A 119,553-nucleotide genomic window follows, 5' to 3' on the forward strand; every position below is an offset into this window, starting at 1 on the left:
CTCTTGGCAATACAGGCAAGACTGTACCCCGAAATGGCAACAAGTAATCAGCAGGTGAGCCCAGTCTGAGGTGTGCCAGTGTGGCCTCAACCCACCACAGGGGGAGGCTGGTCCAGGAACTGGGAACCTTCCAGAATCCCATCAGCAGCACCTCCCAGAGCTCCACCGCAGAGGGCAAGGGAGAAGCGATCACCCTCGCAGCCCCAGGAAGGCAGGGTGGGGACGGGACGGCTGGGGACCCCTAGAAAGACCTTCCTCCCTAGTCTCCCTGTCTCCAGCCTTGCTCTCTCCAGGCCACCTCCTACAATGCAGGTCTTACCCCTTTCATAGATGAAGAGACTGAGGCTCAGAGAGGTTAAGAGACTTGTTCAAGATCACATAATCTGTGTTTCCTGGGCTCCCATCGCAGCTGGCTTCCAGTTGGATTTGGCCAGTGGCTGGGAGCCTGGAGGATGGGAGGAAGGAAAAAGTCTGGGTCTTTCTGCCTACCTGTCTGCCTTGGCCATGGCTGTGTCTCCTTCAAGGCTCTAGCTCCTGCTGGAAATGCTCAGCCTCATCCTAAGGTCCTTGTCATCATTGTTCAGTTGCTAAGTTGTGTCTGACTCTTTGCAACTCCACGGACTGCAACACACCAGGCTTCCCTGTCCTTCACAGTCTCCTGGAGTTTGCTCAAATTCATGTACATTGAATCAGTGATGCCATCCAATCATCTTATCCTCTGTTGCCCGCCTTCTCCTCCTGCCCTCAATCTTTTTCAACATCAAGGTCTTTTCCAATGAGTTGACTTCTCATCAGGTGGCCAAAGTATTGGAGCTTCAGCATCAGTCCTTCCAAATGAATATTCAGGGTTGATTTCCTTTAGGATTGACTGATTTGATCTCCTTGCAGTCCATGGGACTCTCAAGAGTCTTCTCCAACACCACAATTGGAAAGTGTCAGTTCTTGGATGCTGAGCCTTCTTTATAGTGCAACTCTCACATCCATACATGCCCTTAAACTGCAATAAATCTACCCTTCCTGTGTCCCCCTGGCCTAGGGGAATCTCTTCTTGTCATCCTCTAACTCTTCTAGTCACCCTGTGTAAGCAGCCCCCTATGATGGGTCCTGTGTGTCTAGACCTCAACCCCATTGCCCACAGTCTCTCTCTATATGGTTGCTGCTCCAGCACCTCATGTAGGTTCCCCGTCTCTCACCAGGTGCCTCTAGGCCCTTTCACATGCTGTTCCCTCTGCCTAGGACAGTCTTCCTGAAGCTTTTTGCCTCACCGGTCCATCCATCCATCGCTGTGCTTAGCATTTGCTTAAGGAAGCCCCCTCCACCTCCCAGTCTTGCTTCTTTTTCCCTCACAAGGCCCCATCTTCTCCTTCAAAGCCCTGGGGGCTGCCTGTGGTTACACATCATCTGATTGTTTGCTTAATGTTGGGTTTAGCCCCTGGACCACAGGCTCAGGAACTCCTAGTGAGAAGGCATGTTTGCCTTCTCACAGCTGTGGCCATGGCCCCAGTGTTTCTTACTGTTCCTGGGCATAGCCATCCTCAGTCAGTAATTGCTGAATGAATGAATGAATCTATGAAAGGGTCAGTCTATAGTAGGATTTGCAGATGGACACAGGGGCCCGGCCAGATCACCAAAGACTTTAAGTGTTAGACTACACTAAGAAGGTGAGTGGGACCTGAGGAAACTCTTTCCACTTCCTCTTTTTCTCATCAGATGCCTGACTTGGCTGATGTCCCAAAGCTCACATAAGAGCACAGTAAATGGGTTTCCGAATTCTTACAAACTCACCAGCCACCTTGACCTTTTCCAAGTACATACATGCTGAGCATGGGAGGCCCGAGAGGGAGGCATGGGGGACTGTGTCAGGCAGCGTGGGTCACCCAGAGCCCAGAGCCCTGATCGGTCTCTTCTCTGCTTAGAGCGGCCCCTCAGGCCATGTTGCTCTGCTAGCTTGTCCCCTTCTTTACCCTGAGAGCCCCAGGGAGGGGTGATGTCAGCGGAGCCCAAGGCAACCCACAGGGTTTGATCACTGGGTCAATCTCAGGGAAAAGAGATGTTGAGACCTGAAAAGAGACATGGCAGGATCCCCATCAAACCCTGGGAGTGATCCAGCCCCTGGCCCCTCCTGAAGAGAGCTGGGTGGCTTCCCTAACTGTGTGAGCACTGTACTTGGAGTCACCCAACCCAGGGATTCTTAGCCCCTCAGGGCCTCAGCCCTCACAGTGTCTCTTGCTCCATGAAATGGGGGCATGCCAGGTGAACTGGGACACTGCCAGGGCCGTGAGGGAAAAGAAAAGAGGTGGCAGAGAGGACACGGGATAGAGCCCAGCCTGGGAAGTCCCACGGCCTCCCTGTGCTTCAGTTTTCTCTTTTGTTAAAAGAGGCCATCTGATTACGCTAAGGGAAATAAGCCAGACCCCAAAGCATAAATATTGTCTAATTCCACTTATATGAAGTATCTCAAATAGGTGAATTCATACAGAAAGAAAGTAGTCGGTGGTTACCAGGGTCTAGGGGAGAGAAGGAGAATGGGGGGGTGTGTCTAATGGGTAGAATTTCTGTTTGGAAAGTGAGACAGTTCTGAGGATGGATGCTGGTGATGGCTGTGTAACACTGTGAATGTGCTTAGTACCACAGAACTGTATACTTTAACAAGGTTAAGATGGTAAGTTTTGTGTTACCTCTCTCTATCACAGTTTTAAAAAAATACAAAACACAGAAAGTGATCAGCCCTTACTTATCCCGCAGGGCTGGCTGGGCCCCTGCTGGGAAAGGGCGTGAGATCTGAGTTCTGAAGGGCTGTGTTGAGCCCAGGGCAGTGGAAGAGCTGCCGGGACCTCTCCTCTGCCTTCCTCCTCAGGCCTGAGGCAGGCAGGCCCTGAACACAGGACGAGTGGAGAGCAGGAGCCCGGGGACCCAGGGATGCGCCAGGGAGATCCTGGGTGCTCTACCAGCCAAGCCTGTCACCATGGTGTGTCCTTGTTTTCTGTAGCTCTGTTCGCAACTCAGCAAAACTCTGTCCCTTTCCCAGGGAGGCAGGGCATGGGTCATCAGGCCCATTTTCCAGGAGAGAAGACTGAGGCCTGAACAGACTCAGAGACACCCGCACAGTCCAACAATCTGGACTAGGGTCGGTGGAACCTGCAACCTGACTCCAGAGCCCACCCAGCCTGGTACCTGGGAGCTCTTCTGAAACAGGCACTGCCTGGTATATATCCTGCTCAGACCAGGCCCTCCTCCCATCTCTAAGTGCCCGCCTTAGTCAGCAAATGCCTCCAGAGTCTCCCCTCCTTCCCTTCCACTGCGGCCCACCCTGGGAATATCCTCACAGTGTAGAAACAGGCAAAGGAGGCTCTTAAAAAAGCCAAATAGCCCCATGAGAAACTGCTACTAACCTGGGAGGCTCCAGGGGAGAAACAGCAGGAGTAGGGCACTTGTCCAGCCTCCCCCGCTATGGTGGAGAGACGAGGAGAGGCGGGTGTCAGTGTCAGGTGGCGGGTAGGCGGCGAGGCGCTCGGAGTCCAGTGAATTCTACCGCAGATCCCATCACCGTCTGGCGGCTACTGCAGAGCAAGCACCTGCTGAATGTGCTTGGGCTTCTGTAGGAACGGTGAGCCAGGAGAGACCGGCACCAGGGGTATTAACCCCACTGTACAGATGAGAAAAGTGAGGCCCAGGCAAGGCCATGGACAAATGCGCCTGGTTCCACAAAGGTCATACAGCTGAAAGATGCCTGAGCTTGGGCTGAGGCTGGGAAAAGCACATCTCTCTGAAGCTGAAATCTGAGAGAGACAAGGGAAGATGGATAGAGAGAAGGAGGGAGGAAGATAGGGAGGAGGGAGGGACAGAGAGAAATGGAGAGATGGGGGAAAGGTCAAGCAAGAAGTGTCGTGAGGAGAAAAGTCCATTGTCCTCACCAGCAGCTCTGGGAGCAGCCATATAAATGGAAATTAGGTGCTGCGTGGAGGTGGAGGACTTGAGTTGGCCAAGTCTGCCTCTGAGGGCTCTAACCTGGGGGCCTAGGAGCTGAAGGGGGCTCAGTGCCTCCCCCACCACTGCTGTCCACTTTGTACCCGCTACCCATCCCTTGGCTGGTTACCATGGCACTTGCCCTCCCTCGCTGCTCCTCCAGGGCCCACCCATCCAGCCACAGAGCCAGGGAGCTGTCATCGCAGCAGGGCAGTGCCCACCTTTCCTGCCCAGCTCAGAGTCAGGGAGCAGAGGAGACTGAAGACCTGAATCTTGGTCCCTACTCTGCTACTGTGCAGCCTCAAGCAAGTCACTTTCCCTCTCTGGGCCAGGTTTCCAAGATGGTTGAACATTTCTCAGCTGGTTCTGTTTCTGGGGTTTTCATGCTAGCTGACAACATTGCCAGCTCAGAGAAAGCTCTTTGGTGCCATCAGAAGAGCAGTGATTCTGGAGTCCAGGGGAGAAGTTTCAAATCCTGCCTCTCATCCATCCTTTAAGCACCTACTATGTGCCAAGGACTGGTTCAGAAAGACTGGAAATACTGAAATATTGTTTTCTTTCGTGACCTCTGAAAGTGAAAGTCGATCAGTCGTGTCCGACTCTTTGCAGCCCCATGGAATTCTCCAGGCCAGAATACTGGAGTGGGTAGCCTTTCTCTTCTCCAGGGGATCTTCTCAACCCAGGAATTGAACCAGGGTCCCCTGCATTGTAGGCAGATTCTTTACCAAGTGAGCTATCAGGGAAGCAATTCCGAACCTCGGCTTCCTCATCTATAAAATAGACTGGTGATGGAGAGCTCCTCCCGCAAAACAAGAAAGAGGCACAAGCGAGGCCATTTATGGGAATTGCCCCTAGACAGACCACTGCTGTGATCCTCTTCCTGCTTGGGCTCTATTTCCCCCAGACCTCCGCTCGGAGTCAGGCTGGGTCACTTACCATTTGTGTCACTCTTTGGGGATCACTGAGATAATCCAGTCTGATATGCATTGAGTGGGTGCCTCCCCGCAACCTCCATCCCCCTGACCTACTTGCTCCATGAACTCCCCCACCCCCACCCCATCCCCAGAGGATTCGGACTTGGGTCCTTGGAGGCCTTCCCAGGAAGGTCCCAAATATGAAAGGGTGCAGAGCAGTCAGACGAAATACAGCTTTCTTCACACATGTTTCTCTCCCCTGGTCCAAAACCTTCTGTGGCCCCTCATTGTCCTCCAAATGAGCTTGTCTTCTCTGGGTTTTCAAGCCCTTCAGAACAGGAGCCCAACTCCTTTCTGTTGTGATCTCCCACCATCACTTCCCTGGTTCTACCCTCCCTTCCAGCCAGGCTTGCCTCCCCTCTCCCCACCCTCAGAGCACATGTCACCGTGGTTTATTTTGGCCATTCCAGCTGGAAGGGACCAGCCAGTGCAAAGGCTTCCAGTGACGGTGAGACCTGCGTTCAGCACACTGTTCACTGTGGTCAGCCCCCTAGTTCTCCATCCCACAGTTGCCCCTGATTTTTTTCCACCCTGCTGCTCTGAAAATCCATTGACATTCTTCTGGGGGCCTGGGAGCCTCTGGGCTTCACTGTTGATTTTTCACAAATGATTATTGGCGGCAGAACTTGTCACCTGCACAATGAAAGGAAAATGAACCTTTCATTCATGAGGCTCTGAATCTCATCAGAGCCAGCCTTGGGCCCCTGCAGGGGCTTTAAGAGCTGGAGTGAGGGGTTGTGGGTGGGGTGTGGGGGAGGGGAAGGAAAGCGGAGGGAGCCCCATCCTGGTCCATTTTAAGTCCCTCCTCGTTGGAGCAAGGGGAAACTGAGAAATAGAAAGCTTGAGAGAATTGCCCAAGGTCCCACAGCAGCTAAGGGACAGTCTTGGTAGGGAGCTTAGCTGTGCCCACTCAGCACCCCATTAATGCTGGCAAGATAGGTCTCACGGGGTTCATGTCACAAAAGCTGAAAGCAATATGGCAGACGGTCTGGTCCAAGGCCTCCTCCATTTCACAGATATGGAAATTGAGTCGCACAGAGGGGCAGGGACCTGCCAAGAGCACACAGTGAGGCCCTGGCAGGGCGAGACTAGAACTAAGGGCTCCTGCCCTCAGGCCAGCCTCCTTCCTCCACCCAGGAATCTCCAGTGGGGAGGCCCTGGTGTCCCCAGCCCAAAGGTCTGGACCACACATACCCGCCCCATCCCTTCACTCTCCCTCCTCCCATGAAACCCTGGGCTCTGTGATCCCAGCTCCGACAGGAGGGTTGCCAGACCAGCCATCTTCTCCAAGCCTCAGTTCCCCCAGGGAAACTGGGCACCACACCAGCCCATTTCTTGGCCTGCGGTGTGGACCTGGCACACAGAGGTGCCCGCCTCCTCCCCCCAGGCCGCCCCCAGTCTGAGAATCCTGTCTGTCTCTCTCTCAGCCCCCGCGGCTCACTGTGTGTGCTTCCTGCCTCCTCCACCTCCACCTTGGCGGGCTTCCCTTCTGGCTGCTCACCCGCCTTGCCCCCTCCCAGTGCTCCCGCCGCTCAGCGCTGTGAAGATGATCAAAACCCCAGCTGCCAGGCAGGGAGGGCGGGAGCACAGCGGAGAGTAGCCTGGTTGGCACTTAGGATCTCGGTTCAGAAATTTCCGTGGTTGCCACCCACTCAGCCTCCCATATCCAGCCCGAGTCCAACCTTCTTCTGCTCTCATCATCCCCCTTCCAAGTCCCCAGACCCCTCCAGGCCCCTGACTCTGTCAGTTCCCAGTCTCCTCCAGCCAGCCCCTAGCCCCTTCCCAAACTCCAAGACCCCTCCAGCTCTGCAGCCCCCACCCTTTCTAGATCCTCATCCTCAGACCCTTCCAGCCCCTCAGCCCTCTCCAGACCCTTCCAGATGTCCCCAACCCTCTGCCCCCTGGCCATCCCATTCTCCTCTAGTCCCCCCGCCTCAGGCCTCTGATCCCTGGGCTCCCCAAACAGAGGGGTGGGCAGAGCAGTGGGGAGGTCTCTAAAGGTGGAGAGGCTGAGCACTGGTCGCCCACCTATCTGGTAGCCCAATTGAACCTGGAGGCTCTGAGAGCCACATTGGGCTCCTACGCTGAAGTGACACCAGCCACCCCGCACTGCCCAGCCCTCAGGGCCTGACCTCAGTGATCTTGGCCTGAAGCGGCTTGAAGCAGGATTTAGGTTCCCACCAGAGACTGAAGTCAGGCCACGACACTGAGAGTGCTCAATCCTAGCCACTAGGCCTTGGCCTGTCAGCTGTGTAGAAATGAATTTTCACATGGAGATGGAAAGTAGAGAAGCAAGTAGTGTTTATTAGGAGGAGAAAGGGCACATGTGCACAGACACCTGGGTGGGCTCAGAGAGTCACACGCCCTCATGGTGGTTTGAATCGCTTACATGGGGCGTTTCTTGTTTCCTTTGGCCAGTCATCTTGCTTGGCCCGGCTCTGAGTCTGTATCGGTACATCTCAGGGTCCTCCCATGGGTGTGTGGACATCTCTTAGCCAAGATGGGTTCTAATGAAGAGGCTTTTGGGTAGGTTGGCATCACTTGCTATGAGGTGACGCCCCCTCCCTTTTGACCTCCAAGGAGCCTTTCTGCACATGTGTAGTTGGGAAGGTCTCCTTGACTTCAAGAGTGAGGAAAATATGGTCTTCTGTCTCTTATCAGGGAAAGGTTCAGCTTCTCATCCCTCCTGCTACTTTGGAGAATCTGTCCACAGGGGACGAACTCTGCACAACCTGGGGTCCATCTATCTCCTGCCTCAGGCCGACCACCCTCTCCCAACTCCTAGTGACAGACACCATCCTGCCCTGGGCCCCCTATCCCATGTCCACACCTACCTCCACCACCACCAGCAGTGCACACACACACACACACACACACACACACATGCACACACACACACACACACACACACACCCGGGAGCTCTAATCCCACCACAGAGGCCCCTGGAACTCCCCATTCTCAGGGGCCAGGCAGACAGAGCCCTGGGAGAGACATGGCCTGGTCACACACTAGAAAATTCTGCCTCAGAGCCCACCTCTGCGGCCACCTAACAGGCTGCCTTCGTCTCCTGGTCCTCCCCGCACCGCCTCTGCTGGTGACTGGGGAGGTGATAATGTGACAGAGGCCCTGGCCATATTGCCACCCCGGCTCCTTTCCTGAAGACTCCCAAGCACCCAGCCTCTAGGGGAGGCCCAAACTCCTTAGCATGGCCTTCACACTGGTCTCTTTCTCCTCTCCCTGCCCACACTGGTCCCCTCGGCCAGTGGGCACCCTGCCCTCCCTACCCTGCCACTCTCTCCAGCAGCACAACAGGGGGCAGTGGGGGTCAAACCTATGTGCAATGCCCAGCTTAGCCACTTCTTAGCTCTACCTTCACTTCTCTGGGCCTCAGTTTCCTCACCTGTAAAGCGGGCAGGCATGGCACTCACCTCATCAGGTTATGGGGCACCTAGCGCCGAGTAAGTGTTCAGTCAGCAAGCCGTCATCACCTGCCCCCACCTCCATGAGCTCTGCCAGACGCTCACCCTCCAAGGTGTCCCTTCTCTTCCCACTGAGCACCACTCCTCCCTCAGGACCTGGCCCGGGTGCCTCTCCCCAGCGCTCTGGGCCCCCCTCCACCTCAGCAACCCCCACTGCCATTCACAGGGCTTCAGCGGACCTGTCCCTGCCTGTGCCCCATCCAGACTGTGAGCCTCTTCCTAGTCATCCCCACTTTCCCCACCCTCCTCGCCTGTCACTGTGAAGTTTCCTCTGCCAGGAACACCCTCTCTGCTCTTCCCTCCCCAACAGCCTTATAAGTCACCTCCTCCAGGAAGCCCTTCCCATGCTCTCCATGGTGACCCTGGGTGGTGTACAGCTTTAGACCCAGATGATCTGGGTTCTCTCCCTGTCTATGAGACCTCAGGCAAGTTGCTCCTTTTCTCCAAGTCTGAGTTCCTTGTGTGTGAAATGGATTCATAAATGCCAACGGCACACAGTAGGTACTCAGCAAACCCTGAGGCACACACCTGTCCCCCATGAGGGGTCATCCCTGGACTCTCCTGTGACTGTCCATGGTACGAGCCCCCCCAACCCATGGCTTTGACCCCCCGTACTGATCCTAGGTGCAGCGCTAAGCACTTGTCACCTATTCTCACTGTTCTCACCTGAATCCTCTCCACTACCCTCTCACAAAACTCCACAAGCCACAGTTTCTTTGTCATTAAAACAGAATGATAACATGGACGAGAATTTATATGAGGGTGAAATGAAAACATGGCGGCCACCGTTATTTCTGGGTTTGTTGTTGAAACCCATTTCCACCCCCAGAAGACTTCAGACCTGAGCATGACATGGACCCTTCCAACCAGGCCGCTTGCAAAGGGTTGAATGGAGGAGCTGGAGGAGCTGAGGTTGTCCCGGCTGAGGCTGGGGAGGAACAAGCAACCCAGCCAAGGGTCCAGAGTGTCCTGGCGCCTTTGCATCTCGGAGAGCCACAGCCAAGTCCCGGGACCGCCTTTCATGGGGGACGGGTGTGTGCCTCAGGGTTTGCTGAGTACCTACTGTATGCCGTTGGCATTCAGGCATCCATTTTACACACATGGAACTCAGGCTCCCAGAGGCAGAGCAACTTGCCTGAGGTCTCAAGGGCAGGGAGATAACCCAGATAACCTGGGGCCAAAGCCCCCTCACCATCCCCTGCCTGTGGAGGCCCTGGTGATGGCTTTGACGCTGTGGCCTCCCCACCTTCCTCCTCTTATTTCTCTTTGGAATCGCTTCTCCAAAAGTTCATTTTGAGACAAATCGATTTCCAAGCTGCTTGGAGATGCAATTGGGTTTTTCATTTTGAAGAAATGATGGTTGAGGATAAGTTCGGACCCTTAATCACCATGGAAGGCCACGGAAATAAAGAATTCCCCTCTCTTGGCCAGAGACAGTGGGGCCTGTGTGCCCAGTTCTCCAGGACAGCAGAAAAAAGGTGTGCGTGGGAGGGCATGGATACTGGACACGCACATGTGCACATTAGCACACATATAAACCACACACAGTCACACACGCAACACACAAACATGCATGCATATGCACACATACACACGATCCACACTCGGTGAACTGCCTGCATCCACACTCATGGAGCCCCAGCCACCTCCCTGCAAACCCCTCAGCAGGGCAGGGAGGGTCATGGTTGGACCACCTCCATCCCGCAGCACTTCAGAGCATTCTGCTCTGGGACCAACCTCACTGTTGTTATTTCTGGGATGGACTGGCTTCCTTACCTCTTCCAGAGGTTCATTCCAGATCTGAAGCTGCAGGTATGCAAAATCGGACATCACCACCTCATTCATTAACATTCATGGGCTCCCTATTACCTGACTGAACAAAGATCACAACCACATCCATGGGCATAAAAACCCTCACCTTCTGGCACTGAAGCACACGTGCTCTCGATATCACACCTCCCTCGGCAGACCCTGACCGACCAGGCAGTTTCTGTGTCTGCGACTGTGGCCTCCATGTTGTGGATGAACACAGAGCTCAGAGAGGCTGAGGGGTTCACCCAAGGTTGCACAGCTGGTAGGTGGCCGTACACACACACACACACACACACACACACGTCACTGGGCCTCCAATCTACGTTATCATCCCATTCTTTTGCATCTGGAAGATTTCAAAGGTTTCTGTCTGAAGATGCATTGTGTCTGGAAAGGTGTAATATCTGATACTCTAAGGCCAGGGACCCCCAAATTCCTTAAACCTGGGACCAGGAGAAACCCTAAATTTCATCTAGTCCAACTCCTCTGATATTCAAACTCCCTTCACAATATCCTTGCCTAGGGCCATTGGGCCTGTACTAGCACCACCGCCCACCCCCTACTTCCCCTGCCAGGCCTGGGGAGCTCACTCCTACTGGCTTCCTCCCAGCTCCTATGAAGGTTGAGGACCCTCTCATGCTGAGCTGAATGCTGGCTGTCAGGGCCTCTCCCACCTTGGGTCCTGGGTCTCTTCCCTGGGACGCCAAACCCTCTCCTTTTGTGGCTGCTGCCAGGCTCAGAGGACTCATAGAGGTTTCCCAGATCACTCCCACCCCCCATACACACACACGTACACACTCACACGTGTGAAGCAGGGGCCATCCCTTGAGGTGGATAGCCCCTGGGGACACTGTGCAGAGAGAGGGGGATCCTGGGGGTGATAGACATAGGGCCCTGTTTTGAGGGTGGAAGGGATGAAGGGCTTCAGGAAACAAGAGGGGGGCACAGATGAGCACAAGTGCCCTGATAGAAGAGGCAGGAACATTCCTGGAGAGTCCCAGCCCATCCTCTGGGCGTCTTTCATTAAGGACAGGTTGCCCCAGGGAGCGACACTCAGGGACCTTCCCTAGGCCCTCCTTCTGCCTGCAGCCCCAGGTTCGCCCATCAGGCAAGGGCACCTGGGGTGGGGACAGGGAGGGGATGCAAAGTCAGACCCTTTGGGAGGTGAGGCCACACTGGGGATGGGGAGGATCCCGGCCACTTGGTGGGACATGAAGTGATCGGGGGTGATCCGCCTTGTTCCTGGGACTCATGGTGTCCACACCTCTTATATATTTACCCACTGGCTTACTTCCCTTTTGTTGTGCATTTCCTACATGCTGAGGGCTTTACACCATTAGTCAGTCCCTAAGTATCTGTTTTTTTCTTAATTTATTCTGAGTTGCACCAGGTCTTTGTTGCTGCTAGGCTTTCTCTAGTTGCAGCGAGCAGGGACTACTCTACGTTGAGGTGCACAGGCTTCTTGTCGCAGGTGTTGCACAGCACGGGCTCTAGATGCACAGGCTTCATGAGCTGCAGATGGTGGGCTCTACTGCGCAGACTCAGTAGTTGTGATGCACGGGCTTAGCTGCTCCATGGCATGTGGAATCTTGCTGGACCAGGGATCCAACCTGTGTCCCCTGAATTGGCAGGCGGATTCTTATCCACTTCGCTGCCAGAGAAGTTGCCCAGATATCTGTTGAGCACCTACTGTGTGCCTGTGTGCCAGGCATTGGCCTGGGCTGGGTGGATGACTCCGGCGGGCAGCCCTGGGTCTCTGGCTCCCCCACAGCAGTGTGATGGCCTCGAAAAGGCCAAGCCCTGACCATTAAGGAGGTCTGGGTATAGGCCCCCAGCCCCGCCACTCCGAGCTTGTGCGATTGGAGATGAGTTACTTTGTCTCTTTGGGCCTTGTGGTGGGTGGAGCCAGGAGCTGTGGTTTGTGAGGGGCAGGCCCTGACCGGTGGATGGACAGGGAGCCCTGCCCTGGACTCCCCCAGTGGGGCGGGCAGTAGAGAGGTGCCAGCACACAAGGCATGGCCCTAGGGACCAGCCAGGCCGCTGGCCCAGATTCCCTGCACCTGCCCCAGTTTGACGGACCGGTCTATTTCTGCTCAAGGATGTTTGGAGGTTCCTGAGAAGCATGCGGGGTCTGGGGGAGGGCAGGGGACGGGGATGGTGGTGTGGAGGGCTTCCCCCCTCTCCCCAGCTCCAGCCTCAACTCCATCTTAGACCCACACCATGACTCCCCTGGCACCCACTCCTCCCTCTGTAGGAAGAAGCCCCTGAGGGTCCTGGGATTCAAGGGGCTGAAAGAGAGCCCCCAGCTCTGCCCACACTGAGGAGCATTTTGAAGCAGACCCAGGTCCCCTACTGTGCCGCTCCTCCCCTCCTTGTTGCCCTCCCCCTCCGCACTTCAGGTCTCTCTCTGGGCCCATCTGCCTTCCTTCCCTCGGATGGCACCCCAGAAGGGCTGCGCGTGTGTGATAACAGAGCCCACAGTCCTGTTATTAGCTCTAATTACCCCAATCAGCATCGTGGGGGATGGAGGGCGCAGCTCTGGCGCCCACCCCAGTCACCAGCCCAGAGTCAGAAATGCCAATCAGCCTGCTCTACGCAGGGGGCAGGCGCCAGTGCCCAGCAATTTCCCATGTGCCAGGGGCTACTTGACCCCTGAGACAGTCCCCTCTCACCTCCAATGGCCCCGGAAGCCCCCTTCCTTCCTCTTAGGATTCTCTCTCCCTCCTGCAGCCCGAGAGGCAGGAAACCAGGAGACCAGGACTCTTTTCATCCTGCCTTCTGCACTCCCGCTCCAGTGGCTGTGTGACCCCGGGTAACTCATTTCTCCTCTCTGGGCAGGTTTCCTCCTCCCTTAAACCAGGAGGTGGCATTTCTTGCCTCCCTTCCAGCTGCATCATCCTGCCAAACTCTCCTCCCCGGCAGCCACGAGTGTCAATGTCCACCTGCCTGTCCCGAGGGGTCGGCTGCTTCCTCTGCCCTCCTTCCTACACGTCTCCCCTGTCTCCCACTCACCTCCACACCCCTTCTCTTCTTTCCCACCTCCCCTCTCTCTCTACCCCAATTCTGTCCCTCTCCTCCTCACCACCACCGCCCCCCCCCACACCATCCTCTCCCACCCCCGCCCCTCAGCAGCCTCTTCTCTCCCTGTCAATTAGACCGGCTCTGGCAGGATGCTCCGAGAGCAGACCAGGGCACCCAGCTGGAAAATTGGGTGTCGGGAGCTGTCTGGAATCGCAATGCCCCCAGTCCTGCCCTCCCCCGACCCTCGCCTCTCCCCCTCTGCTGCTCCCCCTCCTCCCAGACCACTGGCTCCTCTCACTTCCCCAAAAGGGAGCAAACCACCCCCTCCCCTTGCTCGGCCATCCCCTCCCCCAGCTCTGGCTGCCAGTGGAATTCACAGCTCAGAGGAAACAGTGCTGGGCTGACAGTCCAGAGACCCCATCCTGGCCAGTCCCCCTCTCTGGGCCTCAGTTTGCCCATCTGTAAAATGAGGTTCCACCTTAGAGCCCTTCCGGCTCAGGCTATGTGGCTTCTAGGTCTTTCAATTTTTCCTCCGAAGCAACAGGCTCCATACCTGCTCTCATGGCTGGCCTCATTTTGTGCTTTTGTTTTTATTATGAATGGTTTGGGCTTCCCTGGTGGTTCAGATGGTAAAGAATCCGCCTGCATGCGGGAGACCTGGGTTCGATTCCTGGGTTGGGAAGATCCCCTGGAAAAGGGCACAGCAACTCACTCTAGTATTCTTGCCTGGACAATCTCCATGGACAGAGGAGCCTGGCGGGATACAGTCCACAGGGTCACAAAGAGTCAACCCCATGGTCGACTTAGTCGACTGAGCAATTAAGCACACACAGCACATGAATGGTTTGGGACTAGGCACAGAGTTTCTGATCCTCACAAACCCTCTCACTCCCTCTGTCTCTGTGGTCACCTCACTCGTCTTTGCTCCTGCCTGGCCCCTGAACAGACAGTGTTTTTGCTCCTCCTGGGTTCCTTGGACTTCCCAACTCTGAGCTGGCAGTCACCCAGGGCCAGCAGGCATTTAGGTAACCCAAGCCCCATCTCCGCCTCCTCCCAGGCAGTCCAAGAGAGCGCCTCTGAGTGGAATGGAAGACGCACTCTCCCTGGCCCCCACCTACTCCCATCCAAAGCCAACCCCAGTCTCAAGGGTCCAGCTCTGCTCTAGTCCCTCAGACCTTGTAGGTGTCAGTTGGCCAGGGCTGAGGACACTGATGGTTCACCCAGATCAATAGTTTTCTTTTATAACTGATATTATTTTTTAAATTATTTTCTAATTACCCAGGTAACAAGAATCCCCAACAAGAAGACTCTTTTCCACACAATGCACATTCCATCAGCTGGTAGAGGATACACAGGACCCACACGCTCTTCCATCAGTCCAGAATCCAGGAATCTTTGAGGGGGAATCAGTGTCAAGCTCCTACTGTGTGCCAGGAGCATGCTGGGGCTCTGGGCACAGCAAGGAACCTGACAGACAAGTCCTCTTGTCTCACAGTCTACAAACGGGTAAATGCTACAGTAGATCATTTCAGAGAGACCAGCATTAGGAAAGAAAGAAAACAGAGGGACAGGATACTGCTTCGGGACAAGGCCAGATTCAAGGACTCTGGGAAGACACCTCGGGGGAGGTGACACGGAGATGGGGCTGGAATGACAAGAAGCCAACATGACAGGGTTTGGGGCGCATCATTCTGGATGGAGGGACTGAAAGTACAGATGCCCTGAGGCTGGAACATGTGGTTGTCTGAGGACCAGCAGCCAGCGTGGCTGGAGCACAACGGGTCAGAGACACTGTCCCCACTGGATCGCATCTTGCCTGGTAGATCCTGGAAGTTGCTGGCGATGCATTCTAAGCACAACAAACACCCAGTAGAGCTTTTAAGCACAAGAGAAATGTGTTCTATTGTTCCTGTAAAAGATCTTCATATTCTGGTGGCTGGCACAGAACCGGTTGTTGAGGGTAGGGTGGGAAGAATAGAAGCCAGGAGGCCAGTTTAAAGGGATGTTGCAGAGATGCAGGCAAGAGATGCTGGTGGCACAGGCACAGCGGCAGCAAGGAGAGAAGTGGTTCTGGAGAACAGAGGGAGGTCCACAGGGTGAGGTCCGCTGAACTTGTTCCACCTATGACAGCAAGAAGTGCTTTCCCAGGACCCTCCCCATTTCACCTTCCTTTTCCTTCCACTCCATACCCATACCTCGGTTCTTTTTCATTCCCTGTCTCACTGAAATCCTGCCTCCTCTTGCCTCCAGCCTTCCACATGGGCTTTCCTGTCCTTCTTAGCTTTATCCAGTCCTGCAACTGTTCTGGTGGGGAATGGGGCGGAGGAGAAGGCGCGGGCACTGAGGTCCTCAAGGGGAGGGGAAGAGCAGAGCCCTCATGGGGTCCACTCCAATAATGGCACCTACTTCTTTAAAAAGCAACCAGACCTTTTACACTGCAAAGACCAACCTCTGGCTGAGGGTGTTCTTTATCCTGAACTGTATTATATAATGCAAAGAGTGTCCATTACCTTCTCAGCCTTGAGCCGGTTTTCAGCAATCTCCCTTCTATTACCTGAGCCTGGGTGTTGTCCAGAAAAGGATGCAGCACTGTGAAAGAAAAGACAAGACACTCCTTGGGAAAAGATACTTACCAATAAGACTCTATTACAAATCAACTGGAGAAAAGGAGATAACCTAACAGAAAAATGGACAAGTGACTTGAGCAGACATTTCACAACAGAGGATATTCAGAAGGTCAATAAAGATACTTAAAAAGCACTCAACTTTATTTACTCAGGGAAATGCAACTTAAACTCACAGTGATTAACAATTCGCACACCCAGGAGAGGGATCGAAATGAAATTGCTAGACTGTATCAAGGGTTGGTAAGGATATGGGTGTCGCAATCAGAACCTTCATGTATAATTGGGGAATGTGTAAATTGGTGCGAGCATTTTGGCAGCTCTTTGCTCAATGGCACCCCACTCCAGTACTCTTGCCTGGAAAATCCCATGGACGGAGGAGCTTGGTGAGCTACAGTCCATGGGGTCACTAAGAATCGGACTCGACTGAGCTACTTCACTTTCACTTCTCACTTTCATGCATTGGAGAAGGAAATGGCAACCCACTCCAGTGTTCTTGCCCGGAGAATCCCAGGGACAGGGGAGCCTGGTGGGCTACCGTCTATGGGGTTGCACAGAGTCGGACACGACTGAAGGGCCTTAGCAGCAGTAGCAGCAGCAGTAAAACTGAGCATGGGTGCGTGTGCGCTCAGTAATGTCAGACGCTTTTTCGACCCCATGGACTATATAGCCCACCAGGCTCCTCTGTCCATGGGATTTCTCAGGCAAGAATATTGGGATGGGTTGCCATTTCCTCCTCCAGGGGATCTTCCTGACACAGGGATCAAACCAGAGTCTCCTGCATCTCCTGCATTGCAGGCAGATTCTTTACTGCTGAGCCACCGGGGAAGCCCCCAAACTGATCATACACACACCCTGTGGTGGAATGATCCAGACCCAGGTACACACCCACCAGGAGGGAGTACAGATGCCACCAAAAGAAGGGTGAATGAATGTTCATACCAGCTTCATTCATCACAGTGCCAGACAGAAGCCACCCAAGTGTCTGTCCACAGTGGAAGGAATAAACTGCAGCGTATCTCACAGGAAGAGGAACAAACTACTACTACACTCAGCGTTAGTCACTCAGTCATGTCTGTTTCTTTGCGACCCCATGGACTGTAGCCCACCAGGCACCTCTGTCCATGGAACCTTCCAACCAAGAATACCTGAGTGGGTTGCCATTTCCTTCTCTAGGGAATCTTTTGGACCCAGGGATCGAACCTGAGTTTCTTGCATCTCCTGCATTGATAGACGGATTCTTTATCACTAGCACCACCTGGGAAGCCCTAAATGCATATATACATATATACATACTGCGTGATTCCATTTATACGATGTTCAAAACAGGTTAGCATCCAGGAGAGGCATCATCCTTGTAGGGCAGTGAGAGACTAGAAGGCGACACAAGCAGCCTCAAGGGATGCTGGTCATTTTGTCTTGTCTGGGGTCCCTGTGTTATGGGTGTGCTCACTTTGTGAAAAATCCATCATTTTCATCTGGGTACTTTGTGGGTACATATATATATATTAACTTTAACTTCAAATTTATTAACTTTAAAAAAAAATAACAAAACACTGCAGAAGGATTTAGAGTGAGGAGTATATTCACCCCCTATCCCACATGGCTTTGGAGTGTGAAAGAAAGTGAAAGTCGCTTAGTCATCTCCAACTCTTTGAGACCCTGTGAACTATACAGTCCATGGAATTCTCCAAGCCAGAATAGCTTGGAGAATTCCCTTCTCCAGGAGATCTCCCCAACTGAGGGATCGAACCTAGGTCTCCTGCATTGCAGGCGGATTCTTTACCAACTGAGCCACAAGGGAAGCTCAAAAATATTGGAGAAATGGGTAATTTATCCCTTCTCTAGGAGATCTTCCTGACCTAAGAATCAAGCCGGGGGCTCCTGCATTGCAGACAGATTCTTTACCAACTGAGCTATCAGAGAAGCCCATGGAGTGTGACCTCCATAAAATTTTCTATGCAATCATGTAGCTTAATTCGAATTTTAACACCAATGGGATTCCAGTGTAGCTTACTGAGTTGTTTCTCATTTTATAACAGGGATCCTCAGGTTTGGCACTATTGACATTTTAGGCTGGTACATGCTTTGTTGGGAGGGCCGTCCTGTGCATTGTGCGATGTCTGCGAGCATCCTTGGCCTCGACTTACTAGTGCCCTCCTGTCAGTCACGATAACCAGAAATGTCTCCAGACATTGCCAAAGTCCTGAAGGCAGGGTCGCCAGATAAAATACAGATATTCAGTTAATAATGTACTCCCCGGGACTTGATTTTAAAAAAGTATCCATTGTTTATCTGAGATATATATTTATTCTGTATTTTTATCTACTCAGTCTGGCAACCTACCTGGGGAGAAAATAATTCCTGATTGAGAACCAAAATTATCTCCTGTGGCTGGTTCCCTTTCTAGACACGAGGATCCTACTCTTCTTTGCAATGGCTCTGCCATGTTCCACAATACCAACGTGCCCTGATTTGCTAAGACTTCCCTTCTGACAGGCATTTTGCTTGTCCATTGAAGGTTTCCTGCTGCAAGTAACAGAAACCCCTGCTCAATCTCGCGTCGACCACAAGCATATACCCATTTCTGCACAACAGGAAGCCTGGAGTGAGCTTTGGGTTCCGGGATGCAGGAAGCAGCCTCTTCCCTAGTTGTGCTCACCCCCATCTCAGTGGTGTAGCAGATATCACTGCCAAGCTGGCTGTGTTGGTAGACCCCACAGCAGAGTCCCGGCTGCTTTCCCTGATGTTTCACTGGATGGGGTTGGTCACATGCACACTCTTGACCTATCACTGACAGAGGATAGGTCATCCTTAGGCCAATCAAGAGCACCCGTGGTGGTGGTGGTCGTGGTGGTGGTGGTGGGGCTTGTGTTCCCTGAAGCAGTTGCTGGAGGCGGGAGGGCCCAGGTTAGGCACTGTTATTAAGACAAGACGGGCATGGGTGCTGGTGGGCAGCAGACACCACTCTGCTGATTCTGAGTTTGCACTGTTGCCACTAACTCCCATCCGCTCACGAGCAACATGCAGAGGGCTCTTCCAAATCAGATCATGGTGCTCCCTGCTGGAAGCCCCTCAGTTCCTCCCTCTGTTGTTGGAAGCTAGAAAGCCTTAACTAGGGCTCTTCCCCTTGCCCTGCTGGCAGGATCCTGTGCCTACCCATTTGGTGTCCTTGCTCTTCTTCAAACAGGGAAAACTCCACCCTGTCTCAAGAAATTAAAACTGCTCTTCCCCTTAGCCAAATCGTGTGTCAGGGACTCCTTCTCCTTGTCCCCTCCCTGCTCAGAAATCTCCAGAGATGGGCCACCCCTGAGCACCCCATCGCCTATAATCACTCTGGGACCTCTTTCCCCAGTGTTCAGTTCAGTTAGTTCAGTCACTCAGGCGTGTCTGACTCTTTGCAACCCCATGAACTGCAGCACGCCAGGCCTCCCTGTCCATCACCAACTCCCGGAGTTCACTCAGATTCACATCCACCGAGTCAGTGATGCCATCCAGCCATCTCATCCTCTGTCGTCCCCTTTTTCTCCTGCCCCCAATCCCTCCCAGCATCAGAGTCTTTTCCAATGAGTCAACTCTTTGCATGAGGTGGCCAAAGTACTGGAGTTTCAGCTTTAGCATCATTCCTTCCAAAGAACACCCAGGGCTGATCTCTTTCAGAATGGACTGGTTGGATCTCCTTGCAGTCCAAGAGACTCTCAAGAGTCTTCTCCAACACCACAGTTCAAAAGCATCAGTTCTTCGGTGCTCAGCTTTCTTCACAGTCCAACTCTCACATCCATACATGACCACTGGAAAAACCATAGCCTTGACTAGACAGACCTTTGTTGGCAAAGTAATGTCTCTGCTTTTGAATATGCTATCTTACCAGAGGTCAAATTACCTTGTTTACCTACCTGTATTTGTCGATTGTCTCCTCCTGCTTAGATGTCAGCTCCTTGATGGCAACCCTCAACATCCTGGTCACTATTGTGTCCTTGGGGACTTCTGGGAGCAGTCCATGGCACCAAGACGTTCCCCACTCACACTGACTTAACCAAGCATGAGAGGGTGCACCTCTGTGTACCAGGCAAGTACAGGCCGGGCCCCTATTCAGAGCCATAATATTCTGGTGCTCAGAAGACCTTCTCTTTACCTAGATGGCAGCAAACCTGACCCAAATCGATGTGAGGCTATTTCAAGTCTTTGTGTATCTCACTTACTGTGAATATGTATGCAGTTTGCTGAAGAAATATTAAAAAGTGTTTCATTAAGGGATTATTCTGGGCTGGGCTCCCTAAAAGCAGAGCCAGAGACAGGACTTGGGTGCTGGTGGTTTATTTGGAAGGTGATGCCAGGAAGCAGGAATTAGGGACTGGGGAGAGTAAGATAGGGAGAGGGAGAAGCCAAAACAAGGGTCATTGTCGAGGTAGCTGCAGAGGAGCAGTCAATCCTCTGGGACTTCATGAGTAGCCTGGAGTATTCGCCTGAAAGATGGAATCTACTAGGCACTTACCCACCTGCCCCTGGGCCCTAGCCGAGGGTTACCCCAAGGAGCTTCCACTCTCCGGAACTTCCCAGCCACACCTGAGGTGGGACCTGTGCGCACGAGGCTGAAATCAGAAGTGGAACTGAAGACCCCAGTGTGAGACACCTCCAGACCTTGTGGGAGAGTGATGAAGAATGTGGCATAAGCACCAAATTACCTTCTTAAAATCTGGAACATATCTGGCCCCTAGGATTTCTGCTTCCTAGAGGCAGAATTGCTCCGTTAGAGCAAAGTTTTAATAGATGCAACCAAGAGCCTTCTGGAATGGCTCTCTACATTTCACACCACCTCTGACCCAGTCAGCAGCAGATGTGATAGCTAAGTAGGAATTTTAAGGGCAGGCGCATTAGTGCCTTTTCTAAGAATTTATTTCCCACAATATTCACTAATACTGTGCGTGTGTGTGTGTGTGTGTGTGTGTGTGTGTGTGTGTGTGTTTTAAAACAATCGTTTCAGGTAAGGAACCTGAAAAGGTCATGGGACACAGAGATTACACAATTCATCCAGATTGCCATAGCTGGTAAATCCAAGGCAGGAGTCCAACCCAGGTGCGACATTAACCACAAGGCTACACTGTCTCCAATGATATAATCATCTTTTAATTCTTATCAATATCATAAGTGAAAAGTAACAGTTTATTGTCATTTTATCAGTTAGGATTAGGCATGGGTACAAGTAACAGAGACCTAAGCCAGAAATGTGTTGCTCAAGTAAAATCTTGAGGCTGATAGTTGAGAACTGGCATGGTGGCTCTACTCCACAGTGTCAATCACTCAGGCTCCTTCTCTTATTACTTCCCTGTGTATGATCTCTGTTCCCAAGATCTCTTCTCAGTCCAGTATAGCTGCTGGTGCTCCAACCATCAAGTCCTGTCTTCCAGTCACAGGAAGAAGGGATAAAGACAAAAAGTACTTACCAGTTGTCTTTTCAGAAGATTCCTGGAATCTGCTACTTCTCATTGGCCAGAACTTGGGCACATGGCCTCACCTAGATGGGAGACTATGTCTTTATTCTAGATGACCATGTGCCTAGCCAAAAATCAAGGGCTCTGCTCCTATGGAAGAAGGGAAGGTAAATTGGAGAACAGCCTGTGATCTCTGCCACACTGGAGGAGTACACAAAGAAACCTTTGTGTGTCTCACTGTGAGTCTTTGTGTATCTCACTGTGAATGTGTAAGAGCTCTTCCCCTTTTCACTTCTTCACCTCAGAATTATCTTTTCATAGTCTCCATTTCTATTGCATTAGTTATTCTCATTTTTAATGATGCTTCTTGTGGGGAACTCATGACTGTAACAACAATGCTTGACTCTAAGGATTTGTGTCCCAATCAAATGGAAGACACAGTGGTGGACCCAGCTCAGCACCTGACTCATCTCAGGTGCCCTGCAAATGTTGACTTCCTTCCCAAGGCAGGGGTTGCCCAGTGCTGGTGTGTATCACAAGCCGCTGTAGTGCTAAGAACTCAGTCTGGGACTCACTGAAAGACAGGAACTGGGCCTGTGGTTTTACTAAGTTCCTGAGGTGAGAACAATGCCCAGCAAGTTTGAGTTTGCCCTAAATTGTTAGCAAACTTCTTTATGCTGTCATTCTCTGCCTCTTGGTGGTCTGTAGTAGCGCAAATGTGGCTGGTCTCTCCTCCATTCAGCCGCCCCCCACACTCATCTTGAAGAGATTAATGAGGTCACCCACAGAGCCTTCCCTTTGTCAGGCTAAAACCCCCATTTTCTTACATGTCCATTGTCTGACAGGATTCCCAAACCTCCCAAATGGTATTGTTCTCAGAGGGGCTCCATTGGGTCAACCTCCCTCCTGGAATTGACCACAGCTTCTCTAGGTGGGGTCTGGGCAATACAGAAGAGTAGGGAACCCTCACCTCCCTCGGCCTGGACCCTGTGTTTCTATTAATGTGGCCCACAGCTGCATCAACCCTAGAAGCAGCTGTCACTCTGTGAATTGACTCTGAGCCCAAATCTACCACGCCCTTCACAGGTAGGAGTGACATGTTGATGGTGTGTATCTGCATATGGCTACAAGTGACACAAAATCCCTATTCAAGTCAAGTTCCAGCTAAAGAGACATCATCTCACATGAGAAGGCAGAGGCAGACAGACCCAATGCAGTCCTCAGGTCCATTCTTCAAATAAGGGTCCTCAGGTCCATTTCTTCAAATATTCTCTTTCCATTTGGCCTTCCTGGTGTGTCAACTGTGCTCATAGAGAAGGGCTTCGTGGCCACAAGGCTGAAATGGTTCCAGTATCTGCATCCCAATTACATACAACAAGGGCATCCAGGAGAACACAGAAGATCCTTCCCCTCTCAAAGCCCACCAGTAGGTTTCCTTCCCTTGGTAGGAAATGGGTCACGTGGCCATTCCTAAACCAATCACTGGCAAGTGGGGGGAGCGGTGGTAGGGCCACCATGATTGCCCAGGCCAATCCACATTTGCCTGGAGCTAGGGGCAGGGCCATGTCCAGTACTGAGTGTAGGTGGGGAAAGTTCTCCTGAACCTAAGGAGGATTCTTTTAGGGAAGGTAAAGGGAAGAAATGGAGGTTCAGGGGGAAATCTCCAGCAGAGAGAACAGTGGGTTCAAAGGTCCAGAGGCATGACTGGGTGAAGGGTCTTCTCAGCCTGGCTGATGGAGGCAATGAGATTATTTAGACAGATGAGGGGCACAACCAGATGCATGCCCATCATGATCCCTGTGCCCGTTTCAAAGAAACAGACTGGGGCCTGCACCCAAGGCAGGGAGGCCAGTTAGGAGGCTGCTGCAGTGCCCAGGTGAAGGATGCTGTGCTTGGACTACAGGGAGAATGCATACATGGTGTCAGATTCGAGGTGGGTTTTCAAAATCAGGTCAGTAGGATGTGCTGCAGCCTCAGACCTGGGGAATGAGGGGGAAAGCTCAGTAAAGAGGACCCATGGTGCTGGCTTGAGCAGCTGAGTGGTGCCATTTACGTAGGAAGCAGATTGTTTTGGGGGCTGTTGGGGATGTCTGGGTCGGATATGTAGCTGAGAGTCATCAACATATGGATGGTATTTGAAGCCTTGGGACTTCAGAAAGTGTGTTCAGGAGGGAGTCAACGAAGGGATGTTTTCGTGAGCCCACACCTTTCTCTAACCATTGTAGGAATCCAAGAGACAGACAGACAGACAGGCCAAGATTAAGGTGTACTAGAGAGGATGGACTTCAGACGCCTTGAAGATACCATCTGTAGGACCTCTGGACCTAAGCAAATGCAAGTAGGGAAGGAGAGGGAGAAATTGAGGTAATTTGCAGGTTTGGGCTTCAGAGAGGACTGGGTGGTACAAGGTTCAACATTAACCATTAACCCTATAGGCTCTGCCCTGCCAGGGCCCAGGCCTCCCCCAGAGCCCACACTGAGGCCTCCCCACACCCTGCTCATTCCCCTTTTCTTTCATCCCACTCTGAGATTCTCTTCCTTTCCCTCTTCTGGTTTAGAGCTGCCCCCGCATGCCTCTGGCCCCGGGGTCTGTTTCTTTTGGACAAAGCATGTGCTTCCGCTGCTGTGTTGGCCACTCTGTCACACCCTCTTCCATTCAGCTAACATTCTTGGCAGCCTCCCTGGGCCAGGCCCTGGTAGCACTGCTCCTCGGCTCTCAGGTCTTCAACACCTCCCTACAGCCTGGGAGGTGGATGCAGCTATAGCTTTATTTCACAGAGGTGGAAACTGAGGTTCTGCAGTTGGGGAAGCACTCTAAGGTTCGCCATCCAGCCACCATACTCCTTCTCTTATCAGAGCCATCCCTGGCAGTCAGTCCAGCGATTGGCTCTAGACTGGCCTGGGACATATCTATTGATGGCTATTGAGAGGCAGCCAGGTCTGGGGCAGGGACATGATCTGGGGGAATCTGGCCTTGCCTGTGTTAATCAACATCTGTTGAGCCTCACTCCCCTGGTCTGTACACTGGGGATAAGAAACACATTTAATCTCACAGACATACTGCAAAGATTTAACAACCTAATGCCTACCTCATGGTGCTACTGTGAGGTTTAAATAGCTGAGCACAATGCTGATACACAGTGAGGTCCTCCAGGGCAGGAGCCATGGACCACTCTCCTTCCCACGCCCCAAAGCAGCCCGTGGCAGGCCTGGCCCAGTGACAGCTCAGGGACTGACCATCAGGAATGGATTGCATTGGTAGCGGGGCTTCTATGCTCAGGTCCTAAAGCCAGAACAGTCCTTAGGCTAGAAGTGGCCGGGCAAGGGGGACCCATGGCCCAAACCTGGGGTTGCTAGGATCAGAGTTGACAGCAGCAACACCAGAGAAGTGGAAGGATGGGGTGCTGGAACAAGTCTGGGCAGGAGACAAATGAGCAGAATAAAGAAGGATTTTCTGAGAAGAATTGCCATGAATCCTAACTGCAATCTAGATGTACTTCAAGAGAGGAAAGAGCAGCATTCCTCTTTTATTGTTGTTTGACGGGGAGGCTAGGCTGTTTGGAATAGTGTTCACTTCAGAGACTGAGCCACACAAGGCCCCCTTGTCTACTAGGGTTGCAGCCCAGCATTCATGCCTCACCTGAAGAACTTTACAAGTAGTTAAGGGGTGGTAACATCCGGCAGCTCCCATGCCTGGCCCTTGCCCCCACTCTCACCCCCACGCCCCCATTCCCCACCCCCGGAGGCCCTTGTTCTGCCTCAGCATCTCTCAGCTCCCAGGAACCAGAGGCTGTGTCTCCTTGAGCTTTCTCCACTGCATACACCAGCCAGGGCCAGGGCTCCACCTAGCACATAGGCTCGTGGGTTGACCCTCAGAGTAAGAAACTAGAAAAACCATCTGGGCTGGGGATTCCGCTGAGCAGCAGAAGAGGGAAGAAGAAATTGGCGATTTACTCAGCAAGACAAAGGAAGGACACACCCCAAATGCAAATGGCCTTTCTGACTTCATCTGATCCATGCCACCTCTCTTCCCTCAGAAACCAGTTCCTTCATCCTCTCACTCCTCCAGGAGACAAGAGTCCAGCCTCCTAACCCTTGTGCCCAAGCCAGGCCATATCCACTCCTCTTTCCTCCCCTTTGCAGTGTCACTCCCTCTCCTATGACTGGCTTCCAAGCCCATCCTGCTCCTGCCCAGACATAAAAAAGCAAAACCATTTACTCGTCCAACACCATTTATTGAGCCTTTTTTTCCAAACAGTAGGCTCCTCTTCCCACCCTTCACTTAGGGCACCCTAAGCTCCCCCAAGCTGAACCCCTCTCCAAGTGCTAGTAAGGCCTGGGCAAGAATACAAAGGGAAGCTCAAATACTGTAGGTCTAAATATTTAAGTTATAAATCAAGCTTAGAAATCATTAGCACATCCTCCTGCTTTGACAAATATACCTTCATAATGACCTAGGAAGATGTGAATTTCAAATCCTTGGATGCCTTGAGTGTGGTGGCTCTGGGAAACCAAGCCCCCATTTTCTGGCCCACCACAACCCCTTCTCTTCTCTTCCCAGTGCTTTCTTACAACTTAAGGGGTCTCACATGCATGCAAATAGCAACCCCCCAACCCATACATCTAGACTGTGTCCACACTTCCCACTCACAGCTACCCCTTGGCCATCTCTTGTGCCCACGTGGAGACGTGCTCACCCTGAGCAGATAGACTGTGGAAGCAGGCCTAAGACCAACTGGACAGATGATCCTGGCATCCCAGGTTATTTCAAGCAGGATCTAGAATAGGGAGACCTTTGGCATGCACATGTTGGCCCTGTAGACTCACTGCCCTGCAGGGAGGAACAGGGTGCTGGAGGCAGGTCAAAGCAGGCCCTCTGATGTGTGTGGCCCAAGGCAGGTCCCCTATTGATGCTAGTCACATCTGCCTCCTTCCCTTCCCTTGTCTGGGGCCTAGTTGAAATAGTGTGAGGCCTGACCTCCATCCTCCCAGGTCATACCATACTCCTTATGACTGGGAAGTTTTTCTCCCCCATCCCCTATTTTCTGGACTTCATTCATCTCATCTTGAAATGAGGAATTTGCATAGATATATTAGAAGTAACCAGAATTCTAATAGAAAGAATCAGAATGCAGGGTCTGATAGTGCTTAGGACATCTTACCTCAGTCCGAGGCTCAGGATGGCCACAGGTCCTAGGCCTGAAGCTGGCCTTCCTCTGCTCTCTGTTGGCCTACAGATTGAGATGTCCTGCAGTGTCCTAACTGGGCCTCGGGCCTTTGAGTGCTGTCCTGAGGGAATGTCTGGATGAAGCTATCTAAAGGAACGAGCGAAGCTTAGGAGTCAAGTGGGGTGGGGTTCCCTCCCAGGCTGCCCCTGATAAGCCGTGCCAGCTCAGGGGAATTTCTATTTCTGACCCTGTTCCATTTCCCAAATGTAAAGCGGAGCTAAAGCATCTACTTCCCAGAGTTGCTATGGGAATTCGATTTAACTTGGTTTGTACAGTGGACAGGCGGGATTGGCCCATTGCCCTACAGCGTACCTCCAGGCACTATAGAGGCCAGAAAGCTAAAAACTGGCCCAAGTAAGATGCTCTTGAAGCTGAGTGTCGGGCAGATTCGGTTCTGCAGATCAGGGGCTCTTTGCAGAGATGTGGAAGGAGGCAATGAACCAGAGGGTATACTTCGGTGACCATCCCCTGCCTTAGCAGAGGAACCTTCAGCCCATCGTCAGCTTCCATGGCCCAGTATCCACTGGGCCACTGTTGTCCTGGCACCAGCAGCCTGGATCCTGCTAATGGACCAAGGGGCAGCTGCCTCCTAGGTGACCCAGGTCTGCACTGTTACTTACAAAGTCAATCCAGAAAGCACAAGCTCGAGTCTGGGTCTTCAGCTCGCCCGATAATTCTCTACAGCTCTTGGTCCCCCTCTCATTAACTCTTCTCCGTTTCAACTGGTTATAGAAAATTCTGTTGTCTTCAACAGAGTCCAGGCCAAATTCATAGCTGTTGTGTCTCGCTAATACAGACAGGGACCAGAAATGGTTTTTGTATTGACTAGAAGAAAGAATGGATGAGTGGGTTTTACCTCCTGGGCCATTATAGATTCTGATGCGGAGGGGTGGTTGCTGGAGGAGGAGGTCAGGAAAAAGGCAGGCAAGAATACTGAGGACAAGGACTTTCAGAGGCTACAACTTCCAGGTCTTCACCTCTGTCACTGTGACTCCCTCACATGTGATCTTGCTTAGTTTGGCAAGAACCATGACGACCCAAGACAGGCTGTCAGGGATGTCATGGGGGGAGGTATTTCAGTCCAAGAAAGGAGATTTGGGGTGGTGCTTCCAATTCCCATGGGAGCTGGGCAGGAATGGATGTGATAGACTTGGCATTGTGGAGAGAGGACAGATAGGCCTGGCAACCCAGGCCTACGGGAGGAAAATGGGGACCTAGGCCAGGCAGAGAGGCAGCCTTGGGCCTCATGTGGAGGGTGGATAGTGGAGACCCAGTCACAAACCCCTTCGGGCACCAGTGAGAGAGTGGGGAGGGAGTAAGCCCTGAGTTAACTGCTGATGAGGGTGGCAGCATCAGAGACCCTGCCACCTTGGCTCACACATCAGGATGTCTCGGGGCCAAAGACAAGTGTGAAGGGGGAAGACACTCTGAGAGCTAAGGACCCATGGAAGGAGACAGTAGCTGAGTTCCCAAGATGGCAAAAATGAGAGCAGGGCTAGGAACAGAGAGTGGGTGACCCATAGGAGGGGGAAGGACGAACAATGAGTGTGCCCAGAACTGTCACATCTGACCTGTATCTTTCTTGCAGGTAAAGAGCCCTGAGAAGGTGGCTCCTGGGGGCTGAGTCCTCACCCTGAGCGAGACTACAAATGCAGAGGCTGAGAAGTGACAAATTGGGACCTGTAATCAGGCGAGCCTTTCATACAGTTCATGGGGTTCTCAAGGCAAGAATGGTGAAGTGATTTGCCATTCCCTTCTCCAGTGGACCATATTTTGTCAGAACTCTCCACCATTACCCAATCGTCTTGGGTGGTCCTGCACAGCATGGCTCATAGTTTCATTGAGTCAGACAAGGCTGTGGTTCATGTGATCAGTTTGGCTAGTTTTCTGTGATTGTGGTTTTCATTCTGTCTGCCCTCTGAAGGATAAGGATAAGAGGCTTGTGGAAGCTTCCTGATGGGAGGGACTGGCTGTTCAGGTATCTGGGTCTTGCTCTGATGGGTGGGGCTCAGTTAATCTTTAATCCAATTTTCTGTTGTTGGGTGGGATAGTGTTCCCTCCCATAGGGGTAATGGTGATAATGGCTACTTCCTTCAAAAGGATTTATGCCAGCATGCCAGGGCTCCCAGGACTGTTGTATTCAGTGTCCCTGACCCTGTGGCAGGCCACTGTCGACCCACACCTCCACTGGAGACTCCTGGACACTCACAGGCAAGTCTGGCTCAGTCTCTTGCAAGATCAAACTAGTCAATTCTAAAGGAAATGAGTCCTGAATATTCACTGGAAGGACTGATACTGAAGTTGAAGCACCAATACTTTGGTTACCTGATGCAAAGACTTGACTCATTGGAAAAGACTCTGATGGCTGGGAAAGATTGAAGGCGGGAGGAGAAGGGGATGTCAGAGGATGAGATGGTTGGATGGCATCACCAACTCGATGGATATGAGTTTGAGCAAGCTCCAGGAGTTGGTGATGGACAGGGAACCCTGGCATGCTGCAGTCCATGAGGTTGCAAAGAGTAAGACACGACTGAGTGACTGAACTGAACTGAGTCAGGGAAGCGGGATGAGTTGGGGCCAAGAGAGTCCAGACCCAGAACTGGATTCTCCAACCTCACAGTCTAGAAAATAATGAGGAAAATACCTCAGCTGCTGTGAGACCATCTTAAATAGCCTACTGTTAGGGAGCAGAATTTGAGGGCTTTCCTGGAAGAAGGGGTTAGCAGACCCCCATCCTCACAGCTATGGCATAAAGAGACCTCATGAATGGCAAGGGAAAGGCAACTGGAACAGGTGGCCCTGAGCCAGAGCCGGGCTGGGGGACCCTAGGCCAGTCCCACCTGCAGGCCTGAAATGACAGAGCCTGTGAGATTCCACCTGTTCTTCTGAACCCTCTCCCACACACCTGTCTCCCTCCCCCTCCACCCAGGGGGCAAGTTACCAGGGAAGCAGGACACAGCTGCTTGAGAAGAGCTGACGAGCAGAGGGAGACCACGGCCTGGGCTGTGACCACCTTGGGACAGCAGCACAGAGGGTGCTTGAGGGCAGCTTGGAGGGGACAGGATACAAGCTGGGACTCCAGCCTGGGTCTTTCCGGGGAGCCCCTCCCCCCAATCCATACCAACTCCCAGGGAGGCAAAAGGCTTCAGGAAAGGCCCATGGGCCAGGAGCCAGGGGGGCCACAGAGAACACGGACCCCAGGTGGGGCTGCCGAATGTCTGAGTGTGGCCTCACTCATGGGGAAGAGCTCAGAGTCAGGGAGGCCAAATCCCCTTACAGCAATCCAGGCTGAATCCAGGAGCTGCCCAGAGGCAGGGCGTAGCAGCAGTTGGAGAGCAGAGGTCTGGGAAGAGAGGGGGAGGGGCTCTGAAACCATTTACCACAGATTGAGACTCGAACCCAGTCAAAACCCTGCTTGGGACTTGAACCACATGACTGGGACTCAAACCCAGCCAAAACCCTGCTTGGGACTTGAGCCCAGGTAGCTGGGACTCAAACCCAGCCAGAACCCACAATACCTGAGGACCTAATGAAGCTCGGGTTCTTGATATCTCATCACAGAAAGAATTCAGTGAGAGACAAAGTGATAGGTAAGAAGTGGATTTATTCAGAAACAGAGAGAAGCACACTCCACATACAGAGTGTGGGCCATCACAGAGGGCGAATGCAGTGGCTGTGAACTGTGGCATGGTTAGTTTTTATAGGCTAGGTATTTTCATATGCTAATGAGTTGGAGGACTATTCCAACTATTCTGGGGAAGGGGCAGAGATTTCCTGGATTTGGGCCGCCTCCCAGTCCTTGATCTTTTAATAGTGCCTTGGAGCTGTCATGGCACCTCTGGGTGTGTCATTTCTCTTGCTGATTCAGGATCAGGGTCTAGTCTTGTCTGCCATCTTGGTCCCATTTGATTCTAATCAGTTTATGTTGTGTCCTTGGGCTACGTTATTCTTTCAAAAGTTGTGCTTTGCCCCTTTCCCTCCTGTTACAGCTCTGCCTACAGGGGAGACAGAGAGACTGGGGCTTGGAGCTGGGCTTCAGGCTCCTCCACTTCCCCTTCCCTATCCAAGTTTGGTAACTTAGCCTGAGGTCACTGGATGAAGCCTGAGCTCCATGCCTGTCCAGAGAGACAAGTTCCATCTCTTGATCCCTGAGAATGAGCAGGGGTGGTTCAGAACCATGGAGAAAGGGCCCACAGACTGTTGTGGTCGGGCAACAGGAGACAGTGCAAGTAAGAGGGGTCATGTGCAAGCAGAGGTCCAGTGAAGCCTGGAGGCTGACCTTGCCTTGGCCTGAAGGAAGAAGCCTATGGGTCCCCCAGATACTCCAAGCACTCAAGGCAGAGATAGAAGGAGATGCCTGGAACCTGTCACAGGACACTGGTGCCTCGCTCCTGGGAATAAGCTGAAAGCTGGCTATACCCTCCAATTGTCACTATTACTGCTGATGGGCAAAATCTAGACACCTTCCTGAAAGAAGGCGTTTCTAGTCCCAACAGGATGGCAAGGGTCTGGAAGAAGGGCTGGTGGCCCAGCAGCAAACAGTAGTGCAAAGGAGCCTGAGGTCCCTGGATGAGGACCTTTGGGGTCCCCCAGGATGAGAAGGATATTTTCTATGCAGTCCCTTCTCCTTCCTCAACAGTGGGTGCCTTGGGTCCACTGCCAGGCCCTCCTTACTGCAGTTTGGGGAGATCTGGCTTTGGGACATGCACTTGGCTCAACTCACCTAGGAGTAGAGTGTGTGGGTCCCTGCAGCTCCCTGAGGCACCCAGTTGGGAGGAAGAGGCTGTGAGGAGTAGAGGGACCAGTTGGGGGGGTGCAGGCCCAAAGAGACGAGCAAGGCATAAGCATGGGCTGCAGTTTAGGCCTGGAAGGCAGCCCACCTCCCATGTCCCACCCCCTCTACCTTCCCTCAAAAGGAAGACTTCATGTGACCTGGAAAGGTAATTCTCAGGTTGAAAGAAAGTCCTGGAAGTGTTGGGGCCTAAGAGAAGCACAGATCCAGGTCCTAGCTGCTGGCCTTACCATGTGTACATGATCCTTCTAAGAGCCTCTTTTCCTGAGGACTTTATTCCAAGTCCTTCCTGGAGGATAGGTTTGTAGACACACACACCCCCTCCCCCATCCTCACAATGACAGCAGGGGAGGGCAAGGGGGAAGGCAGCTGGGCAGGGCACCCTGAAACTGACCCAGGCTTGGGGACCTCTGAGCAACCCCAGCTGCAGGCCTGAGCAGATAGAGCTTGTGAGATTCTAACACCTGCTCCTCAGACCACCCCCAGCCCCACAAGCCTGCTCCTTCTCCTCCTCCTCCCATGGTGCAAGTTCATAGCGAACCTTCCCTTAGGAAACAAGACATGGGCTATATTAACCTAAAATAATAAAACAGCCAGTTATTCTACCAGCAAAATGGATTTATGTGGGAGCAGCCAAGAATTGCAACTTGGGGACTCTGGTGAAATACTTGTAAATCCCAAGAAAGTGAAGGAGAGGAAACTCTTATAGAGAAGGGGACCTAGGAGGGGCGGTTATAAACAAAAAGTCCACTGGAGGAAAACTGCTTTACTCTGGCTGAGATGTGACACTTAGCTGTTGCCAAGCCAGGGACTTCCTTGGTGGCTCAGATGGCAAAGCGTCTGTCTATGATGAAGAAGATCTGGCTTCAATACCTGGGTTAAGAAGATTCCCTGGAGAAGGAAACGGCAATCCACTCCAGTACTCTTGCCTAGAAAATCCCATGGACAGAGGAGCTTGGTACAGGCTACTGTCCATGGGGTCGCAAAGAGTCAGGCACGACTAAGCGACTTCACTTTCACTTTCACTTTCAAGCCAGCAGAAAATCTTCCTCCTGCTGGCAGTGCTAAGGTAGTGTCACCTCCTGCCGGAAAAGCAGGGTCTATCTCTTTCTGTTGGGATCAGTATTGATAGCTAATGGTACATGCCTGAGCATTCTCCCTTCTGGTCTCCCATGTCCATTTTAGTGAGGTTTCCCTTTATCACTTTTCACAGCTGCTTGGGAAGTCAGTAAACAGGGTGACTGGGACCAGGCTGTGGCCACCTTGGGACAGCAGCACAGAGGGTGCTTGAGGGCAGCTTGGAGGAGACAGGATACAAGCTGGGACTCCAGCCTGGGTCTTTCTGGGGAGTCCTTCCTAACCTCGCCTCCCCAATCCACACCTCCAGCCTGGGTCTTTCTGGGGAGTCCTTCCTAACCTCGCCTCCCCAATCCACACCAACTCCCAGGGAGGCAAAAGTCCACAGGAAAGGTCCACGGGCCAGGAGCCAGGAGGGCCACAGGAAACACTGACCTCGGTGGGGCTACTGAATATACCTGTGCGTGGCCTCACTCCTGAGCAAGAGCTCAGAGTCAGCGAGGCCAAGTTCCCTTATAGCCACCCAGGCTGAATCCAGGGGCTGCCCAGAGGCAGGGGGTTGCAGCAGTTGGAGAGCAGAGGTCTGGGAAGAGAGGGGGAGCGGCTCTGTCTACTGGGGAGACAGGGAGGCTGGGGCTTGGAGCTGGGCTTCAGGCTCCCCGACTAACCCTTCCCAATCCAAGCTTTGGCAGCTGAGCCTGAGGTCACTGGATGAAGCCCAAGTTCTGTGCCTGTCCAGAGAGACAAGGTGCATCTCTTGACCCCTGAGAAGGAGCAGAGTTGGTTCAGAGCTGTGGAGAAAAGGGGCCGCAGACCATTGGCAGCGAGTAGGGAGACAAGGTAAGCTAGGGCGCCTAGGTCAGGGGTCCTGCCAGGCCTAAAGGAGGTGGCCCTTGGGTCCTACAGAAACCTCAACCCCCCAAGGCAGAGGCAGGAGGCAGCAACCTGGGAGAAGCAGGGGTCTGGGAGTCACAAACCTGGGGCTGCCTCTGAGAACCAGGGAAGCCCCATAGGGCTCAATTTGAGGGTATTTCGGGAGAAAGAGCTTTTTGTTGTTGTGAAGGCAAAGTGGGAGCCCGGGGGAGGGGAATTGAACTAAGTGACTAAACAGAAGTTCCCTGGCTGGCAGCTGTGAGGGGTCACAGAATAAACTTGGAACTGTGAACACCTTCAAACCAAGCCCCGGCAGAGCTCGGGTAGTGGGGGCTCTTGTATATAGGGGGTGTGTTTGTGAATGTGGAGAAGGAGGAAGCGGTCCTGAGCTAGACAGGGTCAAGGTTGAGAGGACATGGGGGGGTTGACAGACTTTCTGGAGAAGACAGAAGAGCCATGTCACCTGCAGCTAGGCCCACGGGCACTGGTTTGGAAGAACCCCAATTTGGAGGGAATGACACAGAAAGTGTAAAAGTGGGGTGCCTCCTGGCCTTGGGCTCTTTCTATAGCACCCCAACCCCACCCGAAGCCTCAAGTCCTCGGGAGCCCCAGCCAGCAAGGTTTTACTCAAAATTGCCCACAAGGCATTTATTTCCTTACTGGATGAATACCGCCTCACCCCAGAAGGAATTAGAAGTAGGTACCAAATAAACATGTCACATTTGCCTAATTAATAAACATTTGTGTTGAGTGATCTGGGATATTTAGTGTTCCGGGTATTTTTGATGTTTGTCTGCTCTGTTAAATGTTAAAGCACCAGTGTCCTTGACATTCAAATCAATGATTTGAAAATAAGGAATTAGTTCAGAATTGTGATTTTCCTGGAAATACCACTAGTGTGATAAGAAGCTTGGGACGTGACAAGAACCCAGAGTCAAGCTAGGAGTAAGCGGAAACTTAGCAGGATACAAGATTCTTCACATAAATGAAGTATTGAAAAAGGAAATCAGATATATTAAATTTCCTGATATAGTTTTGGGAGAGTTAAGGACATTTACTTAATTACATGTGTACGCAGGACCTAAATTAACCCAAAGTCCCCTTAAAAATGAATGTTCAAATTGACTAGATTTATTCATAGAGTAACTTTTGCATTGAAATGAAAGACCATGAGTCTTTGAATCTAACTTTGTAAATAGTTCATTTTGGAATCCAAGTAACAAAGGAGCGAGCCTTTCTGTACCCAAAGGCAAAACTCTTTGAGGACACGTTCCAAACGCCCACTAACTGTAAACTCCCTAACCCTCATGGTGTGGTAGCACTCAGGGGGGTGGGGGAGCTGGGGCAGCCACAAGGGGGAGGATCTGACCTGACCTGGACCCTGCTCCCCCTACACACATGTCCACACTTAGTCACATCTTTGTTTTTTCAGGAATAATAAGAATTTTCCAAGAGAAAAGGCCCATGCTGATGAAGAGAAACCAAGACAGAGTGTCAAAAGAAGGTAGCTGGGCTGGGCTGGGGGACCCTAGGCCAGTCCCACCTGCAGGCCTGAAATGACAGAGCCTGTGAGATTCCAGCACCTGCTCTTCTGAACCCTTCCCCACATACCTGTCTCCCTCCCCCTCCACCCAGGGGGCAAGTTACCAGGGAAGCAGGACACAGCTGCTTGAGAAGAGCTGACGAGCAGAGGGAGACCACGGCCTGGGCTGTGACCACCTTGGGACAGCAGCACAGAGGGTGCTTGAGGGCAGCTTGGAGGGGACAGGATACAAGCTGGGACTCCAGCCTGGGTCTTTCCGGGGAGCCCCTCCCCCCAATCCATACCAACTCCCAGGGAGGCAAAAGGCTTCAGGAAAGGCCCATGGGCCAGGAGCCAGGGGGGCCACAGAGAACACGGACCCCAGGTGGGGCTGCCGAATGTCTGAGTGTGGCCTCACTCATGGGGAAGAGCTCAGTCAGGGAGACCAAACTCCCTTACAGCAATCCAGGCTGAATCCAGGGGCTACCCAGAGGCAGGGCGTAGCAGCAGTTGGAGAGCAGAGGTCTGGGAAGAGAGGTGGAGGGGCTCTGTCTACTGGGGAGACAGGGAGGCTGGGGCTTGGAGCTGGGGTCCAGGCTCCCCAACTCGCCCTTCCCAATCCAAGCTTTGGCAGCTCAGCCTGACGTCACTGGATGAATCCTGAGCTCCATGCCTGTCCAGAGAGACAAGGTGTATCTCTTGATTCCTGAGAAGGAGCAGGGGTGGTTCAGAGCTGTGGAGAAAAGGGTAGCAGACGGCTGGAAGAGGCAGGCAGCCTGGAAGTTGACCTCGGCAACCTTGGCCAGGAGAAAGGGTACTCCCACCATCCCAACCCTCTAAGGACAAAGAGCTATTAGAGGCAGGCCTATGAGAAAGTGGGGTCCTTGGCCACTCACTACAGTGCGTAACCCCCGGCAATCAGCTGAGACTGAAGTGATGCCCAATGCTCCTCCACCTCTGCAGTCTAGATCCAGTGATAACGGAGGCCAGGACACCAGGCAGGGGAGTGGGGGCACATGGCAGTGGGCTCCCACGTTTCTAGCGGGATGACACCATGCGGCCCCCAGCTGGCTAGGATTGGGGCAGGGAAAGTGACCCTTAGTTCCCAGCTGGCCCATGTGCTGTCTGGGGGACACACTTCTTTTTCCCTTGACCATGGGCAAAGACTTGCCCATTTGATAGGCCCCCTTCCTTAACCCTGCGTGTGAGGCTCTGGTGAGAAAGGGAGATGGGAACTGGCTACCAGAAACTGGAGGCGCTGGGATCCCAACTTGCAGAGGGAGGGGTCGACATTCAACAAAGACCTTGGTCCTGTTGTTTTAAATAAGAAATTTATTGCAAATATAGAAATTGATTCTCTCCATACAGGAATCTCCGAGTTGAGGAAAACAATTTCGTGCCATTCAGTTTAAAACAGGAAATAGGGAAGAGGGAGAGGCAGATATAGGGAAGAGAAAATAAATGAAGTTACCCCTCCCCCCACCCCAAAAAGAAGAAAAGGAGAGTTCAGGCCCCGCCACGGGAAGAAAGGTCCACACACAGCTGGGGTTCACAGGTTCGTAGCCCGGGGCCAGGAGCCCAGCTCTGCACGACCCAAACCAGGTGCCAAGCCGTGGGACAGGATGGATGGGCTGGTGGCTCCAGGGCCAGGGTTGAGGGGTGGGGGTGGAGGAAGCCAGGGGACAAGAGTGGACCCCCCTCGGCCCTGCCCAGCCCTGTGCTTGTTTGGCAAGGGGCAGGTAAAGGAAGGAGAGGCTGACCAGACCCTCTCAAGACCACCCCATTCCACCCCCTTTCTCTCCCTACTTCTCAGCAGCAGTGATGGATCTTAATGGGGGACTCGGTGGCAGGCATGAGAACAAGGAGTCTAACACCGGTTCTGTCCTAAGGGTGGGAGGACAGACGAGGAGCACGGCAGCTCCTAGGACCGAGGTGGCTGTGAAGCAGCGGTCTCGGCAGAGAGGAGACCAGCACTGCCCTCAGGTAAGCCCCAACCTTCACTCTGGCCTGGCGGGCAAGCTTCGGGGAGCCCCTTAAGCCCTGTGGGGCTCTCACACCCCCAGGCTTCCTCATGCCTGACCACCCATCCCAACACCTCAGAAAGAAGGCCCCAACTCCCTCCTCAGGAATGTGGTGGGATGCTGCTGAACCCTGGGGTCTTTGCAGGGAAGGGCCAGAGTAGTGGAGGTCACCGGAGGAGGTACGTGGGGGAGTCCAGCCCCTCCTAACAACCTTACTTCTCCCCCCTCCCATGTCATCCTCCCCTGGCTAGCGGGCTAGTCCTCTGGCTCTGTCGTTCAGAGCTTGGCTCCCCTGCCCTGAGGGTTCCCCTGGCCCCTCCCCACTCTATTCTCCCGATTTTTGCTTCTCTGTGCATTTTGTGGCTGTCCCTTCACTGCATGTAAGCCCCTTATAAGCCGGGACCTGTCACTCTTGTCCCCCATGTCTGGCCCCTTTCCTGGCCTTAGTATGTTTTGAGACCCTTGAAGATTTCTTTCCTTCCCCCTCCCTGTGCTTCTGCTTCCCCATCTGTTAACATGTCCAGGACAGGAGGGGTGCAGGTGGGCGACTCCTCGCTAGGAACCTCAGAGCCCTTCGACCAGGCTCAGACTCTTCTCCCTGCCTCTCTCGGATTCTGCAGACCTCCTCTCCCCAGGTGGGTCTTTCTACTCCAACCCCCACCCCCCGCCCTCGCCCCCGCCGCAGACAGTCCCTTCCCAGCCTGGACACAGGCCACCACCGTCCTCCTGCTCTGTCCCCTAGGAGGGGTCAGGGGTGAGGAGCCTCTGGGGGGCCAACACAGGCCCCTCCTATGGAGAGGAGACAAGCCTGGGACCCCCGAGGAGGTGGCCACCCCAGACTAAGCTTTCTTCCTGCCAGACCCCGACTTTTCACTTCTGGAAGGCCATTAGCTCCAACAGAAGGGTCACGGTCCCTACTGCATTCTCCAGGAGACCATGGGTGTCCCTTCCCGGGAACAGGTGCCAAGGAAGGAAGCTCCTGTGAAGGTTTATTCAAAGAGGCCAGCCAGCCTCCAGAAGGTCCAGGGTGCAGCAACCCCACTCCACTAGGCCCCCCTGTCCCCTTCCTCCCCAGGAGACCCCCACCCCCTTCCCTTCTCTCTTGGTTTCATGCCCTCCTGGCCTGCCCAGGCCATGGCACCGGGGTCCACCGTGCTCATCACCATTACAAACACAGGACCCCGGCCAGCCAGATTCCTGGACATAAATGTTCACCAGTCTTTTGTGAATATTTTGTCCTGAACAGGACACAGGACATAGATGCAGGAAAGCCTCTGGGGTGAGCAACAGTGTGTGCCCCACTCCCCAGAGCTTTGGCCTGGCCTGGGCACCCAGGAGGTCATCTTATTCTGCTTCATAGACCTGTATGCCCTGGGCTGTGAATGTGGGTTCAGCTCCTGGAGTGGAAGACCCTTGCGGTTAAGATGGGGACCTATCCTCTGAAGCCCCCCAAAGTCAGCCTATCTGAGGTTTTTATAGGTCATCTTCAGCCAAGAATGAAGGGGAATTGAGGGGAGCTCTGGCTCCTGCTGCAGGATTCCTCCCCATGGGCAGTGCTGTCCCTAGGCCAACCTCAAGGGAGGGGCTCCCCCTATGGGTTCTTCCCTCAGGGCCTCAAGCTCCCCCCTTGTAGAGCCACCCCAAGCTCGGCCTCCTGTACTCAGCAATGTGACTGACTCTCCCGGCAGGCAAATCACCAGACCCCTTCCTTTTGGGGAGCTCCCACTTCTTCATCTGCAAAATGGGAGCAAGTGGGACAGAGGAGCAGTCCCCCCAGGTGCCCTTCCCTGGGGCTGCCCTTCCCTGGCCAGGAAGAGGCTGATGGGAGGAGGGGAGGCGGCACTTGTGGGCTGGCCCTGATGTCCAGAAAAACAGGAGGTGGGTCGGAGGGTGGTGGGTGTTTTTGGTGGCACCTGTTTTGGGTCTTTTGCACAGCGGGCCCCTCCCTGGGTTTCAAGAGCTGCTTGTCAGATCACAACAGAGGGAATGTGGGAATGGGAGCGCGGCGGGGAGGGAGGGAGGGCCAGGGAGTCTGGACAAACTGGCACATACACGACAGATGTTTGCTCAGAAAAATACAGTAAAATCGTCATGCAAATATAACAGGGAATCTGCTTTCTCACATCACTGGCTTCTCTGCTTGCTTTTCTGTTTCATCAATCCAGTGTGAGGAGAGGTTGGGGGCAGGTTTTGGGGAGTTGGGAGAGGTCTGCTCTGCATGTCCATGCTGGCCCTCTCCCCTCCACTTCCCCAGGAGAACAGTCCTTTCTTTGCAAATGTCACCCCAAAAGTGAGCCCCAGGCTTGGTCTGTCCCCCAAGTGGGGCTCAGTTGAGCCCTAAGGCCCCTTTCCCCTCCACTGTCCTCCCCCAGGAAGGTCGCTGGAGCCTACCACCCAGGGAATGGCACTAGCTTTCCTGGTCAGAATCCCCTCCACAGTATAGGTCCCATCCAGCATCCACCCTCACCCCACAGTCACACCCCCAAAACTCAAGAACCCAACTGAGTGACAGGCCACAACCAGGAGTGTGAGGAGAGCCCAGTGGGCTCCTTCCACTCCTGAGGTGGGTGGGGCGCCAAGGGGCACATGGGCAGGTGGGCAAAGCTAGAGTCATCTCACTCCCCACTGGCCAACCTCCCTTCCACAGGTGCAGGGGCGCTGACTCCCACCCCTCAGCACCCTGTCAGTGTTCAAGACAGTCTCCAAGACAGTCTCAGGACCCCAGATCCGTCCCTTAGAGCTGACCCCAGGAAGCCCCCAGCTATTGAGAAAGGCAGCCACCCCATCTGGCCCTGCCTTCCCTCACGGCCCTCTGCCACCCACACTGACTGAGAGAGAACCCCCAGAAGCCCAAACGGTCCCAACTGCCAGGCTCTGGGTTGCCATGGTGACAGAGGCAGGCCAGGGAGGGGGAGGGGCCCCAGGAACCCAGCCTGCTCCTTCCCAGTAGGGGTGTGGGGGGGTGCTCACCATTTGTGCTTTGTTCGATGTTGGGTGGGTGTCAGCATGGGAGGAGCGGCCATTTCCATGAAAACATGGGGGCCTCTCAGACCAGTGGGTAAGGTGGGGATAGGTAGCCAAGAGGGTGTGAGTGGAAAAACCCCAGAAGGCCCTCCTTCCTCTGGGCAGGCTGAGATGCTGCCTGGAGAGCCCACAGCAGGGGTCTGGCAGGTGGGACGCCAGGACGTAGGGGCAGAGTCAGGAAGGCCCCCAGTGGACTCCACCCCCCCGGCTGCTCTCAGGTATCACAGTTCACCCCTGCCCTTCTGGGATGAGTAGGGGTCTTGGAGGCCCAGAGAGGCTGGGGGCCGGGGTGTAGAGGCCTGCACCTGAGATGCGGAGGCCGCTGGCCCAGCCGCTCTCCTCAGACCCCGTCGACAGCTCCCAGGCTACTTGGAAGACACTTGAAGGGGGCTGGTGGACCGTCCCATGCCTGCACCTCCCCTACGACCAGGACCTCCCACTTCTCCTGGGTGCTGGCATCAGTGGGCAGAGACCCCCCCACAGCCGCCCATGAGGAGTTCCATACTCTGGGGGCGTGGCCATGAGCCTTTCTAGAAAGGAAAAGCACCTGCCTGACCCTCAGCTCCAGGAGACCACAGCTCTGGAACAGGTAGCGAATGGACAGAGGGTGAGGGCCCCAGAAGAGCCACTGGGGGAGTGGGGGACAACACTGGGCTGGGAAACTGGGAGACTGCCTCTCACCTGCCACGTGACGCCCTTCCTCTGGGCCTCGGTCTCCCCATCCATAAAGGGAGAAAACGATGCCCAATGTCCATATGCTACTAAGTCTCCCAGTAACCTGTCCCCCATTTGGGGGACCCACTCCCTGCCCCAGGGGAGCTTGGGTCCATCTCCACCCCAGGCTCCTTTACCCCAAAACCTGTCCCTAGTCCCAGAGCCCCAGACCCCACACCCTCCTCTGGCTTCCTTGTCTGCCCCTCCCCCCTCCCCTCCGCCCCCAACCGAGCCCGCACACCCCAGCAGAGTCCCTGGGCAGCACAGTAAAGACGACTGGTTTCGGTATCAGTGTGTAAACTTTAAGGAGAACATGTCTTTGTTTTCCTGTCCGTTATTGTCGGGTGGTGGTTGTTCACAGTCAGGTGGTGGTCACGTGTGTGCGTGGGTGCGTGCGTGCGGGTGTGCGTGTGCGTCCACTCCTCGGCCCCCAGCGCGCCCGCCCGGCTGCCCCGGCCCTTCCCCGCGTGCCCCTGGCCCTCCCCCTCCAACCTCACCAGGGTCGGGGGTGGGGAGAGGGTCACAGCTTCTGCTGGGCCGAGACCCCCTTCCAGTAATCGAGGATGTCATGCAGGTCCTCGTCCTTGGCGAACTGGACCTTCTTGCGCAGGGCGTGGCCGGCGGCCATGTACACCTCCTCCCGGTGGTGCTTCTTGTAGGGCCGGAAGCGTTCCCAGATCTTGTGCGTGCTCTCGGAGGAGTACTCAGGGCTGGAGGAGTAACCTGAGTAGTAGTGTCTGGGGGAGAGCTGCGAGTAGGTGGAGTCCCGCTTGGTGCGGGTCAGCGGCTTGAGGAAGGACACGCGCTGGCTCAGGCTGTCGGTGCCCTCCTCGTAGTACAGGGCCGGGAAGCTGTGCCGGTGCTCGCTGCAGTGGTAGGCGGGCTTCACCTCCAGGTGGTGGACGGCGCCGCCACCACCACCGCTACTCCCGCTGCTGCTGGCCGGCACCAATGGGAGCCGGTCCAGCGGGCTGTTGAGGGGGCTGCCCTTCTCGATGTACTTGGAGTCGCCCTTGGCCAGCCCCGGAGTGGCCGGATGATCCGGCACATCCAGGCTGAAGACCTTGGCGCTCTTGATGGAGCCGCTGGAGGAGACGCTGCAGGTCTTACGAGCCACGGCGGCATCGGCGCTCAGCTGGCGCTGCAGCGGGTGATGAGAGCCCTCCTTATAGGGGGGAGAGAGGAAGCTGGGCCGCTCCAGCACGCCAGGAACAGGGGTGGCGGTGGAGGAGGTGGTGGAGGCCGCAGGGAGGGACTGGCACTCGAAGGCCATCTCAGGGTCCCCGCCACCACTGCCACTCCCCAGGAAAGAGGCCGAGTCCAGCTTGAGGGCATCGATGCAATTGTTAATAATCTGGTTGACCTTGTCCACCTCCTTGGCGATGGTGGAGATCTCAGCAGCCGAGCCCTGGCCGTTCTCCAGCTCAGGGAGGTCATCCTCTGGCCGCGCCAGGCCCTCGCTGCCCGTGCCCGTGCGTACCTCAATATAGTTGCCCTTGGTGGCCACCTTTGGCGTGTCCAACCCAGCCTCCAGCCCCTTGGAGGTGGTGGGCAGCTTCTCCCCGATCATGGAGGGGATGGAAGACATTCGGGACACGGGCAGCACAGGGGGCTCGCCCAGCTTCTGGGTGGCGTGGACAACGGAGCCGGCGTCCACATCCGCCCCATAGCGCATCTCCAGGATGGTTTTCTTGACCTTGACCGACTTCTGCTTCTCCTCCTGCATGCGTCGCTTGCGCAGGCAGTAGTAGACGGCTCCCAGCACGATGACCATGCCGAAGAGACAGCCCAGGATGGTCATGATGTAGTGGGTGGTGGTGGAGGTGCTGGGTGCCAGGTCGCCGGGCACTGGGTCCCTGGTGGTGAAGGTCAGGCAGGTGTGATTGAAGCGGCGGCTGTTTCGCAGTGAGGTCACGCAGAAGGTGTACTCGGTGTGCGCCCGCAGCTTGTCCAGCGTCACGATCTCCTTCTTGTTCTTGAGGGTCATGACGTCGGAGAAGTAGCTGTTGTTGTACTGGACCAGCACGTACATCTTGCTGTACGGGTGCGGGATGATGACCACCAGGGTGGCCGAGGTGAAGGTGACCTGGTGCAGCTTGATGGCCGGCCCCGCTGACGCGTCCGTGGTGGACGAGGCTGGCGGCTCCACTGACAGGATCTCGTCGGGGCTGAAGCCTGAGTTCTCGTCAGGCTCCCTCTGGGTGTCGGTGGAGTAGGGCGTGGGGTGGCTTGCAGGCCGGGCGGGCAGCGAGCCATTTCGGCACTTGGCCTGGAGCACGGTGATGGCGTTGAGGCTGTGGTAGGGCCGGGGCACCAGCAGCGGGTAGCCAGCGAACTCACGTGGCGACTCGCACTGCAGGCGGTCATAGTTCTTGGTTACATTGTTGAAGACCACGAGCCAGGCCAGGAAGCCGAAGAGGTCGCACTCGCAGTTGAAGGGGTTGCCGGCCAGCTCGCACACCATGAGGCTGGCCAGGCTGGCGAAGGTGGCGCCGTCGAGACGGCTGAGGCGGTTGGAGGACAGGTCAATGCTGATGAGGCTCGGGCACTCGGAGAAGGCGGCGGGCGTCACCACCTCGATGAGGTTGTGCTGCACGAAGAGGAACTGCAGGCGGCCCATGCCCCGCAGCATGCCCTCGGTCAGGTTGCTGAGCTTGTTGTAGCCCAGCTGCAGCACCTGCAGGCTCGACTGGCCCAGGAATGCGCCGTCCTCGATGTAGGAGATCTCGTTCTTGGTGAGGTTGAGGTCGGTGAGGTTCCCGAAGCGGTTAAGCGAGGAGTAGAGCACGGCCTTGAGTTTGTTCTCGTTGAGCCGCAGGTCATGCACAGTGCTGTTGATGTGCTGTGGGATGGTCTCGTAGGGCGGCTGGTTCTGGCTGCAGATGGCCAGCCACACGTACCCCTTGTCGCCCTCGATGAGCCAGCAGTCCGCGCGCACGGTTCCTGGCCGGCACACACACAGCAGCGCGGCCGCGCACAGCCCCAGGCGCAGCATGGCTCCGGCCACGGCCCCCTCTCAGGCCTGGCTCAGGGTGGGGGGCCGGGGCGCCGGGGGGCCTAGTGGCCAGAGGTTGGGGCCAGCAGCACAGTCCTCCCTGGGGCTGCCACCATCTTTTGGGGGACCCCCAGCTCGGGGGCCCCAGGTGAGGTGGGCACGGCCAGTGCCAACTGTCAGGGGGCCTTCTGGGGTGCTACCCACAGTCGCCGGGCACCAGAGCCAGACCAAGGCCAGGGGGGCTGCAGGCCCCACAGCCTGCTTCCCCGAGGTGTTCCTTTCCTGCCAGGAAGATGCCCAGGTTCTCGGGGCTTGACTTCCTCTGCCTCTTCCTCTTCCTCCTGGGGCTCGGGGCTCAGAATTTCAGACGACTCCCACAGGAGGCTGGAGACTGGGACTCTGAGAGGGGAGCACGAAAGATGGGGACAGGAAGGAAGAGGCGCGTCTGTCACCTGGTTCCTGAAAGGCAGCACCGAGAGGGGGTGACAGATCAGTGTGAAGGCTCAGGGCAGCCCTCTAAGCTCCAGCACAGGCCCCCAGCCCCACTCCCACCCCCTCCCAGGGCGTCCTGTGCCAGCAGCACTCTGGGTCCCTGTTACATAAAAGAAGGAAGGTGGCAGGGGGGCAAGAGGGGGAGGAGGGGGCCAGAGGACCTGGGAGGAAGGAGATCAAAGAAACAAGAGGGAGGGGGGAGGGGACAGTGTCTGAAGCCAGTAGACAAAGAAAGGAGACTGGAGACTTAACAGGGCAGGGGCAGATACACATACACGCGTCAGCATCCTCACGTCCACACTCGTCCACCTGCCGGCACAAAGACCCACATGCCCCCATGTGAATCAGAACTGCATAGCAAGCTCACATAGACAGGTGCGCACAACCACACACACACACTCACAAGCACACCTACAGTCTTGTGTACGACAACAGGCCTGTACACACATGGCCACATACCCAGGCAGCCACCCTCCAATCCAGAAAAGAATTAAGGAGCCCAGCAAATGCCTCCTCTCCTCCATGCCCAAAGATAAATAATTCATTTGTTGTGTAACTGCTCTTGTTCCAAAAATAATTCCCTTGTCTCAGCTTCCATGGGGGAGGGGGAGCAGAGCAACATGGTTGTGAGCCCCCCAGGCAGGAGGTGCACAGCGGCTGGGGTCTCCCGCAGTGGGAGGGCAGGAGATGAGCTCTTCTTACTGCAAAAGCAGAGCCGAAGGAAAGAGAGGGTGAGTCTGGGAACCCAGACACACTCCCAATAGCCCCTCCTCAAAGTGCTTTCCAGTAGGGGGCACCCCCAACCCTGATCCCACAGGGGTGCCTCAGGCAGAAGTCAGAGTCATCGGGAATGCCCAGGCATCTCCTCAGTGGCTGGAGAGTTAGAGGCCCAGAGAGGGGCAGTGACCTGCCCAGAGTCACATACTGCAGCCTGGGTCACGGCCAGGATCAAGGCTCCTGAGCCAGCAGCATTCGGGCCTGGAGCCCCATCCACCCTGCCCCATTAGTTAGATGGACTGCACCGTCTCTGAGTCTAGTCTCCACATCTGTAAAGTGCGGACCAGGCCCCTGCCGGGCCTCTGATAGGGGGAGAAGTAAAGTGAGCCATGTTGCTCATGCTTGACTTGCAGGGGGTCAGGGGAGGCTGTGCAGGGCTCTCGGCCTGCAGACCCTCAATTTCGTGAATTTCAATCTAGGGGGGACTTGCCCTGGTTTCCTAGCAAGCCAGACACGGCCTGTCACCCAGATCAGTCTCTCACACCCAGTGCTTTCCTGGCTGCGGGAACAACTCGGCCCTCCCTCCCTCCGTCCTGGGCACTGGCCAGGGATATGAAGATTAAGCCAGAGAAACCCATGTTTGGATCAAGGAAGCCAAAGACTGTTCACAAGGGCCACCTCTGCCTCCCGCTCCTCCTCCCGAAAAACTCCAGGCAAGAGAGCGCTTTAAGAAAAAGTGTGAAACCTTTGCAGTTAAAAGCAAAACCAATTTACAGCCCTGAGCCCCAGAGGGCTGGAACTGAGGAAAGGGAAGTGGAGAGGGAGAGAAGTCCCCAGAGCAGCACAGGCAGGCAGTTTTCATTGAGGTGGCAAGTGAACAGGGCATCCAGATGTCCCCTCAGATGGAAGGCTGATGCAGCATCAGAGGCTGTGATTATCACGGTTGCCACAGGGGGTCTGCCTCACACCTCCTCGACGCCCCCCCCTGCACCGCCCACCCCTCCCTGCCCCCACACCGACCGGTCCCTGGGCCAGCTCAGGCTGAGGCCGGATGGGGGCAGGGGAGGAGGTAACCACGAGGCTGCGGGTCAAGATGGGGTCCCCAGGCAGCAGAGAGCATTTTTGTCCTTGGCTCTGCCAAGCACATTCTCAGGGCTGGAGTCAGGAGACCTAGGCTCCCTTCTGACGTGGCAGCTGGCTCCCAGGGGGCCTCAGGCCAGTCCTACCCGCTGGGGCCTCAGTGCCCCTCCCCGCCAGGCAGGGAGGTTGAACCGAGGAGGCTGACTTGCCAGGTCTGTCCTGTCAGAGGACCCTCCGTCTGTGCCTCTGCCGGCTGGGAACGTCTGGGGACCGCATTTGTATGCAGGTGATGTGCAGGTGTGCGCTGGCTCAGCGCACCAGCTGTGCTGGCGTGTATGAGTAGACGTGTGTGCAGGCCAGCGTGTGCACACGCATGCCTGTGTGCATGGGTCATGTGCCCGCCTGGCCAGCTACAGGAGTGAACGGCAGAGTAAGAAGGGGCTATCTGTGAGTGGAGGGGTGGGAAGGGATGCACGTGGGGCATCTCATGGAAACGCAGGCAGGCGCCTGCCTGTATGCTGACATGTTAATAAGCATGTGTGTCCCACATGAATGTGTATGTATGCACATGCGCGACTTTAGCCGCATCAGGCCCCACCTCCCACCCTCAGATCTGAGTTGCTCAAAGCGGAACCCACTCAGGCAGACCTAGCAGCTAGCAGGCAGGCAAAGCTGGCCAGACTCTTGGAAATCCCAGGCCAAGCTGAGGGTGTGGGAAGAGGCAAAGGGGAGGGGAGTGGAGTAGGCGAAGGGGCCCAGGCTTGAGGGAGGGCCAGAGCGGGATTGGGGGCTCACTAGCCCTGCCCTGCCTCCTCCCTTCCCAAACAGTCCAAGGTGTACAGTGGCACCTGTGCCCCTAGCCTAGCCCCTCTGAGTTCTGCCCACCTTGGCCCTCAAGGTGACCCCGCCCTCTCTCCTGCTCCTCCTGGTGTCCAGCTCCCCCCTCCCTCCCCCATGACTCAGAGTGGGGAGGAGGCTCCCCATTACCCTGTCCCATCGTCCCATGTGCGTCAACTGCCTGTCCCTGTCCCCGGGCTGCCTGCCCACCACCCGTCGAGGCCTGACGCAGCCAGGGAGGGGGGACGGCAAGGCCGCTAAGGCGCTGACAGCAGCACTTGGCCCCCCGCCCGGCTGCACATCCACTCGAGGTGTGGGGAGGGGTGTGCCGGCTGCTGTGCTGTCAGGCCTCGGGCTGACGGTTCTGGGGGCCAGGCCTCCCCCTGCTCCCACAGGAGTGATGCCCCAGCCCAGACACTAGTGCGAGGAACCAGGGCCCTATCCGCCTCCCCCCACCCTGCCCCACACGCCAGGGGCTGGTGAGAGAGAGAGGAAGTGAGGAGCTGCAGCCCAGAGGCGAGAGCTGAGGAGGAGGGAGAAGCCAGAATCTGGAGCCAGCTGAGCAGGGAGAGACAGAGGAATAGAGATAAATGGAGAGGGACCATGGGAGACGGAGGAATCGATCGGCAGAGAAGCACGGCGTGATGACAAATGTGGGGGGTTCGAGGGAGGGCACACAGTCCAGCTGCCCACTCCGCCCACCCACCCAGGGGCCAGGGAGACAGATGAGCACTGAAGCCACCAAGATGCTGTCTGTGACCAGCCTGGGAGGGGGGTGGGGAGCGGCCGGAAGCGGCTGTTGGAAGCAGAGGTGTTTACTGCCCAGGACGCAACCGGTGCAAAACCTGTGAGGGTATGGCCACCATGGGAAGCCAACTGTGGGCCAGTGGCCGGGCGCCAGGGCTTGTGCAGCAAAGAGTAGTGCTCCCAGCTGACCTGGACCCCTCCCCTAATGTCCCACCCTCACCCCACTCCCATAGGTGTGGGGTATTGAGTGAACTCTGGCCAGAGAGGGGGGCAGACCAGCATCTCTTCGAGGGTCTCTCTCTCCTGCCACCACAGAGATGGAACATGGCAAAATTGGGGGGCAGCATGCCATCGAGGGATCCTGGGGACCCCAGTCTAGCAGGCTACACACTGCATGATGTCCACTCCCACGTGGACACCCCTGCACAGAACGAAGAGTCGGCAAGCCCATGAGGGTCTGAGAGGAATTGAAGAGGGGCCAGGGGTCTTTGTTCAGAGCTGGGCACGGCCTCAGAACATCCAAGTCACTCTGGGCAGGGCCCTCCCCTCTCTCCAGGGCTCAGCACCCACCCTCAAGCCGTCGGTCGTCCCTATTGGATCTTGTGCCCTCCTCCTCCAGTGGCCAGGATTCAAGACCCCTCCATGGACTCAGGATCCTAGAGCCTCTGAGCAGCCGGGAAGAGGCATCCTGGCTCTGCTCAACCCCAGTCACTGTCAGAGGGGAAGCTGAGGCCAGGACTGGGGAGGGCACATCTGGCTGGTAGCAGATCCGCTCAAGACCCAGGGCTGCAGTAACAGACCCTGATACGCCAACCTCAAATCCTCTCTGGGAGCTTACTCCCCAGACATGGGCCCCGCCCCCCAGCTGCCCCAGGACACCGGGCACGGGAGAGTTTCTCTGCCTGGGAAGTGGGTTTGAACGATCCCTCCCTGCAGGGCTGCAGGGCAAGCACGCTGCCTGGTGCAGAGCAGGTGGCCTCAGAGAATGTTAGCTACCATCCTTCATGAGGCTCTTCTTATTTCCTCACAAGCCCATCAGGGTTCCCCTGGACTCAGGCTCCCTGAAGCCCTTGGTCACATCTCCCCAGACCCTTTCACTTCAGGCCGACCACCAAGCTCCCCAGTCAGAGGGGAGCCTTGACCTCTCCACCCCAGGCTGTGGGGCTGGGAGGGTCAGGGAGTCATTGGGCCACTCCTCCTGCTTGGGCTGGGCGAGAGGATGAACAGGGTAAAGGCCTGTGTGTCCCCAGGCTCAGGGCGGCTTGGGTGGGGAATGGGGGTGGGCAGAGGCCAGAAGGCAAGAGGTGGGGCCGCTGACTCCGAGACCTTGGGTCCTCTCCAGACCACAGTTTTTCCACCTGTGTGGCAAGGTGAGTGTCTCCCAGTCCCCAGGGCTCCCAACAAAACCCTAGGACTCAGTGGAGACAGACACACTCTCTCCTGGCGAATGCATAGCTCCTGCCCATAACGTCACACCCTCATGGATGTTGGTAGGGTCCCGGGAGTGGATGGGGGAGATGCCGTGCGTGTTCGACCTCCCAGGAGCGGGACGTGAGGCTTAGCCAGGGAAATCTCATTTGCAGCAGCTGATCAGCCCTGGCACGGGCTTCTCCCTGAGCTGGCTGGCCAAGGCTCCCTGAGGTGCCACTGACACTGTCCGTGTCAATGCCATTACCCAGGATTAGGAGAACCGAGGACCCCTGGGGTCCAGCCAGAACTTGAGGGGCAGGTGGCCACCTCACCTCTGCTGGAAGCATAGCACCAAACTAGGGGTCCCAGAGGTCGGCTGCCACCGCTCTGCCCTCAAGGACAAAGCCTGCCACCCCCTGGGAACTAGATACTGAGTCTTGTCACTGCCTCCACCTCACCAGGGCTCCTTGGGCAGGCTGCTCTGGGCCTTGCTTCCTCACCTGTGAAATGGGATAATTATACCTTCGCCCCTGAACTACTGTCTGGTAAATGAACCATCAGGATTTCAGGTACAAAGAGCCCCAGCTGCAGGACAGAGAGGAAAATAAAAAGCATGGATGTGGGAGGCAAAGGGTCCTGAGAGTGAATGCTGTGCTGTGTGACAAAGGGTACGTTAATTAACCTCTCCGGGCTTTAGTCCCTTTCCCATAAGAGCGACACAGCTAAACAGACTCATCTGCATCTGATATTTCACATTCCTTGAATCTCGTATTAGCCCTGCATGGTTGATGCTGTTGGCTTCATCTAACAGATGAAACACCAAGGCCCCCTCCTTCCCCAGCTTCCTCCAAAGAGCTGGGTCCATCACAGGGACTGGACATGTAGGCCATCTTGTGGGTTTCCTGCCCCTTGAGTAGACACCTCCCTCCCTACCAGGAAAGCATGTAAGAGTGGACCATCCATAAACCAAGAGAGAATTCTACATATCCATTCATCAGGAAGTACTTAGTCCAGGCCTCCAGGCCTATGCTCCTCCAGTATTCCCAGGCACATGCCCACCTCAGGGCCTTTGCACATGCTACTCTCTCTGCTTGGCATGCCCTTCCCCCAATATCCACACAACCCACTACCTCACTTCATTCAGGTCTCTGCTCAACTGCTCCCCTCAACCTTGCCCTCCCTGATACCAAATCTGAGATGATTCACTTGCTCTGGTCCCTTCAGAGCCCTCAACAATACCAGACACCATTTAGCTCCTAATCATTCCCTCCCCGCCCCCATCATAAAATCAAAGGAGGCTTTACCTTGTTCGAAACTGTAACCTCCATGCCTGGAACAGGGTCAGACATTTAGTAGGTGCCAGAACATGATGTGTGGAGTGACAGATCAGGGCTAGGGACAGGGACGAGGGACAGAAGGAGATCCTAGAGTCCCTGACACCACTGAGTCAGGACTTGAACCATCAGGGGGAGGGGTTCCACTACTGATGAGGTGTTCATGGTGTGCAGGAAATGTGCTGAGCCTTCTCTTTAGCCTCATGGCCCTGCTGATGCCTCCTATCTCTCAGATGAGGAAACAGGCTCAGAGAGGTGCCATCATCTGCCCTAGACCACATAGCCAGGAACTTGAACTGGCCTGAGCTCTTAGAATTACCAGACTTCCCAGGAACCCTACAGATATGACTTCCCCTGACTTAAACACCTCCAGGGACAGGGATCTCAGCACCCATCTGAGGCTACTGACTCCCTTCTTGAACAGCTCTGACTGTTAGAGGTTTCTTTATATTACAAAGCCAGACCTAGCTGCTGTACCTCTGTCTGCTCATTGGTCCCAGCCTGCCACTGGCCAGGCACAGCCCATCTGTAGCCACTGTGGCCAAGAGCCCTCCTCAGAGGTCCTTCTGGTATTTGTTCAACTATTATCTCATGCTTCTGCCATCCACATATCCAGCCTAAACGGCCTCAAGTCCTCTACTGCTCTTCCTACTCCATGGTGTCAAGTCCCATACCCTCGGGTCCAGCCGTGCTGGGTCATGCTTGCTGTCAAGGTCCCTCCTAAAAGGTGTCACCTAGAGCTGAGCCACAGCACCAACATGGTTGGAGTGGTGACAGGCACCAAGGGACCCTCTGCCTCACTCGCTTCGGCTCCATGCTCGTTAGAGCAGCGTGAACACGCACAGCAGTGTGTCCCCACCTTGTCCGAGATGCCAACCAAACCCTCAGGCCCCCTCGCACGTCCTGCAAGTTTGCCCCCATGCCCTCAGAACGCTGTCAGGCAGCTCCGGGAAGTATCTGTTTTGGTTTCACCCGAGGTGCCGGGTTTCCATCCACTCCCATTCAATCATGTCTTGTTAGTCTCAGGCCTCCGTGCCAGCTGCTCCACATCTCGGGGGAGCTGGCTCCTGCCCCTGACACCGTGGCACCCGCTCCCGGCTCCGTGCCCTTGTGCGCCAGGTGAACAGGGTGTGCCGGCTGCATCCACGTCACAGGGAATCAGAGAACAGGCCCGCAGCTCAGCCCTGGGGTCGGGAGGGCACGCTGTCCAACCAGCCACACGCTCGGCCACGCTCTTCCACACCCACACAGTGTCACTGCACACCCACTGTGTGCCTGTGATGTGTGTTACTGCAGACAGACTTGCTCTACCCTCACCAGGTTTCCAACTTACCCAAAAGAGCTTAGTAAGAACACGGCCATATCAACAGCAACAGTTACGGGGTTAATTGGGTTGGCAAGGCCTTGATGCACGTGCACGCATCTCCCAAGAGGAGTAACCTCGGCCAGAGAAGGGGGCTGGGCTAGTTTGCTGTGCCACGCGCTGTTGTGACACTCAGAGGGCAGGCTCTCTGTGTCACCTTGGGCAGGTCGGCGCCTTGCCCCCTCTGGGCCTCAGTTTCCTCATCTGTTTATAGGGATAACAGCTGAGTGCTTGTGTCTCTCTGGTTTGTTGGGGCCACCCCCAGCCCTCTGTGACTGCTCACTGGGTCATCTCCCAAGAACCCCACTGGGGCCTGGGCTTCCCCTGCTCCCAGGGGTGTCGGATCTGTTGTTGGCACCAGTGCTGGGTCCAGACCTCTGTGAAAGGAGGTAGGCAGGAGGATGGAAGGGCTTTTGGGAAACCACCCAGCAGCCTGGTAGGAGAGGCCCTGACACTGGTTCTGTGGGCAACTCTTCACATGGCCCACTCCCTGGTACCCACCCGCCGACCCTAAGCAACACACCAGCCACCCCAGCCACCCCCAGGACGACTGTGTAGAGCATGTGACCCTCCTGCTCACAGCCAAGAATGACCTGTATTAAAAGTCTGTCTCCTAGTCCCACTGCAGGAGTCATCTCTGGCTTTCCCAGAATCCCCCAGGCCATTCAAGGGACTGCCTCCTCCATCTGACCTGTGACTCCCCAACTGACCCCTGCTTTCCCCCACCTGACCCTTGCCTCCCCACCTTGCCCCTCACCCGCACCTGGCCCCTGCCCTCCCCCACCTGGCCCTGCCTTCCCACGTGGTCTCTGCCGCTCATCTGGCCCCTGCCTCCCCCCACACCTGTCCTCTGCCTCCCCCATCTGCTCCCTGCTGGCCCCTTGGCCTTGGCTCCGGCACACCCCAGGCCCCGCTCAGCTGCAGCCCCGGGCACTACTCACCAGTCTCCACTGGACCCGCTCTTTCACCAGTGCCTGCGCACGCACGGCTGCCTCTGCCTGCATGGCCTCCATTCATTCATTCAATAAACATTTATGGAGCACCTACTATGTACCAGGCGCCGGCTAGGCCCACCCTCCCGGCTCTGCTCCCTCTCCAGGGCCCCAAGGGGTGAATATTTCCCTGCTTTCCAACACCCTCAGGGCTGCCCCAGGGCAGACTGGCACGGCTGGAGCCCACGGGGAGAAGCGGAGGCTCCGGGTGGCAGACAGCGCAGCCCCGGGGGGGAAATGAAAACAGAGTCCTGGGCTGACATGGGTAGGCCTAGCACTTCTCATGTGAACTCACTTAAACCTCTGCACAACCTCATGAGTCATGCTGTTATTATTCCCACTTTACAGAGGAGGAAACTGAGGTTTCACAACTGCTACAGAATGGCTTTGACCCTCCATGGCACCAGGCTCTGGGTCAAGCCATACTATGAGTTCCTGTTTCATCTGGACAATGGCTTTTTAAAAAAATTTTTAATTACTTGCCAATGTTGATAACTTGGGAGATTTTATTTTTAAAATCCCCACTTCTGGAATGACTGGAAAACCTGGAAGAACTGGCTGCCCACCTTCTACATCTCTGCGGAGACAGGGCAGATGGCACGAGCCTCCCTGGTTCTGTAGCTCTGGGACATTCTGAAGGCATAGATCTTTTTGTGGGGATGGCAGGTCTCTGATTACGAATCTGGGGCTCAAGAGTTATGTAGTTCCTTGATCCCAAAAGTCTACTTGGCCTCTGTGTCACTGATGGTACAGGACTGCCCTGACCCATCCACAACCCTTGCTCGCCTCCAAGCAGGCCCACCAGAGTGGGGACCCCAAACCAGGAGAGCACCCCCACACAGCCCCCTGACCTGCCTGTCTCCCCACGGGGTCCCTGGCTCTTCAACAACGCTGCTCGGTTTGCTAGGTCCAATTGGGGGCTTCTGCTGGGGTTTGGGAGTAACGGGCTCCCAAATACGATTCCTAGTCCATAAAACGTTGCCAGCCAGGATGGGCTGAGGCTCCCACCAAGGCTGCTGTGAACACCAGGAGGCATAAAGCCTTGGCTGCCCAAGCCACAGCCCAGAGTGGGTACCGCTGCAAAGGGCTCTGGGGCTTCTAGAATGGCCCCTTGCTCCTGCCCCTCCCCCAGAGCTTAGGTTCCCCTTGCTCTGCTTACCTGGGACTCCTGCCCACCCTCCCCATGGCCTCTCCCAGGCCACCACATGGGCCCATAGCCAGCCAGGGCCAGGCCCGTTCCAGGGTGACAGTCTATCACAATCCTGAACCAGGTGGTCGCATGGGGTACCTCTCCTAGCCCTGAGACTGGCTTCTCTGCAGGGGTGGGGGGGTACAGCTTGCAGAGGCCTGCAGCTGTGGCACCAGAGAACAAGGAAGCTCTGTTTGGGCAGGAGGAGCCCCGGAAGTGCCCAGGGGAGGGCCACCCCATGGACTGCCGGCTGCACAGAAACCACAGCCCAGGACACGTGTCCACCAAGTCTGCGTGGCCAACCCATGGAGACCGGCCCTCCTTAGTGTTCTCCTAGAAGGACAGGCCGTCTTCAACTCAAATCCTGGCCCTGCCACTGAACGAAGAGCGTGGCCCAGGCAAGCTATTTCTTTCCTCTGAGTCTCAGTCTCCTCTTCTGTAAAATGGGACTAGAAGGGCACGACCTCAGAGGGTGGGAGAACAAAGCTTCAGAGCAGGTCTGGCACATAGTAAGTGCTCACAGCTACCTCTAGAATGGGTATGATGGCCTGGCTCACAGGTGTGGCATGGTGCCTGGCACAAACAGGGTCCCTGTCACCCATCGCTGCAGCAGTGGCAGCGAGGAAGGGATGAGGCCTGGCCCTGGACAGTGTCTGCCTTCCTTCCTGTTCCTGCCCCTTCAGAGACCTGCTCCCACCCCTGCCTTTAGCCTGCTCCTCAGCCTCGGTTTCTCTCCCGTTGCCAAAGCACAATGGCTGTTATAATTAACGGATTATCTCAGTGCGACAGCTGTGGTCCTTTGAAAATTGGGTTGAATAACAAGATCCTGGCGTATGGTAATTTCTTTTCATCCCCTGCTCCCTCTTTCTCTCTCCCTTGCTTCAGCCTTGTTACGCATGCAAATGTTTCTTCCCCTTTCCCTCCTTCCCAAACACCTCCTCCTCCTTGGTGGCCCCCTCCTCCTCGGGATGGCAGTGGGGGACAGACTACAGTTCTGCTTTCTGGTGACAGCCAGGTGGGAACTGACCCTCCAGGGCCCCTCCATGCTCCTGGCGCTGGGCAGATTGCCTGACACATGTGACTTCTGTCATCTCCCGGGCAGACCTAAGTCCCTACACTGGGGGATTCGTCCTACCTGCCAGGCCACTCCTTCCTTGGGCTACTTTGCAGGGACCTTCCCTGAAATCCTGGTCCCCACTCTCTGATCTTCCCAAACCTACTTTCCCACTCCTACTGCCCAGCATCTCTGCCCCTCCCAAGGCTTCTGTTGGCAGCTTGGTTCCAACCACCATCCCCCTCCCACTGCCTTCTGGACCCCTCCCTGGCACGTGACACTCCACCTGTCCTCATCCATGACTGGACTTGCCTCCCACTGCCCGCCCACTCCCCCTCCACTGCTTCTCTCCCCTGCCCCTGAGCCAGGCAGGAGCATCCCCATGTGCCCACACCTGGGTGGTCTTGGCGTATGCCCTCCCACTGCTCCTGTCCTGCTGCAGTCTCCTTCCTCACCCAAGGTGAATTTCTCAATCTGCATGCTCAAGGGTCTCCCTGACTCCACTCTTAGCACCCCCTCCACCCAGTAGAGGAGGAGCATTCTAAAACGTACATCGGAGCATGGTGCTCCCTTGCTCAAAAGCCTTCACCGGCTCCCTTACTAATCTGGGAAATTTCCAACAAGGATCATCTGAAGCTCAGCCTCTGGGGTCTTGCGGAGCTGGTTTCCTGCCTTCCTCTCGTGCCCTCCTGCTTCCCTCCACCAATCAAAATTGTCTGGCTGGGGTCCCTCCTGTGGGTTCCCACAGCACTCTGGGCTTCTTCCATCACAACCAGAATGAAAACCGCTGCTGTGACTCCTGAGCTGAGTTCTCCAAGGAAGGGTCTGATTCTCCACTAAAGGCCAACACCGGACACCCAGTAGGTTCTGAATAAACATGTATTGATGACTGAATGAAAGAAGCCTGCTATCTCCCTTTATAGATATGAAAACTGAGGCTCAGAGTAATAACTTGCTCAAGATCACACTGTTTGTGCAAGACAAAACCAGGATTTGAACCCAGGTCTGTGATTCTAATGCCAGTCTTTCCCACTCCCTGGGGGTGGAGGGAGAGCTGTGGGGGTCAGCTTCTGCACAGATCTCAGGGGATTTGAACCTCCCTCCAGCCTCAGCTGGGTGATAAGATGGGACTCCCTGCCCATGCTGTCACTGCATGGACCTTGGACTCCCAGGGCCTCAGTCTGCTCATCTGTAAAGTGGGAAGGAGCCCTGCCTCACTCCCATCTCAGAGGATGTCTGTGGGGACAGAAGCTCAGGTCTTGGAGAGAGCCAGCCCTGCTAACATCTGAGGGTTCGCCCATCTCCAACCTCCAAACCCAACTGCACTGCCCTTGACAGGTACTTCTATGAGCTTGGGGGTTCCTAGGATGGCTGGTGTCACACAGGACAGAGATGCACCCCCCCACCAAAAAAAGTGAGAGCTAGTGGAAGAAGCATGGGAAAACTGAGGGTCAGATCATGACCTTGGGCAAAAACTTCCCTCTCTCAGCCTCAGTGTCTTTGTCTGTGAATGGGGCCCAGTAATGCCCACTTTATGGGGTTGCCATGGGAACTGATGTGTAATGTGTCCAGCACATGCAGGCACCACCGTGGTCACAGGTTCTACAGGAACATGATGGTCAAGTGTACCCAGGAGAGAGGGCAGGTGAAGGGGGCAGCATAAGGCAGGGCCACTGTTCCTGACCTCCGTCCTCAACAGCCCACAGAACAGAGCTCAAACCCCAACATGAAGCCTTGGGTCCCCCCCTCCCTCTCTAACTTCATACCCCACCACATCCCTTCTCAACCTACAGTTACAGGGATTCCCATCTGCGTGTCCCCTGGGCCTTAGCTCATGTTCTTCCTGACCCTGGGGTACCATTTCCACCTTCCCTACCCCCTTGCAGCCCAGGCCTTGTGCCTCCTCCTCCAGGAAGCCTTCAGAGATTTCTTCTCCACAGGAAGGGTGTGGGCCTCCCTATCGTGCCTTCCCCCATGCCCTGATTCCACCTTCATGGACTCCTGGAAGGATCCTAGAGATTGTCTTACCCCACCCCACCCCACCATTTGTTTTACAGATGGGGAAACTGAGGCACAGGCAAGGGACAGCAGCTCTCCAGGGATGTGCTTGTACCCAGGTATCTGCTGCTACCAAGCCTACAGGCAGCTTCTCTCCTGGAGCTGAGATGTCCTTGTTCAGACCTTGCTTGTCTTCTCCTCACCCCCCAGCTCAGAGCTACCTGAGGATGGGACTCCATCTTCCTCTCTGCGCCCCCACCCCAGTGCCTAGCCTAAGGCCTGGCGCATAGTAGGCACTCAGTAAATGTCTGTTGAATTGAATTGCGCTCAGGGCGGCCAGTCGTCTCTGCTCTGTAAGAGAAGCATAGAGTTAGTGGAGCCGTTCCCATGGCGACGGGGGTGGGAACCAAGCTGGTGGGGTGGGAGGGCAGCCTGCCCCAAGGACCCCGAGGGCCCTGGAAAGGAGAGGGTCTGGGAAGCTGGAACATTCAGACTTAGAGGAGTCTGAAATTCTGCTCCAACAGGCAGCACAGCCCTGACAAGTCATACCGCCCCTGGGGCCTCAGTGGCCTCCTCTGGCCATTGGAGAGGACACTCCAGTCCCTAGGGGCTGTGAGGACGGCTTGTGATGAGGACCAGAAGAGATGTGAGGAGGGTAAACAGTGACTCCCGCTCACACTGAGCCCTCAGTGCCTGAAATATCAAGTCAGGTGGAAATGATGGCCCATTCTACAGACGAGGAGACTGAGGCTCAGGGAGGCGGGGAGGCTTCTCCCCTGAGGCCGCACAGCCCGCGTGCTTGATCCCATGCTGTACACACAGTCTCCCTGCAGAGAAGGGAGGAAAGCAAGGCATAAAAAAAAAACAAAAAAAAAAAACCCCAAAGACGCTGAACCCACCAAAAGGTGGCTGGAGCCCAGGCCTGGGCTGAAGAAAGAACTCCAGGCACAGGGCCCAGCATGAGCCCCACGGCTGTGAAGGTTTAAAGCCTTTCAGATCCAGAGGCTGCAAAGGCCTGGGCAGGCCCTGATGTTAATATAGATCAGCAGAGACTATAAATACTTGGCCAGGCCAGGTATTGCAGGGCCAAGCCCATGGAGCAGCCCAGCAGGGGCTCGAACCCTGGCCCCCTCCTCCTTGGGCCTCCGTTCCCTATCTGTCAAGAGCAGGCTACAACACGATCATGACAGGTTCTTTATCCAACAACCTCGAGTTCCCTGACCCAGTCAGGCTGGCAGGGGGACCTCAGGGCCCAGGCTAGAGTCCCAGGAGGAATTAAAAAGGATGCAAGAGAGGCTGCCCTGGTCTACCTGGGACAACCAAGGGAGGGCTTGGCTGGGCCTCTGCTCCCTGGCCTGGAGCCCGGGAGAGGCAGGGAAAGGGGCCTAGGATGCCAGCCATTCACTCCTTCACTTTCTCATTCATTCCAACAGCCATTCTCTGAGGATCTCCTGCTGGGGGAGCCGAGGATTCATTGCCAAAAGGCACAGCCTCAGGTAGATGCTCCAGTGAGGAAGACAGCAAGACAAACAAGCACGGCAGTGCAGAGGCCGACCTCAGGCTCCGTGCCCCATCCCAGACTGCATCACCTGACACTAGATTCACACCTGGGTGTGTCTGGACCAGTACCTTGTCAAGGCCAAGGACGGGGAGGGCAATCTCGCTCCTGTTGTAGACACAGAGCCCAACCCGGCACCAGGAAGCACTCCATTAATATTCACAAAAGGACCGAAGAATGAAAAAATGTCTTGGAGCTTAAAAGAAAGGGTGCCCATACACAAGGCCATGGCATGGCAGGGGTGGGGTGGGGGAGCAGGAAGGAGCCCACACAATTAATACACAATTTGCCCACTTGAAGGATGGAGAAACTGAGACTGAAAGAGGCTAGGGGATGTGCCCAAGGACCTCAAAGCTACAAGAATGGCGCAGGACCCGCAGCTCCCCAGATACAAGATAGGCTGGTACATATAAATTCCAGGTACAGCTGCTTCAAGCATCAGAGGGGTAATGTTTGCAGGTCTGAGACTCCTCAAAACGCTGAGTACAGGTGAGGGTGCAGTATCCCATCTTCTCTCCAAAGCCTCAAAACAGCTCTGGGTGGCAGATAGACCCTCATACCACAGACAGAAAAACCGGGGCTCTGGGAGAGGGTGTAGGATTCCCCAACCCCAGGCCCTTCTTGGTCAGTACCTCAGTGGGACTCTCCTGCTGACTGGCGGTTCCACCTCCATCCCCTCTGAAATTCACCAGCACGGGGTGCAGACCTGGGCCCGGGCCTGAATCTGCCTCTGCCGACTGGGTGACTCGGGCAGGGACCAGCCCTCTTTGAGCCTCAGCTTTCCCAAGAGCCATCTCCTCTGCCCCACGCAGCTGCTTCAAGGAGCAGAGGAAAGAGCATGCATGGACGATCAGTCACTTCAGTCGTCTCCGACTCTTTGCGATCCTGTGAACTGTACCTGCCAGGCTCCTCTGTCCATGGGATTCTCCAGGCAAGAATACTGGAGTGAATTGCCATGCCCTCCTCCAGGGGATCTTCCCGACCCAGGGATCGAACCCTCATCTCTTGTATTTCCTGCATTAGAAAGCAGGTTCTTTACCACTAGTGCCACCTGGGAAGCCACAGAGGAAAGATCAACCCCCTTACAAACTGTAAAGTGCTAGTGATATTGAAGGGAATTTAATCACTACTGTTACACTTTCCTTCCTCAACCACTTCTCTGCCCTTCTTTCTAACAAGGCTATGACAGTTTCTATCAGATGCCCGCACTACGCCTACCTCTGGTGCTAAGGGGTTGTCATGAATTTCATCCCAAGGATCGTAGGGATCATTTACTATTTTTATGCCCATTCTGCAGATGAGGACATGGAGGTTCAGAGAAGTGATGTGACTTTCTCAAGATCACACAGCAAGAAATGAGAGCACTTAGCCATGACCCTGTACATCTGCTTTCAAGTATCTGTATATTCAGCCCTTTGGGGCCACTAGAGTCCTCCAGTTCATTAATGCCCACCTGTTCCCTGGTTTATCCAACTTCCCAGATGTATGCAATATTCATATTTCCATCAGCAGCAGCTCACGCACCCTTCTCTGAGGCCTTCGGGAGCCCCATTAATCATTCAGACACACCTGCATATTCATTAACTTACGAATTAATACAGGGCCCCTTATTACTTCGGGCCTGCTGCCTGCATTAAAGATACTTCGACTTCATTCATTATTAAACTCCTCTGATAAATGATCACATCCGTCCTTCACAGAGTGGGGCAGCGCCCAGGCCCCCAAGCTAGTAGGTCTGCACCAGCTGCTGTGTGACCTTGAGCCAGGCCCTCACCTTCTCTGGGCCTCCCGAATGTTTACCTGATAAAATGAGGCAAAGGACAGTCTCTAAACACTGCCTGGGCTTGTCGAGACTGGCCCTGTCCCATCCTTCCGCAGGCTCCTTCAACCCTTCCCTGCACTTACAAGGCTTTCCTGGGCTCACACGACCCTTTGTTCTCCATAAAACAGGAGCCAGTTGTCCCTGCTGTTTTCCTGATCCTCTCCCACCAGTGGCCTCCATCCACATCTGGGCCTGAGCCTGGGCTTTGCAGCCAGCATCATGTATCCTGAGCTAAGCTGGCTTGGCAGACCAGAACATATCCCAGATCACAGAGGCCAACTGCCTCCCGTGGCCAGCAAGGGTGGACTCCGTCTGCCACACAACAACGATGACGACAACAATAATAATCACAAGTGCGCCCAGCATTTCCTGAGCACATACCAGGCCCCAGGCCTTGGGCAAAGTCCTGCACTGTCTCAGCCTTCTCAGAACCACGTCCACTTTACAGATGGGGAAACCAAGCCCAGTGAGGTCAAGGCCATTTCCCCATCTCACTTGGGATCCCCAGCTCATCACCATCACACACTTCGGTTGGAGGTGGGACCCTCGGTCAGCACCCTGCCCTGGCTCCATCCTTTCCTGACTGGGTCCTCTGTACACCGACCCTACCTAATGGGGGGTTTCAGGCAACACAGAATGGGCCCCCACTCCCTGATCGATCCCCTGATGTCTGGCACAGAGCAGAGCCCATGAACAAAGCGTGAGGATGCTGCTCCCTATGTCACCCCTGCTGGCTCCGCTGCCCTCCCGCTCCGCTCCTCGAGCAGCTCTGTGTGGGGCTGCTCACAGGGCTGCTGGGCTGCCAACAGCAGAAGGGCCAGGCTGCCGCCTCATACCAGTGCTGGGCCCGAGGCTTCATTCTCTGGCTGTGTGACTATGGGCCCATTACCAAACCTCTCTGTGCCTCGGCCGCTTTATCTGAATCACACCTGACTCCACCGCCTGCCTCATCCCTCATCTCCAATCCATCCTGTCACCTGCCCAGGCCACATACCTGAGTGTTCAAGTCACTGATGGCCCTTGTCTGGAAGGGAGCACTGGCTCCTAGCAACTCCAGGTGTCCCCTGGGTGCCTCCCCTAAACCCTTGGCTCAGATGCCAGAGAGCCTCTCAAAATAGCCTGTTTACTGTGTACCCGCTGAGGACTCCTCTCTTAAAGCCCTTCTAGAATCTTCTGTGGCTCCAGGCTGAAGCTAGAAGTCCTTCTGAAGGTCAAGGCCCTATGAGGCCTGGCCCAACCACCCACTCCAGACCCCTCTCCTGCATCCTCCCTTAAGGCAGCTCTCTCCTCTCCCATGGAGACGCTCCTGGCTCTTGTCTGACCCCCTGATGGCATCTGTCCCTCCCACATCGCCCAGCCATCGAGCACAGGGTGTTCTCCACTGCAGCTCCAGTCCCTGGCACAGTCAGCCTGGCAGTGCTGTGGCCTGAACCAATGCCTCTGTCAAGTCCAGAGAGCAAACCCACAGGGCTGCATTGTGCCAACAAGGAACCCAGCAGACCCTGTGAAGGCCTTGCCATTCTTCATCTGCATGCAGACACAGCCCCCAGTTACACAGTCCCCCTGTTACTTTGTCAACAGGGTAACAAGGTAAAGGTCATCGGACCTATTTCTCAAGTGAGAGGTTCAGAAAGATAAAGTGGGCTCCCAGGTCGCCACTAGTCAGTGGTGGGGCTGGGACCAAGCCTTACTGCCTGGGCTCCGGGCACCGAGCACTAACTACATGCCAGACCTCAGTGAGGTTTTACATTAACTCATTCAAGCCTCTCCATAGCCCTGGGAGATGGGCACAATTATTCCACCCATTTGAGAGATAAAGAAACAGGCCCAGAGCAGTGAAGCCACTCATCCAAGGGCACACAGTGAAGAGGTGAAATAGTCTGGGACAATACACCGAGCTGTAGCCATGGAGCTAGTCTGTCCTCCCAGCTCTGCTCAAGTCTCCCCAGGCCTCTGCTGCCAGGGCTGCCCTGGCTGAGAAGCATCTCCACTGTGGCTCCCTCACCAGCCCCAGCTCCATGGCAGCAAGGACTGGAGCCATGTCCTTCCTTTCGAGCCCCCGGATCCATCATCTGGAAGAGGGTAACAGGCCGACCAGGAGCCCTTCACCAGCAGCATATGATCCCCACACCTAAAGCCTACAACACACTAGGCCCCAGACTGGCAAAACAAGTCTCTGGTCCACAGGGGATCACCAGGGGGTGAGGGACCCTGGGTGGGAAGGGGCAGGGGTCTCATTCAGGGTTTGGGGGCAACAGGGTTCAGGTGCCTGCCTGCTGTCATCAAGAGCAACATGAAGCCAACAGGAGGACAGAAGAGAAGATGATGGTTAACTGGGGGGCTTGGCACCTCTGAAGACCTGCCGCCCAGGACCCAGGGGGGCCAGGCATCCCCAGAAGGGACTGCACCCTGCCAACTAGACAGTCCACAGCTAATGAGCCCCTGCTGCGGGGCTGGACTAGGGCAGAGGAAACAAAGATGGGCAAGGAAATCTCTGGCCACGAGGGAATTCGGGCAAGAGGAGAACCAGCACTCAGGCCCTGGGATCTTGGCTATTTAAGAAAACCCTCCTGCGGGTTATTGGGTTGGCCAAAATGTTCATTCAGGGTTTTCCATTATGGTTTTCTATTTCTATCTGTAGAATAGAGAAAGTGTTAGTCGCTCAGTCATGTCCAACTCTGTGACCCCACGGACTGTAGCCCACCAGGCTCCTCTATGTTATTCTGCAGGCAAGGATACTGGAGTGGGTTTGCCATTCCTTTCTCCAGGGGATCTTCCCAACCCAGGGATCAAACCCGGGTCTTCTGCATTGTAGTCAGATGCTTTACCATCTGAACCTCCAGGAAGCAAACCAGCCTCTAATTTCTCTTAAGAGAGAATCTGAATTTTCACAGATTGGGGTTGCTAAAAGTGGGGTAACATCAGTAGATTTCTGGGTACTTCCTCACTGTACTCCCACTGTGAGTGCTGAGGGTAGGGACCATAGACAGGTCCCTTTCTGCCCCAGGCCGCAACTTGGGGGTTTGGCACACAAAAGATGCTCAGTAATTCTGGCCAAACTGTTAGTGCATCATTTCCAGGGCCCTGTATCAAAACTACTGTGTGTGGGGAACCCCCCTGACCCCGGTCACCTCCCTCATCCACTTTCAGACCCTCTGGGGTACTTGAGAGAAGGTCAGAGCTGGCAGCCCCCTCAGCACATCTGGGCTCCTGACATGTAACAGGTGAGGGAACTGAGTCCAGAGTGGGTGAGAGTCTTGCCCAAGACTGGCAGCCACATCCTTTCTCCTTCAGGCCCCTGCTTCCTGCCTCAGCTTCCCAAAGGCTGCTGCCCCTCCAGGCTCTGTCTCCACCCACCTATGTGTGCCCCCCACTCTAGGGTGACCTCAGGCATGCCTTTGGTTCCCCAGATCCTAGACTTTAGCTTGTCGGATGTCTCCCCAGGTGCCCTGAAAGGCCCCAGGCTCAGCCCAGGTCATCTTTTCACCCAAGCCACTTCTGCGCACGTTTCCTCTTGGTCAAGGTCACCACCACCCTGCCTGCCTGCTCAGACCACAGATCCCACCATCACAAACTCCTCCTGCCCCTGCCGGAAAAGAATAGTGAGACCAGCCACCAGCTTCATCCTCGAAACATCTCCCCCATGTGTCCTCTGCTCCCCACCTCACCAGGGCCTACCGCCATCATCACTCGCCCCCTTGCCCATCATGGCCCCGTTTTTCTCCAGCCCCTCCCTCATGGCAGCCAGGGGGAGTCTTGCACAGGGCAGCCCTGACACTGTCTCTCTTCCTCAGAATCTTTCTGGGAGTTCCCTGCAGCCCCGAGGACAGGGGCCAAGTTCCTTCCTGGCATGTGAAGCTTCCATGAGGGGAATCCATACCTTCCTCACCTCCTGCCCCAGCCCCTACTCACTTTCCTGGCCCAGCTCCCTGACTGACAAAGGCCCTTTCCTGTCCCTGCCACTTGCCCCCAGTACTGTGAACCCCTACCAGCTTCAGCTCAGGCACCACCTCCTCCAGGAAGCCTGCCCTGAACCCTAAGCCTGGCCTCACCATTCCACAGCATCCCTGGGCTCACAAGCTACAAGTGGTAACCCCCCGGACAGTCACCATTTCCCTTCCTGAGAGCCAAGGCAACACAGCGTGTCCCTTCAGTGCCATCAAGGGGCCTGGCACGGAGGAAGTGGGGCACGGGGACTGAAAAAGCACAAGAACTACATGGCCCCCAGGCATGTCCTTCCCAGCTGGCCCTGTCTCTATCCACCTGCCCACCTCCCCACTCGCTGAGTGGACCTGCTTTTACTATTGATGACAACATGGCCTCTCAGCTCCTTATCATTATTATTATGACCACTCAGGCCTCAACCAGTGCTGCGGCTCCTGTGTACACCATGGTCCCAGCCTGCTTGGGGCAGCATGGTCAGGCAGGGGCAGAGGAACAGAGGAATGGGGAGAAGGTGGACAGAGCCCCTGCTGGGAGCCTCACCTGGGCCAGGGGGCTGACGTAGCTGACCTTGAAGAAGACCCAGCAGCTCTTATCTGGGCACGCAGGGCTTCTGTTTACAGATGAGGAGACTGAGGCTCTGACCAAGGGCAAGCAGCTAATCTGGAGCCTCATGGCCAGTGAGGGCCAAGCCAGGGATTCGAACCTGCCCACCAGACTCCTGCCCACTCTCCTTGCACTAGATCCGGTAGCTTTCAAAATCAAAGGAGGGGACTTGTTCACCCCGAGTCCAGGCATTCCAGGAGGCCACAGGCACTGAGGACAGAGCGCTAAGACTGGGGTCCTGCACACCCTCAATTCAGACACTTGCTGAATTCAGACATACCCCTGCCAGCTGTGTGGTCTCAGGGAGCCTGAACAGCTTCTCTGAGCCGATTCCTCATCTGTCCCTGAGGATGGGAGGCTGCCCTGCAGGCCTGCCCTGAGTGCTAAAGGAGACAGAAATGACCACAGCCAATAACTACAGAGAATCTCCCAGGCTGGGCTACAGGTAGGTTAACTCCCTCAAGTGGCCCCACAAGAGGCAAATTCTTACAATATCCCCATTTTACAGACAACAAAATGAAGGCACAAAGGATCTTTCCAAAGCCTTGCAGCTATAAGTGTGGAGCTGGGCATGCAGCGCTGGGCAGAGAATGATCAGCATGGGTTGGGTCCTCACTAATGATATTCCTTTCCAGCTCAGACCTTCCCTTTAATCCTTCAAAGACATCCAGAATAAGCTGGCCTCTCCCATCTCCACTGGAACCACCTGCTGGGTCCTCCTTCCACCTTCACAGAGCGAACCCTCTCGCCCTCAGTGGCCTGGATCAAACACCACTTCTCCCCTGAGCCTTTCCTGAGCTCCACCACCCTCTGTCCTCTCCATCGCCACCTGCTAAAGTTCCCTGGATGGCAAACAGACACCTCGAAGACCCTGCCTCTGCCCAGTCCCTGCACAGCTGCCTGAAGAAACTTCTTGAAGCATAGGCAGGTTCATGGAGCACCTCTCTGCTCGGACGCCTCTGGGGCCTCCCAGGCCCTTATCGCCACAGTTAAGATCGGGCTTGGTCCCATCTCTGCAACTCTGCCCTCCAGCACCCCTCCTGCAATGAGGCTACTGTCCAGAGAAACGGCACCCCACTCTGCACACAAATGCCTCCACACACACATGCCTGTGCACACACATGCCTATGCACACGTGCCTCCCACACACATGCTTGTGCACACACATACCTATGCACACGTGCCTCCCACACCCACGCCTGCACACACACATGCCTGCACATACACACACCTACACACACATGCCTGTGCACACACATGCCTGTGCACAAACATGCCTGTACACACACATGCCTGTGCACACGTGCCTCCACCACAACCTGCCTGACTCCTACTTGGGACTCTCCCTTGAGCCCCCCTCTACCACACCAGCCTCCCACTCCTCAGCCTGACCCCAGAAGAGCACCTTGGAACTCCCCTCCCCAACTCCTCAGCTCTTCCCACTCCTTCCATCCTGATCTGCATCATCCGCAATACTGTTTCTCAAAGCCAGTGGCGGGCTCCCTCTTGGGGAAGACTACACATTCTGGACTCCTCTGGCCTGCCTGGGGCTCACAGGGCCTGCCGAGACTCCCGCACCCTCCTTTCCCACTCCAAAGTCCTCACGTGGGAGCTTCTTACCCTTCTCACCCAACACCTTTTGGCCTTTCCCCTTGAAATGGCCACAACCTGGCATGTCCCACTCCCACCTCCTGCCTGCTACTCCTCAGACTCAAAGCCACCTCCCACAGGAAGTCCTCCAGCCCACCCAGGCATCAGTCAGCCTCATCTGCCTTCCACTTGGCTGTGGGATTCCTAATGGCAGGGACTGTTCTCATTCACCCCCCAATTCCCCAGAACCCTGTACGATGCTCAGCCCACACCAGACGCTGGAGAACTGTCTGCCGAATAAACATGCTGCTTCCCCCTTGAGCTCCCGGAGGCAGAGGGAACAAGTTCCATTAGCCAACCATGACCAATGTAAATCCACCCACTTCTCCCCACCTCCACCAGCCTCCAATGGCTCACGTGAACTACTCCTGTGGCCCTCACCTTCCTCCCTACAGCCACCCCCACCTGCCTACTGACTCCCATCAGGCCTGAAGAACCTCCACAGCCCTCCCTGACTTCCTGTCTTCACCTCTCTCCTCACTCGTGTGCTCCAGCCCCAGGGAAGGCCGCCTTGCTCCTCTGGGTGAATGAAATAATGAGAGTTTGCAGCTTCCTAACCCTCGACCCTCATTGCGCCTGTTTTTTGAGTGCAGCCTCTAAGCCTCTGAAGGGCAGGACATGGCTTACTCTTCCCAAGATCCCCAATACCCAGCACAGAGCAGGAGTTCAAAAGTTTCCATGAACAAATAAATGAGGGACTTCCCTGGTGGTCCAGTGGTTAAGAATTTGCCTTGTGATTCAGGGGCCTGGGTTTCGATCCCTGGTCAGGGAACAAGATCCACATATCCACAAGCAACTACATCCATGCACAGCAACTACTAAAGCCTGAAGCCCATGCACCCTGGAGCCCACACGCCACAACTAGAGAGTCTGTGCATCACAACGAAGATCCCACGTTTTGCAACTAAGACCTGACTCAGCCAAATAAACAAACTCTGGTTGTTTAATCGCTCAGTCGTGTCTGACTCTCTGCGACCCCAAGGACTGCAGCACTCCAGGCTTCCCTATCCATCACCAACTCCCGAAGCTTGCTCAAACTCATGTCCATTGAGTCAGTGATGCCATCCAACCATCTCATCTTCTGTCATCCCCTTCTCCTCCTGCCCTCAATCTTTCCCAGCAACAAAAACAAATGAATGAGTGCTGGACTCAAATCCTGACGCTGCTGCCTGGGCCTGTTTCCTCATTGCAGTCCTTGACCTCCCTTCTCCAAGGCTGGGGGGTGAGGGGAGCACAAGGGATGTGGGGATCAAAGGTGGAGATCAAATGACAGCAGCACCTGAAAGTGTTGTAAAACCACACGTCACTACACACCTGGGAGGGACTATTCATTCCAAAGCAGTGAAAACGAGGCTGAGGTTAGGTACTTCACAGACTCATTCATTTAGTACCATTTCTCAAGCCCTGGGCCAGGAGCAGGGCCTCCCAGTGCTCTGGACACAGTGGTTCTGCCCTGCGGACATTCACAGCTCAAAGGCAGGAGTGCAGGAGACCAGGCATCTCAGGGAGAAGGTCAGAGAGCCATGGGGCTTCAAGACGAAGTGGCTGAGGCCCAGTAGGGGTTCCAGGAAGGCCTCCTAGAAAAGGGGTCTGCCAGTTCTCAGATCATCCTGCTCCACCAGAAAGAAAGGGACCCAAACAGCCAGGTTAACTAGGAATACAGGCAGGCCAGCCCCTCAAGCCAATATCATCTCAGATGAACATGTACTACTACTACTGTCCCCATTTTACAGGTGAGAAAAATTGAGGCCCAGAGAACTGAAACCACATGTCTCAGGTCCCCCAGCTCTTGGGCAGCCAAGCTGGTGGTCTCTGGGCCTCCTGCACCTTCTGAGGCCCCTGGAGAGACTGGAAACCATGTTTAGAACATTCAACCTCTGAACCAAGGGACACGCCACTCTGATGGCATCCAGGTCAGCTGCTTCCAGCCACAGCTGTTGGTGCCAGACACACAGGGGCCATCAGGAAACGGATCTGAAGAAATCCCAGAAAACAGCTGCTTCCTGTGAGCTGAGGGGCAGCTGCCCTCGGGGCTGGTGAGGGTCCAGGTGCCACACTGGGCCCAGGGAGCCCTTCCTTGAATGCATGCAAATGAATGGCATAAATTTCTACTTACTTAACTTCACAAATGCTAACAAGCTCATAAAAAATAAGTTATTCTTCCTCAGCTCCACAACACCCTGCGTTTGTTTAATTTTGTTTTTCTTCCTTCTCCCAGCCTCCTCTCCAACAGAAACGAAAAACCACATCTTTGGGGCTTTCCCTGCCAAGTGGGTCTGTCCTTCCCCCTCCCCCATTCTGCCCCCCAGATAGGAAACCAAAGTCCCGGGAATGGGCCCTGCTCTCTCCACCACAGCTGTGTGATCTTGGGCTCTGACTCAACCTCTCTGGTTTAACTGGCTCAGTTACCAAGTAGGAAGCACGCTTGCCCTCAGCTGGCCTCTGGGTCAGTGTGAGGATCAAACATGGTAATCCTAGTGAAGTGCTGAGTCTGCTCCAGGCGCAGAACAAGCCCTCAATAAATGTCAGACCTTGTTATTATGTAAAGAAGAGTTAAATAGCTCCCTTCCAGTTAATCCATCTGTAGAGTTTGCCTTCTGGGCCAGCTGGCTGCCCATGGATAGGTTTTGTTGGTGGACTCAGAGCTGATGCAAATCTGGGTTTGATGCTATGAGGCAGAGCCTTTACCATAGGCCCCACCACACCCTACTGCCTTCCTCGGCCCGGATGCTCACATTTTGTGACGAAGCCCCCGTGGGTATCTGAGTTAGCTACCCCTAGTTTATGCCTCTCAAAAGCTTTTCCAGTGGGTCATTGATTGCATCATTAGGCCCAACTCACAGATGAGGAAACAGGCTCACGGATGGGCAGGGACTTACCCACAGTCCCTGAGGGAGGGGCTGTGGAACCAAGGAGAGTTCCCTCTCCAGTCCTGGCCTGTTTTCTTTCCAGAGCCACTGCCTCACCATGCCAGTTTAAGAGCCACCTCCCTGGTGGCTTCCCTGGAAGAGCAAATGGCCTATTAGCCAGACGATGGCAAGCCTAGCAGAACCCAGCACAGGGGCCTCCAAAAGATGGGGCCTGGGTGCCAAAGCTGCCCTTTCTTCCCAGGTCCCCTCTATAACATCTAAGTTCCTGGGCACTTCCAGGAACGGCCCTAGCCAGACAGTGCACCTCTTTTGCCCACACTGGCCCCCTTCTGCTGGCACAAAGCCTAAATAGCCATGGCCCCAGCCAGCTCCAATCAGTTACCACCAGCTACAGCCCCATAAGCTCCCATTTCGCAGAAGAGAAAACTGAGACCCAGGCAGGAGAAGAACATTCCCTATGGTCACAATGAGGGAGACTCAAGCCCTGGCTTTTGAAGACCTGGCTTGTCCCACCCTCCAGCCAGCATCAACTAGCAAGATCCAGGAAGCAGGGCCAACACTGAAAGGGACAGCCCCTGAGGCACCAGCTACAACTGCCTCCCCGGTCCCCTACCCCTGCTGGCCTTGATTTTCCCATCTGCAGTGTGACGGGACACAGTGAGCCCGTCCTAGAGAGCAGAGAGGTAAGGCTGGGAGCCTCAATAACTCAACAGTGTGGCCGTGATCACCATCCTCAACTTCCCCAAGAAGAAGGTGGGACCACTGTCCCCTGTGTTCCTCACAACCCCTCTCACAGGGCACCCCCTGGCCCGCAGCCAGCAGAGGCACAGAAGCAACAAGTGGTTAGCACAGCGTGGTATTAATACCATGCTGGGGGCTTTTCATACTCACTAGGTGGATGCTGTTATGCCCGTTTTCCAGACAAGTGGAAGCACAGAGAAGCTAAATAACTTGCTCAGGGTCACCCAGGAAGAGACAGTGCAGAGTAGACTGGTGGACAGACCAACAGAGAAAAGATGGAGAACACACCCCTGGCTGTTGGTGTCCGGTCAGCAAGATGCAGGCTTAGAGGATGCCAGGAAGGTTGGGATGGAGGAGGCAGAGCTGAGTCAGAACCTGTGGCCAGGGTAGGGGGCCCCATAGCTGCTGCCAGCTGTAGCTCTAACAGCTCCCGACCTTGGACACCTGCTGCTGCAGTCCACATGCCCACTGCTAGTCTCAATGGTATCACCAGTTCAGACCACTTTCATTCTACCTTTCTTACCAGTCTCTCAAATCCATTCCAGGGTACCCTTCCCCAGGTAGGTCGAGTCATAGCGTGGTTCCCAGTGATTCAGGACCTTGCCCAAGCTCCCACCAAGCCAAGAGTGACCGAGTGGGGACGTGAACCCAGCTCTTCGATACACCTATCCTCTCCCTCCTCGAGTCTCCAAGGGCACAAGGCCACCAGCTGCTGCTGGGGAAGAGGGTGGGGCCAGGGCCTTGAGGGGCGGGGCCGAGAGAGCCAGGGGCGGGGCCTAGGAGGTAGGGGCAGGCCGGAGAGAGAAGACTGGATCCCAGTTACCTTGGCAACAGAACTAATTAATTCCAACTCTGGTTCCATCTGTGCCTTGGCTGGATGGGTGGTTTGGGCTCGCGGGTGTTTATTTTGAAGGAAGGGGAGAGAAGTGGGAGGAGCTGGGAGGCTGTGGTCTCGGGGGCTAGTAGGGGCTGACACCCCCACAACGCTCACATATAGCATCTCCACCCCCAACAGGAAGAGACAGGTTCCGGCCTCCAGAGACAATCTCAGACCTCCTCCCAGGGAGGTAGCGCTCATCCTAGCCCAAACACAGCTGGCTCATAGGGCAGACAGCAGTGCCTGCTGTATGCACACACGTGCACACACACACGGACACAGATTGGGGAGAACACAGGCTCCACAGCAAGAGACGTGGGTTCAGATGCCAGCTTAGCTTTCTGAGTCTCAGCTTCCCCATCTGCAAAATGGGCAACACTGCTCCCTGCAAAGGGCTCTTAGAATTAGAAGGATGTCCCCAGTGCAGGGGAGAGAATGTTCTTCTGAGGGTGATCCTGGCCATCAAATTGCTTACCCAGTTTGTAGGAAGTGCTACCCAGTAGCACTTCTGAGAAACTGGAATGAAGCCAGGAGACAAGATAGGAGAGGGAGAGGGAGCCCAGAGGCAGGAGCCCTGTGGCTGCGCCAAGTCCAGCAGGTCTCAAAAGCTAGGCTAAGGAACCTAGACTTAAGCCCAGGACAACAGGAAACCAGTGACATGCTAGAGAGCCCAGGCCAACAGAAGAGTGCAGGATGAATTGGGGAAAATGAGAGTTGGCCTTTGAGGAGGCTGCTGTGATAGTCTAGACTCATGATGGTGACTCAATGCAGATAAAGGTAGCAGGGAGGACAGGCAATGGGATAATCGGAGCGCAGGACTTGGTGACCGACAGGCTGGGAGGCCAGGGGTGAAGTTCAGAGACGACTTCCAGGTCCAGGTGGCTAGCTGAAGTGGCTGGCTGAATGCTGGCAATGCCCACACTGGAATAGGGAACTTCAGAGAAGGAGCTAACGGGCCAGAAGGCAGGAGGAGAGAGGAAGAGCCTGCATCGGACAAGCTGAGCTTTGGGGGCCAGAGGGACACCCCAAAAGACATGTCCAGTCAGCAGGTAGCCACATCCATTGCCCAACAGCCAGAGGCAGGGCACAGAGAAGGATGAGACCTGGGCATCCCCTGTACACGGCTGTTAAGAGGCACCAGGGAAGCAGAGGGATCGCCCAGAGACCAGGCAGGCAGGATCAGCCCTCAGGGATGGACACAGGTGGGAGCTGACACTCATGCTTGGGAGCCTGCCACACGGCTGCACCAGGACCCAGACTAACCAGGTTCAAATCCCAGACCCTTCCCCTCACCATCTGTGAGAGCCTGGGCAAGTCATTTCACCTCTCTGAGCCTCAACTTCCCCATCTGTAAAATGGAAATAAAAGTAATACCTACCCCATAGGATATTATGAGGAGGGCCATCGCCCTGGACCCTTAGGCTGAGCCCCAGAGACACAGGCTCTCTAGGAACCAGCCCTTTCAGGGAGGGTAGAGACCACTGACCTTTGCTGAGCACCTGCCAGGCACAGGGCACCTAACAGGGGTTTTAGATCACACACAGCCACAATCAAGGAGGAAGGGCCTGGAGTCAGATGGCACCTGGCTAAATCCTGGGTCCCCTACTTACTAACTGGGACCAGGAGAGGCCCCTCGCCTCCCTGGACTTTGGCTTTTGAGACTGTGAAATAGGGTAATTCGGTTGTCTGCCATGGTTCCTGGGATCACTGTGAGCATGGAATGTGAAAACATGTAAAGCATTTGTCACCTGCCTGGCACCCAGAAAGCACTACATAAATCATCACTTAGTTGTCATCAATCGGAGAAGGCAATTGCTCCCTATTCCAGTACTCTTGCCTGGAAACTCCCATGGACGGAGGAGCCTGGTAGGCTGCAGTCCATGGGGTCGCGAAGAGTTGGACAGGACTGAGCGACTTCACTTTCACTTTTTCACTTTCCTGCATTGGAGAAGGAAATGGCAACCCACTCCAGTGTTCTTGCCTGGAGAATCCCAGGGATGGGGGAGCCTGGTGGGTTGCCGTCTATGGGATCACACAGAGTCGGACACGACTGAAGCGACTTAGCTTAGTTGTCATCAATACAGCTGCTGTTACTGCTCTTCCCCACAACCCAAGAAGGTAGATGGACTGGCCCCCATCTAACTGAGAAGGACAAAGGCCTCACCCACCATAGTGTCCAGGACCTGGACCAGCCACCAACTGGTCAGAGGATCCTCTCTCCCCCAGCCCAGGGCAGGGCCACATGAGACCGCCTGGGTATGAACCCTGCCCTGGCTGCTCCGAGCTGTGTGACCTTAGATTAGTCACCTCACCTCCCTGAGCCTTAGATTCTGAGCCTGAAGAAATGAGGGTCCCCTACCTGCACAGTCATCTGAGGATAGAGCAAGGAAATACACAAAAGGCATCTAGCCGAGGGAATGTACTCAGTAGGTGCTCAATAAAAGCAGCAGTTATGATTAATTTTTGGATGTGAAGACCTGAAGGAAGGAATGAATATAGACGAACTCTGACAGAGGGGGTCCCAGGTGTGATGCCCTCCCAGGGCCATGCAACCACCAGGGGGTTGCAGCCTGGGCACCCACCCACAGGCACACCCGCCCTGGCATTCCTCCACCAGGCCACCCCAGTCCACCGTGCCCGCCAGCCACACCCACCCCCACCCCTGCCACCCCTGCAGCAAGCACATAGCCACGCGTGCTCCCACCCAGCCCCGTGACCAACCCCGCAGTCCCTCCCCCTCCCCCGCTCTGCATCTGCTCAATTAGGGAAACTGGGGAGTGAAGAAAACAAAGACTTAATTTCTGAGCTAATCAGCCTGCCTCATACTAATTACCATCCTCCCGGGCATTAGGGCAGACTTCCTGGGGGAGGCAGAGGGGGAGTCTGGTCCCCAGGAATGACACCCCTTCCCCCAAAGCCTAAGACAGCTCAGTGTTGGGGTGCAGGGACAAGAAGACTTGGGCAGGTGGGCCTTCAAGGTGGGGTTGGAAGAAGGGGACCCAGAGAATTCACTGGGTTCACAGCAGGGAATGTACCTTGGGCGGGGGGTGTGACTTGGACAGATCACACCCTCCCAGGGCCCCCTTCCAGGACCCCTGCCCCTTCCTGGGACAGCCTCAGGCTGTGGGGGAGGCCCCAGAGCAGGTGCCTCAGTAGGTGTCCAGCCCACGGCCTTGGCAGAGAGATGGACAGATGGACACTTTAAAGCTGAAAAGCTAGAAAATTGAGCAATGATCAGCGTGAAGCTTTTGAATCATGGCATAGAGTATGTGTGCATTTTGGAGTGTGTGTGTGTGTGTGTGTGTGTGTTGCATCTGTTTACGAATGCACAGAGGGCTCAGGATGGGAGCCAGGAGGCCTGGCTGCAGTTACCAGCTTGGCCCTGGGCAACTCTCCGCCGCCCGCTGAAATTCAGACTCTCCCAGGAGACAGTGCTGGAGGGATCACTCCTAAGGTCGCTTATTCCTCAACCATTGCTTACTGAGCATCTACTGCGTATGCACCACTGTGCTAGGGATACAGGCTCAGCTGTGAACAGACCTACAAGGTCCCTGTGCTCAGGGCTCCCGTTGTGGTGGACGAGCCGGGAAGAGCCACAGAGTGCAGGCTGGAGAAAAATCCCCTACAGAGCATAGACCCTGCAGAAGGTGAACCAGTGTGGCCAAGACAGGGCTACTGTAGGAAGGGTTGCTGCTGCATTCCTTAGAAAAGGCCCTGCTCAGCAATGACTTCAGATAATCTGAACTGTCTGTGGGTCCCAGTACAAATCCCTTCTCTGTTCTGGGCCTCAGTTTCCCACTTGCAACAACGAGGGAGCAGGACCAGAGGGTGTCCAGGGTTCACCCCAGCCCTCACAGGAGAGGACGCTCCATTGTGTCTCCACGGTGGGTGTGTCTGTGTGTGTCCCAGCCCCCGAGGGCCGGCTGCACCAGGTGGGAGGTGCCCCCAGTGATGACAGGGACTGGCGGTCCATCCCCTCAGACCCATCCTCTCCTAATCCCAGGCTCCCAAGGGCACACACTCCCCTCTCCTGGCACAGGGCACCCCTGAAGCTACCTCCCTCTCAGCCTGTCAAGGCGCCATCACAGCTGCCACCACGTGCTGAGTACCCCCCACACCGCATTGCACCAAATTCTAACAGCCCTGCCAAGTAGATACTGTTACCCTGTTTTACATATGGGGCAACTGAGGCTCGGCTAGGGCAAGTGCCTTACTCAGTAAATGATACACTAGACACTCAAATCTGGCCTGATCCCAAGCTGCCACAACTACTGGGTGCCAAGACCACCTTCCTGGACCACTGTCAATGCTCAGACCAGGGGACCAGGCTGGCCTAGGAGCCAGTTCAATCACTGCCCTCTACAGACTACCGAGGGCATGCAACACAGCAAAGCGGTTGGGACAGCCCCGGAAGCCGGATGGCCCAGGCTCAAATCCCAGTCGCACCACTGACTCCCTGTGTGACCATAGGCAGAATCCTTAACCTCTTGGGGCCTTGATTTCCCCATTTGTAAAATGGGGATAATGGTATTTTGCTGGATTGTTGTGAGATTTTAATTTTTATAAAGTTCTTCAAACAGTGCCTGCACAAGGTAAATGTTATACGTGTGTCTGTGTGCTCACTCAGTCCTGTCCGACTCTTTGCAGTCCCATGGACTGTAGCCCACCAAGCCCCTCTGTCAAGGAGATTTCTGAGGCAAGAATACTGGGGTGGGTTGCCATATCCTCCTCCAGGGGATTTTCCCAACCCAGGGATCAAACCTGCTTCTCTTCTGTCTCCTGCATAAGAACCTGCAAACGAGTTATTTACCACTAGTGCTACCTGGGAAGCTCCAAATGTTATATGGATATTGTTAAATAAAAGGCATAAATGACTCGCTTTGATTCCACGGGCAGCCTGAGAATTGGTTCCCACTGAGGGTCGGGGAACAGCCAACACTCAAACCCTGGGCCCAGCTGTCTCCTGACAGCACTGAGGTGTCTCCAGCTCAGTCAAGAGAACAAAGAAGTTCTGGGACTGACCAGACTCAGGTCCCTGGGGGTGAGAGTGCAGCCTGGGGGTCAAGCCTCTAGACCCTGTACCCACCTCCTGAATCTCCTCCTCCTGGGGGCTGGGACTCACCCACCTGCCCTTCCCCCAGCTCCAGAAGGCTTCGGGCACTCTTGTGACTACTCAGGGGACCTGGGCAGCCAGGTCATAAAGCAGCTTCCCTTGGTCCTGGGACCCAGCAGGTGGGGATGGCAAGGGGTGGCTTGGTCCCCAGCACGGCTACAGCCATCTTGATCTGGGCATCCTGCTCTAGGGACAGCCAGGGACTTCCTGGCTTGGGACCCCTACACCCCACTGCTCCCCAGGCTCTGGTGGGCCCTGCAGGAAGGAAACCCATTCAGAATGGGGGTCCTGCCTAAAACCCTCAGCCCACAGTGGAGCACAGCCAGCCACACTCAGCCCTGGCAGCAGACCCTCACAAACGAGGGCATAGGGAAGCCGGCTGTCACAGGGCAGCCGGCTGGGTGAGAGAGGTGCGGATTTGAAGTCATGCACTATTACTGAAAGTGGAAAAACTGTAATTGACCCAGTCACCCATAACATGGACAGCCGTGTGAGGGGACCCCAGGCCAAGGTGGATCGGGATGGGTCCCGCTGTGCCCGAGGGGAGATGCCTGGAGCGCGCAGTCACGGCCTCCTGAGTAGAGACAGCAAGTCGAACCCCATGGGCAAAACGCTGGTGTTCAAGTATCTATAGGTACCCAGAAATATGGGCAAGGCCCCCAGTGATGTGGGGGCAGCAGCTGTCCCAGAGCACGTGTCAGGCCCCTAGTTAGAAAGAGGGTGCACACACTCACGTGCCCTTTTACATGTACACACTCCAACACATTGCAAACACACGAAAACACTCCGGGTGCATGTGCTCACACCCACGCACGCCTGGCTCTAGTGCATCCATCTCTCTCAGGTGGCTGAGGGAAGGATACGAAGGCTGCCCCAAACAGACAGGGAAGGTCAGGCTGTTGGGGGTTGGTGCAGGCCAGACGGTGGGCAGATGCTGACAGAGGAGACAGAGGCCGAGCTAAGAAAGCTCAGCCCAGGCCCTGGGTGACCCTGTTCCACCTGCAGCCATTTCAGCCTGACCCAGAGGTGCCGTGGAAAATGAAAGTGCCCAAGCTAGAAGTTGCCAGACCACGTTCTACCTTCAAGCCCGGCCACTCAGGGCAGGGTGACCCTGGGCCAGTACCTCTGTGGTCATCAGCCTGCCCATGGATGCAGGTGTTCGTGCAGATCCTCTAGTTGGAAACCTCCAGAGTTCTAGGGTCCTGATTTCCCATCAAATCCCACCTCCCCATTGTCCCCAGGGCCCTCAGCATCTGCAGCTGCCTTAGAGACCCAGATGGTCTCCCTTAAGCTCCTTCCCGAGTCCAGGACAGAATTTCTGGGTCAGATGCCATCTCAACCAAGATGGAAGTTCCATCTCCAAAGCCCCTCACCTGCCAGCAACTTCAGCACCAAATCAGTAAGCAGAAGAGGAGGAGGAGGAGGATGGGAGGCAGTAGGTATCAACAGCATCGGCACAGGACTGGATGGGTGCTGCCTTTTAATCCTCATAAAAGCCTTTGATCCCATTTTACAGATGGAGACACTAAGGTTCAGAAAATGATCCACCCAGAGCCAGGCAGCCAGCAAGCGGATGAATGAGCCAGGATGGAACCCATGCTGCCTACTCCAAAACTCATTATCTCTTTCCACAGCATCTTGCTCCGCAGGCACTGGGGAGAGTGGGAGGAGCTACAGTGGCAGACACCCCCACATTTCCTGCCCTGGCATCCCAGGCTTTGGGATTCCACAAGCCACCGCCTGTCCTCAACAGCCTGAAAGGTTGTGGCTGGAACGGCTGTGAAGCCCTTGCCTGCCTGCTCCCAGGAAACCCAAGAAGCAGAGTTAGCATTTATTGAGTACTCACTGTATGCCAGGCACAGGGCTAAGCACTTTATAGCATCAACCTTATGAGGTGGTTACTATATTTATTTCCATTCTATAGGTGAGAATACTGAGGCACTTATGGGGAGAATCGGGGGAGACCCAAAACCTGAACCCACATGCAGGACCACTGTGTCACCCCTCTTTACAGCCCCAGGAGTTTCTCTGTTCTGATCTGCTGTCCCTAGGCCAGAACCCCAGAGTGTCTGGCAAATGCAAGAAAGGCCTTGCTCCCCCAGGCTCTGCTGAGCTCCAGGGGCCCTGAGCCACCAAGGCCTGGGGTACCTGCTCTGTTCTGCCAACCCTTTTCTGTGGTCTGTCTCCTGCTAGGATGCTTAGGGTCCTCGGCTGGCCCCAACTCTACCCTCGAGGTCCAGAAAGAGTGAAGGACCAGGCAGAGTCACACAGCAAGTCAGAGGCAAGAAGGAGCCCTGTCTCCACCTAAGAGCTCAGCCTAGACTCTGCCCTCCCTCTTATGCCTGCAAAGATCGAAGCTGGGTTAGCAGAGCTGTGACCACGGGTGGAGGCAGAAGGTGGGGGAATGGGCTTTTGGCAGCTTCTGGAACTCTTCTCTCAACTCCCAACAGCCCTGTGGGCCTACTCTGTGCTTCTCCCTCCAGCCCCATTTCATTCCATCCCCTCCAGGAGCCCGGCAATGTCCCCATTTCACAGACAAGCAAACTGAGACTCAGGCACACATGACCACTCAGAATCAGGACCTAACCCACCAGGCCTTGCTTCCAACCACAAAACAGGCCCTCTTGTAGGCCCCGCCTTGAATCCAACCCCTTCTCAGTCCTCAGGGACCGCCTCTTCCAGGAAGTCTTCCCAGAATTCAGGGAGACTCTACTCATTTGGACCGTCCTCTCTTCCTGCACTCAGAAAGCAGATGGTTCCAGAAACACCCACAGTGCTTCCACCCTCAGACTGGGGCTGTGTCTCCCTCAGACAAGGGTCCTGGTGGCTTGGCCTCTCCCCACCTCCCCTAAGACCTGAGGCTCCCAGAGGACAGGGCCACCACACTCTCCTTCCTTCAGACCAGGAGTCATGAGAGTGAGACTCCCAACCCCTCCTTCTGCACCTCCATCCACAGAGCCCCCGGCCCAAGGCTCTGCCCCAAGCAGGACCTCAGACCATGCCCACGCCCCCTCCTCTCACTCCCTCCTGGCACTCGTTCAGGCCTGGCCCGTACCAGGCAGGCTACCCCCTCCCCTGTCTTGTCCATGAATCCCACCTCTGTTGGGTACCACAGACCCCCCTTTCTCCTCCCCAAACAAATGGGGTCTTGAGTGAGACACTGGGATAACCACACACAAGGCTAGATCTATTCTCGGGGTGAGTGAGGCTGCCAGCACTCGGTGGGGGGGAGTTGGGTTGGTGGGAGCGGTCTGCCCATCCACAACCCCTTGAGGTCCAGCCTCTGGAATCAGGGCCACTCTAAGCTCCCATCCTGGAGGGCTGATACCAACAGCCCTCCCCAGGGAACCCCAGAGCAGACCCACCCTGGACACTTTCATCACTCTCTCCCCTCCTCCAACACAGAGGAGACAGAAGCCTCCGAGCCTAGGTTCAAATCCCTGCTCTTGCCCTCTGGAAGACTTCCCCAAGCCTGAGTCTGGGCATTCGGAAAATGCGTATAACAAACCTGCTCTGCAGAGGCTGCTGCGACTGTGAAAGGGGATACATACAGGAATGGCCCGGCGCATAGTAGGTGCTCAATTAAAACCTCTCTCCTCTCTGATCTTCTCTCTCATTTTCTGAGGGCAGTAGGGGTGGAGTGGGACCAGAGAGACCAGGCTGCTAGGGCAGAAAATGGCCTGTCCCAACACAGAAAAAGTCCTCTGTTCGGAACTCAAAACCTCAAAGTCCTCAGGGCTGGCAATGGGGCCTCTGGGGACTGGAGTGATTCAGCAGATGCTGTTTTCCCACCCTAGGGAGGGGACCGTGGAGGCAAGTCTGCAAACCAAAGCTCAAAGCCCACTGCCTCCCAGAAGCCAGCTGAGATCAGCCAAAATAGTATCCCCATTTTATGGACAAGTAAACTGAGACACAGAGTGATTAATTTGCCTAAGGCCACACAGCTAGCAGGCAGCTGAACTGATTTCTTTTGACAATTCTGGCTGCTACTAAAATATTTTCCTTCCGGCAGGAGACGTCCCTACTTAAAGGCCTTTCTGTGATTCTGCCTCTGTGTTCGGAGTAAAGTCTAAACTCTATAGCCTAAAAAATGCAAAGCTCCCCACAGCAAGGAGGTGTGGTATAGCAGGAAAAGGACTTGACCTGGAATCAGCCCAATCTGGGGTCAAGTGCCAGGTCGTCCACCTACTTTCGGTTGTGTGTCCATGGGCAACTACCAACCTTCCCTAGAGCCACTTTCCTCGTGTGTAAAATGGGGATGATGAGATGGACCCTCCAGGGTAGCCGGCAGGTTACGCATCCATGCTGTCATCATGTATTGATTGAACATCTACTGTGTGCCAGGCCCCATTCAAGGCCCTAAGGACAGAGCAGGGAACAAGACAGAAAAAGCTCCCACCTTCATGGAGCTGATACTCTGCCACAGTAGGAGGGTGGATAGTAAGTGCTCAGTAGCTCAGTCATATCAGACTCTGTGACCCTTTGGACGGTAGCCTGCCAGGCTCCTCTATCCATGGGATTTTTCAAGCAAGAATACTGGAGTGGGTTGCCATGCCTTCCTTCAGGGGGTCTTCCAGACCCAGGGATTGAACTCACATCTCCTGCGTCTCCTGCACTGCAGGAGGATTCTTTATCGCTGAGCCATTGGAGGAGCCCCAAGGATAATAAACAAGCAAATAAACAAAATAGCATAAGCTGCATTAGGGGTTATAAGGAAACAGAGAGAAAGAACCAGAACAATGAACAGAGCAGTAGGGGGTGGGGGGAGCTCCCTGAGGAGTAGACAATGAGCCAGAACAGGAGATGGCCACACCAGAAGCCTGAGGAGCAGCAATGGGCAGAGAAGGAACAGTCACTCCTGTAGAAGGAACAGCAAGTGCAAAGGCTGGGGAATTCAATGAGACCTGGAGCATGTGGGAAAATGCCTGGCACACAGCAGAAAATCGGTAGAGAGCAGATGTCAGTATTACTGCTATGAACCCTTTAAGCTTCTTGAACCTTGCTTTCTTTCTGCTTCTGGAAAATGAGATGCCATGCGGATTCAAGGGACTTCTAGATCTCTTCCATGTATCCGAACTCATTTAACAGAACCCTTGTTCCATTATTATTCCTCCCATCTTGCAGGTGGGGAAACTGAGGCTCCTGAGATCCCACAGCCCATAAAGGGCAACATTAGGATATGAACCTGGGTCTTGTAACCCTCAGCTCTTGCCCCTGCCGGTCTTCTGTGGTCCCACTGCACTTAGAGCACTCGGTTCCTCCTCCACCCCATCCGAAGACAGGTCTGACTGTTACAAAGTCTCCTGTGACTAACAGAGGTCTGTACCTGGTTGGGCCCACTTCTGTTATTTGGGGCCATCCAGGACCACTCTCTCCCCTCTTACCCAACTCAGCCTGAAAAGTGAAGAAGGTTGACAGGTTCTAGAAAGAGCAGCTGCCACTCCAGGAAACACTTCCCTGTATGTTTTAACTTCATTCCCCTGCCTCACATAGTCAAGGTGATCTAACGACTCTCACTATGCCCATTACACAGATGAAGAAATTGAGGTCCAGAAAGGCAGAGAAAAGTTGCCAGGCCCACCCACCTAGACAGTGGCAGAGGCAGGATCTGAACTCAGATCTCTGTCACTGGAAAGACATCCTGCTGGTCACTTCCCAGACCCCTCAGATGTCCCTCTTTGTATATCTTTTTCAGTCCCTTGCCTGGCTTGTCCTCTGGTGGTGCCAAGAAGGTTAACAGGACAGCTTTCCCCTGATACTTCCAGGGTACCACCAGCCAGGGGTGGCTGAGCTGGCTCAGAACCCCGGGCCCTGAGGAGGAAGCCAAGGGGCTGCGGTACCCCGGCACAGCTAGGGGTACAAGGCCCACATGACTAAAGTGCACGCCCAGGCCCCTGGAGCGAGCAGGCAGGGAGTACCTGACAGGGAGCACCAGACAGGGAGTCAGCCTGGAGCACCGGACAGGGAGTCAGCTTCCATCCTGACTTGACAACCAGGCCCCGCCTCCTGCTTCCTTGATGTCAGGTCAGCACCTCCGCTGCTCAAGGAGCACAGAGAAGGACAAAATGAGCCAGATCTCTGGTGAGAAGTCACCCTGTCCACCCCAGGCAAGTAAGAAAACCATTCAAAAGTCACTCTTTAAAGGCATTACGATAATGGTGGTAGCAACTACTTTCTCAGAGTCTACTGCATGCCAGGAACCAGGGCATCCCAGAAGTTATCTCAAGTGACAGCAACCCTGAGAGGCACATGCCTCATCTCCATCTTACAGAAGGGGAAACTGAGCCACAGACTCAAACAGCTATAAGCAACAGAGTCAGGATTTAAACTCTGTGCTCTTTCTTGTTGCCTCTTAGTGACATTTAAATGGAATGTGTGCTTCTGGAGAATATCTGGGGACTGAGGGAAGAGAGACAACTCTGAATGGGGTGGAGAGGCTCTGGAGGAAGGAGTTAGGCCTGAAAAGTTGGGCCTTTGGGGAGGCAGGCACCCAGGATGAACCCCAGTTCCAGGGCATCTGTTCTGTGTGACCTTGGGCGAGTCTCTTCCCCTCTCTGATACCTCAAAGGCAAGCATCAGTGCTGGGCTTCCCAGAGCTCAGCAAACACGAAGGACAGGGGCAAAGTCATCTGGGGACACACAGGGAGGACGTGTCCAGATGAGGGATGAGTGAGGCCCTGAAGAGGGAGATGGCTCAAGGAGCAGAGGCAGGAGCACTGGGCCACGAGGTGGGCAGGAGGCCTGGCAAGAGGAGGCCATGGGAGAAGGGAGGCCAGGGGTGTAGCAGGGGCCGCAGTCTGGTCTGGACAAGACAGGACGAGCAATGGGAGCGGGGAGCACAGCTCAGGCCTGCCCAGGGTGCCTCACTCCCGCCCCCAAAGAACCCTCCTTCAGCCTGTGCCAGCAACACCAAGACCAGAGCAGCAGCCCTTCCCACATCGTCCCCCCGTCTGGTCCTCCATGGAGCAGCCACCACCCCCACTCCCTCCCTGCACAAGCCTCTTCCAGAGCACCCAACACCAGCCCTCCCCTGGGGAACCCCAACTCCTGGCCCAGCCACAGCCCCTCCACATGAGGACCACCGCATCTTAGAGACAACATCTCCCTCTCCTTAGCAACCACCAACACCAAGCCCAGACAGCCAGCCTCCTCCCTCTGTCTCCTCCTCTCTCCATGGAGACCACAATGCCACAAAGGCAGCTCCCTTGCCACAGCACCCGACCTGGACAACAACTCCCTCCACATGGCCACCACCAACACAGCCACAGTGACAGTGACAGTCTTGGCCTCTCTCCTCTCAAGGGCCGCCACCAGCCCCAGCTGGGACAGCTCTTGCCAGCTTCCCTGCCTGTGGCCTCCTAGTGTGAGACTGCTCTCCTGCCTCCTTACAAGTTCAATGACACTGGATCTGGCCTGGTTCTGATGCTGCCGGCACTTCTCTGCTCCCAGCTCACTCCCAGCCCCTCAGTCTTCCCCTGTCTACATGGAAAGGCCCCCACCCGAGGCAGAAGAGGCCATGATCTCCCAGGCCATCCCCTGGAAGCCAGTCCTTCCACCCCCAGCTGGGGTACAGATGTCCCCGGCCCTGCTGGGGCTCAGCCAGGCCCAGCTCAGGCTCTCAGCTGGGCTACAGGGCAGGAGTGGGATCTCTGAGCCAGCAGGGGCTTCCTCCCCACCCTCCCCAGTGGACTGGCCCAGCCCCTCAAAGACCCACCGTTCTGCCAGCTGCCTCACAGGCCCTGTGGAAGGGAAGCTGGGGAGGAGCAGAGTGGGGGTGCCTGCAGCTGGGGGCAGGGGCGAGGGAACAGGAGGCAGAGGCCGGGCTACATCACGGGTTTTCAAGGCCAGGTCATGTGAGCCGTGATCACACACAGCTACACACTCACACACCGTGAGAAGGACCCTGTTCTTACCAGATCTCTGCAGGTGGAAGGAGCCCCTCTGACCAGTGAAGCTCTGTCCCTGGCCTGGTCTCAGGCAGGTCCCCACGGTAACAGCAGCGGCGGTGGCAGCAGTGGAGTCTCAGGTGCTGCGGCAGCTCTTCACCCAAGTCCTCTCCTTCTGTGAGGAGGAGGAGGAGGAGGCAAGGGGAGAAAGGGGAGGGAGGGAGAGGAGAGGAGTGGGGGACAGCAGGAGGGAGGGAGGAGGGAAAAATGCTGAAGTCTTGAAGGGTACACTCACTTCTTTCTTAGGTTTCCCATGGCAACCGAATATACCACAAATGAATATCAGTGTGAGAAGAGGGAGGGAAGGAGTGGAAGGAGATGGAGGCAGAGATGGAGAGAGATGGAGGCAGAGAGATGGGGTGATGAGAGCAGAGAGATGGAGACAGAAAGATGATGGGGCAAGAGACAGGGAGGGGAAGGGGCTCGAGACCCAGACGGAGGAAGGGGACTCCCAACCCTACCCCACAAGTTGCAGGGGTGAGAAGAGGGGAGGGGTGGGGGCCACAAGTCTTCTTCCAATCTCTCCATGGCCCCTGGGCAGGAGGTGCAAACAACAGATGGAGAGATTTTCTGGGAGCTGAAGGGCCCCCATTCCCACCCACCTCATCCCTTCCCATGTCCTTCACTCCTAGCTGGGCCCACAGCCTGGAGGGTCCTCCCAAGTCATGGTCCCAGCCCCACACCTCACTTCCATCACAGACACACCCAAGTGGGGATGGCCACACGCACCCCGCACTGACCTGATGCCCAGTACCCACGCACACCCCTCCAACCACACCGCCCTCTTCTTAGTCACCCCAACACTGACTGGGCCCACCCCCTTCTACAGCTGGGCCTCTTCCTCTCTGCTGCAGGGAACAAGCACCCCTCCCCTACCCCAGCACATCTCTTGTTCAGAACTTTGCGAGGACTGGCACCCACCCCTGTGGCCCCCCACCTGTGCTCTGCCAGGTGTAGTGTCTCTGCCCCGCTGCTCACACACCCTTAGAGCAACGTACCTGTCTGACCTCCACCTGCAGAGACTCACAAACCCCCGACAGACATGCCGAATCTGCCCTCCATCTGTGCGCACACGTGCACATGCATACACTCATCCCGTCCCGCGGAGGCCCCTCTCTGCCTGGCCCCACACCTCATCAGCCCAGATGGTCCTCCTGGCCCTCCCCCGCAGGCAGGGGCTCACACCTCGGCCCCCTCGACACGGCCATTCACAAACATATTGTAGACCCACCGCGTGCTGACAGCCAGCGGCAGCAATGAAACAGAAACACACACTCCGCCACCCCTCTCCCATTCGCCCTCCCCGTGATGCCTCAAATCCACCACCCCCAGCCAGAGCAGCTAAGGAAGCAGCCAGCTAGCTCCAGCTCCAGGTCCGGAGGGACGCTCTTCCCTCTAGCTACCGGGCTCACACTTGACCCTGCACCCAGTGGCCAGCAGGGATGGGACGCACCCTGCAGGGATGGGCTACACACTATAACCTCACACACACACTGGCACCCATGGGGCACACCCAGACAGCAACCAACCCCCCAGAATTTCACTCTCCCTCAGACACGTGTACACACAGACCCTGAGGTACTGGACCCAGCTGCCCACAGAACCAGACACTGGGGCGTCTGCCCTAACTTGGCGACTGGCACATGTGTCAACATACCTGAGACACTGCACAGACACAGGTCAACACACTCACAGAAACACATCGGCCCCTGCTCACTGCGGACCATACCCCATGCACACCCAAACAAACAAGCCCACAGGGGCCCCTGTAGGCACACACAGGCCAACACATACGTGCATCCCCAAGCTGGCTCACTCTGGGGGGCCACTCTGCACACGCATAGCCACGCCTGCATCCGCGCCCATCTCTCCCAGGGCAGTTCACAGAGGCGCCCCCCATCCGGCCCACACCCACTTGACCCACACACCCCATCGAAAACACGGGGCATCGGCGGGTCCTCATTTCGGCCGCCCCCTCGGCGCTGTTTCCGTGGGCGCGGGCCGGTTTATGATCGCGCACACCGCGCCGAGCCCAGAGGCCGTGAAATTGGCTTCGAGCGCCGGGAGATGCGGCTGCAAATTCTAAGCACAGGGAAGTAAGGTGGAAACCCGGCCAACGCGGCCGGGCCGGCAGCGCGGGGCTGGGGCTCCGCAGAGCGGCAGGCGGCCGGGATGGGGCCCCGCGGAGTCCCGGCTGCCGCGCTGGCGGCGGGGCGGCGGAGGCCGTATGGGCTCTCCTGCCTCCTCCGTCCTCCTCCCCCGCCCCTCCGGCTCTGGCTCCGGCCCCGCCGCCGCGCACGTGCCCAGTAGGAGGCCCGGGTACACCGCGTGGGCCAGCCTGGGACTCGCCCCCTGGGCGGAGACACCCCGCCGCCCGCCAGGCCCCGGATCTGCCTCGGCCAGCGTGCCCACCGGATGAACAGCCTCCGGCCGCCGCTACGCGACTCTGCGTCGCCGCCTCCTCCTGGACGCCTTCCTGGCTCTCCATCCTCCTCCTCCCGGCTGCTCAGTTCCGCACTCCACCCCCGCCTCTGGCCTCTGCTCACAGGCACAGCCGCAGGCTCAGCTCCACCCGCGTCCTCGCACCAAAGGCAGGGAGACGGGAGGGCATCGCTCCTTCCAAGATGCTGGGGCAGGCCCTCTCCAGCCTCACTTCCTCCCCACCCCACCGCACTTCAGTTCTTTACCAGCAGTGAGGCCTTGAACCGTGACCCACACTCTGCCTCCATCTCTCCTCTGTGCAACAGCGAGGATGCAGAGGGTCGTTCTGAGGGTTTGACGAAGGATTCCTTGAGCAGGCTTAGAACAGCAGTCAGTGAACACGAAGGTTACTAATCAGTGTTAGTCAGTATCGGCCTGGGTCTTAATGTCGTGTCACTCAAGGGAGGGCGCCTAGCTTCTCTGTGTTCAGGCCCCCTTTGGATATCGGATATGGCTTTGATGCCTACCAGGTTGTCGTGGGAGGAGTCCGGAAGATTCCCTGGAAGAGGCAGCAGCCCCCTCAGCTGCCATCCACCCCACAAACAGGGTGAATTCATCTTCTGGAAATGCACTAAAAAATGCAGGTTCCTGGGCTCCCCATCAACCCTACTGAATTCAAATCTCTGCCAGCAGGGCCTGAGGATCTGCATCTAAATAAGTACCCACAGACTCTGATCCTCTCTGACAGAAAGGATAATGCTGGATTTCTTAGCTCTGATTTTAGGGTTATTTAGGTTGTTGTGTGGTTGATCTCCAAACTTCATGTCCAGACTCATTGTCCCAAATTCCACTCCGGGCTTTCCTACCTCCAGGCCTCAGCTCACATGGTCTCCACCTGGCATGCCCCCACCCCAGAGGCCAGCTGGACCTCTTCCACAATCCTCCAGCCAAAATTAAACAAGATAATAGACAGTATTTTGCCCTGAGCCTGGCTCGTAGTGGGTATGCAATCCTGGGGACTCTGCAGTGCCCAAAGCGGAAGCCATCACCACCTCTCCAGCTCTGCTTCCAAGGCTGGCTCAGCACCAGTCCACGGTCTGCCGGGTCACAGACTAACAGGGACCGCCCGTCAAGCAAGCCCTACTGTGTGCAGGCCCCATGCCAGGCGCCTGGCAGACAATCCGGGTGTCTCGTGTCTCCTCAGGACAGGAACTCATCTCTGGGAGTTCCTGTCTGAGTCCCAGGCACACAGCAGTTATACTTGAGCGAGACATCCTTGTAATATATGTGTGTGTGTGTGTGTGTGTGTGAACTGAATACAAAATACATCAGCCCATTCTCAGTAGGTGGTAGATGAAAGAAAGTTGTTCAACAAGTACCTTTTGAGGGCCTGCTAGTCTCTGCCTGTTTGGTGCTGACACACTGTGGGAACAGGAGACCTCCCCCCAACCCACTCCAGGTAATGACAAGGGCAGGGAAGGGAGGGCGGCAGGCAGGCTGACCCCACAGCCTGTGTCTCCCCCCACATCCAAGGAGAACTGTAGGGGAAGAGAGGTGATAGAGACAGGCCAAGAAGGGAAACTGAGTCAGCCTTGAGGCAGGGCCCTTGGGAATGGCTCCCTGCTTGCCCAAGAGAGGTGCTGACCAGTGTGCGCGCACACACACAGAGACACACCCACAAAAACATGCCCTGCTCCCCTCCCAGCCCCTCTATACACTCCACTGGGAGGTATGCTGCTCCCGGGTTCTTCTCATGCTTCCTCGGGCTATCCCAGCCTGGCTCTAGAAAACAATTTCTATGCATTTCAGGGAATGAAACTACAGGCTGAAAAGAGAGAAGGATGGACACACACACACACACACACATAGCCCAAGCCCCATTCCAGGGAACCAGGAATGAATAAAGGAGACAGATGGGAAGGGGGAGGGAAATCATCTAATTGACACCTACTATGTGCCAGACACAATGCTACATGCTTGTCATTCCCTTATGTAACCAACCCGAGTTAGGAATTCAGTACCACTACCCCCACTTTACATTGAGAGACAGAACCTTCTGGAAGTGAATTCTCTTTCCTGGGACACACATCAAGGAGACAAAGAGGCAGAATGGGGGCCCTGAGTTCCTGCTCTTCGACAAGTCAGACAGGGAGAGGGAGGAGGAGTGGTCTGGGGGGCCCCAGCTGAGGCTTTGACAGCCTCAGGCCTGAGGAAGATGATAATCCTAGAGCGTCATCCCCTACATTACCTAGGGGAGCCCCTACGGAGCACCCACTGTGCAGCCAGCACTGTGCTAGGCACTGTGGGAGAATCTGGGAGCAAGGCCTGCCTTCCAGAATGTCACAGGTCAATACAAAGGGAGGGGGCGCAGGGGCTGAGACCCAGGAGCCTTACTGCCCTTCTGTCCCTGCAGCCACACCCACTGCTTCCCTACAGTAGGGTCACTGCCCCCATTTCCAGACAAGCAAAGTGAGGCCCTGAGAGGTCCCTCAGAGAGAGGGGAACCCCGAGATGCCCCAGGTCCCCTAGCAAAAGGCTTCATCAGTTAATGGTTAACAATGCAAAGAGTACACTCATGGGTCTTCCAGTCCTGGTTCTGCTGCTGTGTGGTCAGAGCTGGTCAGTAACTTCTCTGTTTCTTGTCTGGGAAATAAGGAATAATAACAACTGTACTGCAGAAGGCTTGGTGGGATTAAACGAGTACGCCTATAAAGAGCTTCCCACCAGGGCTGGCTCTCAGTACAGGCTCGATGAATATCAGCTAATATCATTATTATTATCACTATAATTATTGCTGTCAGCAGCACCGTGCAGCCAGCGCCCTTTCCCTGGCACCCCGGGTGTAAGCTTTCCCAGGTGGTTCCCCAGTCCTCAGGGGCTCTCTAGGGCCTCTCTGGGGGCTGTCTGCAGAGCTGGAGGTGGCGGGGAGGAGGGGATTCTATTATTCCAACCCTCCCAGACACCATCCCCAGTACTAGTGACAGCGCCTCTGCCCCAGGTGCTCATTGAGCCAGGAGAAGGTAAATTTAATAGGGGATTGGGCTGAGACAGCAGGAGGCAGAGGATTGAGTTAACCTGGACTATTAAAGCTTTCCCTAAAGAGGCCTGACTTGTTAAGGAGACTTGGGGTTCAAGGCAATCTGCTTCCTGGCTGTTGGGTCTGCACAGCACGCTGTCACAGCAGTTTTGGAGCGGGGGACATGGGGGTGGGGTGGCAGGATGGAGGACCTGGCTTGGGGGCACTGGAGCTGAAGTGGTGAGAGTAGCTATGATGGGTACCATCCCGACTGCCCAGGGAGGTGCCACTCTCTCCTGCTCAGCAGTAAGCCTCGGAGGCAAGCAGCCACCACCTCGGAGACAGACGGGGAGGCTGATCCCTGCGTCACACACAGCCAGGACAGAGCAGAGGTGTCACTGGAACGAGGACTGTGTCCACAGCAGGCACCTTGCCAGACCTCAGGGGACAGGGAACCAGCCTGGGGAGCAGTCTCAGAGCCCCCGATGAGCACCCCAGGCCGACCCCACTACAAAAGGCTTGGCGCTGGATGCAGCCGTTCCTATCAGTCGGGCCACCTCGGAATCTCCTGGGGCCCCAGAACAAGCAGGCACTGGACTGGAGTCAGGAGGCGTCTACTGCCGCCACTGAGCTCCTTGGCCTTGGGCTCCTCACCCTGACACTTCCCAATCCTCGCCCCACTGCAGAGAGCTCTCTGTCCCTCTGTTAAATGCAGGTGCCCTGCCAATCAAATGGGGGTCTCCCCACACCCACCAGCAGGGGAGTTCTTACTAAGGAATGAAACAATAGCTTACTTTGCCCTCTGGACCTCAGTTTGCTCATCTGTCAAATGGCCACATAATAGCCGGCCTGCCAGCCTCACAGGACTGCCATAGGATCCAAGGAGAGAAAAGAAAGCTCTTGACAAAGTTCGACTTAAAGCAAAACAGGGGAACACCTGCTCTAGGTGGGGCAGGGGGGCACAGAAGGCCAAGGGATGGGGCTCACTTCTACCATGGGCTGGACATCTGGCCCCCCAGAAGCCCACTGCCTCCTGTAATTCCCCCCTCAAGTCCCTAACCATCTCCCAGGTGACAGATGAGAACTGGAGGCCCAGAGAGATGACAAGAATGTCGATATCACAAAACACAGAGTGGCAACATGGAGTGAGAGCCAAAGGTCTCCGGCTCCCTCACTGTGGCTGTTTTCTGTTGTCATCTGCACTAACACACACACACACACACACACACACATGTTCACCCACCAGAACACACTCATCTGAGGGTCTGTGAGGCCTGACTAGGATGGGGTGGAGAAAAGGGACTGGCAGGGTCCCAGGCAGAGGGGCGAGAGGGGACATGGGTAGGCGGAGGCAGCAGAGATGTGCCACTGGGGGGGGGGGGCAGGCCTTATGGAAATGGGTCCACATCCACTCAGGAAATGGGGCTTCTTGGGAAGGACTGCTCACTCCAAAGCTCCACCCCTCTCCCCTTCTCACCTCTCAAAACACAGGGATGTGACCCCGTTGAACCACATACCCTTACGGTGACACCTCCCTCACCTGCCCACTGACATCATCCCGGTCCTTGGGGGTGACCTCTCACACCGCTGTCCCAGTGACGTCACTGGCAACCTGGAGCTGACGTCACACCCAGAGATCCTCACTGACGTCACACAAACACACTTCTCCCTGAGACCCCCCTTCAGTTACTCTGCTTCTTTCCTGCCCTGGGTTCAATGGCCCAGAGTTCCCGCTGGTGTACACAGCTCACTCAGAACAGGCATTTACAGACAGCACCTGTGTGTGTGTGTGTGTGCAGGCACAGACCTTACTCTCCCCGGACACATGTTTACACATATATGTGGACGCACATGCCCTGCTGATGGCCTAGACATGACACGTCCCACAGGTGCCCACAGGCTCTGAGAACAGGTGTGTGAGCCAGGCACACACACATAGACACATGCAAATACTCTCCCCCCAGGCCGCTCTCCAGATGAAAATGTCCCTCCTCCGTAACTAAATCTGGTAGCCTGGGGCCTGCAGCTTCCACCACATCCCTCCAGGTGCTGCCAGCACCCCCTCCTCCCCCCTTCTCTCCTCCAACAGCCTGGCCTGCTGACAGCAACAGCCGCAGCCCAGACACACACTCACACACACACACACTCTCCAGTCCAACACCTGTGTCTCGGCAAGGGGATCCAAGCGCCCTCCAAAGGCAGGCACTGGGGTGGGAGGGGTCCAGGTGGAAGGGACACAGCAGGGAGCCCAGAGCTGCAGAAAGTGCCTTCAAGTACCACGTACCACGTTTCTCCGGAGCCGAACCCAGCAAGGGTCAGCACCACCATCCCAGTCATCTCGCTTCTTGGGCACGCCTGACACACCACAATCTGGCCACCTCTGTCCTGGACACAAGCTCCCCCAGTGCACACATAGACAAACACACAGCCTTCTCCCCTCCAAATATGCTGCTGGACCACGGACAGAGAGAGTGTGTGTGTGTGTGTGCGTGTGTGTGTGTGTGCGTGTGTGTGTGTGTGTGTACAGACAGAGCAGAGTCCATCCCTGCACACAGCCTTGTGTGCGCACACAGAACACACATCCTTTCCCACGTGTACACATCATCTTACCAACCAACACACCCACCCCTTGTTGCCCCCCTCTTCTGCCAGTTGTTGGAACACACACACACACACACACACACACACACACCAAACCAGCATTGGCCTTGGCCCTGCCAGAGCTGCAGTCTGCCGATTTCTGCTGCCTCCCTGCTTGCCCCACACCAGCGCCATCAGAGGAAGGGGCAAAGCCTTCGCAAAGGTCCCCATCCCTTGGGAGCCCCCACTCCCCAATTCTGGTCCTCTTACCAAACCATCGCCCTCCTGCGGGGAAGGGGAGTAAAGCCCCACCCTAGCTCCCACCCCCCCACCTCAGCTGTCATCCCGCACAAATCAACTCCCCCTTACCAGCTAGAAGATGAATTCCTTGACCCCCGCACCACTCCCTGAAAGAGGGGTGTGAGGGCCCCCGAATGGCAACGATGCGGGCAGAGAGGCGCGCTGTTGTACTGGCTGGCACGACCGTCCACCATCAAACCTCTGCACCACCCCCCGAAACTGCTCACCTCACCGACCGTCCTTGTCCTCCCACCCCGCCTCCGTCCACCATCCCCAGCCCTGCACAGGGTGGTCCTCCCCGAGGAGGGAGGGGGGCGTCTCAAGGGGATCCCGCGACCCAGGAGGTGCCGGGGGTGGCTTTCCCCGTCTAAACCTCCCCCGGCTGAGTTCTCCTCCAAGCCCCACCCCCATGGCGGAGCGGGTGTCCTCCGGTCCCAGCGCCCACTCCCACCGTCTGGGCCGGCCGTGGGCTCTCAGATCCGAAGGAATTCACTCACCTCCGGCCCCTGCCGGGCTCCTGGCCGAGCACCGCCTCCGATCGCGGCGGCTGCGGGGCCTGCGCACGAGAGTGAGTGCGAGAGCTGGGCGATGCGCTCGGCGCCCGGCGGGCTTGGTGCGTGGCGTGTGTCTGTGGCGCGGCCGGTGTGTCTGCGAGCCGCCGCCGGGTGCGCGCAGACCCCGCCGCCCGCCTCGCGCCTCTGCCCCGCCGGGGCCCGCGCCCGGGAGGGGGTTGGAGCGCAGCGTGCGTCAGGGGCCGCGGCCGCGGGCTGTCCGCCGCCCTCGCCGCCCGCGCCCGCGCCCTCCGCAGGCCTCGCCGCAGCGAGACCCCTCCCGCCCCCTCTCCAGGCTCGATGCCGCCGCGGACACACGCACGCTCACAGACACACGCCCGCTGGGCCGGGGCCGCGCCGGGCTCCGCCGCTGCCAGCCGAGGCCCCGCAGACGACCAAGTCCCGATCACGCCCTGGCCCCCGGCCCCGCTGACCCTGCGGGGACCCGGTCCCACCGCCGGCCCCCGGCGCATTCAACAGCTGGAGGCAAACTTACGGCGGGGCGAGCCGCCCTAGGTGCGCGGCGCCCCCCAGCGCCCGCCCGAAGACACCTGCAGCCCCTGGACTTCCCCCTCCCCAGCAGTGGACCCACCGCCCCCACACCCCATCCCCAGCAGCCCGCTCCCCGATCGCTAGTCCTGTGGTCAACCCCTGGCAACTGGAGGAGTGTGGCTGCTGTGTTCCCATTTTACAGGCAAGACAACTGAGGCTTGAGGAGTGCAGGGAGTCCCCCAAGGTTAGAAGCCAGCTTGGTAGCAGAGACAGTACTACTAGACTCCAGGTCTGTCTGTCCTTGAACCAAGACTCTGAGCGGTGCTCACTACCTTTCCCCAGCCCTCGCGAAGTATGGCCAGGGGCGCATTGTGCTCTGCTGCAGCCCAGAGATGCTTCCTAAGGCTTTGGAGCCCTAGCCTCTCCCTAGCCACCCACCGTCCCCCACATAAACACAGAGGGAGGAGATGCAGGAGGAATCTCTGGCATGAGGGGCCTATAACCCCCCACCCTACACACATACACACACACACACACACTTGGGCACACAAGCACCCAGTGAGAAGATTTGGCTTATGTCCCTCCCGTGCAGAAAGAAACAGCCCCCTCCTTGGCCCCTGGGGCCCGCAAACCTACTGGCTGAAGCCCGGCTAGGGACAGGCCTTAGGCGTCTCAATCACTTTTATGGGGCCGCATGCGCTAATGCCAGCCCTCAAGTCGTGCACAGCAAAATGGGCTGCAGGAACTCCCAGAAGAAGCATCTCATCCGGGCCAGGAATGGAAGAGACTCTCTGGAAAAAGCCATTGCCTGAGCTGAATCAACGGATGAGTAGGAGCTGGTCAACTGAAGAAGGTGGAGGAGGATGTCCCAGACTGCGGGAACATCATGTGTAAGGGCACAGAGGCATGAGACCACCTGGTGTGTGCGAGGAACTCCTCGGAGTTTAGGTGTTACTAGAGCATAAAGAATCTGTTCAGAAATTCCTCTCTTTTGTCAACTGAGAACCGAAAAGCAGGTCCAGGCATGGAGGGCAGACAAGCTCTGAGAATTAGGCCACCGAGGTCACGGTTTCTTTGAGTAGGAGCAAAACTGTTGGGTGTCCCACTTCTGCCCTCCACAACTGCACTCCAAGCTGGCTGGCACACTCCTATCCACCCTTCAAGGCCCCTTGCTGCAGACCCAAACAAGCCATTACGTTGTCTCTGCCCTCTAAACTGAGGTCTCCTAGAGGTCAGGGACCATATGGACCATATGGCCCTGCAGAGGGCTGGGCGAGAAGCAGGGTCCCAGCCGAGAGTCCTTGCTAGAAGGAACGACTCGCGCACCGCACCGCCCACCTCAGGCGGACGCACAACAGCCTCTGCGCCCTCTGGTGGATCTAGGGAGCAACAGCAGAAAGCTCCCCAATCTACCCCATGGCTGAGGCTCTGCGGTGCAGAGGCCTGCCAGAGGCGGGCGCTGGAGGAGGTCAACCAATTCTGCTCCGGCCCAAGAACCTCAGCAATGATTCCAAGGAATACAAGGCAGCAAAACAGTCTGTTCTGGTTCAGTTTGCGTGACTTTCCTAGTCCTCTGCCAAAGGACAAGTCACACCCCTCTCTGAGACTTGTGCCCCCGTGTGTGTTAAATGGCTTCGGTCGTTGTCTGACTGTGCGAGCCTATGGACTGTAGCCCACCAGGCCCCTCTGTCCATGGGATTCTCCAGGCAAGAATACTGAAACGGGTTGCTATGTCGTCCTCCAGAGGATCTTCCCCACCGAGGGATCGAACTCGTGTCTCTTAGGTCTCCTGCAATGGCAGGCAGGTTCTTTACCACTAGCGCCACCTGGGAAGCCCCTCTGAGCCTCAGTTTCCTGCTTTGTGATATAAGAATAACAGAAGCAGCCCCGTCTCCAGCACAGTTCTGGGACTTACTATGAGGGCACTCCCTTCCCCTTGGAACCTCCAAGTCTGGTGGATTAGCTCTGAAATTACTTTAAGCTCTGAATCCATTCTAAGATTCTCCCTTCAGAGGGTTTGTCCTTAGCAGGCAGACATAAATTGGCAAGACTTTCAGACTCTTAACTTAGTCACTGCCACCAGGTAGAAGATGGAATTGACCTAGGCTAACTAGGGTCATGGTGGTTCACATGATCTGGACACCCAACTAAGCTTTCTCTAGACCAGTGCCGTCCAATAGAACATTCTATGGTGGTGGAAAGATTATATATCTGCATTATCCAATACAGTAACCACTAACCACATGTGGCTATTGAGTGCTTGAAATTGTGGCTAGTGGGACTCAGGAACTGCATTTTTAATTTTTATTTTATTAATTTAGATTTAAATGGCCATATGTGGCTAGTGGCAACCCTGTGAGTTAGCACAGGTCCAGAAGTACAGCACCTTTCTCCCTACAATGGAGCCCAGACAGAGCTAATACATAACACACACACACACACACACACACACACGCACGACCCTGAGCTCCCTGACCGGACCTGGGGGTAGAGATGAATCCACTGCTTGCAATCTCTAGCTGGACAGGTAAGGTTGAGACAAACGCAGGCAGCAACAAATCCATCCCCATGGTCCTTGTCCTAGGTTAGGACTTACCATCTCTCACTTGAACACCTGCAACAACCTCCCTCATCACCCACCTATTTCAACCCTCCAGTAGCCCATGCAGAGATGAAGTGTATTCCTTTTTTCATGATGATGCTGAGTGATTGACAGCAGCTACCTGGGTGCTTCCTTTGCAGTGTCATGATCGATTGGTGATGTCTGCCTTGGGTGCAGACACAGAGATGAATGGTACACCCTCCCTGCTAAGGAATAAAACCCAAACTTCCTGCCTTGCCCAAATAAGACTCTCAGCAGTCAAGCCCTTACTTACCTTTCCAGCATCATCTCGTATCATCCTACACATGCTCTGGATCCCAGATACCAGTGCCTGCCCTTTTCAGAACATACCATGAATCTCTCACCTCTCCACACTTTTGTGCTTTTGAGCATGCTGTTCCCTCAACTTGGAAGATTTTCCTCCTTTCCTATTCCTTCCCCACCAGTCTACTTCTAGTCTGTCATCAGGTACTGCTCAAAGTCTGCCTCCTCAGTGAAGCCTTCCCTGACCACCCGTGAGCTGAGCTGACCAAGGTACTTCTTCCTCCACTGGCTCCCAGAACTGTCTGTGCAGGCCTTAATGACAGCACACATCACATCCTACTATTATTCACTCTCATGTGTGTCCTCCCCCAAATTATTTCTCACGCTGACACCTCTCTCATAGTAGCTAGCTTGTATGGGGCTCACTCAGAGCCAGGCGCTGTGCAGGGGGCCCTTAACAGAAATGATTCTCATTAAAAAGTCACAAAGTTAAAAAAAAAAAAAAGTCATAAAATGAACATTAGAGATTTTTTGTTTTGGGAACCCAGCACCTCTCCCCCTTCCCACAAGCCTCCCAAGTTCCTCTCTCCCCACTGCCATGTACAGTCTTGGTGGAATTTGGGTCAAGGTGCCACCCCCAGCCCCAAGCTGGGCTAACTGAGTTGTGACTAGAGAGATGTATGGACGGGAAAAGCAGCCACAGCAGAACCATCCCAGAAGCCTCAGTGCCAGATGAGGTGCAGGCATTTCCAGCTGCCTGGCCCCAGACCCTGGGATCTTCCAATAGTGCCTGGGAGTTGCCCCTCTCAGCCCACCTGCAAGAGCCCTAAATTGACCAGATGTGGCTCACACCCAAATGACCGCAACTGCCTTGGCCATGTCACCATAAGAACCTGTTTCTGGAAGATCTTACTTTCTGCAGGCTTAGAGAAAAGAGGAGTGAGAGTGTGAAGAGCCCATAAATTGCTAAAAAAGCTTCATGGGCTGTTTAAGGTGAATACCAAGATCTACCCTTTGTACTTAGGTAACTTTTTTTTCATTCAGTCTACATGGCATTTCGAATTGATGCTAAAAAAATTAGGTTAAGTGATTGTTCCAGAGAAACACACACACACTGACCGTGTATGGGGTGTCATATTCCTATTTTGGATCCAGACCAAAAATCAGATTTTATGCTGTGCTTCCAATGCTAGAACCAAGGGCTATGATCATTCAGAACAGGAACCAGTGATGAGATTCAGAATCCAGAGGACAAATAATGAAAATTCCCCTACTAAAACCCCCGCCTCTTGTCCACCATGGAACCGTCCCAGATTGAATATAGAGAGACAGATGTGGGCTGTCTTCTTGGGAAAGTGGGGCCACTTAGCTGAGGGTATTTTGTTTTGCTGGGCTCTGTGACAGGTAAGGGTGTGCCAGGTTAAAGGTAGAGGTTCAGTTCAGTTCAGTTCAGTCATTCAGTCATGTCCAACTCTGCGACCCCATGAATCGCAGCACGCCAGGCCTCCCTGTCCATCACCATCTCCCAGAGTTCACTCAAACTCATGTCCATCGGGTCGGTGATGCCATCCAGCCATCTCATCCTCTGTAGTCCCCTTTTCCTCCTGCCCCCAATCCCTCCCAGCATCAGAGTCTTTTCCAATGAGTCAACTCTTCGCATGAGGTGGCCAAAGTACTGGAGTTTCAGCTTTAGCATCATTCCTTCCAAAGAACACCCAGGGCTGATCTCCTTCAGAATGGACTGGTTGGATCTCCTTGCTGTCCAAGGGACTCTCAAGAGTCTTCTCCAACACCACAGTTCAAAAGCATCAATTCTTTGGCACTCGGCTTTCTTCACAGTCCAACTCTCGCATCCATACATGACCACAGGAAAAACCATAGCCTTGACTAGATGGACCTTTGTTGGCAAAGTAATGTCTCTGCTTTTTAGTATGCTGTCTAGGTTGGTCATAACTTTTCTTCCAAGGAGTAAGCATCTTTTAATTTCATGGCTGCAGTCACCATCTGCAATGATTTTGGAGCCCCCCAAAATAAAGTCTAACACTGTTTCCACTGTTTCCCCATCTATTTCCCATGAAGTGAAGGTAGAGGTTAGGGAGCAAATATTGCTGGGCATAAAAAGGATGAGAGGATTTGGAGCTGGGAATTGAGGGAAGGTTGGCAATATAAGGACTTCTCGGTGGGGTTCAGTGGTTAAGAATCCACCTGCCAATACAGGAGACAGGGGTTCAATACCTGGGTCAGGAAGATCCCCTGGAGGAGTCAACTCATTCCAGTATTCTTGCCTGGGAAAACCCATGGACAGAGGAGCCTGGCAGGCTACAGTCCATAGGGTTGCAAAGAGTCAGACACGACTAAGGGACTGAGCCCACACACTTCAGCAATATAAGCCCCTCCCCCAACTTCAGCCTCCCCTACCACCTCTCCCCACCACTTCCTTTAGGAACGTCTACATGCTTATCATATGTCATCTGTTGCTGTGGTACAGATTACCTCGAAGCTCAGTGGGTTCAAATAGCAAAAGAATAACTATTATTTCACAATTCCTGTGGTCAGAAATTTGGGAGTGAATGATTTCAGCTTCAGCTTCCTGGTGGCTCAGTGGTAAATAACCCGCCTGCAATGCAGGAGCCACAGGAGGCTCGGGTTAGATCCCTGGCCTGGGAAGATTCCCCTGGAAGAGGACATGGCAACCCACTGCAGTAGTCTTGCCTGGAGAATCCCATGGACAGAGGAGCCTGATGGGCTACAGTCCATGCGGTAGCAAAGAGTTGGACACGACTGAAGCAAGTTAGCATGCATGCATGATTCTGGCCTGAGATCTCTCATAAGATTGCAGTCAAGGTGTCTGGCCGGGGCTGCACTCATCCGAAGACTGCCCTGGAGGGCCTGTTTCCCAGATGGTTCATTCATTTGGCTGGCAAGTTTGTGCCGACTGTTGGCCAGAGGCCTCAGTTCCTAGTCACATGGCCCTCTCAATAGGACGCTCGAGTGTCCTCACAGCATGGCAGCTGCTTCCCTCAGAGTGAGAACAGGGAGGAAGCCATCATTCTCACATGACCTATCCCCAGAAGGTACACACTGTCATTTAGGCCATTTCCTATTGTGTACACAGGTCTTCCCTGTTCACTGTGGGAGGGGACGACCCAGGTGTGAATTCAAGGAGGAAGGTAGCGTCAGGAGCCGTCTTGGCAGGCCAGTGGGCTTGAGGTAGATCAATTGTATTTAGGAAAATTGAGGAGGTTCCATGTTCTGCACTCAGACTAGCAAGAGTGAAAACAGGACTGGGGGTGTGGATAAAGGAGCTGGAGGATCTAATTTCATAAGATTAGGTCTGGGTCTATCATCCTCCAAGAATCAAGGGCAATTCAAGGTCAGTGGGGCTTGAAGAATGTACATAAACTTCCTGACGAAGCCAGGCAAGAATGAAGGGTGGCTTGGTGTGTGGCCCCCATGAGAGGGTGTCTGTGAGGGCCAGAGGCTAAGACCGGACCCTGGAGGATATTTTGAAATGTCCAGGTAGATACCTTTTGATCCAGAAATCCAGTTATAGGAGTGGCCCCAGGGAACCTCATTAGGGCTGCCGATAGCATGCCCGGCTTGGAGCTGGGGGGTGAAGTTGGCCAGCCTGCCTCCCTGCCAGTATTGGTAGAGCAGGCCTGGAGCATACCCTGGGACAGGGAAGGAATGTGAGTACCCCTGTTGAGACACCAGATGCCTCCACCAGAATGTGAACAACTTCCAGACCCCGCAATGTCTGACCTGTTCTGTGCCCTGGGTGCCCAGGCCCTCGCAAGATACAACGTGTGCTTGGAAGGGTCCTTATAAGTGGCCCCATCCACTGGTGAAGGGTCAGACTCAGAAGACCGCTCCAACACAGGCATAGTTCACAGGCACTGCAGCCCTGTGCCAGACCACCTCCTCCGGTCTTCTGAGCCAGAGGTTTCCTCTGAGACCTACCAGGGAGAGCTGGAGGGGGTGGTAGGAATGCTTGGGGCTCTGTATAACTTTCTGCTGTCTGCTGCCCACTAGCCAAAGGCCTATGAGCCCTGCACCATGGGGATGTCTGCCATATGGGTCTAAGCATCCTTATGTGGGGGTTTCCCGGGTGGCTCAGTGGTAAAGAATCATCTGCAATGCAGGAACCACAGAGATACAGGTTCAACCCCTGTGTCAGGAAGATTCCCCTGGAGGTGGGCGTTGCAACGCACTGCAATATTCTTGCCTGGAGAACCCCAAAGACAGAGAAGCCTGGCAGGCTACAGTTCACAGGGTCACAAAGAGTCAGACATGACTGAAACAACTTAGCACACATGCATCCTTATGAGGGGGGGTGCAGGGCATGAATCTCAGCTGGCTCAGCGGCCACGAGGTCAGCCAGGCAGCCGCATTATTAAACCATCTATCTGGCTCTGCCCAGAGGGATGCTGGGGGTTGGGGTCAAACTGGCTTCTACTGCCTGGGTCCAGAACTGGGGCAGCTGGAGGGCTCTGGGAGCTGGAGGTCACTGGCCTTGTGGCTGGGCTGTCACCGCTGGCCTGAGGCCGACTCCAAGGCTCTGGATGCTGCAGGGACTGGAGAGGCGCTGACTGGCTGCTTTCCTTGTGTTCTTCCTCTGCTCAAAAATGTCCAGGCTCTGACTCCACGGGGTAAAGTGCCAGCTCCTTACACCGGCATCTGGAGTTTTCTGCAACCTGGCCACACTCTACCTAGAATCATAATAATAGCTTGAAATGGAGGCATTTACTATCTCTTTCAGGTCGGATGCCAAGTGTTCCCCATGAATTAAAGTCTCAGTGAAAAATGACAGCAATCTTACAAGGTATTTATGTTGTTATTCCTGTTTTACTGATGTGGCTCAGAGATGCTGAGCGATTTGACCAAGATCACACAGCAAGCAAGAGGCAACACTGCAGCTCATCCAGTTTTTCCTGCTGATGGAACAGTGCTGTGACTACAGGTTTCTTAGGATAGTCTAGGCTAGTAGCTCCACTCTTAGCCTCCATGTAGCTCATTCTTCCTAGCACCTTGCCTTTATACCCAGTGTTCTATCAGTCTAGAATCCAGGTATGAGGGTGGGTCAGGGTTAGGATAACTGTGTGTTCCCCAAGCTCTGTGCAGAATGGCTGATGTATGTTACTCAGGCCCCAAACCCAGATGCCACCTTGATGCCTCCTGAGCTCCCTGCAGAACTGACACATCGACAACTCCTATCAGCTCTGCCTCCAAAATATACCTAAATCCAGCCCCTTCTCTTCCCGTCGCTGCCACAGATGCAAGGGCAGGGTCCTCGCTATTTACCTCGGTTTGCTCAGGATCTGGCATGCAGCTGGCACTCCAAAAATGTTTGTTGAATAAAATGATCAAGCTCATGCCTGAGTGAACAGATGAAGGAAGGAAGGGTAAGCAGATAGGGAAAGAAAATGCATGGGAACAGAAAGGCAAGTGAAGTCAGTACTTCCTGGAGACCGGGCTGGAGGTGGCGGGGAGGTGGTCAAAAAGAAAACTTCACAAAAGAAAAGATGCTCTGACCTTAAAAACACAACAAACTAGTGACTATAACAAAAGAAGCAGATGCACAGATATAGACAACAGCCTAGCGGTTACCAGTGTGGGGTGGGGGGAGCGATAGAGACGTGAGAGTGGGAAGTACAACTACCGGGAATAAGAGAGGCTCGAGGATGTGTTCAACACGGGGAATAAAGCCAATATTTTGTAATAACTGTAAATGGAAAGTAACCATTTTAAACTGCATAAAATTTTTTAATTACTGCAAAACAAAAAAGAGAGAGAGAGATGCTCTCTCTGTCAGCCCGACAGGTGGGGAGGTGCATGCAGGCAGAGCCCCTGGAAGGAACAAGCCACAGAGGCATGAAGTGGCCAGGACAGGACTTAGGGGCAACTGAGGCTCAGGACGGCAAGCCAGGACTTGCCTCCTCCCTCCTCAGGCTGAGCAAGGTCCTTCCCAGCCCAGCTCCAGGGCAAGGTGGCTGCGTGCCCTCAGTCACTCTGCCCTGGATTTCCCTGGTGGTGTCTCTGCCTTCCTGGCCCACAGCCCAGACCTGAGATAAAAGAGCGACTTCTGCCCTTTCTCACTCAAATCCTTCTGATTGCTCTGCCTGCGGTTTCTCTGAAACCTCCCCTCACATCTCCTGCTCCCCCGCCCACCTCTCACTTGGGGCCTGTGGAACTCCAGTCTCCACAGTTCCTCCAGTTCATTCTCAGAACAAGTACTAGACAAACTGTGGCTTTCAAACACCCAGCTTCACCTTGATTTCACTCGGTCTGGCCAGGCCAGTGTTAGGATTTTCCCCCGTCCAATTCTGAGGAGGAAATTTGCTGCCAGAGGTTAAGTTCCATTTCCTCCTCCCTGATACCCTTCCCAGAGCAGAGCCTAAACTCAGCTTCAAACTCAGCTCCCAAGAACTCTGATGATCCAGTGGTTGAGAATCTGCCTTTCAATGCAGGAGATGTGGGTTCAATTCCTGGTTGGGGAACTAAGATCTCATATGTAGTGGGGCAACTAAACCTGCATGCCACACCAGAGAGCCCACATATTGCAATGAAGACCCAGCATAACCAAAAATTTAAAAAGAAAAGAAAAAAACTCAGCTCACAGCACCAAGAGGAGAAGGCTAGGAGCAGGGCCAGAGGTGAGAAGTTGTGTGGTATTAGCTGGGCCGGTATTAAGCAGTACGCCCAAGGCAGGAGGGGAGCAAGGCAAGTGTCAGGGCTGTAACCAAACAGGCCGAAGTTCACAGCAGGCCCCAGACTCCCTGGAGAAGAAAAAATATCCCTCGCCATTTACAGGATGACTGCCATGAGCCAGATTATATACAAATCCCATCAAATCTCCACAACGACTGGATAGGATGTTATGTTAGGACTCATTGGATGCAAGTGACAAACCCAACCCGAGCCCAGTTTGAACTGACAAACTCAAAGGAGGATATACCGGCTCTCCTAAGAGGATAGGGCAGGAAAGGCCTCCCCGAGGAAGAGTGAGAAGGAGGAGGCCATCTTGAATGCCATCTACATTCTCTGCCTGTCTCTCTCTCTTGGCAACTAATTCTTCTGAGCCACAGTCTCCATTCAGTGCAACCAGGAGACCCCAGGCTAACAGCCTGACAGATTCATGGCAAGAATGGGAAGGTCGTCAATTCCAAGCAGCACAGTTTTAGGGGAGGACTCTGATTGGTCCGTTGTAGGTCACATGTTTACTCCTTGACCCAATCACGGTGGCCAGGGTGATGAGGGCAGATTAATGGCCCAGGCTGGGTCAGGTGCCCCCACCCCTGTAGCCAGAGGAGGACCTGTCAGCAGAAGAAAGGGGGAGGGACTCAGAGCAGACAAAGGAAGAGAAGCAGTACAGGTTCCTTGAGGTTGTTTGTTTGTTTTTTTCTTCTTATGTATATAAACATCTTATTTTGGAACAATTTTAGATTTCTAAAAAAAGCTTCAAATATAGCACAGAGAATAGCTGTATACCCCTCACACAAATTCCCCTGATGGTAACATCTCATATCACCACAATACATTTGTCGAAATTAGCACAGATATATTGCTGTTGTTGTTCAGTCGCTCAGTTGTGTCCAACTCTTTGCGACCCCGTGGACTGCAGCACACCAGGCTTCCTTCCCTGTGCTTCACCATCTCCCAGAGCTTGCTCAAACTCATGTCCATTGAGTCGGTGATTCCACCCAACCATCTTGTCCTCTGTCATCCCCTCCTCCTCCTGCCTTCAATCTTTCCCAGCGCTAAACTCCAGATTGCAATCGGTTTCCCACTGATGTTCCAGGATCCTATCCAGGATCCCACATTGCATTCATTCATGTTTCTCCTTAGTCCCCTCTAGCCTATGACAGCATCTCATTTTTTCCTTCCCTTTCTAAACCTTGGCAGTTTTAATTAAAGGATATTTCTCAGGTATTTGGGGCTCAAATGATAAAGAATCTGCATGCAATGCGGGAGACTCGGGTTCAATCCCTGGATCAAGAAAATCCCCTGGAGTAGGGGAATGGCAAACTAATCCAATATTCTTGCCTGGAGAATCCCATGGCCAGAGGAACCTGGTGGGTACGGTCCTTGGTGTCACAAAGAGTCAGATACAACTGAGCAACTGACACTTTCACTTTCACTCAGGTATTTTGGAGGATGTCCCTCAATTCAGGTGTGCCTGAAGTTTTCTCATGATTGGTCTGGGCCATGGGCAGGGAAGAAGAGCACAGAGGTTTGATGTGCTTGATATGGCGGTGTGTGAGGAGGTACATTACCAGTGGTTAATGTGAGGTCTACACCCACTTAACAAATTGGTAAACTGAGGCTGGGAGAAGCTAAGCTGCCTGTGCCAGAGTCAGTGGTGGGAGGAATGCAAACCAGACCTGACTCCCATTATCAGTTCTTTGGAGTTTTAGCCCAGCTCTAGGAATGGGAAAGTGAGAAAGGTTGCACCATGAAATCTACATGAAGTCTGCAGCAAGAGCACTGGGCCCAAGGCTTCTTGGAAGACAAAGCCCTGTTGGGATTGGCACAGATTCAGCCAGGTAAGAAGGATGAAGGAAGGGGGAATGGCAAGGATGATGGGCCAGACAATCCAGGAAGGCTCCCTGGAAGAGAAGACTACCACTGTAGGAATAGTCAGGAGGGCAGCTCAGGTGTCAGGTCTGTCCAAGGAAATAGAAGAGCAAAGTGTTTATGACCATGAGCCTTGGAGTCTGACGAGACCAGGTCCAGTTCCTTGTCTGCCTCTTCCTGACTATGGTCATGGGCAAGTGACTGCTTCCCAAGCTGATTCTGGGCTTTTTAGCCCCCAGGCTTTGCCTGTCCCACTCTCCCTGCTGAAATGCTCATTCCTGAGCCAGCTGTCAGACCTCCACAGCCTGGACAAACTCTATAATTTGTGAGACCCAGTAAAAAATGAAAAGGCAGAACCCCCTTTTCAAAAAGTATTAAGAATTTCAAGACAGCAATGCAAAGCATTCAGTGAAATGTGGGGTCCTTTAAGGCAAGGGGTGCAGGGTGACTGCACAAGTTACATGCCCCTGAAGCTGACCCAGTCCCCAGACCTCAGTGACCATCCTAACCCTGTGATCTGACCCTGCCATATTTCCTCTACAGTTCCTTGCACATTAATCATAAGCCTCCTATTGACGCTACTCAGGCCACTGCATTGAGCTTTGCTCTCCCATGGTCTTTCCTTTCTTTGCTCTGGGTGGAATACTGAATGAGATGAAATCCAGGGTGCTTCCAACAGTTCAATTTGATTTCCTTTAATTTTATGGCTCTAATATTTTTTGCCAGGAAGCTCCAGCACTCCCGTGCCTGATACTAAGAATCAAGGGGTCTGGACCTCCCTTGTGTGGTCTCAAAACCCTGACCTCCCTGGGCAGTTATGAGTCTTTGGATGTAAGAGGAAAAGTTGGAGGAATGTCATTCGCTTCCATTTTGCAATTCTGAAGTGGAATACTGTGACTTTTTGCAGGTGCTGTAGCCTGGCTGGCACACTTTAACATTTTGTGTATTCCTGCTTATTGGTTAATTTTGCTTCCTCCCCTCTCTTATTGTCAAGAGGCAGAATGTTAGAATCAGGCTGCCTGCACTCATCTTTTATCTTTGCCATGAAAACGGATGCAAGTTGCTTAATCTCTCTGGGGCTCAATTGCTTTATCTGAAAAAATCTTCTGGTCACTATTGCTGCTGAAAATCTCTAGCGGTGAAAACAAAAAAAAAACACACGCAACCATTTTATTCTGTTCACACTTTTGTGGGTCAGGAATTCTGGAAGGGCTCAGCTGGGCAGTTCTCACTGGGGGTTCTCGCGCAGGTGCAGTCAGATGCTAGCTGCGGCTGCCATCATCTGATGCATCATCTGGGCTGCCCTGGATGGCCAAGATCGCTTACTCACATGGCTGGCATCTGGTGCCCACTGGAGTCTGGCAGCTCTGCTGGAGCTGGTGCGCACATCTAGCATGGCAGAATCGGGGGAGTTGGTGCCTGGCTTCCTCTAGAACAAGTGTCCCAGGAGAACCAGGCAGAAACTGCGTGGCGTTTTTGCACCTGAATTTGGAAATCAGAAGGCGTTACTTTCACTGCCTAGTACTGGTGATAAACGAATCAGTAAGTCCGGCTCAGATTAAAAGGAAAGGGATGTAAATTCCAGCTCTTCACAGGAAGAGTGTCAAAAAAAAAAAAAAAAAAAGGAAGCATATATTAAAACTGCCACAATCTATATAAAGCACTTAGTATAGTGCCTGGCACATAGTAAGCTCTCAAACATGTTTGTGTCGTATTACATCTTCAAAGAACAAAATGGATTGATCATGGAAAATGGTTTGTTGAAACATGAAACTAGGGATGAAAATATTTTTAAAATTCTATAATTTAGAATAAGGCATAACCATAATCAGTGACTAGGATTTTTTATTTGAATGCTCTGGTTTGAAGAGGTATGATTTTTGCACCAGCAAAGACAAAAGAGTAAAAATAGAAAGTACAATCCCATGTGCCTGCCAGTGGATCTGTGTCATAGCTACAACCAGTTCGGGGTCTCTCCTGTCAGGTTGTCTAGTGGTCGGTAGGAGCCTTTGGAGTTTTCACATCTGTTTCCCTAGAAAACAATCATAGCATCACTCTGGGAAACCACTGGAGTGTTTCTAGAACAAGCACAAAATAAAGCTTTCCAGTACAAAATTGATGGCTCCCATCACTAACGGCAGAGTAGAGACCAGAAGCACAGAGGCATTATTCAAAGTGGCTGGCCCCATAGGAAAGCCAGGTACAAACCACTCTATCACCAGGACCCTTATAAAGGCAGCCATACAGTGAGTGACAAGTCAGAGCAAACAGGTTAAGCTATTGGCAAAATTATTTTATCTTTTATCAAATAACACTATTGGAGTTGGGAGCTGTGGTCCATGAAATTAATGGCCAATGATGTAGAAGACTTGTAATGATCACACAGGCATAGTGGCTGCCTCTGCATTCTTTAGACATGCACAAACCCCTGGCGGGCGGGGCACAGCAGACCTTGGCACAGGCATGGGAGTGCATGACAGGCAAGCCCCCTTCCTTCTCTTAGCTGAACTCTGGCTGCATTTGATGAGGCAGTGTGCCCTCCTCTCAACTGGTCTTGAGAATCCTGGTCCTGATTTCCCAGCCTCCCTTGCAGCTAGGGGTAGCCATGTGATTCAGTTCTGACCAATAAGATCTAAGCAGAAAGCAGCAGATGAGTTTCTAGGACGATATCTCTTTTCTTTCACTTTTCTTCCCCTTTCGTCCCGCCTGGAATGCTGGCATGATGCTGGACACAACAGTGGCAGCCATCTCGTCCCTCCTGGAGGCTTCTTGTCACATGTTGACTTTGTTTCCTTTTTTCACTGAGGATTCAGGAGTAATCAGAAGAGACTCCACCAGCGCCCATGTCCCTCTTTCTAAGACCAAGGTTCCATTGTGCCCTCATCCCAATCCCTCTCATCTCCTCAAGGATCTTCCTCCAGCATTTCCCACATCTTTCTCTTTCATCTTCATTTTTCATTTTCCCCTGAGATCATTCCCACTACCACACACATACTGTATTTCTCCATCTTTAAAAAACATGTCTTGACTTCACACTCCCACTTCTCTCTTTTTTTTTGTTTTACAGAAAGAAAAAAATATCCAAAGAACTGTCTGTATTTACTCACCCCAATTCAGTTCCTCTCCAGGAGGCCTCTTCAGTCAGTCTCTGCCCCTCCTCTCCACTCCTTGTCTAGGTCACCAGGTCCTTACCTCACCTCTGATTTGTCCCATCAGCTACCTTAGGCACAGCTGACCATGCCCTCCTTGAAACCCTCTCTTGTTGTTCTTCTCACACATTAGTGTGAGCTCCGGAAGAAACAGAATATTTGCTGTTTTGTTCACTGCCCCATCTTCATCCCCATGGGCACTCAATGCTATTCACTGAATTAATGAAGAGACTGCCTGGACTTCCCTGGTGGTCCAGCTGTAAATCTCCACACTTCCACTACGGAGGGCATGGGTTCCATCCCTGGTTGGGGAACTAACATCTTTTATGCTGCACAGTACAACCGAAAAAAATAAAGTAAGTAGACTAAAGTGTATAGCTAAGATGCTTGCTCCTTGGAAGAAAAGCTATGACCAACCCAGACGGCATATTAAAAAGTAGAGACATTACTTTACCAACAAAGGTCTGTCTAGTCAAAGGTATTGGAAAAGGCAATGGCACCCCACTCCAGTACTCTTGTCTGGAAAATCCCATGGATGGAGGAGCCTGGTAGGCTGCAGTCCATGGGGTCACAAAGAGTCAGAAACGACTGAGCGACTTCACTTTCACTTTTCGCTTTCATGCATTGGAGAAGGAAATGGCAACCCACTCCAGTGTTCTTGCCTTGAGAATCCCAGGGACGGGGGAGCCTGTGGGCTGCCGTCTATGGGGTCGCACAGAGTTGGACATGACTGAAGTGACTTAGCAGCAGTCAAAGGTATGGTTTTTCCAGTAATCATGTATGGATGTGAGAGCCGGACTATAAAGAAATCTGAGCGCCGAAGAATTGATGCTTTTGAACTGTGGTGTTGGAGAAGACTCTGAACTTAACTGAAACTGGGAAATGTAGTCTTTATCTGGGCAGCTATGTACGTCATATTCAGCAAAACTTCTACTAATACTGTAGAAGAAGGGGAGAGGGGATACTGGGGGACAACTAGCGGTCTCTTCATTTTTAAATAAACCACTTCAGTTGCTCAGTCATGTCTGACTCCTTGCAACCCACCAGGCTTCCCTGTCCATCACCAACTCCAGGAGCCTACTCAAACTCATGTCCATCGCGTCGGTGATGCCATCCAACCATCTCATCCTCTGTCGTCCCCTTCTCCTCCTGCCTTCAATCTTACCCAGCATCAGGGTCTTTTCCAATGAGTCAGTTCTTCCCATCAGTGGCCAAAGTATTGCAGTTTCAGTTTCAGCATCAGTCCTTCCAATGAATATTCAGGACTGATCTCCTTTAGGATGGACTGGTTGGATCTCCTTGCTGTCCAAGGGACTCTCAAGAGTCTTCTCCAACACCACAGTTCAAAAGCATCAATTCTTCAGCGCTCAGCTTTCTTTATGGTCGAACTCTCACATCCATACATGACTACTGGAAAAATCATAGCTTTGACTAGATGGACCCTTGTTGGCAAAGTAATGTCTCTGCTTTTTAATATACTATCTAGGTTGGTCATAACTTTTTTCCCAAGGAGCAAGTGTCTTTTAATTTCATGGCTGCAGTCACCATGTGCAGTGATTTTGGAGCCCCCCAAAATAAAATTTGTCACTGTTTTCACTGTCTCCCCATGTTTGCCATGAAGTGATGGGACCAGATGCCATGACCTTAGTTTTCTGAATGTTGAGTTTTAAGCCAACTTTTTCACTCTCCTCTTTCACTTTCATCAAGAGGCTCTTTAGTTCTTCTTCACTTTCTGCCATAAGGGTGGTGTCATCTGCATATCTGAGGTTATTGATACTTCTCCTGGCAATCTTGATTCAAGCTTGTGTTTCATCCAGTCCAGCATTTCTCAGGATGTACTCTGCATATACGTTAAATAAGCAGGGTGACAATGGCCCTGTGACTGGATTCTGGCCAATGAAATGAAAACAGAGAGGAATTGTGCAATTTCCCACTCATGCCCTCAAAAGGAAAGATGTATGTATACCTTTCTTGTTTTTCTATACCTCTCATAGGCTGGAATGCAGATGCAGTGGCAGGAGCTGGAGCAACCATCTTAAACCAGATAGTGAAGCTACCTGTGGGATGAGGAAGACAGGTAATAAAATAAAAAGCTGTGGTTTTTTCCTATATTTCCAGGAATGCACCTTATTTATTAAAGTACTTACAGTTGGATTTTCTTCTATCACCTGCAGCCTGATTATTGTACATATATGAGGGAAATGTGCTCTGTGATTTATTTGGGTCCTGTTCATCACTCAGCATTGATGCTGCAAGAGAGAACTTTGCTGGTTAAGTTGCTGGTAACTTTGTGAGTCACGATGTGGACTAGAAAGGGACACAGGGATCAGAACTGACACTCAGCTACCCTATGGGTGGCAGGGAAGGGCACAGCTCCATGGAGGGAGGCACTAGCTCAGGAATGCCAGCCCTCACACTTGTTCGCCGAGCAGCTGGTAGGCAACAATGTACCCCCTGATCTTCATTCAGCGTTGAGAGAAATGGAGAAAATAGCAAGCATAATCAAACCAAGGCCACTGAGCAGATGTCTTTACAGCAGCAGTTAAAAGGGATGGGCCGAGCAAAACTCTGCTTTCACAACCTGAGCAACACTAACTGTTGGATAAAGGTGCTCATCAAGTTTTTTAAAATGAGAGGCAAGATTGAACGTCTTTCTCTACAACATGATGATGCCAATAAAAACTACTCCTTTGCTTTTAAAAACATGACCTGGCTAAACAGTCAGCACCTTGAATAATCTGACTCTGTCACCTGGGGACTATGTGACAATGTTCACATTTGATAAAAGATACCAGGGTTTTGTAAGACCCGATGTGGGGCATATTTCTTGATCCCCAAGAGCCTGACTCTGCCCCAGCTCTTGACGATTTTCTCCACTTGCTCATGGGGAGAAATCGATGACACAGCAACGAACATATTAAAAGCCACATCCAGGAGCTCATGCTGAACAAGAAGGAATCCTCTCCAGTGTGAAATGCAACCAAAGCCCAGGCCAAGCTGTTTGTTCCCACACTTGCCGGCTCTCGAGGGTGGTGCCTTTTCTTCTGATGGGTGCTAAAAGAGGCGGCCGTGAGAAATCGCTTCTTGGTCACCTCGGGGCCGTGTCTAATCCTCAAAGCCCAGAACCACCTAATCACTACCAGGCACTGGTCCTCAGCCCAAACAACCTGTGGCTGGCTCATGTGCTGTCAGTTTTGGTGAAATAAAGAGAGAAAAGAGAACCAGCTGCCTGGCCAAGTAGCGGATCAAGGAGGCTCTTCGTGGGGCCAGATGGGAGGCCCGGTTCATCCATTCAGCAAAGGATGAGTGGGGTCCTGTTATGTGCTGGGGACAAGGAGAGGAGCCTGGAGGATCAATGGTGGCCATTAAAAAATAAAAATAAAAAAGAAGGATTACAAACAGAATCATCTCCCTCAATTGCAAAGAAGCCTTTTATTGTGCTAAAATATACATTAAAAAGTTGACCATTTTAAAAAGTATGCTCCATGATATTAAGTACATTCATCACCGCTATCCATTCCCTGAATATTTTTATCTTTCCAAACTGGAACTCTATACCCATTAAACACTAACTTCTCATTTCTCCCTCCACCAGCTCCTGACAACCTCTTCTCCTGTCTCTACAAATATGACTATTCTATGTACCTCAAATAAGTGGAATCATACACTTCCATGAGTGTATAATATGGAAAATTGAATTTGACTGGAATCAGATTTGGAAGTTTGATTGAAAAAAGTATGTAAATCAAATCTGTCATTTTGCATCTGGTTTTCTTCACTTAGCATAATGTCTTCAAGATTCATCCATGTGGTGGCATGTATCAGAATTTTATTCTTTTGTTAAGGCTAACTAATATTCCATTCTATGTACTTATATTTTTTATACTTTTATATATGTTTTGTGGGCTTCCCCAGTGGCCCAGTGGTAAGGCATTCACCTGCAATGCAGGAGACACAGAAGATGAGTGTTCAATCCTTGGGTCCAAAAGATCCCCTGGAGGAGGGCATGGCAACCCACTCCAGTATTCTTGCTGGGAAAATCCCATGGACAAATGAACCTGGCAGGCTACAGTCCATTGGGTTACAAAGAGTTAGACATAACTGAAGCAACTAAGTGCAAAGGTTTTGTACTTTATTTATCCATTCATCTGCAGATAAGCATTTGGGTTGTTTCCATCTTTTGACTATTGTGAAAAATGTTACCATGAACACTGGGGTACAAGTGTTTGAGCTTTTGCTTTTTCAGAGGATGTACTTTAAAATTCCTCTGGGTGTATACATAAGAGTGGAATTGCTAGATCATATGGTAATTCTGTTTAACTTTTGAAGACCTGCCAAACTGTGTCCCACAGTGGCTGCACCATCTTACATTCTATTGTTAATTTTAAACATACTTTATTTCAATTTTTTAAATTATGACCAATCTTGGAGGTGGTTGGGGGAGGGGCAGCCCTTACTGCTGAGGATCAGAGCTGGGCTGTGAGAATGGAGCCAAAGAGGCAGAGATGGGACAGATGGAGGAGGAGAGTGCAAGTCCTGGGGACCCACCTGAGAGAAGCCATGCACCCAGATACCCTGCCTAAGTTGGCTGAGAGCTGGCTGGGGCTGGCATTGTGTTTGGGAAGAGCTGAGAGAAGAATCACTCATTCATTCAATCAACATTGTCCAAGCACCAGCCCCACTGGGAGCTGGCCTGCAAAAATGGGAAAACCCAACCCCTCTGTGTGTCTGGACTTTCACCATATCTGACCAGCCTCCTACTCATCTCCCCCAAGGACCCACACAATTATAGCCACCAGTTATTAGGGGTTCAGCAGGTACCAGCTGCATTCCAAGCACTTTAGAGAAGTTAATTATTTTTTACTTATTTTATTTATCTATTTGGCTGTGCCAGGTCTTTTAGTTGAGGCACGCAAGATCTTTAGTTGCGACGTTTGAACTCTTAGCTAAGGCATGTGGGATCTAGTTCCCCAACCAGGAATCGCACCAGGGCTGCCTGCATTGGGACCACAGAGTCTTAGCAACTGGATCACCAGGTAAGTCCCCAAAAGTTAATACTTAATCCTTACAACAGACCCCATGTCACAGGTGAGACAGTAACTGAAGCTCAGAAAGGCTAAGTAGCTTCCTCAGGATCACACAGCTGGGAAATAGAATAATCCACACTCCTCCCTGCAGACTGTCTCTCTCAATGCCAGAGTCTTCTCTGAAGACACTGAAGGTGACACCAGCAAAGGGACCGATGTCACACACTCCACAGGATCCCATATATTCCAAATCCGTCTTGGAGCCTAGGACATCAGCAAGGATTTCTCCCTCCAGCCCTCCTCGGGTATCCCTGGGTCCTCCTTCCTTCTGACAGGTTCCTGTGGTGCCCAGCCCCCACCCCAGCCCTCTGCCATGATGCTCTTCTCCTCCTGGAAAGCAGGGCCTGACCCACCCCATCCACCATGGCGGCCTCCACAGAAAGCCAGGCCCTCCAGAGAGCAGCCCCACCTCCCTGAGCGCAGGCAGAGCTGCCGAGAGCAAACATCATTTCCCCATTGTCACACAGAGTAATAGACTCTTGAAAAATCACGACTCCGAGGATCAGAGCTGAATCTTATAATCTGAGGCTTTCCATCGAAGAACCTTAGAACTGTCCACTAATAGCATCTCAGAGTCAGTGACTGGAGAATCCCAGAACACTACGAGCTCTCCATCACTGACTGAGCGGAGGCTGACGTCATGGAGGGGCCCAGGCCAGCATACTGACACAGAGCAGGCCAGGAGGGTGAGGGGGTCTGGAAGGAGAGGGAGCCGGGAGGGTGCAGAGGACAGGGAGGCGGGGAGGAGAGAGGCTCGGCTTGTCATGCTAGAGGAAACAGTTGGCGGGTGAGGCCCGGCTCTGTTACTGATGGTTTTTAATTATGTAAATCAGCCCAGGGCCTGCGTCTGGCACAGGCTTGGCATCTATCAGCTGGCAGCAGAATTAATCAATAAATAACCAGCTGGATGGGGCCCGTGAATAAGCACCCAGACACACCCCCACCACCTCTCCAGAGCAGTCCTCCCAGGCTGGTGGGGGTAGAGAGATTACACGAGAGCTGGAGTTCACAGGTGTCGGTGCAGCTGCACACACGTACACATGCATGTCTGCACACGCACATGCATACTCGCGCATGCTCCATACACTCGGCTGTGGCTTTGGACACACCGTGTTTATGCACAGGTGGACGCACCTGCACAGACAGAACCTCAGCTGCAGCAGCCCTGTGTGCCCGGCACACACCTCCACGTGAAGAACCCAGGACCACAGCAGTAGGAGGCAAGGTCCTCACTCCCACCTCACACTTGTCATCTCTTGGATGGGACAGGGCTTTGCAACTCATGGCCATAGCCTTTTTCCTCCACAGCCTCCCTGTAAGGCTGACCAGCTGGGCTAAGGCTCTGGTTTTACAGATGGGGAAACTGAAGCTCAGAGAAGGGACTTGCCTGGGGCTGTATTCTTTGTTCCTCCCCATCACACCACCAACTCAAAGGTTCAAAGAGACTACAGACCCAGGAGAACTGGGGGAGAGAAGTGAGAGGTACTGGGAGCCCCAAAGATAAGTTCCGTCCTCCTGAGAGCAGGGGAGGCCAGGGAGCCCAGTCGGGGCTAGACCTGTGAAGGCCCTCCGTTCTTCCTGGGAGCTGTGATGAATTGCTCTCTCCCGCAGCTGGTGCCCTCACTCCCGCTCCCCAGCGCTGGCCCCATAAATCAGCCTCCTCATCTCGGCCTTGACTATTTCTTGATCACTTTCCAGCTTCGGGGGTTGGGCTTTTTCAGCATCCCTAGTGACAGGAGGGGACTAGCAGGGAGAATTGGAAAATTAACCGACAGGTTTCCTCTTTCCCCTTCCTTCTCTCTGCCTCTGGCTTTCTGCTGGCCTCTATTTTGCTCTGATCACTAAACACTGAAATGAGGGAATGAACTGAGACATAAATGAATTTCTGAGACATGGAGCGGCGGGTCTCTGTCTGTGGTTCTGGCTTACTGTGCAGCTGAGGTCAGCTCTCAGCATCCGCTTCCCTCAGCCTTAGCCAAGGGGCCTCCCAGCTGCCCCAGGAGGCAGGGAAAGGAAGCAGGAAGACGTGTGGTCAGCGATCCTTGAGGAAGCTGGGACAGGACCTTGCAAGCCAGGGGCCCCTGGAAGCAGTCAGCCTCTTGGAGTCACCACTCCCTGGAGCCGCTGACAAAAGCTGTGGGCTTCTGAGAAGGCCAGGATGCACAGCACTGGGAATTCAAAACAGTTTCGAGCAGTGGTTAGTGACTCAGCCTCTAGAGCCAGCCCCCTGGAGTCCAAGTCTGGGCTCAGTCATCTAGTAGCTGTGTGACCCTGAGCAAATGCTTCACCTCTCTGCGTCTCAGTTCCTCATGTGTAAAGTAAGGTGAGTAATAGCACCATAAGTGAGTGGGTGCACACTCTTTAGAAGAGTCACTGGTGAGCACAGTTAAATACTTTAAAAATTAGCAATTGTTACCATAATTAAAGACACTGGTGCTCAGATATTCATGCGCATCAGAATCCCCTGGAGGGCTTTTAAAACATAGATTGCTCTCCCCACTCCATCCCCCAAGTTTCTGCCTCAATAGGTGTGGGAAGGGGCCTGAAGTTTGTATTTCTGATGCGGGGACCCCTGGTCTGGGGGTCATACTTTGAGGAACCACTAAAGCCTATGTTGGTGCTCAGTATCCAGCTCAGCCCCCCATGCCCTTTATAACTTGGGATCAGAGGTTCAGAGAGATGAGCTAGTGGCCCAGGCTTCAGCCTTCCAGGAGGCAGAGTTCTCAGCAGGAAGGGGAGGGCCCTGGTAGTGGAGATGGCTCCATCACTACCATCCCCCGACCTGCACCCCAGTAACACTCTCACCCCTCCCCCTCATGGCTCTAGGAGCAAAGAGGCAGAATTTGCCTTCCCTGTCAGAGGTAATCTTTTAATCTCTTTGGCTTTAATCTTGCAGCCCAGCATAAACCCAAATCCGCACAGGGAAGGAAGGGGGTGGGGGACACAGATCTCATATTCTAGGGAGGCTTTAACCCTGCTCTTCCCCACAGATCTGCCATCCCATCTCTGCCTTCCTCACCCCTTGCTCCTGGGAGGCACTTCTAATAGAGGATGGGGAGGCAGAGAGAGCAGAGAGCAGGTGGGGTGAGGCCAGATGGAGTCATGTGTTAAAAGACTCCTTGGGGAGGAAAAGCCGAATAGCCAAAGCATTCTTGAGAAAGAAGAATGGAGCTGGAGGAATCAACCTTCCTGACTTCAGATTATACTACAAAGCTATAGTCATCAAGACAGTATGGTTCTGGCACAAGAACAGAAATATAGACAAATGAAACAAGATAGAAAGTCCAGAAGTAAACCCATGCACCCATGAGTACCTTATTTTTGTCAAAGGAGGCAAGAATATACAATGGGGCAAAGACGCCTCTTCCATAATGGTGTGGGAAAACTGGACAGCTACATGTAAAAGAATGAAATTAGAACACTTCCTAACACCATACACAAAGGTAAACTTAAAATGGATTAAAGACCTAAATGTAAGACCAGAAACTATAAAACTCTTAGAAGAAAACATAGGCAGAACACTCGATGACATAAATCAAAGCAAGATCCTCTATGACCCACCTCCTAGAGTAATGGAAATAAAAACAAAAGTAAACAAGTGGGACCTGATTAAACTTAAAAGCTTTTGCTCAGCAAAGGAAACTAAAGGTGAAAAGACAACCCTCAGAATGGGAGAAAATAATAGCAAATAAAACTACTGAAAAAGGGTTAATTTCCAAATATACAAGCAGCTCATACAACTCAATGCCAGAAAAACAAACAACCCAATCAAAAAGTGGGAAAAAGACCTAAACAGACATTTCTCCAAAGAAGACGTACAGATGGCTAACAAACACATGAAAAAATGCTCAACATCACTCATTTTTAGAGAAATGCAAATCAAAACTACAATGATATATCACCTCACACTGGTCAGAATGGCTATCATCAAGAAGTCTACAAACAATAAATGCTGGAGAGGGTGTGGAGAAAAGGAACACTCTTGCACTGTTGGTGGGAATGTAAATTGATACAGCCACTATGGAAGACAGTATGGAGATTTCTTTAAAAAGTAGGAATAAAACCACCATATGACCCAGCAATCCCACTCCTAGGCATATACCCTGAGGAAACCAAAGTTGAAAAAGACACATGTATCCCACTGTTCACTGCAGCACTATTTACAACAGCTAGAACATGGAAGCAACCTAGATATCCATCAACAGATGAATGGATAAAGAAGTTGTGATACATAAACACAATGGAATATTACTCAGCCTTAAAGAGGAACACATTCTAATGAGGTGGTTGAACTTAGAACCTATTATACAGAGTGAAATGTGTCAGAAAGAGAAAGAGAAATATCGTATTCTAACACATATATACAGAATCTAGAATGATACTGAAGAACTTATTTATAGGGCATCAATGGAGAAGCAGACATAGAGAATAGACTTATGGACATGGGGAGAGGGGAGGAGAGGGTGAGATGTATGGAAAGAGTAACATGGAAACTTACATTACCATACGTAAAATAGATAACAAATGGGAATTTGCTGTATGGCTCAGGAAACTCAAACAGGGGCTCTGTATCAACCTAGAGGGGTGGGATGGGGAGGGAGATGGGAGGGAGGTTCAAAAGGGAGGGGATATATGTATGCCTATGGCTGATTCATGTTGAGGTTTGACAGAAAACAACAAAATTTTGTAAAGCAATTATCCTTCAATAAAAAAATAAATTAAAAAGAAAGACTCCTTGGGGAAGAAAAGTGTTTTTAAACATAACACAAAAACATTAACCATAAAGGAAAAATGTGTAAATTGGGCTTTGTAATAATTAAGAATTTGTATTCAGCCAAAGACACCATTAAGAGAAAGAAAAGCCAATACACAGATGCAGAGAAGATAATTCAATACCTATATCTGACAAAGGACTAGTATCCAGCACATATAAAGAACTTCTACAAATCAATAAGAAAAAAATCATTTTTTTAGTAGGCAAAGATATGAAGAGGCAGTTCACAAAAGGGAACATCAAAATGACCAATATGCACAAAAAGATACTCTACATTAGCAGCTATCAGAGATATATGCAAAAGGAAACCACAATAAACTACCACTCACACCCAAAAGAATGGTCAAAATGTGAAAGACTGATAGCATCAAATATTGCACAGAAGGATGAGGATCAACTCTCCCACATAGCCAATGGGACTGTCAGTGGTTCACCCTGTTTGAAAAACTGTTCGGCAGTTTCTCACAAGGCTGCACTCATTCTATTACCCAGCCATTCCACTCCAAGGGATTTACCCAAGACAAGAGAAAGCACGTGTCTACACAGAGACTTGACATAAATTCTCATTGCAGCTTTATTCATTATACTATGAACAGAAAACAGCACAAATGTCCATCAACAAGTGAGAGAATAAGCAAATGGTGGTGTGTTTCCCCACCATAGAACATCACTTAGCAATAAAGAATCGGCTGCTGATAAATGTGCCACGACTTGGATGAATCTCACAGGCATTACACTAAGTCCAAGAGACCAAAAGCAAGAAAACATGCTCTAGGACCCTGTTCAAATGAAGGGTAAAAACAGGCAAAACCAGTCTCTAGTGACAGAGGTCAAGGTAGTGATTGCCTTGGGGGAGAAAGTGTTGGTGACTGGGAGAGAACAGCACGAGGGAGCCTTCTGGGATGCTGGGCATGTTTGATACACATATGTATATCCGTCAAACTATACATTTAGAATCCATGCATTTAATTTCCTTTCCTGTATGTAAATCATACCTCAATTTTCTCTTAAGTTAAAATAAATGAGGAAATTAGGACTTGGTGCTTTCAAGACACAATTGAGCCTCCCCACCCCCCACAGTCCTGGATGCCTATCTCCTGACATCCTTTATATAAAAGAGATAAGCCTCAATCTGGTATAAGCCACTGTCATTTCCAGTCTCTGTGATTGGCAATACGAAGCAATCCCTAACCAAAACACAAAAGCCTTATGAGGTAGATTTTACGGTGCAACCTCCACCTCTTGCACCCCCATTTTCCAGGTGCACCCCCAGCCTCCTGTCAGATTTTCTAAGACACCAGCACTCAAATCCCACCTCCCAGATGCTGTGAATCAGCCTTGGCCTGAACTGAAGGGGGCCTCACCAACCACTGTCAGTGGTGCTCCACGCTGATCAAGGCGGCTGGAGCTGTTGACACAAGTACAGGTGAGACAGCAAGGTGCCAGGCTGAATGTCATACCTGTTGCAGAAATAAAGGAAAAGCTGGAGAATATTTGCATACCACAAAGAGAAAATACACGAAACGAATACTAGCCACGTGGGGTAAAAGCCTCTTTCAGACTCGTCTTCCCCTGTTTTTGCCATGTGAAAACTGAGGTTTGTGGGTCTCCTGCAAGAGGAAAGAAAGTGTTAGTAGCTCAGTCTTGTCTGACTCCTTGCGATCCCATGGACTGTAGCCCATCAAGCTCTTCTGTCCACAGAATTCTCCAGGCAAGAATTTTGGAGTGGGTTGCCATTTCCTACTCCAGTGGATCTTCCTGACCCAGGGATCGAACCCAGGCCTCCCGCATTGCATTCAGATTCTTTACCATCTGAACCACCATGCAGGAAGGAATAGCATTAAACCCAC

General features: G+C 54.0%; 1 protein-coding gene across 5 annotated transcripts; it reads right to left on the reverse strand.

Moving 5' to 3' along the window:
* Positions 1-20,983: 20,983 nt before the first annotated feature.
* On the reverse strand, positions 20,984-92,910 carry ELFN2 (extracellular leucine rich repeat and fibronectin type III domain containing 2). 5 transcript variants are annotated; one of them, XM_005206872.4, is made up of 4 exons: positions 92,708-92,910; positions 83,861-84,008; positions 52,477-57,119; positions 20,984-44,014 (listed from the first exon to the last, which is right to left on the reverse strand). In XM_005206872.4, exon 4 carries the CDS (start codon positions 43,553-43,555, stop codon positions 41,081-41,083), a length of 2,475 nt encoding a protein of 824 aa, XP_005206929.1. In that variant the 5' UTR covers positions 43,556-44,014; positions 52,477-57,119; positions 83,861-84,008; positions 92,708-92,910; the 3' UTR covers positions 20,984-41,080. The 5 variants fall into 5 exon arrangements, with proteins under 5 accessions (XP_005206929.1, XP_059742987.1, XP_059742986.1 ...); XM_059887004.1 differs by lacking the exon at positions 52,477-57,119 and adding an exon at positions 81,866-81,984; XM_059887003.1 differs by lacking the exon at positions 92,708-92,910 and adding an exon at positions 92,280-92,676.
* Positions 92,911-119,553: the final 26,643 nt, after the last annotated feature.

This window comes from Bos taurus, chromosome 5 (assembly GCF_002263795.3).
Source record: "Bos taurus isolate L1 Dominette 01449 registration number 42190680 breed Hereford chromosome 5, ARS-UCD2.0, whole genome shotgun sequence".
Classification (NCBI taxonomy): domain Eukaryota; kingdom Metazoa; phylum Chordata; class Mammalia; order Artiodactyla; family Bovidae; genus Bos; species Bos taurus.

Coding starts and splice junctions, on each gene's coding strand:
- ELFN2 (XM_005206878.4), bottom strand. CDS start 43,555: ATGCTGCGCCTGGGGCTGTGCGCGGCCGCGCTGCTGTGTGTGTGCCGG.